The sequence below is a fragment of the Paramormyrops kingsleyae genome, chromosome 12 (genome assembly GCF_048594095.1).
Source record: "Paramormyrops kingsleyae isolate MSU_618 chromosome 12, PKINGS_0.4, whole genome shotgun sequence".
Lineage (NCBI taxonomy): Eukaryota > Metazoa > Chordata > Actinopteri > Osteoglossiformes > Mormyridae > Paramormyrops > Paramormyrops kingsleyae.
This window is the reverse complement of record NC_132808.1, coordinates 21,607,556-21,747,100: the sequence shown is the minus strand read 5'-3', so window position 1 is coordinate 21,747,100 and position 139,545 is coordinate 21,607,556. Positions and strand designations below refer to the sequence as shown.

The window sequence follows — 139,545 nt, the reverse complement described above, 5'->3', positions numbered from 1 at the left end:
GTTCAATTTCATTACTACCTCTCATACCACCAAGGACTCACAGGAAAATAAAAATTAAAAATGAGAGGAATAGGGAAACTGGCCATTTCATTGTGTAAATATCATTATACACGGGATACAGTATTTTTTTCAAAATGTAACCCTTGATTTTCAAAATCAACTGATACACCACAATTAGGCCAGAGTACCTGGAGGAAACCCCACGATGACACAATGAGAACATACAAACTCCACACCCACAGAACCCTGGTGGAGACTCGAACCCAGGACCCAGAGGTTAATTGCACCACCATGCTGCCCCTCTTAAAAAACTTTCAAACACAAATGTGTTGTGGTATCAGAGAGTTCACCTTTTGAACCAAAGCCATTCTCCTTGTAAAGTGCAAGCATGTGACAATCTGCCCAGACAGGACAGAGAATGTAACCCCACGAAAGGGGAAGGAACTTGGCTGTTTTTCTGGTGATGGGGGTCTCCCTCCAGAATTACAGGAAGATGGGGAGAATGACATCAACACAGAATAGAGGGGAGAAAATAGTCCTTTTGGCGAGAATGACGAAACAATAAAAATGGATAATGTGCGCATCTGGAAAATATTGACATTGATAGGTCACTGAGTCTGGGCAAGTTTACTGGATATGAGAAAGAAAACACCGACAGAGCTTAATGAAACAAGAAATGGGTGATTTGAATCAACAGCTTACACCCCTCCCCCACCACCTCAGAATGTCATGTGACACAGGAAATCCACAAATCATCTGGTGGAAAATAAAGTCGCTCACCATTATACGGTAAGGTCACTGATATACTCCGGTGGACCTCACAGGACTGGGGTGAAAAAAGTTAGAACTCGAGTCAACCCTACTTCGTAATAATCTGGGGGAAATGCCAGGACAAGCTGTCCTATGATTCAGCCATGTTGGCTGGCTCGGCTGGGACTTTCCACGTCCTGCTCCGCTTTGACACACTCTGTAACTCATCCTCCATGTGCTAATGGGAGCCACATGGTCCAACGTCAGCGCTGGGCCCAGGGAAGCCATCCTGGAGCCGAGCCTCCAGACTTTGCCCTGTGACATCACCCGGACACCCTCTCAGCTGACTCAGCGAAACGCCCGCGTCAACTGAAGGCCACGACCAAGCTAACGGCGACTCGTGGAGGTACAATGTCAGGCAGCGGGGCTGGACTGGGTTAAAGAAAAATTGGGCCTGGACTTTGGGGTCACCCATGAACGATAACTTTCACCCAGCGATATATTCTGCTGCCCGGAGTAGGGTCCCACATACCCATCGCCACACTGGGAATATGCCCAGTATGCCAGATGGCCAGTCCAACTCTACTCGGGGCGGTGGAAACAGTCACCCACCAAAAAGCATGCGTCATTAAGGAATAATCAGCACTCTCCGCTTTTCTTATTTTCTCAGTACGATACCTCACAAAGCAGAGTGTCTCATGACTCATAACCAGTCGGACATCTCATCGTGGCGTCCCGTACACGCAGGGTTTCTCTGCAAATATCTAACCAGATTCACATTTGAGTAAGGTTATGATGTCCAAATATTACTGAACTTTGAGTGCATTACCTCCAGTACTCTTTATTTCTAACTCGAAAACCTGTAGAAAAAGGATAAATGTGCAACATTTTAGGTTGCTCAGAAGAAATGAAATAGGCTTATGCATAGAAACGGGGAAAATAATATATATTGCAGTCTCACAAAGCATTTAAGGCAATCCCAAACTAAATAAGCGCATGTGAATAGGTTTGTCTGTGAATTCATAAGTACAGTACACATAAACCAATGTTTGGTTGTGCTTTTTCAGCTACTACTATTAAACATGTCGACATTGTCATTTTAAAACCTCCTCTGCCACAGTCCGTAAGATGCACATTTATTATCTTTGATTTGAGTTATATGAAATAGGCACATTAAAATATAAACGTTAATGCTGGATTTGTTAATAGAAGTGCTTTCTTTTTGTGCTTTGAAGCTGTCAGGTTTACTTGGTCAGGTGTCGTACTGAATTAGCTATTTGCAGTTTATGAGTTGTTAGGTGTGGCAGACTGAGTAAATCAGTTTACAGCTGAACCTACAATTGCCTTTATCTGAAAATATTCGAAGGCCTACGCATAAGGTAAACATTGCTGGTAATTAAAATGCCTTAACAGGAGTGGAATTTCTTGTAACTCCTAACGCAAATGCCTCATGGTCCAGTCATTAACATTATTACTATTAATTATAAAATATTTTTATAATATAAGTATTTGCGAGCAGTTTGGCCCTTATATAAAGAACAGAATCACTGTTTGGCCTTGCCATGACTGCAGTGATTGTACTGGGGTTTAAAAAAAAATCATTCATAATTTATTTCTAAGTATGCTAGCTAGAGACTCAGCCTGCAATACATGCAACAGACATAAGCAATCCAACAAATGTTGGAACAAATTTAAAAAGAAATAGGCATAAAGATGTCGAACGTGTTTTTTTAAGATATGTCCAGCCTAGATTTCGGGATCTGAGACGCATTCGTAGCACAGTGTGGTAGTGAGTTTGACAGGCTAAACGTTTCTATAGCAGCTACATCATTTGCATACATTTTTAAAGTATCGGGCATCTACATACTTTATGGAAGGCATTTTATGCTCCCCGCAAACTTCTAAAATAAACAACTCAGTAAATTGCATATGGAAAAGCCAGGGGCAATTAATTTGCTATTCTGGGGGATCTTAGAGAAGTAGAGACTATTTATGGAGGGGGGGGGTGTATAATTGTTTTAAAATATCCATATTAAATGAAAGACTGAGCGAGAAAGGTTGTAGAACCGATGACAAAACTTAACACAGATGAAACGGGGTTCATTCTCTCCCTAGTTAGTCTACAATGGAAATGATCTTAGTGATAATAATTATTTACTTAGGCCTGGTCTTAATTACGATTAGAAGTCATTAATGTTCCAGCTAGCAGCAACTGAACTCTATCCAGGACAATTACAATTAAGCTGGATGTATTTCTTGTGCTATTAAACACGTTAATTTTAGGGTCCCTGCTAACCGGAAACCAAGTTTATTTCCGGCGTAAATATTTAGTTGAAATTTTCTGTCCCCCCCCCCAACTCCTGAATTATTTTTCACGAAAATTGTAAAGTGACCAGCCAGATATGAAGTCGATCTGACTCAGTCCGCCGAGGTCGAGCGTATGATTCATATATTAGGAAGCCCGACGCTGAGACATCAATTTAGAATTTTAGTTTTATGTTTCAAAATAAATCTCGGGGGGCGCAGGTCTATTGTTTGGCGGTCTGGACCCTCGATCAAAGCCGCCCGCCACTGTCCCCCGCATGCATGACCGTGGTGAATGAATCAGCAAACTTAGTGGGGTTTTCCGTTTTGTATTGATTTCCCTGGAGCAGTGACAGTGCACGCTGACACCTGTACAGAAAGGTCAGAAATTCCAGTGAGCTTGGGGTTTATAAAACAAGCGAAGTGACCCTAATTATCTGCTTTGGCAACGCGCCCATGTACCGGATTTTTTTGAGATTGGGAAACTAAGTAACACAGGCTTTATATTTAAAGATACATCAAAAATAATCAGAATATAAGCAGAATGTTGTATTTTCCGAGTCTTTTTCATTCACCCACATACAGTTCCACTTAAACTATACATAATAATTTCCTTAAAGTACTGGTTGTGTACAACCGCGAGCACTTAAATGGGTGTGTGTTACATATCATTTCGCATGCAAGGCGTCTTTCAGAAGTTCAATGTACATTGTCCTCTGCCGCTTTCGGCAGGATCCGATAGTCTATTTTAGGGGTTATACCTATACAACGCACCTTTAAGAATAATTTAGCCGAGAAATTTAATCTCTAATGGCACACGAAATATGCCAGAGACTTCCCTGGTTTTAGTGCACCCAGGCATGGAGGGATTCTGGAAATGCTGGGGCTTTCTTGCGGCGGGACCCACCAGCGACGCCCTGAGCTCTCGAACAAACCTCCGCCTCTGCGTTCCTGCGAACTGCGCTGAGTCAGACGCTTCTCATCGCCGCCTGCATCGCGCTTTTCTGAGGAACTCCCGGCACTTGTTTTATCGCTTATAAAACGTGTCCCCCCCAGAATCTCAGATCGGATTGTTTTATCGGAGGACGCAAAGCCACCTGAACGACCGACTTGCGAATCAACAGGTAGGAGGTCTGCCACAGGCCTGTGCACGTCTTTGGAACTGTACGTTCGTAAAACTTTGATTAATTAAAGTATTTCGAATATTTGACATGTAATACTTATGAAGGCGTGTTACACGCGTACATACTATACATATCAAGCGATAATCTCATTTTCATTTATAAGTAATAAGGCCTATGGATGTATTGATGTATGACTGAATATACACAAATAATACAATGTAATTATGTATGTACTGCATATGGTGTTAAACTTATTAAACAAAAAAATATAACTATGTATTTATAAATTGAATAAAGGTATTTGGTATACTGCGTATTTTCCTCAATACTTTCCATTTAATTAATTTCGCACTACCTATATATAGACATCACCCGGAAAGTAAACAAAAAAAAAACCGCAAGAGATAAATGTATAATATATAGTACTGCGCAAAAGTCTTAGGCACTCCAAGAAAATGATGTTTAAATGATCATATCGGTGTAAAACTATGATATTACGTTTGTCCAAGTGTGTTAGAAATTTCAAAACCTCTCCTAAAGTCACCCCAGAATTTGCATCAGTCGTCCAGTACGCCGGTGTATATTTTGATTCGGCTACCTGTGTTCCTATAGCCATCCAACAAGAATCCAGAAATATTTTGGAGAACAGAAGAACTACTTTTTAGTTTTTATTGTGTTACTCTTAATTTCCATATACTCTAGTGATAACTTGTTTTTTTTTTCTAAGCGAATATACATTTACTACTCAGATTTTTGACATTTTCTTTGACTGCCCAAGACTTTTGCACAGTGCTGTATACTCCGTATGTATTGCACTTGATGCAGCAATTCCATCAGCCAAAGGCGAGCTTATTCATAAGCGTTTATGTATGCCACGATGTTCATTTTTATTTATTCACATGAACATGATACCATTATTACAATTATTATCATTACAGTTCTTGTTATAAACTTTTTTTGTACTTTCAGTGTATTTCGCATCAATCTTTTGTATATTTAAATATTTAAATACCACTTTCCACGTAATATATGAACACATTGTATGCTCAAATTTTAGAGTATCAGGGCATCTAATCACTCGTCAGTATAAAGGTCTTCTATAATATTTGCTTACTTCGTTATACAAAGACCTGATGGTCGCCATGTGTTTTATGAAAAATAATAAAATTTTAATAATGAATCATAATTATAACTGATACCTGGATTTTTTAGTTGGTGGGAACATATATGCTTAACTTCTAAAGCTGATTTATTTTCATCAAAATTCTTAAATAGTTCATCAAAATACGTTAATTGCCTTACTGGAAAGTAAAGTAACTGACTGTGTTTATCTCCAGTTCCCCTCCTTCTGTAAAACTGAAGAAATGTAACATAGTCAGAGATGGGTACAAATACATCTAAAAGTATTTTGTTACAAATTACAGATACTTGCTCATCAAATGTAACTACGTTATTTGTAATTTCAAAGAGAGAGAGGTAAGCAGCATGTGCTGATTACACTGTGTTGATGCACCCACTACATGCCAATCCACCTCAGGGATGAGAACCCAAGTGCAGTTGTGTGGCACGTGATACCTCGGCACCACACTGGTTCAAGTGGAATGGAACAGTGCGAAGATTTTCCTGTGGCTGGAGCGCCAACGAAGTTTACAACAAGAAAGATATCAACAGGATGTATTGTGTGATTTACTTGCATCTAGGCAAAGACAGTGATAGGCTATATTTAAAAATCTGCATGCCCAGTGAAGTTTCTTAAAATGACAGAAAATAAATAAATAAAACAAAATTTTATTAAGTATTTTAAGTATTTTTATATACATAAAGTACAATCTCTCAAATTATTTTGTTACAAATTACATCTGATTTTTTTCCCGTCCAGCAAAATACAAATTATGAAATACTTAAAAGTAATTAAATATGTATTTTAAATACATTAAAATGAAATACTGCCAATATAGTAATCAAATAGTCATTCTTGTGCAGATATATTCCTTGTGCCAAAACAATTATGGGCTATGTTCATTTCTGACTTGAATGCTGAATGACATGGTGATTCCATAACTTGATGAGTGATCCACAACAAAAGTAAAACCTATGTTTAAAATATTTCGTCTTATCAGAAGTCTCTTCATTGGTACAATAGTCTGGCAATTTTGACATAACAGGACCATGATGACGTATGCAGTAATTTCTTGAGTATCGCTGCAGCTTAGTGTGCTCATAGGAGTTTTAAGTACTCAAAAATGTTCTGAGGGCAGAATGAAAAATGATTGGTTCAGAGAGATAACCAATCAGATTGTAGAGGAGGTGGGTCCAAGTGACTTGAAGAGGCGGGACCGACCAATCAAATGTCTTGGTCCTGCCTCCTCTATTTGCTTGGACCCACCTCCTTTATAATCCGATTGGTTATCTCTCTGATCCAATAAAATTTTGTTCCGCCCTCAGATCATTTTTGTGTAAATAAAACTCCCAAGAGCACTTAGCTGGTTTTTCCTCTGTATTACTAGGACCTTACACCTGGGGACTGTAGAGCATGCTACTCCAACAGGAATGTGAGAGAAGGGTAGGAATAGGGAAGCTGGCAAGATGTTGGCATAGCTGTTAATTTTAGGGGCCTGCTATGCTGTCATACTGCCACCTTTCCATTCCCATTGCTGCTGCAGGATACCAAAGCAAGACGGACAGCCGACAAGACCAATCTGGGTCCAAGTTTTACAAGGCGTTCCACAGAATTGTTTTTCACAAGACATCAAGTTCTAAAACTGAAGTATGTAGAATGTAGCATTTCAGGTGTGTAGATTGTAGAGAGTAGAGTTGCAGGTCTGCTGAATGTAGAGTGTGGAGTTGAATGTGTAGAATGCAGAGCGCAAAGTGAAATGTGTGTAAGGTTGCCAGATATCGAGGTTATTTGGGACTTCTTTTCTGGTGTAACAGCCAAGGTTAAACCATAGTGGGGTAACAAGTAATTCTGCAAAAAAACTGCATGTGGCTAAGCTCAGTACAATATAAATGTGTGGCACAGAAGGGCTGCAAAAAATTGTAATACTTCTCTGTTCTGCTGAAATATTTATATCATAACATGAAGAGAATAGGGTCAGGAGACCAGACATGAGATGATATAAGGCTGAGATATTGAGCCCAAGGTTTAGTTTTTATGCTATAGAGTCTCAATCAAGCAGCCTTTCTTACATTGTCATTTGACCAATTTCAATACATTTTTCAATACATAATAATTAATGGGGAAAATCCCAAAATAGTTGAAAGATTGAAATTTATGGTGGTAATTATGCATATATTTCATGTTTGCGACACATTTTATCACCATTGTTGCCTTGTTAAGAGTCACTTAACAAGTAATGAAAAATCAGTGTGGCATAGGCAGTGTGTTACTGCTAACCCTGCAACAAAACATCTTGCTGGAAGAAAGGTAAAGAAATAGTGAGAAGAAACATAACTTCAAGAACATTGTTGTGGTATAATTGTAATTATCTGTTAGAGGCATTTTATTAGTTTGTTTCTGTAACATATCCAACGTTCACTGACACAGACTGAAGCCATAACAGCAATTTTTTAGATACCGGGGTCCTGTATCATGAAACGGGTTTTCTTGCATAGCTGGTTACCTTGTCGGATTTAAGGTAGTCTGGGTTAAATGTAAGTGGACGAAGAGTCCATTTAATATGGGTTACCTTAAATATGATAAGCTATCCAGCTAAGCAAGTAAACCCAAGATAGGAAAACAGAAGGGACAGATTAAATACTTCAAGCTAAGTGAGCTCTGGGAGAAAGAGAAGGAAAGAGAGAAATTATGGGCTGCTTCCTGGAGTTACTGGAAGAGAAAAACAGTCAGTGTTTTTAACCTGACCAGTCCAGACTGGGGAAGTTCAGAGATGACTGGAATTAGTCCTTGAATTCTTCACCAGTCTTCTTTGTATGAGGTGCATTACCCTTCACTATTAAGTTTTTTGAGGTGTGTTGCAGTTATCATGAAATACTTTTAAAAAAATATGTCTGAACTGTCTATAAAATGTTTTTGTGTGTAAATTTACTTGGATCTTACTGATATTCAGAATTTCATGAAATAATAAAAATGTCACGTTTTTTGCATAGAATGTGTTTTGTGATTTTTGTGAGTTTTTTTTTTGTCTAATTACTGAATTTCTCATCATTTGGTATGAACATATGGTCATGTGGTGTAACGGAAAATGGAAGGAACTGAAGTTAATCCAAATTAACTTTTTAAATTTCTATGGGTGAAATATCACTAATATATGGATAGCATTGTTATACCTTTTTCATAAATTTTATGGGTTTTTGAGAAAAAAATAGGTTGGCAGATCATAATATCACCAATCATATCATTGAAGGAAACTAAGGAAATAAATTATTTTTAAGATAAATCACTGTTGCACCACATGACACTTTTCAAGGGCATGGAAATTAAATTCACCAAATTTCAGGGGCCGGTTGCACAAAACATCTTAAGTTTTCCCCTTAAGTTTAATTTCGTTAACAGAAATGTTGATGAAGGTTTTTTTGTGTGATGATAATTAAAACAAAAACATGATTAAAATATGCGTTTAATGACAATGACGAAATTAAACATATTATTTTTCTGATGAATATAAATAAAATTTGATTTTGTCCCCACTGCATCCTTATCTGCTGTTCCCTCTGCTGCATTGCGTTCGCTATGAGTACGTACTTTTCGCTTGACAAAGAGCAGTAGTGGAGGAAAAATTGAGCAGATAGAATTATTGTTGTCTCTTACATTAAATGCATTTTTTGCATGCATTTAATATACTATCGAACCTTTTTGCGCATGTGCAGTTCCACCGTTTGGGGGTTAGGGTTAGGTTTTAGGGGTTTGGGTTGGGGTTAGGGTAAGGGTTTTAGTGGTTTTGGGGGTTTAGGATTAGGGTTAGGGTAAGAGTTAGGGCTATCGATTAGCACCACGGTAGCCTAACTCGACAAAGTACCTCAACTCGACAGAACACCAGCTGAGAGGTGCTGTACGATCTGTCTTAAGTCGTCTTGCTCTTGCAAGGTTTTTGTACCATGTGACATGGTGACGCGTAACGACGTTTTGCAGCGCCGGACAAAAAAATCTAACCATATCATGAAAAACGAGGTTTAAAATTTTCTACATGAAGTGCAGGGAGACTATCAATTAATGGATATGATTTAGTGTTGTTTTGTGCTATAGTATAGGCTGAAACCTGCGGTTATCATTAAAAACAAAATGCGGTAATCGTAAGACAAACTTTAATTTGTGTACGCCAATGAATATTAACAGGAATGTTAAATCTGCATTAGCATAATTTCAAACTTATGATGAACTTTTATTTTTAATTGATTGCTCTATTATCTCCCACAGTGGTGTAATTGCATTTGTTTCGCTCAATTAGAAAAAGGAGTTGTATTTCAAATAAAGTTTGAATCTGAACCTGTGTAATTTGAATGGGGGGGCTCAATAATGTTCCTATCTATAAAAGGGGGGCCCTGCAGAGAAATTTTGGGAACCACTGCCTTAAGGTAAGTTACATTAAGGATATAACATAAAATGATCATTTAATGATAGCAACATGGCCGTTATTTGCATGTTAGCAAGAGTTTCCGGATGGATAAAGTTTCCCCCCATCCCGGCAGTAATGGACTATTCCACTGCGAACCGGCATCGTGGCCCAACAGAAGAAGAAAACGGTGCAAACATACAAGAAGCTGCAAATTGATGTTTTCGAAACTAAACTTTAACCATTTTACCTGCTGTTACCATTGCCTGTTAAAAAAAATAGTCTTATGGCACTATTTCTTACCAGAAACCTGTATACTGATAGGACAGAAAAAGGCTATTATCAGATGATGAATGATATTTTGTCAAGGGCATAACTTTGGCTGGAACATTGGGGGGGGGGGGGGTTGTATTAGCTGGTTTTGATTTATTGGGAGGGATACAATCCCCCCACCCCCCCCATAATTTACGCCCATGTATTTTGTATTCACTGTAAAGTGCTACTTTTTTATTAAAGCGCTAATTGATTGTCAAACATCCCTTCAAGATTAAAATCAATGTATGTCACTTTGACTTATTGAATCTTCACAAGTAATATCGTTAAGCTTTTTTATTTGGGTAGCTCAGCGAGTAGCACTGTTGCATCACAGCATGCATGTACATGCCACGTGACGATCCGTGCGGTCACGCTAGGCTGTCATCATCATAGAGCACTCACTGGTAGTTAATGAAAGGACAGGCAGCAACACAACAGAAAATCTTAATCGCATATTGTGAATGGAGCTGGTTATATCTGCCATCTTCAGACAAGCAAATTCCTAGGTAATACACTGTATAGACCCAGATTTATTTGCATTTTTTATTTATGTAGGCCGTTTTTTTACACAAGTATCCGTACAATCATAATGCTTAAACTATGCCTGTCTCCATTCAGGATTAGTAACAATAAATATGGTGTTATCACCTTTTCGAAGGATTGAAGAAGCAAATGACACAATGCCATCCATTTTCTGAAACTGCTTATCCTATTCAAGGACATGGGGGGGGGGGGGGGGGTCCTGAGCCTATCCCAGAGGTTACAGGTGCACGGCAGGAAATAATCCAGGGTGGGCTGCCAACCCGTCACAAGGCACTCATATATGCACAACTATGCGGAACCTGTTAACTCCAATTAGCCTCAGCATGTTTTTGGACTGTGGGGGGAGACCGCATGACGACACGGGAGAGCATGCAGACTACACACACGGAACCCTGGCGGGTGCTCGAACCCAGGTCCCAGAGGTGCAAGGTGACAGTACAAACCACTGCACCATCCCCCAAAATAAGAGAAATATTTCTATTGACAATCTTAATCGAAGGCTTTTCATTTTATATTAAAAATGAAATTATGTCTGCCTACGCCAGCTCAAAGGCATAAATCCTGGGAGATAGGGGCTGGGGGTGGCTAGGTGGTTGTAACCCCCCAATAATGAAAACTGCTCAATACTACCCCCCCCCCCCCCCATAATCACAAACTGGATGGAAACCTCAACCCCCCCCTCCCCACAGTGCTTAACTCCAATGTTACAATCTTGTGCCAGCCTGATTTAGGATTGGTATATTTAATGTATGGTGCAATGTACTGAAAACCAAGAATTATTAAGTTAAATTTAATAAGAATGTGAACAAAATGGAAAAAAAGGCACATCAGGAATGTGCAACGTTTTCAATCTCTGTACATGTAATTAATCAAGGCAAGTAGTAGCATCATAAAGACTAAGATGCTGGACTGGAGAGGTACAGAGTCATAGTCTGAACGGCAGGTTTCTGGAATAAGACAATCAGGGTGTAACTGCACATTTAAAGCAGATGCTCTGGATTGAATGCATGCTAAACTAGCAAATAACAATGACAAACCAATCCACATTTAAAACAACAGAGCTGCCTTCTCTCCTCTCATAGTGTAATGAATTTAGTGTAATGAATGTGCTTCATATTTTCATTCTCAGTCTGTTAAACCTTAATATATGGGGGAAAAAAATAAAAATGTGTAATTTATTCATCTAGGCCTACTTACAGTTCTCTTATTCGATGGTTTCTTATTCACTTAAAAAAGTTTCTGATCGTATGTTGTATTCAAAATACATTTGAATTTTGACAGTGCCCTTTAATAATCCATCACATGGTACCCACTTTGTGTCAAACTTCTACCATCGTGATGTATATTTTAAATAACCTTGAACAAATGCTTCCGATTTCCACTAGGTGTCACAAGAATGACAGAAAACGTCAAAGAACCCATCCCTCTCTCCATTGCCAGGAGCAGAAACAAATCGACAGGGAAAATATCATTTATGCTAGGAGCTCCATACTGACTACAAATCATCGGCGTAAACAAGTACCGTAACTCATGATATGATGAGTACCTACATGGCGGATACCAGCTGACGGTTCCATGTTTCTGACGGAAAAGATCACACAAAGCTGTACTTAACATCACTGTAAATCAACTGGCGCTATGAAAATATGTGACTATGAAACACTGCACGCCCAGAAAAATAGGACTGTAAATTAAACCTGAAGTACATTATCAGCGGTATAAATGTAATCACTGTAATAAATGAAAATCAAAAGAAATTGTATCGGCATGGGGTATCAATCAACCACATGGTTCTAGATTAGTCTTTTGTTTTCTTTCTAAAACCAATATTAGTCAGCAGATAATGATTAATAGATCATTTATGCAAAGCATACATATATGATAATTACAACGGATGGGCTGCAAACACTATACCTGCACTAATAAACTAAATCGCTTCTGTATATTAGGCTGCAAACGGGCGCCACTGCAGTTTGGCTCCAATGAGGAAAAGCGCAAGTGACGTCAGAACGTATCCGAAAATTTTAACTTCCTGAAATTAGCAATTTTACGCTTGGCTTTCAAGAGACGCCTCGCAGGCAGATCGATTGCAGATCTGATTAAACAAAAAGCAAACAAATGAGGTAAGCAATACCTGCTCGAAGTACACTGTGTATACCGTTACGGTGCCTATGCTGGCTGCTATGCAGGACTGTACTTGGCATTAACTATAATGTTTCATTTCCTCAAACGCTGCATTTCGTATGGAGCAGCACACGTGCGCCAGAATTACAGTGTAATTAATAAGGCGTGCAAGAAATATATCTACTTTCGTTCTGTTGCATGACTTTGCCAGTTGTATTCCGCAGTCCCCCCCCCCCCCAACACATTTTACGCAGTTTTGCACACATTAATTGTTCTGATTGTTTCCCTGGAAAGAATTACACAGCAGAGGCATTTCTTCGTCAGTGTGTTTTTACTTCATTAATTGCATTAAACGTAATTATTTTTGGGACGCTGTCATCATATTCTTCACATCCACTTTAAATACACATGGGAAAAGTAAGCTTGCCTTTATAATAATTCCAATAAACCCTTATGGTTTCGGAACCATAAATAAAACGCACTGTGCGTAGAGGGTTGAACTAATGCTTCTCGTGTGCGTGATCTTTTCCCGTAAGGTGCAGCATCAGACTTGCCTATCTCTTCCTGTATAATCTACTTCAGTTTTGCGGTCACACATGGATTTTTGCCAACCTGACGGCTAGATCCTTATCTTTCGGCGGAGGTAAGTTAAACCTCACGGGTAGTTCAGTTTCTGCTGGCATTTCATATGTAAACGTGTGTGGGTGTGTGCGTGTGGGGAAATACGTGAAATATTGACTGAATTCATGCATGGGCGTAAATTATGGAGCAATGGGAGGGGGTTTGTAGCCTCCCAGTAATGGAAACCAGCTAATGCAACCTCCTGGACCCCCTTAAATGGGCGGAAACCACAAACCCCCAACGCTCAACCCAAAGTTGTACCGTTAAGTTCATGTAGCTGGAGTTTGGCTAGGAGAAATCCATCAAAATGCCGATCATTAAAAATACTTAAATTAGTTTTTATGCAGTTGCATGTTATTCCACGTTTGCATACGTCAGTACTTGACTGATCCTTGGCTATTTCTGATGGGGACGTGACGGATCCCTGCTGAAATCTGCCCCTCTCTTAGACGCCCTGGCCGATACCTTCTACTCGGTCGGTGTGGCCATGAGCCTCTGTCAGCTGCTGTCGGTGCTGGAGCTCTTCCACATCGCGGACGGGATAGAGAAGGGAGCGCTCCTGCCTCGCTTCGTGCAAGTACGTGCCCCCCGCGCTCCGCCAGCAGCGCCTGTGCCAGCTGCCGATAATGGTAGCAGCTGCCCTTTATAGCAGGTTTAACAGGGTTGGAAAAAGCACTTGATGATAACTTCGTTGTTTATTTATCATGCTTAAATAATTTCGGAAGTAGCTTTAAGTTACAAGGGGACATTCTAAAACGCGTAATGTGAAAAAGCTTAATGTGGTTTAATGTACCAAAATAGCGATCAATAATCACCAAATTTCGCACACACACACCTGGTCATAAATACTTTCACCTGACAAAAATCTAAACCTAAATGCTAAGAATATGGACTTTATACTACGTTAAGCGTTTTCCCCTCCATTGACGCCCATTATAAGGAAAATAATGTAACTTAAAGTACCAAAACAGCCACCAAAAATCACCAAACTTCTCACACATATATCTGGTCATAAACACTTTCACCTGACAAAATATCAAAACCGAAATACAAGGAATATGGACTTTATTTCACGTTAAGCGTTTTCCCCTCCATTGCCGCCCATTATAAGGAAAAGGCTTAATGTGATTTAAAGTCCATATTCCTTGTATTACGGTTTTGATATTTTGTCAGGTGAAAGTGTTTATGACCAGATATATGTATGAGAAGTTTGGTGATCATTGGTCGCTATTTTGGTACATTAAACCACATTAAGCTTTTTCACATTAGGCGTTTTAGAATGTCGCTTTACAAGGCCCACACACGCTGTGCAGAAGAACTTCTAATATAGCATTTGGTGCGATGATATGTTTCTCACTTCGGCAGCAGGAAAACGTGTTTTTTTGTGTGTGTGGGTGCGTGTGTGTCTTTTCGCAGGTTACAGAGAGGATTTTCCTGTTTGTGGTGATTGCCACCCAAGAAAACATTCAGAGTAAACCCATAGTCTGTGCCTTGTTCTACCTGTGGAATATTCTCGGTTTACTACGGTACGTTGCTGTAATTTGGCTTTCCTGTCCTCAAGTGGTGTGTGTGATCCTACAGGCGAGGAGAATGTATGATAATCTGCTTGATATGTCATATTATGTTTCACTGCTGAGAGTTTTTCAGGGGCATGTGCTGTGGGGGATGGGGGTACATTTTTTACAACTTGGAGCCGAGGAGGGTTCTCTTCAGGCGGGGGGGGGGGGGGGGGGGGGGCTTGCTCAAGTTTTCATAATAGTTGATTATCGATAATGGCCCTTGGAGGTACTTCCAATGTCCCCCCCAATGCCTGTTAAGTTTGTTCGTACAGCAGTTGGGTTACATCAGTGCTGAGCTCCCGGCCCCCCTCTCAACACGAACATGGTTCTGCGCCCTGTCCAGATATCCCCACGGGCTCCTGTCGCTCATTAGCACCCCTTCCAGGAACATGCTGTGGGCCCACCACACCCTCTGGATTCCAGTGTACCCCCTCTCGGTGCTGGCAGAAGGTACGCCAGTCAGTTTCCCCCTACCCCCTACTCAGACTCCATCTTCTGGCACAGCCATTAAACAGCAGAATGGGGGGGGGGGGAACAAAACGCAAGTTGGCTTTGTATCCTGTAACTCCTGCTTCAGTTTGATAACACAGAGTGTCATGGGTTGATACAGGACCGTTCTAAGAGGCCAGGATGTGGGAGACAGTCTGGGGAGGGGGGGAGGGATGGGCTTCCTTTAAAAACACGACTGGGGGGGGGGGCAAAAAACACCTTTATGCAGGGGAAGAGAGCCAGCTCTTACAGGGGATCATAGGGGTAGAGGTATGGGAAAGAATGTTTTGGGGTGGGGGCATTCCACTGGCAACCCGACCCCCCCCCCCCTTTTTTTTTTTTTAAGAAATGTCTCTGGTACCTGCAGGGGTGACTGTTTATGAAGCACTGAGAACACACTCGTCCCAAATGGTGCATTCGGTCTCTGCCTACGTCCATTTCCCCTACGTCCTCCAAGGCTACCTGCCCCTGCTTGCTGTCGGCAAGTACCGTCCAGGGCGCCTCTTCTCAGCGTCTCCACAGCAACAGCACATTCACAACAAACACACCATTCCTGTGGCTCACTTGCTTTGGTCATATCAAGTACAACCAGCAGGTGGCGTAATGGTTAAGGATACAGCCGCATAACCTGATAGCTGCCAGCATCTATGATTCTTGGTGTAATGCGTCACACTTGACCTAAACAGTTATAATATCGAGGCACGGGTTAAATGCGAGTTTCTTTCATGAAATGGCAGGAAGCAAGTTTATGCTTCTGATTATAGCTCTGTATATAAACACCAGGGTGGAAATGCATTACTAAATAACTGCAAATGTTAAGCAGACATTCTGCCAGCAGTGAGTCTGTCTGCTAACTGTTGCTCACTGTATTGCCATGTTCCTCCAAATGCAGGGGCCTGTTTTACAGAGTGGCGGCTGCTGAGGGAGCGAAAACAGCAGCTGGAAGGTTGGAGTAAAAGAATGAAAAGGAAGTGAAACTTCAGGCCCGCCTCCCTGCAAGGGGGGGGGGGGGGGGGGGTGAGGGCTAGATAACAGTAAGTCTGGGTTCACAGCACAACCAAGACTGGCAGTTTTTGTTTTTGGGAAGGAGTTTTCCCTGGAAAAGGGACTTGCTAGGCAGTACTGAAAGCCTTTTACGATGAACCCCACCTAACCGTTATTCCGCCCACCGTGCCAGGAACACAGAAATTCCCACACTGCTGGTGCAGAACAGATGAGACACGAGACTGTTTGTTTGTTTATAGCATTTCTTTAATACACAGTCACGGTCTAGGGCACAGGGTGAGGCCACCCCGACGAGTGCCATTCACCGTGCCCCTCCCACAGCAACACGGCGTGCCCGTGCTTCTGTTACGCAACCACTGCACGCATATCAATGACAAGCAGCAGGGTAGAATTAAATCACATCTCATACTGCTAGCTTTGTCATTTACAGATGTGCTGAATTCACGCTACAGCCGCGAGCGACATAATCGCAGCCTATCAGGGTCACATGATCATTTTATACACCATCATGTGACTTGACTCACTCCATGCCAATCTGAGGAAATAATGGTGCTTCACTGTTTGATGGTATCGTCACATGAAGATCACTGAATGGGGGCCGGGCCAGGCAGGCTCAAGGACACTTCCGCTGGGTCCTGTGACGTCCACGCTCTTCGGGTTGGTGCAGCCAAGCTGTCAGGATGCCAGTTTGGACCTACCAGCCATAAGCTCGCGCCCAGACGGCCTTCTTCTGGAATTCGGGGAAGTTCCTCAATGCGGCGATGGCGGCTGTTTCCGGAAAGGACGGAAAGGCAGGTTGTTGGGACGCCCCACTCAAACGCGAGTCCTCAGCGCCCACACGTCAACAGCGTGACTCTGAAGCGTTACAGATACCAGGCAGCGACCCGGAGATGTAGGGACCCACCTTTGGCAGCGGAGACGGACGGTTCGGATAAGCTCTGGGCCGGGCCCTCAGCGATGCTGAAAAGCCAGTCTAGAAACTGAAGGGGTGACAGTCCCTGGTTAATTTTAACTGCCCCCAAAACCAGCTAAGCTCTGTGCTCATTGGCAGCTGGGTTCATGTGAAAACAGGAAATAAACAATAAACAACTTTTAAGATTTGTTTGTTCAACTGTCAGTAGTAACATTTGTCGTCTTTGCAAGTGGGTTAATGTTTAATCCGATGAGAGTGGGGTTCTGGTGTACAGTTCTGCAGAAGGTAAGGTCGTCCTGCAGTCCACTCAGACTTCATAAAACTACTCAAGCATCTGCAGGAAACCTCCAACCTTGTAGCTGTGGTTTTACTCCATACCCTGCTGGGGGATACGCTTTAGCAAACTCTGGATTTAATCGGCCGAAATCAAAGGAGGAGGAGGAGAACTGCAGCTGCGCATTTCCTGCTGTCCCGCCGGCTGCATTTCCTGCCGTTGCAAATAAACAAAAGAGAACCACACAACCAGCTGCGGGTCTGCTGGGGGTGGCCAGCTCACGGCATTCTGCAGAATGACACCAAAAATGGTAGGGGGGGGGGGGGGTTATATAGCCAGAGATGGTGAGAGCTGATTATGCTGTATAAACAGTACGTGTCATCAACCTTCTATGGGTCGTTTAGAATTGGGTAAGAGAAGAGCTGTAAGTGGAGAGCAGCTTTGTAGGTGGGGGGGGAACGGGAGCTGAGAATTAAAATATGCATGATTATTGATATAATAACCAGTGGGACGCACTTTTTGAGTCTGTTCTTTCCAAGGCTCCTTGGTCAGCAGCAGCTGGAGGCTATGGGGAAGTGCCAGCAGGGCCTGGAAGAGGGGCCGCCCCGGGCTGGGCAGGACCCCGCAGAGCGAGCCGGCCCGCCCGGCTTCTGGGTCCTCCTCCTGCGGTGCCCAGCTGGCCCCGACTCCCTGGAGCAGCGGCATGGCATGGTCTGCCCAGGTAAGCACGGCGGCGCTGAAAACTCGCAGCAGGAAGTCTGTGGCCTACACAGGAAGTCGGGGGCCCGGTTACCCGGCAGCACGCACAGAAACCCCGCCCCCCTGCCACACATCTCCCAATCAGTGTGGTTTAGCTGATATCAGATCATGGCTGACCCCCACCAAGGCCACAGGCGAATTTCTGAGTCACAAGGCTCCCGTTCAGAGTCGTGTTTTTTGTACGCTATGCAAATGGCTGCCTGCCCCTTAAGTTTCCAGAAAAAGTTTGGTCCATGTGACGGAGACATTTTCAGTAAGACTTATACACTCACATGTGCAAAATGCTGGCAGGAGTCACTGCTAGGAACAGTGAGTGGGAAGCAATTACAGACACAGATTACACAGGGCAAGGTTTTTAGAAACACTGGTTTGGACGGAGAAGTGGACCACATCTACCCTCCAGCATCTGGTCAATCATTTTACAGGACTGGATAATATGTCACCTTGGCTCCTTAAAGGACATCCATAGACACACACTTGCTTGCACATGGGAGTTTTACTTACACAAAAAAGTACTGAGGGCAGAAGGAATAATGATTGGTTGAGAGGGAGAACCAATCACATTGTAGAGGAGATGGGTCCAAGCAACTGAAGTAGGTAGAACCAACCAGTCAGATGTCTTGGTCTTGCCTCCTCTAGTTGCTTGGATCCACCTCCTCTACAATGTGATTGGTTCTCCCTCTCAACCAATCATTATTCCTTCTGCCCTCAGAACATTTTTATATAAGTGAAACTCCCATGAACCACTCGGTCACTCAGCATGCAGCAGCATGCGTCTGGGGCCACTGCACCTGCTTGGGCTCCCCGTACTTCACAGAGGTCGTTCCATAGGCCACGTTCCGGATGAGGCCCATCAGCTCCAGCAGCCATTCCATCCTCCTCAGCACACCTGCGGACACACGGAGCCAGGAAGGATTTAAAGCAGCACTTCCAAACCTCTCTTTCGAAGTGCCCCGCCCTCGGTACACGCTGGGTACGGTGTTAGGCTCGGCTAAAAAACACCAAGCCCATTCAGACGTCATACCAACTGATAGTCAGACAGTTATTAAGAAATCTCCGATCTGTTAGCTCACGTAAAACGGTATAATTTAAGTTGCAATTTAAAATTTAATTCCAACTGGCATCTTGTTCAGGGTGTAACCGAGCCATGTGCTCTGTGCAGCCCAGGACAGGGTGGGAGCCCCACCCCCCTGGCCAGGATAAGAGGCTGAACAATGGATGAAGATTCATTCGGTTACTTAAAGTGGAAGTTCATCCCAAAACTGAAAAAAACACATGTTTTAGAGGGGCTTTAAAGCACCGCGGGTATCTTCTGCGCAGTGATACGATTCGTGTGTGAAGTTCGGTAGAAGAAAACAGTTGCTCACTGCAAAGTCTGTGGATTATCTTCAATAACTGGGTTATGATATCTGGTAAGAGATGTTCTTGTTGAACTTTCTAAATGTATTTTTTTTTTGGTGCTTTAAACACCACAGAAAGAATGCCATTCAGTCCTATTATACTTGAGAGAAGACAGACATTTCTACGGCCGATATCTCCAAACTCCAAAACTAGGCAACTCCCAGCAGGACAACCTAGATGGATAGACCGCACTGAAGTCCCTGTAAAACATCTTTTTTCAGTTCTGGGGTGAACAGCCCCTTTACTTAATCAGAATTTTGCTGCAATTTGTCATTACAATTCAAATGAATAACAGTTCTATAAAAGAACACAGACTGACGGATGAAACTTTTTAAGTCTTTATCTGCTTACAAACAACTTATAAAGGGTAACACACACTAAATCAAGCAAGCACGAATTCAGTAATCAAAGGAATTGGATCAAATTGATTTAAAAGGCTAACTGGGACCCAAAATAATGAAGTGCTGCCCAAAGTGGCTGGATCTTCACATAAACTAAGTTGCAACAATCAAATTTATCTGGTGTTTTTTATCCTTCGTGCCAAAACAGGAACTTCCAATGCGGTTCATTGAACTGACAGACAGTGTTTACGGTCTATGATACAGCCCTTTGATCAGGTCGGGAGGCCACTTCACTGAGACACTGTGTGAAGATGCCTATCAGGCACTGCCAGGCTGTCATGGAGGACTGGGATCAATGTTCAAACGGGCTGTAGAACCATCCCATTTTCCACTATTGAAGTCAGTGCTACAAAAGCCCTGTAACCTGTTACTCCGTTTAGCTGCAGTTTGTTTGTGTATTGTCTGTTTATGTTTAATATGTCTTTTGTGTGAGCTGAACCAACTGCAACTCAACATCAACAAGACCAAGGAACTGGTGGTTGACTTAAAAAGATTACGGTCTCCTGCTACTCCCCTGTCCATTAGGGGGGTGGATGTGGAGATCGTTCAGGACTACAAGTACCTCGGCGTCCACCTGGACAATAAGCTGGACTGGTCAAAGCATTCACTGGCTACCTACAAGAAGGGTCAAAGTAGGATGTACTTCCTAAGGAGACTCAGGTCTTTTACAGTCTGCAACACCATGCTGCGGATGTTTTATGAGGCTGTGGTGGCCAGCGCCATTTTCTTCTCTGTAGCAAGCTGGGGTGGCAGCATGAAAGTGGCAGAGGCCAAGAGGCTGAACAAACTTATTAGGAAAGCGGCTTCTGTAGTGGGTGAGGAACTTGACAGCTTGGAAATGGTGGCTGAACGGAGGATATTGTTCCGACTTCAGTCTATCATGGACAATGCTGATCACCCGCTCCACAATATGGTGGCTGATCAGAGAAGCACTTTTAGCTACAGGCTGACTAGCTTTAAGTGCTCCACTGAACGCCACTGAAGATCTTTCCTACCTACGGCCATCAGACTCTATAACTCGTTAAAATGATCTCACACCCAGCCTCAGACGCTACAATAAATAAATAAACTCCATCCCGCCACACACCATACATACCATACCACAGCCTGGGCAAGAAACCTGCTGCTATTCGGATGTGCAATGTTCACACAGTAATTTACCTGTGTAAATTACCACGTAACAGTATTTATTGTATTTATATATATTGTATTTCTGTTTCTGTATATATCATGGTGTACATAGCGCAGAGTCTCTCATAACTTTATTTTTAGTTCTTATTCTTATATCTGATATTCTTTTCTTTTATGTTCTTGTCCTGTGTCTATGTGTGACCGTCTGTAGTAACATGAGCAATTTCCTCCGGGATAATTAAAGTTTTTCTGATTCTGATTTTATATACAAACCACATTTCCAGAAAAGTTTTGGGAGTGCACACGCTACGCTGCTGCGCGGCGGGAGTAGCGGCCAGAAGTCGTATTAGAGGCGGAACTGGCTTTTAGGGGGAAAAAAAAAATTGATGTTGCAGACAGGAAACTGGAGCCCAGTGAACACAATTTGGACTTGCAGTCCTCTTCGTTTGTATGTCTGAAAGTTCGTACACTGAAAGTTCGTAAGTAGAGTAGCGTCTGTACAAAGAAAAGATAGTTCTGTCCAACTAAATTGTATTTTGGAAATACAGTGCCCTCCATAATGTTTGGGAGAAAGACATTTTTCCTCTATTTACCCCTCTGCACCACAGATTAAAATGTCAAATTCAAACAATTCAGACATGATTAACGTGCATGTTCCAGGCTGTAAAGCTATTTGCATACACTTAGGCTTCACCATGTAGAAATTACAACCCTATTTATACATAATCCCCCTCATTTCAGGGCAACATAATGATTGAGACGTTTGACTTCACAGCTGTTTGGGATTTACTCAGGTGTGTTTGCTTCTTTAGTGCAGGGATAAGATACTAGGCTGGCTTCCAGCATTTGGAGTCTAATTGCCATTGTTAAACATGAAGATAAGAGCTGTGCCAGTGAAAGTCAGAGAAGCTACTATGAGGCTGAAAAACAAGAATGAAACCATTATAGTCATCAGTCAAACCTTAGGATTATAAAATCAAATGTCTGGAATATCATTAAGAAGAAAGAATGCACCGGTGAGCTCAGTGGAGGCAAAGGGACCAGTAGGCCGAGGAAGACCTCCACTGGTGATGGCGGAGTAATCCTCACTATGGTAAAGAAAAATCCCCAAATGCCTGTCCAACAGATCAGAAATGGCAGCTGTCTCTTTGTCGGAGACTAATATCTGCAGACTTAATGAACAGAAATGCAGAAGCTACACTGCAAGGCGCAAATCAATAGTTAACCACAAAAACAAGATGGCCAGATTACGGTTTTGGAAAGAAGTACTTCAAAGAGCCTGCAGAAATCTGGAAACGTCTTATGAACAGACGAGACCAAGATTAACCTGTATCTGAGTGACGGCAAGAGGAAAGCGTGGAGATGAAAAGGAACTGCCCACGATTCAAAGAGTACCGGCTCATCTGTTAAACATGGTGGTGGGGGTGTTATGGTTTGGGCGTGTATTGGGCTGCCTGAGGTACTTATCTTCACTGATGATGGAGATGTTGATGGCGGTAACACAAAGAATTCTGAGGTCTGTACAAACATCCTATCTGCTGAATTTCCAGTACATGCCTCCAAACTCATTGGACGGCGCTTCATCCTGCAACAAAATAATGATCCCAAACCAAGCCAGTCACCCGCATTTGAAACCAAATGAGTATGTCATGCGTGTGCTGAAGAGGAAACTTATGAGGACAAGCCCCCAGAAGAAGCAGGAGCTGAAGGTGGCTGCATTAGAGACCAGGCAGAGCATCACCGGAGAAGATACTCAGCACCTGGTGATGTCTGTGAAGTACTAAACATTACTGTTGTAATACACCTACCATTGCAATGTCCCAAACATTACGGTACTCTGAGGGGATATGTACTGTATAAAAAGTGTTGTAATTTCTACATGGCAAAACCAAAATGCATGCAAATAACTTTAAATTAAAGTCTGGATTGTGCACTTCAATCATGTCTGAATTGTTTGATTTGAAATTTTTAACTGTAGAGAAGAGGGCGTAAATCACGGAAAAATGTGTCTTTGTCCCAAACATTATGGAGGGCACTCTATATGCAAAGTTAGAATTTGATGCCTGTAATACACTCAAAAGTGTTAAAATAAGACTGAAAAGTGCGCAAAAAATTCCAGTAACACCAGTTTGGAGGACTAGTAATACCAGTATGGAAGGATGGGGTCATGGCTCATGCCTTTGTGCCAAAATTCGTGAGAGAATTGTTAGTCAGTTCAAAAGGAACATTCCTCAATGCAAGACTGTAGAGAACATCTACAGTACATAATACTGTGAAAAGATTAAGTGAATGCAGAGACATCTCAGTGCATGAAGGGCAAAGGTGGAAACCACTGTTGAATGGACGTGATCTTCGAGCCGTCAGGCAGCGCTGCCTGAGAAACCGTAAGGCTACTGTGACAAATGTCACGATTCCAAATCCAGGCCTTGTTTTCAGTTCTCCCAGGTAGTTAGTTCAATAATTACTGATTCTGATTGGTCAGCGGCTTCACACCTGGCTCACAGGTGAAGGAAGGCTGGAAAACCAGCAGGGCCCTTGAGGACTGTGGGTTGAATAGCCCTGCCCTGCATCAACTCTACGCAGAAACGCCGGCGGGTTCTCCGGGCCCCAGCTCAGCTCAGATGGACCGAAAGACTGTGGAACCGTGTGCTGTGGTCAGATGAGTCCACATTTCAGCTTTTCGGGAAATACGGGTGTTGAGTGCTATGTGCCAAAGATGAAAGCGCCCATCCAGATTTCTATCAGCAAAAGGTGTAAAAGCCAGCATCTGAAATGGTACGGGGGGGTGTCAGCACTCATAGCATGGGTGAGTGGCTTTGACTCTGAGCCATATATTAGGATTTTAGAGAGACATATTATTACCATCAAGGCGGCGTCTCTTCCCACGACATCCATGCTTATTTCAGCAGGCCAATGCCAGACCACATTCTGCACAGGCTACAACCATGTGCCTCGTAGACACAGAGTGCGTGAGCCTGACTAGCCTGCTGTCAGTCCAGATCTATCTCCTATTGAAAATGTATGTCGCATCATGAAGAGGAGAATCAGTCAACGGCGACCACGGACTGTGGAGAAGCAAGTCTTACATCATGCAAGAATGGACAAAATTTCCAGTTGCAAAACCACTGCAATTAGTATCCTCAATTCCAATTAAAAAGTGTTAGTAAAAGGAAAGGTGATGTAACAATGTTAACTTTTGTTGAGTGTGTTGTAGCCATCAAATTCTAACTTTGGGTACATTTACAAAATACAATTATGTTGGTCAGTGAAACTTTTAAATCTTTTCTTTGTACCTGTCAGTTAAATAAAGGTTCATGTGAATTAGCAAATCACAGATTTTTGTTTATATTCCATTTTAGAAAATATCACAGCATTTCTGGAGATGGAATTTGTATTTTTTTTTTTGTAGATGTATCTTTTTTCTTCTTCTGTACTGTTAAGTATATGTTGCTCTGTTTCTTAACGACTACTATTGGTTTAATACAAGCAGCAGCACAGACAGGGAAGCCAACAATTTACACGACACTCACAGTTACAAGCTAGAGAAAGGCACAAATTCCACAGCAACCATTATGCGGCTTTGACATTTACTATTAACCGAAATACCCGACTACACATATTAATGTGCACTATTCAAAGTGCAATGCAGTGCAAAGAATGCTGGTAACGGCATAATTAGTCCTGCTGACCAATACCGCGGCATCACATTTATGTCAGCCAATCGTGGACAGCGGTTGGGATCAGAACAAAAGGAAACGTTCACCCCGGGGACCCTGGCACAGGTGGTGATACCCATGGTGATTACGGCTCATACGACATTGAATTGCTTTAACGAAATCAATTCCGTTGATTTTGTTTGAAGTATACGGCCTCCATAAGAGCCTGGTGGGTCAACGGCCTCAACCGCGACCTTGAAGACTGCAGACTGACCTGTGTTGGGGTTGGAAGCCAGGCGACACTGGTAGAAACTCTGCGTGAGCATCCAGGTGACTTCATCCTGCCGGTGCCCCGGCAACGCGATGGCAATGACATCATTGAGCGCCAGCAGGGGCACGCGGCCCTGAGAACACAAGTAGGCCATGACGAAGCCTGTCTTCTCCAGGTTGGCCTGCGGGTAGAGCGTGGTAGACATTTAGATCCAACTTCACCTTCCTAAACCACTGCTTTAGGGTGTAGCATCTATTCGTGCCAGTAACTGAACCTCAAATTACTTGCCACAACCATGACTGATACATCTTCACAGCAGAAAGACTCTCAATAAGTTCTCTTATAAGTTAACTCACCCATGAAGGGTCTACTGGAAGTTAGCGTGCATTTCTATAGACACGCAGGTGTAAGTCATTAGCTAGTCAGACACAGAGATCCCGTGGTGTCTGTCAGCTCATCACAGAGACTGAGACTCGAATGAGGAACAGGTCATACGGGTATATAGAACACAGAACACGTTATCCCCAGCATAATAGCTGCGTGTACAATAAAAAGCATCGGTTTACCTCAGTGACACGAGTTATCCTGTCAATGTCCGCATCCTTCATTTCGGAGAGACACTTAGAAATGCCTACATACAAATCAACTTCACTTTCCTACAAAAAAAAATTTAAGAAGACTGAAATTAACGATTTTAACCTCCATGATCTCCTTTTCCTCTCTATAGAATATGTACCATTTTCAAACAGACAGAATGTAACCCAAAACTGTACTGGACAAAACATAATGAATCATGCTGGAGTAACTAATTCAGGAAACACTGAACAAGCAAGAAAGTTGAAGTTAATAAACTGCATAAATTATGAATGTTACGGAGAACTACAGTAAGTACGTCTTGGACAGACTGAGTAAACTCTTCAGACTAAATTTATCATTAAAACAAAATATAACTATAAGGAAATTAAGCAACACCACCAGTCAAAAATGTTTTGCACACAATGAAATTTTCTACATTTGCATGTTACTCACTTAACATTTACTAAAAATACACTCAATATTCTTTGTTGACAAATAAATTTACAGTATGTTCACCATTACAGTATCTTTATTAGCAAGATAATGTCATATCTTTGATTCATCAAAGTAACCTCCTCTAGCAGTTATAACAGCAGAAAAAATTCGAGGCATTCTTTCCAAAAGGGACATTAAATAACTAGTGCATCTAAAGTTAAAGGACAGCCTAGAATTTGACTCTGCCATCACCACACAACCAGTTAATAGGATGTCAGACGTGCACTGTTACATACTCTTTCCATGTTATAAAGGAAACTTGCAAAAAATCTGCAGTTCAGGAAATGTGGTAAAAACCTATGGTGGGCAAAAAATTTTGACTGGTAGCGTGTGGGGCACCAGGGTAGTGACCCTGCATCGACATAAAAATGCTCCCGTCACATGTTTTGAAGTACTGCATTACCAAATATGGTTATGCCTTAACACCCCCTCCCCCTCCCCCCCACAACCCGGGCACAGAAAAATTGCTGATGATTTCAGACACACCAGAAAGCAGCAGGCAGGTTTGCAGGGCACTATAAAGATGGCGGCCGCACTGACAAGCCCTCGGTAATCCTGGGGAAGATACCTGAATCTGCTCGGGCAGGAGCTGGAATATGGCCTCCGCGGTGGAGCAGAGGGTGGCCCAGCCGTCTTGGGTGGGGTCCGGCAGGGCCATGGCCTGGGCGAGGCCCCCCAGTACGGCCCGGCAGAGCACGCCCCGCCCGGGAAGGTCCCGCTGGGCAACCTGCTGCGTGCCCAGCACGCTCACGTAGCTCTGCAGTTTATCTGCCGGCACGTGCTTCATCCAGAGGGGTAACGAGCGGTACAGGTGACCCCTGGTACGTGGCTGCGTGGGGGGGGGGGCGGGGTTACCACATCGTTGTCGGGCAGCATCCTGAGCATGTTTCATCATCAGCCAACATGCTTCCGCTCAGGGTTTCACACAGAGCTGTTACGACACGTCGTGATATGAGGCCTGACTTTAACATGGACCTGATAGCATTACAATTCAGTTCCTGCAGCTACGCATGAGTGGATTAATAAAATCAACATGGACACAGCCTCTTAGAACCAGAATGTAAATACGCATCTCAAATCCTGACCTGCCTCAGGTAATTTCCATAAAAGCATGTTATAACTACAGGATAAAGTAATATCACTCATGTTTTTTTTTTTTTTTTTTTTTTTACACTTAGCTTGTGCCTCAACCTGTAAATCTCACCTCATACCCATTGTGTTATTCCTGCATTTTTCACTGGAAAACACCAGCTCAACTTCAGCCAATCGGTTCACACTTACGCTCAGACTGTGGACCAATGGCGGGCTCAGCCATGTGCCCAGGAAGAGTGCGGCACTCTGGGAAGTCTGGCTCTGGCCGACAGCCAGCTCGATACAGTGGTGCTGAACATCTTCCCCTGCATGGCGGCAATGAGAGAGATGATGTAGTTTTTCAGGAAGAGGTGAAGGAGTGCATTTCATCTCATTTGCGCCGTTGAGGACGGCATGACTGGCGCATGATTGAACATCCTCATAGAATCATCCCAAAACGTCTCAACCCAACCAATTCTGAAATAAGAGTTGAAACCCATCAGAAACAACGAGTAATGACAATATTAGGAATTTCATTGTACATGACAAGATATTCTGCTCTGAAAATAATTAATACTGGGCCTGTCACCAAAACCTTGAAAAAAAGATTAAAAGGTAAGTTTCAGGATCACTCATTTTCACGAGTACCGCAGTGCGAAGCACAGGGTTTTGCGGTTGCACTTTCACAATGCCTGAAAATTCCCTTCCCCCATCCTTATCTGCCATTCCCAGCCCCCAGTGGACCCCACAGACGGCTCGGCGCGGCCGGGTGCCGATTTACCGAAGTTAAGCCTCATGAGTGGGGCAAGCAGAGTGCTCCAGTTGACGGGGGGGTACTGGAAGCTGGTGCCCACAGACACCAAGGGTCCCAGTGCCACCTTCACCAGCTTGGGATGGGCAAACTCAGGGCCTGAGGGTAACAGCGTAGGAGACAGTTTGGGTTTGGGGGTGGGAGGGGGCACAACTTCATAGAAATGCTAAGGTTTATTTATTGGAGGAGGATGAATGAATCCAGATTAAAAACTGGGGGGTACATATTCCCTCCCAGTTCCTAAGCCCCTTCGTCAGGGGCACTGGGTGGCCATCAGTTTTACTGGGCATGTGACAGACCCATTCAGCCAATCATTTACCCCAGTGCTTCCCAAACCAGTCCTCAGAGACCCCCCCCCCCCCCCAGTCCACATTTTTGCTCCCTCCCAGCTCCCAGCCCGAGCAAGAACACCGAGTACGGGGGTGTCGAGAGCTGGGAGCCGTCTGTCAAACGGGCGAGTTAAATCACAGTCACATTTTGAGAATTTTCACGACAGAGACAGCGTACGAAAGCTCGCATGACAACATGGTGACGTGCATCAAGGGTCACTTTGCTACACTTACGGTTTCACTAAACATCCTTTGTACTTTAGAACTTTGAAATCGAGGCAAGGATCACGATTTCTTTTAGTCATCACAGTGTCAAGCAGCCAAAACCAAGAACGGCTAAAAGGCACCCAGAGCTACACCAACGGCATTGACATATTACTCTGGAAAGCAGCTCATTGTCACAATACTTCAATTAAACAAACCCTCCCTAAATTTAACAGTTTATCAACATCTGAAATTAATGCAGAGATTATCCTTCTGGGATTTCAACCACCAATAAACTGCTAATCCGAGATGTGAAACATTCATAGTTTTTTTTGTCCCCTGCGAGAGCAGGTCGGAAAGAGAAGGAAATGTTCTACTGGCCCAGTTTCCTTCCTGCTGGTCTGCCACACGACATCCACCACACCTTTTTTTCCTGCGTCCGTGATGTAATCCACAGTCGCTCGAATGACACTCCTCTCCGGGAGATAACCGAAATCCGGGGGCACTGCAAAGGACGGGGACGACAGAAAAGAGGACGATTTAAATGAGCAAGTTGTCTCTGGACACACAGGAGCTGAGTACCATCAAAAAGACACAGGTCTCTCCCACCCTGCCGATGCTGCTTAATATCAATGCAATCCATCACTCTGGAACAATCAGTCACCTTCCTGGAAATTTCTTAAGAAAGGAAACGATTGTCGGCACAAAGGCAAACCACTTTTTCTCAGGAATCGGAATTGGCCGCAGGCTGATTCTGGAATTCGAGCTCTATTATAACTTTTTCTGTTTACACAGCTTGACAGCAGCATTTGCAGCACAGGTGAGAAATAACACTGGAAACCCCACCCACCCCAAAGGCTGGAATCTGCGAACATTCCCCCCCCCCCCCCCAGGTCATTAACCAGCAGGAAGCGTAAGGATTAAAGACATGGGCTTGTAACCTGAAAGTCACAATCATCCCTATTAGATTTATGTCCACAGGCACACACATTGACTGACAGCGCCCCCTGCTGTTCAGTTCATTGGGATAAATATCAATAGTTACGTTTGAGATGCATGACGGCGAAAGTGGGGGCTGGGACTCACCTCCTGCCATGTTATGATTGGCTGACACCTGGGTCAGATGCAGATGTCCCAGCAGGCATGAGGCGTTGCACTGCAGCCCAATCGCACTGGAACATGTGATGATCTGGTGGTGGAGGTTGTGGTGGGGAGGGATATCACACAGGATCAACCAGGCACGCTAAGTTGCACAGGCCAGCCGCACAGCCTCACTGTGTTTCCCCCACGATGCACCTCACCTGAGTGACGGCCCTGATGACTTCGTTCATTCTGGCCTGATGCTGGGAAGACTCCCCCGACTCACACTTCAGCTGTACAGGAGAGCAGACAGACTCAGACGGACAAGCCAACCAACCCCATAACTGCTACAGAAGGCACAGGACTGCGATTTGCGATTCCACCTCCCACCAGCACGTCTCAAGCATGCCTGCAGCATGCAATAAACATGCAATAAAATATCTACAAACATAGTCAACTTTAAATAAAATCCCTTTCTTCAGGGTGACCTAATGGGGGCAGTGCACAGGCATCTATAAGCATGCTCAAAAACACACCTAAAAGCACCAAGAAATAATCTGGCACTAGATCCGCAGAGCACATAGCTGATACAAGTTCACCCCCATGTGGCCAAACAGGTGTACTGCATATGCCGCCACCACCCAATCCAACCTGATCGGTCAGTCTTCACGCCACTGCTTAGACTGATCTAGGACCATCAGAGAGACACAGCAACGTACCTGGATGAGGGAGCTCTCCGAGCCGGCTAGCGCCACCAGCCCATTCGCCGCAGCTAGGCGCTGCATGGTCGGGCAGCCCTGTTCAGGGAACACGGCCCCTGTTAGACCAGCAGATGGCAGCACAGAGACAAGGAACTAGGTTCTTAACCTTTTGGTCTTACACCCTCGAATCAGAGCTGGAAAAGTTTAACTGAAATGTGTTCCCGGCAGTGGAGGGATATGGCAACCATGGCGAACAACCAATAAGGAGACAGGAGACCGACAGCCAATCAAAACACTAGGACCGTGCTGGCGCAAGGTCGAGGTCAAAGGTCGGCACACCTCAGCAAGCAGGATCTTGATCCAGGCGGCCAGCAGCCGGCCATGCAGGTCCTCCGCCTTGCCGTGACCGCAGCTGGACAGACCGTGAACGGTGAGGCCCAGAGCCAGAGCAAAGCCTGGTGTCTAGAAAATGGGGAATAAGGGTTCGAACTAGTGACCAAAATTACCAAAATTATCGCACCCCTGAGCAAAATTACCATAAAAAAAATCTTAGCAAATATAAATACAAAAGCTGTCAATATGTAGCTGTATAAAGTTCATCTTATGAAGAATTACAGAAAGACAAACAGTGCCCCCCATAGGTAATGCATGCACACTGCAGTTTCTCGAATTAATGCGCTGTTTCAACATAGAGCAACAATCAGGTATCCAAGTGGGGGCCCCCCCCTTTTAAACACAGAGCTGTAGAGCGCTATGTAAGCCATAAACACTTGAACTCACCCTCATATAAATATTAGAGCTTACACACAGATTATGGGATCGGGGGGGGCTGATTTAGTCTGGACGGTTCAGACCACAAATGTAGTATGACGGGGCATCGAACCCTGATCCCTACTGCTGGACACCTCGCTTTTGCCTGGACGCCTTACTGGAAAGGTTCCACAAGTCCAGTTAGTTAAAGCGAAATAATATTTCCAAGGATGAGGCACGCAGCCCCGAAAGCTTTTAGCGCAATAAGAACTTCATCCGTAAGACGTTAAGCCGCTTTCGTGCCAAGCGAATCGTCACTGCCGCACTGATGTTCCGCCGTGAATCGACGCGTCGTTAAAGCCCTGATAATCACATCCTACTGCCGCTAACCTCTAGCAGGACCAAAAGCAAACTTCCCAAAATCGGATTCGGGTTTTTTCAGAATTTCGTAGGAAACTGTTGCATTTGTAATCGCAACGTTCTGAACTCGCAGACGCGAAGGTCCAGCTACACAAAGCTACTGCTCTCCCTTTCCAGAGACACCCGTGCCCCCCCCCCCCGGCCCCTGCCCCCTCCAGACGTCAGCAGGTCCCAGGGGATATCGGGGCGTCTGCTTTTATGGCTGCGTCTTTATAGCATGCCACGGGCCTCTTACATACTGGATTAGCGTGATTAACCAGGCTGTCGCCCCCCGGGCAGCCTGCCCCACCGCTGGGGGGGGGCTCACCTGCTGGCTTTCCTCGGTGATCTGTCGCAGGCTGTTCATCACCTCGTCCGCGACGGCGCCGTCGATGAGCCCGGTGTTGAAGGCAGACACCGCCATACAGGCCACTGCATAGGCCAGGACCTGGGCGGGAGTGTTGGCAGCATCCAGGAAGTGAGGAAGAGGACGAGGAAGAGGAGATGAAGCACTTAAAGGCCAGTTGGAGGGCACAGGTCCTAACGCCGGGCTTTTAATACCGTGTCCATAACACTGGTCACTGAGAAGCTCAAATAAAACAGCTATGATATAGAGGAGAATTAGCTAAACTGGGTGATATAATGCACACCCGATGGGTATATGCCAGTGAGGTCTGCTTTTAATAAATGAACAGCTCAGAAAACTCTCCAGTACACGCAGAGGAAGATGGCCGTCATATTCACATAAAGCAAAGAGATGTTGGCGTCGCAGAGCGAAGTGTGGTGGGGGGGCGGGTTTAGACAGCACCTCCTGCACCATTCGGCCGCGGCTCTCGCTGTCCGCCAGCTCCTGCCTCAGCCGCTCCAGCCCCAGCACCACGCGGGCTCGATCCTCGGGCCGGCCGCGTCTGCTCAGGCTGGATAGAACCAGGCCCACTCCCAGAATGCATCCCGTGCTGCAGGCAGGCGGGTGACAGAGAGAGAGAGAGAGAGAGATTATATATGCTACATGTCACGTTAGTATCCGCCTCAAATTTTACTGCACCACAAAGGACTGAACATAATGTACTGCACAGCTACCACCACTGGGGGGCAGCACTTAGCCTGTACTGTGGACGTCGGCTAGGGGACGGAAACGCACTTGTACTCCAGGCTGCTGTCAAAGCAACGGGACTCCAGGGTGTCCAGGGAGCTCATCAGCAGCTGGGCCAGCTTCTGCCCGGAGACCTCACTAAAACGGGGGGGGGGGGGGGGGGGGGTCACCATGGAGACATGACACACGGCAATAAGCGGGAAGCAGCAGAGACAGAGAAGAAGGAAAGAAAACAAACAACCAGGCAGCTCCTCAAAGCAAAAGACAAGCAGACAATTAGCCAGAGCAGACAGGTAACCTCGGCTTGGGCAGTGTTATGGTAATATGATGTACCACAGAATTCCGGGTATATATCGCAGTATTTCAGGTATATACCGTGGAATTATAAAAGCTTACATTGCTTTTGAAAATACTGTCAAAGTACTGTATACCGCAGTCTGGATGTTATGGAAGTATTAATATTTAACACCAGCCAGGCCAAATGGTCCCCACGACATCAAAATAACAGCTTTTTAAATCAGATCATGGGGACATTTGGTCCCCACAATGCAATACACACACACACACACACACAGACACACGGCCCACCTGACCCCCTCCTCGTGCAGGCGGCACAGGAACATCCCCAGCGCGAGGCCTGTGTGGAACTGGACTGCCTGGGACTCGTCGGCGGCCGGCCCCCCCGGTAGACCTGACTCCAGGGTGCCCAAGACCTGGAGCGCGGTGTCCCTCTGGGAGGAGAGCAGCACGGGGACCAGCAGCGACAGGGCCAGGCAGGCGCAGGACCGGGCGATGGTGCCGGCGGTGTTTCCCCCGGAGTAGGACCTCTGGGAGACACAGCACAGGACGGCCCTCATCCTCAATTAACCAGCATGCACTGGTGCGGCCCGGGACCAGGCACCAATTACCCGTGGGCGTGTCTGTCGTCCACTCGCCCGCTTAGCTCCATTTCATTTAAAAGCCCTCGATTCCGAATGAGTGATTTCGCAATTTCAGAGCAGCGTGTTTTTACTGAACCAGTTCGGGTTCCTCCTCAAGGTTCCTCAAGGTGCACCGTTTGACCTTCAAGTCCCCGTTCTCAGGCCACCGAGCTGCCAGAATCAGTGGCAGTCTTTGTGCGGCCTTGCACGCCCGGAATTCTGTCTCCCAGTAGCTGGAAAGCTGAAATCAGCAATCCTACTGTGAGAAAGCCAGCGTGGGGGTTTTCCTGAACTACCTGGGACCTGACAAAGATCTCTGAACCCACGAGCAGCTCCAGGAGCAAATCTGCAGGCAGTGTCTGACTGCCATCTACCCATTCCGCATTTTGTTTCGCCTGCAGCAGCTGCTGAGGCCGTTGGGGGGGGGGGGGGGGGGCAGGGGTGTCAACACCACCACTGTTTCTCACCCCCGTCCTCGGGGACCCGCAGATGGTCCACGTATTCGCTCGCTCCCAGCTCCCTGCCAGACAGTCCACAATCGGGTTCCCCGAGGACCGGTTTGAGAAACAAGGGGTTAGCGCACAGGTGTACAGGGCGTACAGAACACAGGTGTCGGCAGCGGGTTCTCGGAACCTCCTGGGAGGGACCAGGCCGTCTCAAACGGCAGCCAGACGCGAGGTTAGCGGCGTTATCGAAATTGAAACGGTCGCCCTGAAAAATCCCCAGCTAAATATAACGATTCTCTGCACAGCACCTGCAAATAATTCCAGGCAGAGGAAAAAAAATACATCTAAATGGTCCAAAGCAGTAGGAATTCACAGAGGAGCTACCTTTGGTCAACACCTTAAATTGTCCAGCTTGGACAGGACCCAGTGAGAGGAAGAAGAGGAGGAGAGGGTCTGTGTGTACTCACGTGCTGGAACCAGGGGAAGACGTTGGCACTGGGCTGGTATCTGCTGCTGACCACGCTCCACAAAGTCTCCAGTACCATAGACATCCAGAGTCTGGCGGGCAGGAACTCGGAGCCCACCTAGAGCAGCAAGGACACGGACGGAGTTAGCGCACGGGTGTATTCTCACACGGAAGGAAAGCGGCCCACTCCACCAATAAGACAACAATGGAGAATATCCAAGAAAAGGAAGTGTGCATCAAGCAGGCCTTGGGTACCGTGACATTATCATCAACAATTTAACAAAAGACTGGAAGTCTCATTCTCTGGAGCGTTGGGCCTGGCTGAGGGGAGAAGTCGCAGTAACTAGGAGAACCCAGCAGGGCGGCGCTCTGGGACTCACCTTAGGGTCGCCATCCGGGTCAATGGGGAGGGTGCTCTCATACTTGGCCAGCGTGGCTGCCAGGCCACTCAGGGCCAGGATAGAGTTCCCCTGGACCACAGGACCATCCCTGCGGGCAGATGGGGACCCACCACACCTACGTTTAAAACTAAATCCTGCATCACATTAATGGCACACGCACAGGACAGGGTACTAACCTGGAAATACCCCAGATTATTTATAGACTCTTTTCAAATTTAATCCCATTAAAGTCAAAAAAGAAAGAAAGTACGGCCAAATGAATGCATGTGTATCCCTTACTCTGCCTATCGTTTGGTTACATTCAAATCTGTGTAACACCCTGTGACTAATCATGCCATTTGTGGACCAGACAGGTACTGTGTTGTAAATTAGAGAAAAATGCTCCAAAGACTGGCATGCCTCATGTGGGCAGTGTTGGTGGGGGGGGGGGGGGACTAGGGGCGCAAAAGCACTCACTTTGCTGCAGACTTGAGAACATCCATCAGCTGGTCTCGGACCCTAGGGACAGCAAAGATGGGAGGGAAGCGGTGATTTAGTGGGACTAATCCAGGGGGGGCGGGGGGGGGCAATTCTTCACCCCGCTATGACCGATCACTGGGACTCTCCAGACCCCACCCTAACTGGTCCTTGCACGTATCTCGGTCAGCCAGTATTTCACCAGCGCCGGCTTAGATGAGAAGACCCAGGGATGAATTACGATGCAGGGCAAGAGTACGCTAGGGAGGAGAGGAGAGGAAGATCAGATGGGAGAAAGAGTGAGAGAGAGAAGCTGCAGGGATCCTCAGTCACTTTCGGTGGCTCCAGAGGTCGGGGGGGATGAGCCAGGGCCTCGTTTAAGATGGACGTGGGGTCACACTCCAGTCGTTAGCCCTGTTGGCTGTGCTACGCCGACAGGAGGCGCTGCTGGAGAAATGAAGGTCTGAAGGTCGGCTCAGCCAAATCTCCAATTGCTAAGGTAGCTGGAGCTTCCCTGTGGCATCACGATTCTGAAAAGGAGGTGCCTGTACATTTCAACCCGCTGGGGTCGACGGCCATTGCAGCCTCGTGTATTTCAGGTCATAACTCGCTGAAATCTTACTGTAGAAACATGAGAAAGACGCTGACTAAATCCGTAATCTGTCTTCTTTTCAAAACGTCCACTGTCGGAAGTATTAATTTTTAAAATGAGGTTAAATTGGCAAAAAAGTAAACCATCCAGATACATCCCCATCAGCGCCATGAAAGGGGGGGGGGGGGGGTGTCCAGGTGTCAATGGCTCATTCATACACATGAGAGCTTCTACATATTCAATGGAAGGAGCCAGAAATAGTGACATGGGTTCGGTTTTTCTTATTTATTTATCCAACTGAATGTTGCATCTACACCATTTATTCATCTTCATGTAGCCAAGACTTTGCTGATCAGATATCTGGGATCAAAACAAACTGGCAGCATTGCTTACTATGTACTTTTATAATGTTTCTGCAAGTGTTCCAAACTGCATTTTGCAATGTCTATACTTTGATGTCAAATTACAAACTTCACATAAATCTGACATTTACAAAATACACTAAGATTGAGTTTAATGCCAAAACAAATATATAAGAAATAAACCTAATTCATGGCAAATAAATTATGATGTCAAATAAAAAAAATGTGTGACCATGCCCCAGTCAGTGAAAGTGTTCCCTACCCCTAGACCCCAGAGGGTTAACAGTGACCTTACACATGGCATCCTACCTAAGTATGCTCAAGGATTAGAGGGTTCTCAGAGCCATGGTTTAGTACAGAGTGAGGGAGACCCTGGTTCTGGGAGCTGGGGATTAGTACAGGGTGATTGGGTTGGGATCCTGGTTCTGGGAGCTGGGGTTTAGCATAGAGCGATGTAGACCCTGGTTCTGGGAGCTGGGGATTAGTACAGGGTGATTGGGATCCTGGTTCTGGGAGCTGGGGTTTAGCATAGAGTGATCTAGACCCTGGTTCTGGGAGCTGGGGATTAGTACAGGGTGATTGGGATCCTGGTTCTGGGAGCTGGGGTTTAGTACAGAGTGAGACAGACCCTAGTGCTGCCTGGGTTTAGTACATAGTACTGGTGCTGGAAGCCAGTATCTTACCACAGCCAGGCGTTGTGGTGCTCCACCTGCAGCTCCTCAGGGCTGCCCTTGCCCTGCTTCTGCAGCATCTCCAGCTCTGCCCGCCGGCCCTGTCAAACCATTGTGTCAGGGTTTCTGTGAAATCCGGAACTTCCCATTATTCCACCCAAGGTGGTTCACAAGCACATGACTGCAACACTTAGCCGTTAGTGTTACTTAATGAGCCACAAAAGGCTTGTGCTTTTATGGACACAAAGCAACAAAATGCCAAAAAGTAAAAAGTAATTTAAAAGCTGCCCTTTGAGGAGAAGGCTTAATGCTATGCACCCCCACCCTACCCTTCCCGTAATTACCTGTAATATGGCATGGTAGGCCCTGCCCATAAACCCGAGCCAGGCCTGGGGGAGGAGCAGGGAACGGTGCCATTCGGACGGCTGGATGTTCACCTTGGGGGACACACGTGACGACCCGATTAGTCAGAGCTCCAAAAGTGCCAACACCGGCACGTGCCACCAGGTGGCACCTCTCCCTTCCTCGCGTCTGGCAAAGCACAATGCGAGGCTACAAAACAGATACTATCGCCGGGCGTGACAAAACGCCGGCTGCGGGCCATCGCGAATCTTAATTCCTTTTACAAAGGTCGAAAGTTTAAAGGAGACGGAGATACGTCAAAATGAGGCGTAGCGTAAATACATTTGGGAAACATCTATAGATATAGATGGGAGTCTGAACGTGGTCCAAGGCTCAGACAGCTGATGCCATCTCATCCTGTCCAATCATATACTGTCAAAGGGGCAGGAAAATAGGACATCCTCAATAATAACGCCCCCTCGAGGAAGAGCCCCAGAATTCTAGGCTAAGTGACACACAGCAGGCCGGGCCAGTCGAGCTTTCAGAGCGCAGGTTCTCTCGGGTGTCCGCTGCACACGGACAAAGACGGGACGAGCCCCAGTGGCCACGGCCGGCCCACCCTTCTGGAGCTTTCCGTGCTCCCTGGAGCAGACGGGCCTGCCTCGCCGTTGCCCCCATATGTTGGCCGAAAACCAGACAAAAGGCGCCGCGTTGGTGCAACTCGGCGGCGAAGCAGAAGGCACTTACGAGTTGCTCCGCGTTTGGCTATCGGCGCACGCGGCCATCTGACGCCGCCAGATCAGACAAACGGCTAGCCAGGCTGAAATGCGACGGTAACCTTCCTGGCTACTGACGCCGACCTGCCTTGGCAAGCTAGGAAGTCGCAGTGCGTCCAGGAGGGCGGCGACGTTGAGCACCGCCACAGTATTTACAGTAAATAATCCCAGAGAGCGACTGAAACACAGACGTGTACAGCGCGTCGCCCAAGGCGGCTGCTGGCCCTGCCTCTCCCTCCCTCCCGCTATGACAAATGGCCTGACGGCCAACTGAAACCTCACGGCCCCTAAAGAGCGGAAAAGAGGCAGACAGAGGCTTCTTCCGACAGAGACTAATGTGGGGGACATTAACCTGGTCCCTCTCCATTACTCTTGTGACAGGACTCCAGCCAAGAAGGCAGCAGCCTAGGAAGGAAGGGGTTATCGGGACCGTTCCGGGAGAGTGTCTCTTCTGAAGGCTGCCGTTGGCTTTGGATGCAAACTGGCCTTGGGGAATTGGGCCAGGAAGGGGTGGGGGGGGGGGGGGAGGGTCGAGTGGCACATTGGGAGATGGACACTAAAGACAGGGAGCGCTAAACATTTCCCAGGGATCTTTTTGTGGTGCGGGGGTAGGGAAGGAAGAGGAGCTTACCTCGTGGATCAGCGTGGCCAACATCTGCTGGTAGCTCCGCCCCCGGCTGACCAGGAAGCGGCTGATTGGTCGCCCGTCCCGGTCGGTCTGCACGGGCAGCTCGTAGCAGAGCAGCAGGCCGGCTGCAACGCACAAGGACACGGGTGCTGCCAAAAAGCCCCCCAGGGGACGCGCCTCTCCCCGTCTGCACGGCCTAATGCGTAACAGAGGCCAGGCTGTGGCACCACCTCACTAACAAAGGACGCGCCTGAAAGCTTGCAGCCATTCTCTTCCCCTTTCACACCAAAGAGGCCCATTTCCATTACATTCCTACTGGCGTGAAGGTCTCTGCCTGGGAGTCTTACTTAACAGCTGTTTTTAAAGTCAAATCAAGATCTTTCCCATTATAATGGCTGATGGGAGAGAAAAGCGCAAACAGGCAGGAATGATTGCTGCAAACTCGCTGCCAGCATAGCTTAACTCAAACAGAACCCAAGCTACAACCAGCGGGAGGTGGTGTAAAGCATCCAGTCCCATTTCAGAGGGGTATGACATTAATAACTGCCATGTCCTGCAGGTACAGACATGTCCCTCCCCTGAGATTTTCCTTTTGCCCCTCCTAGAAGCATTCGATTGATCACAAAAACATTCTTTAGTTTTTTTTTTTAATTTCAACTGATTGCCCAGGTTGGTCATATAATAACACCTTTCACATAAATTCTCGAGAAAGAATCAGATAAATTTGTGCTGATGCCCAACTACAATCTCCGACTGGCCCCCTCCACCAGGCCTGGGGGGGGGGGGCAGTTGTGATCGCGATTCAGTGGTGCTCACCAGCGAGGCCAGACTTCAGCCCAGGCTGCTTGTTCCTCTCGTGGGTCTTCAGCATGAACCCGGGAATCCCGGCCACCGCCTTTCCCTGGTCCGAGCGGAGCGAGCCGCCCCCCCTCAGGACGGAGTGGTACACCCCACGCGGCATCTGGGCCATCTCCTGCCTCACCAGGGACGTCAGGAAGCCCTCCAGAGCTGTGTGGAGTGATCGCGTTAAGGGTCGAAGGTCAGGCTCACCTCCGACAGCATGGCCACACACAACCCCCACAAGGGCGGTAGGAACATAACTGACAGGAACATAATTCCGTATCGGGGCAAATTAATCTACAGCCCGTGCGACTATAACAGAATGTGTCACGACGAGATCCAAACATGAAAAATTGATGTCACGGGCAGAACGCGGACAAAGCGCACTGTGTAGAGTGAAGGCAACAGCAGATGCAGGGAGGTTAGGGCGAGAGTGGTGGGTGGGGCCTGAGGTTCAGCCAGAGGACGGGGGGGGGGGGGCGTGCCCAGGGACTCGTACGAAGTGGATCAGCCACTGGACACGAGCCCGGTGCTGTGCTGGCGATCTCCGCTGACACAGATGGCAGAGATTGCCAAAAGGGCAGGGGGGGGGCGGAAGCACAGCTGTAAACCATTCCCCCCCCCCCCATCCTGTAATGAGGATGCCCTCCAGTCAGAGGGCAGCCCCGGTCCCAGCAAGTTCAAAGTTAATCTCCCGCCAAGATGCTGACCCCAGGTCAGGATCAGGCTAGGTTTGGTCATTGGGGGGGGGCATGTTGTTAAGAGGAGGGGGGGGACATGGCTGGAAGGCAGACTGCGCTGGACAGGGGTGAGCGGGCCCATTGTTTGGGGGGGGGGGGGGGGGAATCTCCGTGTTGACAGGACTGACCTTGCTGGGAGATAAACATGCGTCCCCCCCCCCCCCCCCCCCCCCGAGAGCTGATAATGCTCCCCCCACAAAGCCGGATCCTTCACTCTTTATTTACACAGCTGCCTATTACCATCACCACCACAAATATCACAAATTAGAATGGATTCATTAGTAACGATGAGCTTTGATTGGGTGGGGGCTCTGATTGGGCGGGGGCTCTGATGGACACCGCGTGCCGTTCGAGGTACGGAGCCGTATGTCTGATGGAACCTAAAGAAGCTGCGTCCTTACCCCAGGGGTACAAATGCAGCCCCCCCAAGAAGCACATCAAAGGCTGATGTATTTGTCCTGACCCCCCCCCCCAAACACACACAGACAGACACACCACGGTATTCCAGATATGCGTCATCCTTTCTGGTGTCTTCTCATTTGCTTCGCCGTTGCATTTTCTTTCACCACTAGCAGCTAGAAATGACTCCATGGTTCCAGCAAACATTAACAGAGCATCTCTCCCACTGTAAACTATCATTATGCTACGAGTCATAACAGTACAATGGAGACTGTCTCTTTTACACATTTCAATTATGTTCATTTGTTAATGCCCCGTAATCTGTGCAGGCATTTAATGTGTTCACATTATTTTTAATATTTCTGAAAGGCACAGTTTTAAAAGAGATCTGCCCCCAGCTCAAATCCCCCCACAAAGTTTAGTTTTTTTCCCCTCAGCAATTCCTTTGTGCACCACTAGGGAGGTATACCCCACCTTAACTGGATAGATGGACAGACAGAGACACATAAATCACCACCCACATGGGTGGTGATTTCAGGAGATAGCGGGGGCCGACCGCGGACAGAACAATGGGAAGGCCGCTTTGTAAACACACTCTGCACTCGCCTTATCACCTGACAGACGTTAATAGAAACCCAGGGCCCTGTGCCACAATGCAGTGACATAAAGGGACACTTTTTATCAGCGTATATCGAGATTGTCTGTCACCTTCATTCACCTAAGCCCTCCCGCCCCCAGTTTCCATGGGGGGTGCAGAGCAGTCGGGTCAGTCCAGCCTGCGTGTTACGGTGTTAGATTTCAGCACAGAGAGAAACAGGGACATGGGGAGTCCCTCCGAGGCCCCCATGCCGTATCCCCCCCCCCTCCGAGGGTAATTAACACTCCCCCTCGGCGATATGGCACATCTAAGTGCCAGAAACACACCACCACCTATGTGCTGAAACAAGGGGTGTGGTCAGAAATTCTGGGTCCACCCCCTGACAAAATCACCTAGTTAGGGTGCATTTTGGGGTCCCTATAAAGTGTTGGGCACACAGAATCTGCCAGGGTCCCCATGCCCCTTCCCTGATGCCCCCTGCTGGTGGAAAAACAGGGCACCTAAATGGACAGTGGGGGGGAGGTGAGAAATGGTGTCCAACATCACCCTCAAGGGTCGGCCACGACTCTGGCATTCAGCTTAAAAGCAGGCTGCACATTCAGAGGTACCAACCGCACATCCCAATGTATATCTATGATGTCATCGCTTACACACCTATTCCTCCAATCAGGAACTTCTTATTTGCTGATCACCGGCTAAATTATTCAAGCAGTGCTGACTGCACAGTGGCATGGCAAACAGCCCCTTACATCTGACTCTACACTTCTCAGGTCCCAAGCCCGGAATCTGCCTCCCCCACCCCCACCCCAGCATTACCATGACGACACCACTCCACCTATCAGCATGGTCTGTGATTTATGGCCATCCGCTGCGGACACGGGGCCGAATGCTGGCCAGCCTGGAGACAGGTGATCGGAATTCCCCCAGTAAAAGCACACAGGTAAGCGTTTTCTGATTGAAGAGGCGCTTTCAGCTGAAGCCGGCAGACCTGAGTGAACTGTCACGGGTGTGAGGAGAAGCAGCTTGATGTAGGACGGCCCTGGCACTGACAGGTCTTCCTCCTTGTCGTCTTCATCCTCTTCCTCATCGCTGGTAGGCTCTGGCTTGGGTGGCCTTGCCTGTGAGAGATGAATTATGATTAGATCAATATGAACCCTAACTGGTTACAATAGTACATGATAGTACTTCACTATTACTAACCCCTGCAGCTGTTGACAGTAGGACGGACTTAGGAGTAAGTAAATCACTAGTAAAGTGCCCTTCAGGCCTAATGACCAGTGCTTTAAAGCTTTGGAGATTCAGGTCCTCTTTCTCTGGAGGTGACCCTTTCCTGACATCGCCGCTTTGAGATTCACCGGCAAGACACCCGCTATTCCAGGCAGAATCCCGGCAGCTGGGAGACCAGCGACCCCGTCGGGTCCGAGACAGACGCCGACGTACTTAGGTGCGAAACGTTGGAAAGCCTCCCAAAGAGGGGGTGCACACACATCCAGTGTCCTGAGCCTGAATCATGAACAGCCAGCAGGCTAATAAACATGCGGGTGTTAATGGCTCTCGAGGGTACAGTAATAAAATGCTGTATACATAAAAATCACAGCCAGGACATTATGAGCGCAGTGACAGGAGGAGGAAGAGGAGAAGCAATGTACGGGTAAAATAGGACTTGGCACGTAAACACCGCGGCACTGGATTCAAAATTCCCACTGAGAGGAATTTCATACGACGACAAATTAACGGTAAGTCACTGTCAGCAGGCGACATTCCCGATGAATCCCTGCCGGACTTAAGGCTTCATTCCTCCCTGTACCCCATGTTACACAAACAAGGTGATTATATTTATTAGTGTACCAATTGATTTGGACCACAGTGCATCAGCGCCGCGGTAAACGTTACGGAAGTTTGGTTACCGGTTCAGGTAGGTGCAGGACGGTGTGGTCGTTTTCCGGGAACACCGCGAGGGCCCTGTAGCCAGCACCCGCCACCTCCGGGTCCTGGAACAAAGCGCCCCCTTGTGGTGACTTTCCAAGCTCCCATGACCTCGAACGATCTCTTTAAACACCGGACCACAGAGAGGCCTTGTCATCGCTAATAGCCACAGATGTCTATTTAGATAACGCCAGCCCGTATTTTTAACCGCGGAGAACCCCCAGTGTTCGTCATAACTTGCTGTTGGGCTCTGGGGCCGCCGTTAACGGAGCAGCCTCGACATCAATGAACTGCAATTTTACGACGACTTAAAAAAAAAAAAAAAATGACAGGTAGTTTTGGGAAAACAGGAGGACGCTGCACTGTCTGTTCCATTCCTTTTAGAATAACAGGAAACTGAAACCACTCTTACTACATGCTCAGGAAAGGAATTAAGACTCTTACCTTACTGAGTGCATATGCCCAGAGGATACTCACTACCTGTGCTCTGAATTTCTGAGGAACATAAAAACAGAACATTTCAGGGTGTATAGTGGAAGAAAAGGAGTTTGCAAACAGTACATAGATGAATTTTTAACGATCAGTGTTTCCTATTCCTGCCACTATTCATCCATTCATCCATCTTCCAATTCCGGATCGTGGGGGGGTCGGGGGCCTATCCTGGAAGCTACAGCAGCAAGGCAGGGAACAACCCAGGATGGGGCACCAAACCATCACAGGTCCAGTCACTATATGTTCCCAAACATAATTACCTCATTTTTACAAATAGAGAATAATAATTACAGTTTTATATTATTCATTTACACAGCGTGATAATTAATGTTAATGAGCTAATTACCGGGCTTCTCCTGGGCCTTGACCCGATCGCATGCTGACAAGGCCTCACCTGCGACCCACCATGGCTGGGAGAGAGAGGGGGGGGGGGGGTGATGATGGGCCAGTACCTCGTAGTCCTCTGTCTTCACGGACAGCTGGGGCACCAGGGAGAAGATCTCCGCCAGGCCCTTGGCCACCAGGGGGCGAGAGTCGCAGGCCAGCCGGGGGGAGAGGGCGGCCCAGGTGGAGCGGATGTCTACCACCTGGTAGCAGATGGCAGGAGGGGGCGCTTGTATTGGGAGGGTGACACCAGTGACATTGAGCGATGCTGAAGTGTGTATGGAGAGGGTGGCAGTGTCGGCGGGGGGCGAGGGGGGCGGGGGGCACTGACCTCGGCCCGGCAGAGCTCCCGCAGCCCCTGCAGCGCCAGAGCCACAGGGGCGGCATGCTCGCCTTCGCTACACCGCGTGATGGTGTCTGTGATGGCCGCCAACATGTCGCCTCCATGCTGGTACGGCCTGGGGGGGGGGGGGGGGGGGCAAGCAGAAAAAGCCATGAGACAGAGACTGCTCACTATCACCCAGGAAAAGCCAGACTAAAGATGCTCACGGAAAGTGCCGGTAGGCAGTGAGGCCACAGAGGAGGACACAGATTAAAAAAAGCACCAGTGAGGCACATTGACAAAGCATCCCCCCATGCGCCCCCCCCCCTAAATGGTAGAATCTTAAAAGCACCCCTAAAATAGGCACCACACAGAGCCCCAGGATCATCAGTGTTCATGTATATTTCAGGAATAGCTGACTGGTTACACAGTCCAGCTTTGCTCTCACTACTGCCTCCTACAGGTCATTTTGAAACTACGCCCCCCCCCCCTTCGGACCCCTGTCCTAGGGGCCTCCTCACTTCTCCCTGACCTCTCCATGCAGACGTCTCGGACGCAGGCGGCACGGGCCAAAATCTGCTCCCACTGGTCCTCCTTCCCCAGGACCACCATGGAGGTCTGCTCCGTCTGGGCCATCAGCCTCAACAGCTGGGGATACACACGGTCCTGCATGGCAGAAGACCACAAGTTTGGGCCACTGTCTTTGTAATTTAATTACAGTCCTATTCCGTGCCTCAATGGCACTGCAAACACTGTAAGACTGGGCAGGACCCGAATGAACAGATGGAGACAGAGGGGCGGAGTAAAGAGAAGGGCACGCCCCCCCACACATGCGCACCTGTTTCTCCCAGAAGGCCGTCATGAGGCGCATTGCCACGGCTCTCAGCTTGGGGGCACTGGACAGCATCTGCATGGCCTGCAGCAGCTGAGGAACACAGAACTGACCCAGTACGGGGGAAGACGTTAGCGCAGCCCCCGACTGGCCCTTTAACAACAAGCCACGCCCGCAAAATGCCCAAGACCAATCAGAAACCATGCCAGCAAAAAGAGGAGCCAAATCTCAAGTGTCACTGAATATCTGCGCATTATCACATCCTTAAACAGATGATCTCAGGAAACGCTACTTTGTCCACCATGTGTCACAAAGCCGTTTCTGACATGACCCATTTGCTAACAGGCAAAACCTTCGGCTATTAGTACCACCGAATGAGTCATAAATATGCTAATGTACTTTGCCTCATTCATAATTTAATATTTAATGTGTGTTAATATGTAAACGTGTCAATTAAAATCCCATTGGCTCGTCAATTAGTTATTCAGACTAATGGGATCAAGATCGATTTCAGGCACATTTATTCCACTGGGATAACACGTCCCAATTCGCGAATTTCCGTAAAAGAAAGGAAGAGCAGAGGTAGCCCCGCTGCTTATCCCGTGGCGGGAAGCGGGGGCAGCGGCAGCTGAGGATGTGGAAGACACTCACCTTATGGGTGCCCAGCTTGGGCAGCGTGTACAGCACGGCGTGACACAGCGCGGGGTCAGATGCCCTGCCTAGCTTCAGCATCAGCACCAGCAGGAGGCCCGGGACCTGCCGGAGAGCCAGGACACTGAAACCCAACGTCCTCAGGGTGGTGTGAGGGGGACCAAGGCCATCGATTAGCGTGTGTGTGTGTCATGGGGGAGTGGATGGACATGGGTAGCCATGCAGAGAGCAGGAACAGCAGCTGTAAACCAGATTTCCCTACATAGTCTTGACATGTAGGTTTGTGGGACACAATATGGTATAGAAACAGGACACACAGGACCGTTAATCTATTCCTCTGCTCTCTGACTGGCTTCCTACCATTCGTTTTCCTAAACGCGGTCACCACTGGTTCCCTCAGATACACGCATGACCTACCCACAATGCTACCACCACTTGACATTTATACTAAACGATCTGCAAGCGGACCAATACAGCCACGTATGACTGCTACTCGGAGCAGCAGAGACCATGTGATCTTTTCAGGGCTGATGAGGGGCAAACGTGCAAAAGCTGGATGGCGAATCCTGTCTTGAAACATATTAACCCCATTGCTGACATGAGTAAATGACGACATAACCCAAGTTCTGAGACAGGGAGAGGAGCAACACTTCCCCATAGTGTCTCATAGGGGCGCTCTCCACCCAGCACGGACTGTACCGCATATGAATATGGCGGTAAGAGTCCCTCAATGGGACGACCAATTACTTAGAAGCAAGGTTCAGAGATTACTGTGAAGGTGGGCCAGGATAAGAGTCCCTACATATCTACTGCACTCTGAGAGTCATCAGTCTGTGCAAATCCAAATCTAACAAAGCCACTAAGGATTTTTCTGGCTCTCTTCAGGAAAACCATTTTGGCTAGACCAGGGCTCTCCAACTCCGGAGAGCTACTGTCCAGTAGCTTTTCTATCCTACCTGGCTTCTGAGGAACCGTATCTGTTCTCAGGTAAATACCAGGAACAGGTGTAGCTCATCAGAAGCCAGATGGGATAGAAAACCTAGGAGCTCTCCAAGACCAGAGTTGGAGACCTCTGGGTTAGACCAATCGGTTGGTATTTTCGGAAACCCATTCTCTCAGTTGAGGAGTACCTCAAACCATAAGCTCACCTCCCCTAGATGCACACCTGAGTACTTCAGATGCTTCTTAGAACCTCCTGCTGTTTGTCTGTTCAGTGCATCTAGCCTCCCTGTCCCTAACATCACCCAGCTAGGTGCTCACTGACACTCAACACTGAGTCCAACACTAAAATCCCAACCTACTGAGCTCCACCGACGCCAAAGGCCCAACACCGTTCATGTTTACAAGACCTGCTCTCCCTACCCCACCTGTACCACCATACTATATACATGTTCTTGTTATCCATTTATTTTGGGAGGGGTGGTGTTAGACTATTGTTCTGGGATTTATTTTTTGCATTGCAGCTAGATGACAAAAATTTCCCCCTGGGGATCTGCAAGGTTCTACCTTGTCTGGTGTTAATTTCCCTCGAGGTTTACTAGAGCTTATCTATCATCTCTACCATGCATGTATCTTACATACAGCAGCCTGGCCAGCCACCAATATGGACACACCAAATTTAAACACAATATACATTAAGAAACAGATGGCCCAATGCAGGCTCAGTGCCAGAGGGAAGTAATAAGTTGTTTTGTCAGGAACAGAGGGCTGCTGGTACGAATTTACATCAACCCCTGGTTGTCCCCTAGGGGAGGCTGTTTATTTTAAACCATTTAATGAAGCGGTTCAACTGGACTGGATCTAGTTCAGGTGGGAACAGTTCGGTAAACTGCAGCAGCGATTTGGCTCACAGGCCATGCTGTGAACTGCACGAAATATATTAAAAATGTCTGAGGCTTCATTGGGGCAAAACATTGAAAATTAAAATAGTTTAACAGTTTGCTGCTATAAAGAGTAATGTTTGTATTGTAATGATTTATTTAAAAAAAAAAACAAAAAAAACTTTACTTTTAAGTAGTTCAAGGTCTGGAACCTTCAGCTCTTAATGTGTGTGTCAGTTGTCTGTGTTGTTTGTAAAATGTGTGTCAAGATGGACGATGACTCGTCGGCTGCCAAACAAATTTACCTACGGACAGTAACAAAGCCTGAACGTATCGTTTTAATTGTCACTTTTGCTAATTGGTCCAATGGACTCCAAGGCACGGACTCCCACCAAACGAGGCAGAACCTGGCAGCTCGGCCCGCAAACAAGCGAATGAAAACGAAAACCAGCAGGCAGAACCAGCGGATCCAACAGCCCAGCGACCAATCACAGGCCGCCGCCTGGAGAGGACCTCCAAGGGGCGGGACCCCTGGAAGCCGGGGAGGGAATGTTCCGGAGAAGAGTCCCAAGCCGTGGGAGATCTGGGGCCCGGTCTGGACAGCCCCAATTCACAGAAGGACCCGCGGGCCGGCGGCTGGGCAGAGCGAGGATACATTATTCACCGCGTCTTTGATTAAAATAAAATCACCCAGCCAAGCCCATAAATAAGTCACATAATTTATCGGGGAGGGGGACGTCGGGGAGCGAGGCGGAAAGGAGGCACAAGCGAGTGATGACAGTGCCCCCATTTGCATAAAGCGCTTATCACCCTGGTCCTGTGTTGCCTAGCAACCCCAACATCTGCATGGCTAATCGTCCCAGGAGGAGCAGACGGGGGGGGGGGGGGGGGGGAATCAGCAAGTAAGTCGAGTCCTTTCTGCCTTTTCTGCTGCTTCCCAAAAATAAACGACCGGGATAGCAATGGGCAGGGACCGGCACCTGTGCGTCTCACTGGGCCCGTCACGGGGGCTTAAGGGACCTGCGTGTGCCCCCCCCCCCCCCAACAGAAAGGCCGACCCAGTGAGCGAGAGGAGCGCTCAGATTGCGGCCCGCCGGCCCACATCGCATGCAAATTGTTTTATTTATTGCGGCACGCGCCAGATCCAGGGGAACCTTCTTCCTGGGTGTTTGGAGCGATGGGGGTCATTAAGGAGCAGCCCACGAGCATTGTGGGTAGCCACCAGGCGGAGCGGCTGCCCTCGTAAAACGGCCAGGCGTCAGGACGCATACTAAACAGTCCCGGGGCTACGGGCGGCCTACATGCAAAAAAGCCTGTTTCCTGGGGGCTGAACTCCGAAAAGCCAGCCTGCCCTGATTTTTAAATTCGCTTCGGGGAAACATCAATTACTTTTAAGAATCGGCAGTAATTAGAGGGCGGAACGTGCTGGGTATGAGCTCTCAGTGATGCTGTGTACTCCCTGCCTGCTTATTACCGATTCTAAACAGGGAAACTCACACAGACGCTTCACCCTACACAGCGTTACACTAAATAACAATCCACAGTTGCTCAGTGGCAGAGCCGACCTGGCCCAGGTCAGCTCCCTGCCTAACGGCCAATCAGAGACGCCTGTCGATCTCTCACAGTCAGGCTGGCCTCTTGTCTCCAAGGCAGGCTCGGCAAACCTCAATTCGGACCCAGAAGCAGGGCTTTTTAAATACTTCAGAAAGGTGGGTGGGGGGTGGTTAGCTGTGAACCAGAAGTGCAAGGGGTCCGTAGAACCATGTGGTGAAGCATCTTCTATCAGGTCTGGGATCAATTTCCTCTTCATCTAGCTGGGCTCGTGACAGTGTCTACTAAGTGCCTCAACTGAAAGCATCACTTCAGCACCACTAACAGCTAAATACTCTGTATGGCTCTCAGGCTGCACTGCCCCATTCCAACCACACGGTGGCCCACCTGGGCTGGGTCCGCTTGGGCCACTAGGGCGACGGCATCCAGGGCCAGCCTGCAGTCGTCCCCGTTGCCGGTGGCGACGAGGTAGGCCAGGAGCAGCGCCAGGGAGTCCGGCACGCGCCGGCAGAGGAGGAGGGCGGAGCAGGCAGCACGGAGCCACCCACAGGCCGCCACCGGGTCGTGACCCAGCCGCCGCACCGCTACGGTGGTGGCCAGCAGCTCGCTGTACCAGGCGCACAGAGGCAGCGGCAGCCGCACGGCATCCTGGGAAGGGTAACGAGAGAGAGGGTCAATAACAAGTAAACAAATACAAATTCACAAAAGACCCACGTAGTCGCCAAGCATTCCCGTTAAGAATCTGTCGGCATGGCGACAGGCCAGGACTGAAACGTGTGCAGAGGTTCGGAATTAACGGCCAGACACATGTCTGCTTTAGCTGGAATTCCAGCAGGAAGCGGTGGGGGGGGATGTGCCGGTTTCGGGACATCTGAACACATCCACACCTGCAAAGGGGGGGGGAGCAGATTACACTCACCTCCTTGGAGACCCTGGTCGGCTTCTGCACAGCCTGCAAGAGTGAGCGGGCCAACTGCTGGTTCTGAGCCCGAGTCTCGGGGTTGGTCAGGGCCTCCGTCAGCACAGAGCAGGACAGAACTTCCAGCAGGGGGAGCAACAGCACCGGGGCCAGCGATGGGCACATCTCCGCATCAGGGGAGACCACCTTCGAGGCTGAAGGGGCGACACATTCAGCAGGCGTGTTTACCAAGGTCAGGACAGATCTGGTCAATAAAATGCTTCAAAGTAAACCGGCCAATCAAATCCACTCAGATGTGAAATCAACCGTCCAATCGAAACGGATTCTCCGTACCCAGGGTAAGAATGGCTGTCTGCTGAATCGCGGGAGCTTTCATCAGCAGCAGGGCGACTCCCACAATCACCTGCTCCGTCGGAAACGCCTGCAGAGGCGGGAAGGAAATGAGGAATTTAGGATAGTTAAGATTACGGGATGCGGATTAAGTCCCCCAAGACGGGGGAATAGGGACGGACAACTGCTTCAGCAACCCAGCCAAAGATATGAAACAACAGTCGAACTGCTTCCTATACATTCACTCTCCAGAAACCCAGAAGCAAACCTGAGTAACTTCATACCCATAATCCTCTGATGGTTCCATATCCCTTTATGAACAAATGAATGGAGATATACTGCAAGTACAACATGCCAGAGTCTCCATGGTTACCTGGGTATGTTACTGGTCTATGGCAGTCAAGGATGAAGGGCATAGGGACCAAATCAGCCCCCCCCCCAGTCCATAGTTGATCCTGTGTCCCTGCATTAGTGGGAGGGGCCTCCCCTAACTCCAGTCTGGCACTGGGGGCTCCTGGCTTAACCCCCTGAGACCTCACACATTCATTTATGTCCATTGTAGTGGACATTTTATTTTTGCATATATCTTTTCACTGATGTAAGGAAACATATTTATTCCTGTTGTACACTAAAGAAGACATGCTGTGAAATTAAAAATAAAAATAAATTTGAAAAAAGATGTCTTATTTCCTCCAAAGACACAGAAAATCACAATTAACCTAAAGATGAAGGACACTTTTTTCCTTGGGAGGTTAAGAAAGCTGGTTTTTGTGTTTTTATCTTTTATCTACCCTAAATGGATAACAGCAATATATTGTAAATGTGCATTTTTACAACTTTTTTGTGATTATTTATCCTTCACTGAACCATGTTAAAGGCCCCAGAGAACAGGAGCCATGTTTAAAAACCAGCATCCCCCCCCGGCACCATCACGGCGAGGACTGCCCCCCCCCCCCACCCCACAGAGTGACTTGGCCGCAAACCTCCTCCCAGCTGCTGCAGCTGCCACAGTCTGTCTGCCCCCCCCACCCAGGACCAGAGGGACTTGCCTTGGAGCAGGCCGGCAGGAGCCGCTGGATTAGGCGCAGGAGGGGGCTGCAGTCGCCCCCCAGCTCCAGACAGAGGTGACAGGCACAGAGCAGCTGAAGGGCCAGCTGGGCACACTGGGGGCCCCACCCCCCCTCGCTGGTGAGCAGCGTGGGGCACAGAGCCTCTACGAACTGGCTCAGCTCCAGCACAGCTGTGATGCTGTCCACCTGCATGAAGGGGGGGCACCATTAAAACACACACGCACGCACATGTCGGGTATACCTACCCTTATGGGGACAGCTCATTCACTTCTATGGGAAAAATGCTAACGCTAACCAAGACGACCTTAACCCCCACCCAGCCCTAACCATAACCATAAGTAACCAAGCAAAATACAGTGGTACCTCGATTCTCAAACTCATTAGAACTCAAATTTCTTAAAAGTCGAACCAACCAGTTCGAAAAAAAATTACCTAGAGCTGGATCTGAATCTCAGAAGTCAAACCGTGAACGCCGACCTAAGATAACTTGTATGCCCGGGGAAATGAGTCACGCAGCACGTCTCTCAGCGGAAACAAAGGGTAAAGCTTCAGTCTCAGGCTCGCATTCGCTGTGATAGCATCGTGCATGTTTACACTGGCTGAATAGATATATTTAGACAGTAAAAATACATTTAGACAATGATAGACAGTAACAGTATTATTATTATATAATAAAATACATTTAAAAATAAAGATTTCTTATTCATTATTTTAATATTAATAATAAACCATTAATACGTTTAATTATAATAATATTGTTGTGCCGAGCGAGGACGGAACGGAGACAAAGGCGCAGACGTCAGCGTATCGGGGAATAAGGGGTTTAATTACAGGTAAGGCAGGCAAAACGCAGACCGACAATACAATGACCGGACTGGGGAAACAAACTGAAACGCAGACGAAATACAGAGGGCTAATGAAAACAACCAGAAACAGCTGATCACATGGGGATTCCACACAGGGTTAACGAGGGGGCGTGGCACACGGAAGGAGCGGACGATCGGGGCAGGACACATTGTTTGGATACATTTATTTTCTTACTTTACAAATTACTGTTTTGATAAATGTGCTTAGATGTATTTAGTACAGTATATGTTCTTCTTGTTTTATCCGGTTCATTTTGGGTTTAGATGCTAAAAAAAAAAAAAAAAAAATGGTTTTCCATTATTTCTTATGGGGAAAATTCGATCACAACTCTAACTTTTTAGGATTTGATCCGGAGTTCTGAACAGATTAAATTCGAGTTCTGAGGTACCACTGTACAAGAGTTTTTTCATTTTTAGTTTCATAGCAGTCACCGATATTTATAAAAAAGAAAAAGAAACAGATATGCACACTCACACACACACACACACACACACACACAGCACCTGCATGTGTGGCACAAGCTCCAGCAGGCAGAGGATGACTGCGCCGGTCACAGGTGCCATTTGGGACTCCGCCGCCTCCTCCCTTGGGTCGGCGTCCTCGCCCCCTTCGCGGTCCCGGTCCGGCAGCAGCGCCCTGAGGAGGCCGAGCCTCAGGAGAGCATGCTCGGGCGCCCGCAGCGTGCCACAGTACAGGAAGCGCAGGAAGGGCACCAGCATGGCGACGTAAGCCGGCTTCCTCCTGCAGGGGGGCCACCACGGAAACCCGGTTGCTAAGCAGCGGCCAGAACGCTTTAAAAAATTCACTCTTAGCCCATTTTAACAGCTGGATATTCAGGCTTAGTGCCTTACCCACAGGAACAATAACCAGAGCCACCTCTGTGTGCAGGACCCCCCCCCCCCACAGCCCCCCACTCCCCTGTTGCAAGTCGGGTTCCTTAACCGTTGTGACGCCAAATTCTCTACGAGGTACGAGGCTGTTAACCGCCATTTTAATCCGCATGAAATGGCACAGCGACCGAAGGAAGTCTGGTGGGGAATAAGTGTGAGGGGAGCAAAGCACTATGGGATAGATCAGACCTCCCATCAAGCGGTCGGCCACATGGACGATGTGGTCGATCAGACCCATCAACCATAGCGCCGTGCCACGCGGTGACCGGGAGCCGTGAAGGGAGGGCGTTGGCTTCAAAGGGGCCCCACCGACCACCGGTACGGAGCCCATGGGGCCCGCGGGGCCCGGCCTACCTGAGTGCAGCCCGCCGGACAAAGTCGTCGAGTTCCTGTAGCAGACAGGGCCAGCAGTCAGGACGGTTCTCCAGCACGGTGATGAAGGGATGCGGGGGGTTCCTGTAATGAGACGGTCACACGCTCACATCTGCGGCCTGGGCAGGAGAGCTGGGAAAACCGGTCAGGAGGGAGGGGGGCGACGGTGGAAGCGGGGGTCAGGAGAAAGGCCAGCCGGTCACACCCCACCTGAGGGTGGCGTGACGGGTCACCTGTGGACACTGCTGTTTACCCTCCGTCTGGCGTGTGGAGGGGGCTTCCGGGGTGGGGGTGTTTACAAAAGGGGGGGGGGGGGACTTAGGATGATTCCAAGGGCCCCCGAAGTGACAGGGAGCCTAAAAAATTTTTTTTTTTTTACAATAAGCTTTCATAAGGCCTAAAATCTCAAGGTATCAAGGTTGGAGGCCCCTCATCTTCAGGCCATGCAAGGAGCCAAAGCGAAAGGTAACCATGGAGTGTGGGGACAGAAAGGACCCCCATTTGGCCAGCACGGACCCCTCTGGGCCCCCCGGCATCCATATGCCATCAGATTTCTGGGGGGGGGGGTTAAAAAAAATAATAATAATAGAAAATAAATCACAGACTACGGATGTTCCTGAAAAGGGAAGTAAAGTCCTCTGATTCTTTCGGAGCGACCCCGCTGTCAGTTTCACACACAATGCCACCTCCCCACACCCCGCCCCCCACCCCCTCAAATCTCTCTGGCCATCTCTCTCCTCAAATTTCCCACCACAAGCAGAAGCCTGGTCACCATCCATCACACCACCCCACCCAAGCCAAACACCTAACCGCTCTCCAGACAAAGCCAGCCCAGAGTCTAACAGCCTGACCCTGCTCTGGGGTTCAATGGCAAGTTCAGGAAGCAAAGGTGGGTGCACCTTGGGTTGGGGGGGGGAGTAGGGGGGCATATCTATGGTCGTCTGCAATCAGCCTCAGACTTAGAGGCAGGCTGAACCACATCTGTGGCACATAAGTGTTTCCCAGGGGACAGATGCAGTTATCAAACATTTGTATGACATTGACAGTATACAGCTCCATGGGCTGAAAGTGACCCCACCCCCCACCCCCTACCCCAACCTATGTCACCCCTCCAAGGCAAACACACAAAGCTGTTTCCCACCAAAACCACAACTGCTGTAAAAAAAAAGGACCACTTTACATCATAAACCTTAAGGAAAAATCTGCCAAAAACAAAGAACCTTAACTATTTTTTTTAACTGCTAGGACACCAGTATGTCACAGACACCCACCAGGTGGAGCCCCTATTGTCACCAGCCCGGGAGAGGAATGCAACCCCTCCAGATGTCTTATACCTGATTGCAGTAACTTGAAACTTAGCAAGATGTTTTTTTTTTTAATTAAATGCATATCTGTCCTGGAAGGCTGACATCGGAACAAACAAACAAATTTCACCCAGGATTTCTCTGTTAGTTGGGTTAACTTAAGCTAGAAGTCATGGTTGTCCAATAGGAGTTTAGGTAAGGAGTATTCCTACTGGATAATCATGACTGTACCTGCACCCACCCCCAATTCCTCACCAGCAACACCTGACCTTGTGGGGGGGGGGGGGGGGCTTACCCTGAGTTTAACTTCTGCACCTCTGGGAACTGGTTTCCACCAGAGAGCCGGTGATTCGATTTAGCGAAGTCTCCAAAAAGAACTGCTGCTTCATTTTGGGAGGGTCAGGGAATAGATAAAGAACAAAACCGGGACAGGTGCCCCCCCCCACACACACACACACCACATCCTGGCCCCATGACATGGCCATGACCCCCTTCTCAGTTGGGAGGGGTATACTTCTCGCTGGAATCGAGTTTTCTGCGCCACAAAATTAAATCAGGCCGAGGTCTTTATCGCTCATCTGCGGAGACCGATATCTGCATATCAGTCAAATGTAACGTTTATCACCATTGCCAGTCTCCTGTGATCCTGAGGCAGCCAATCGGGAGGAGAGCTCATCGGCCAATCGAAGGGCCTTTTGACCTCTCAGATCAATGAATACCCCAATCTGGGCGAGTTTGATTTCACGGTCATGGTAAATTGCCTTAATGTGAAGCATTTCTAAGCGTTTTTAATATGTGATGCAGAACATACCTCCAGGAAACTCCCTTCCATAACAAATACCCATAAAAGTGGTGCAATTTTTTAAAAAGATGAAAGCAGACACTGAACAGCACCCTTTATCATTTAAACATGCATCTACTGCACATAAGAAACGAATTAAGCAGACAATGACCCTCATTTGAAATTTTTCCAATACCACTCTGTCCTAGTACACAAAATACTTTTTTTTATTCCTTATCACGCCATTCTGATCTTGTATCTGTTCTTCTGACCAGATCGCAATTAAAGCCTGGATCTCTTCATTTGTCCACGCATCCATTACTTTTTTGTCTTTTACTCTGTTAAGCTTCGATTTCTGCTGTATTGTGTTTCAGCGGCTGGCTATTTGCATAACCAATCAACAAAGGAAGAGTTTCAAGTCCCACCCCAAAGTACTGAAGAACCAAAGTAGTACCCCAGCTTGGCACTTTCGGTATTGGAACCTTGGGTACTGGTGCTCGACCGGAAGTCTATGGAAAAGGGAAAGTGCCAAATGTACGGTACCTGGTACGGTGGAAATGTGCCTTAAACTGGTTCCTTGATGGCTGTATGCTTGTGATCAATGACTTTTATGTCGCACTGGACTAAAGTGTCTGCTGAGTAAACGGAAATGTACTTGTGGGGGGGGGGGGGGCGGCAACCCACCTGATGGAGTACGGACAGGTGAAGGCATCTCCTCCCGAGTCCTGCTCCACCTGGATCTGCATCAGCTTACTCAGCACCTTGATCAGCCCCTGTACGTTCCTGTGCAGATACGAGATCATCTCAATGAAGGCCCAATCTCCACCAAGTCTACCTAAATAACATTTCCAGCCGGGACTGGGAATTAACGATTCAGGACGTCCCACCACGTCAAGTTATTGCACACACGCTCAGATTGTCACATTGATCAGTTCCTGAAGATCAGTGGTTCTCAATCCTGCTGTGTCCCACAATTTCCTTTCGGATAAATAAAGCATCCATCCATCCATCAGCCTACTCGTAGTTTTAGGGCACCAAAGCTTTTTCCTTTTCCTTTGTTCTCATATTTATGCAGAACGACTTCAGCATTTCCCTTCAGACCAAAGGTTGACCTGCTCCGCACCACAAATCCCTTGGGAGGCCTGACAGTCTCTAGTGTAGATGGACCAGATTGTGACAACACAGTGATACAGCGAAGCTGACAAGGTCACCGCAGAGTCACTCTCCTGGGTAAGCATCACTCTTCCCGGAAGAATGTCTGAGCCCCAGCCAAGGCGCTGTTCCATTCAGGAGACAGGATTCACGGTTTGGTTAATCCTGCTGTCACTTGAAGCAACAGGAGTATGAATTAAGATGGACAGACATGTTGTAGTTTTGCATATACAGAGGCGGGGCCAGAGAGGAACTGAAAGATGATTGGCTCCCGGAGTGCCTCCTCCCGTCACTCAACAATTCAAAACATTTCATTGGCTAATAAGGCAGGCCCCTCTGTATGAATTATCACCCCTCTTGTGCACTGCACCTTTTAAAAAAATAAATAAAATCCCAGAATCTCCCCCGGGCCCATGCCATGAACAGCATTTAGGAGCTGTTGTCATCCTCTCCTGCGACCCACGAAAGGCCACCCACAAACGCCGGCATGGGATGGAATTCTGGGACGACTCTGGGTTCACACAGAAGTTTCTCCTAATTACGCACCAGGCTATAAATTAAACAACATCTCTAGAGATAATAATATATTTTGAGGGCGATAGAGAATCCACATAACAGAGGATGCAGCCGGAATGTTAAACACAGTCTATTTCCATTACCGATTAAGAGCTCCCGATTCCGGAAGATAAAGCGCCACTTTTCCGAGCCACTGAACACGCTCCCAGAGCGGGAACGCAAATTAGCCCTAGGAGCGGCGTATACCACAGCGGCATGAAAACTGCAGCAAAGCGCCTAAATTAGGAAACCAAGCGTGGCCACTCGTACACACCTTGTTTCATTAGACGGGCCCAGAACACATGGGCATAGATGTTTCCGGAACCAGCAGTGCCCTCTGACCTTCGGTACGAACAAAACTCGAACGTGAAGAACGGATCAGGCAGGGTGTGAGAGGCGCCCCCCTCCCGACCCCTGACAAGGTGTAACGCTTTATAAATCAATTGTGTGTGTCAGTGCGGGAATGAGCCTACTTTAATCTCCAACACTTTCATCCACACGGTGGGGTGGGGGGGTTCCTCACACTCCCCACACCCCCCCCCCCACCCAGTCTCTGAACCTACGATTATATTTAACCACTGAACACGTCGCTTTACAGGGCCACAGGCATCACGTAAATCCCCGCGGTACATTTGGGAGCTGCTTTCATGTTCATATTTACACCCCCGTGGGACGCGCTGGTGTACGTGTACACGCACACACACACACACACACACGCACACACACCGATGATTCTCACTGCACCCGTGCCTTTACAGGAAAACAACCGCCTAAGGTATTAGCATGAGTCGAGAAGCTGCGCCGACAATCTCACAAACCGTGGGATAAACGCCCTGCGCCGACTAACTGGGAGCAGAATGGGAGACTTGACTCTCGGAGTCTGGAGAGTGGAGTGCAGGTTTGGGGAGGGGACGTTTAGCCCCCAGCCACACAGAATCGCACAGCCGCCCCCTGCCGTGACCCAAAGAACGATTCAGATCAATCCGCACCATAAATAACAACCGTACATCTATTCACAGCCAAAAAGGTAAAGAAGAAAAAGAAGTGATTTGCGAGTGATCGAGATTAGATTTAAACCGTGGTGCTTACAGGCAGAAAGCAGCTTGTTGTGGGCATGTAGGTTACAGTAGTAGTACAGTAGGGGGGGATAGAGGAATATATACAGGATGCACGAGGACACATGGACCAGGGAGTGGTCATAGGGTCGAGTCCCTGCAGCAACATGAAGATCCTTAAAGGCCCGAAACATGCAATGTTGCTGATGTTAAGGATCGCATGGATTTTGGTGGGGTGCAGGGAGCAGAGGGGGGGGGGGGTAGGGTGGTAGAATGACATCCCACGGAGACTCCTGGATGAATCCTGGAAGCCTGGTGGCTAAAAGGAGGCTTAAATGGGACCTTATCCTGAACCAGTACATACCACTGAGAAATGTAGGCAGACCTGTCAGATGTTCCAAGAACTCTCAGGAGTGGGGATTACCTGTTATATGCTGGGAGGCGGGGGGGGGGGCTTCTCCATGGTTACCTGGGACAATACAGTTGAGGCCGGCCTATATATCACCAAGAGCAAGCTAAGCTGCCAGATAACGGTGCGGGAGAAGTCAGCGGGGGCAACACAATAAAATTTATTATAACACATGGAGAATAATGCTGGGGGGGGGGGGCGTAGACACCCAGTTAGGACGTGGGTGACGGCCTCTCCCAGAACCACACCGATGGCACGGGCCACGAATGAACGAGTCCTCCGGTTCATCTGCTTCTGACCCAGGACAGTGACTGTAATCCAGAAGGTCGTCGGTTCACATCCCAGGTTGGGCAGAATCATTTCACCTTTGGCCCCCAAGTAAGGCCCTTATCCCCCCCCCCCCCCCACAACTGCTCCAGGGACTGTGCAGCCCCGCTCTCTCAAAAATCTATGCTGCTTCGGATAGAAGCATCTGCTGAATAAGTTAAACGGGACCTGTTCATATTCAGCGGCAGGGGTGAAAAAAACAAGTGATGAGATTGTCAGCTGGGTTGTGGGGAGGCGAAACTCTCACGACGGACACAAGGGGAGGATTTAAAGGCCGACCTACAGAAAGCAGGAGGCCAGGCAGAGCTGGGAGGGTGCGAGTACCTGGCAGAGGGTACGAGGTTGAGCACGCCGGCAAGCACCAGCTGCGGGTCGGCGTGGCCCTGCTCCACCAGCAGCACCAGGGCGTCGCAGCAGGCCGAGCGGACGACCCCAGCCTCGCCTGAGCAGTGCTCCCACAGGGACTCCCACAGCGGGCTCTGAAAGAACAGGGAGCGCGGGGGTCAGCCAGCTAGCCAGAGGGGGCTAATGCTGTCCCATAGCTCAACAAGGAGAGCATGGGTGTGGGTTTGAATCCCAAGAAGCACACATAAATTGTAACACTTCCCTCTACTGTGCCTTGCTTTGGATATAAGTGTCAGATAAACGTAATGCAGCCGTGGCCCCGGGGGGAAGGCCGAGCGGGGTGGTGGCCCCGGGGGGAAGGCCGAGCGGGGTGGTGGCCCCGGGGAGAAGGCCGAGCGGGGTGGTGGCCCCGGGGCGACCTGTGCGTGCATTCGGGGGGGAGCCTATCGAGTTCCACACCGTGGGCGAGACAGGCGCTGCTGTGCTCTTTGCTGGTGGACAGGCTGACATCATCTCCACGACGTGCCCCGCTAATTAACAGCTCTGCCTTCAGTCGCACACATGGTTCACTCTTTTTCTCACGCCGTTTGTACGGCGGGTTCATTTCCGAACTCCGAGCAACCTGAACTTATCTCTGCGAGTCAGCAGATGGCCCAGTACGCATAACACCCACCTGATTGGACGACGGGACGAACTTCTCATTGTGGCCTTTCTCTTTGAGCACCCCGGCCAGCAGGCTCCTCACCGCCTGTTGACGCAAACAGGAATGTGGGATTCTTCCCGCTTTTGTCAGGGATGGGGGGGCGGAGGGAATGGGGCTCAATTCAAAATGAAATGAAAGACAGACAGAGAGAGAGACATGGAGCCAGCATATTACCTGGGCCTGCACGAGGGGGCTGGGGAACTCGAATCCGTTCTTCCAGCCGTCAGCCATCTCAGCGTGGCATCGCAGGCAGGATTTCGGGCTGCGGACGGGACGTTAAAGGCAGGGGGTGAGCGCTGCGCCTCGGCGGGTTCCGGCACTTTCCGAGCACCATTGTCGCTGCTGTAATCGGCTGTGGCCTGAAGAGACGCCTGTCCGCCACACGGCCAGCATAGCAACTGCAATCACCTGCTCTGGATTGTCACTACCACCGTGTGTGTGCGTGTGTGTGCGTGCACGCACAGATGTGTCTGCGTGTGTGCATGGAAGTGTCTGTGTCTGCGTGTGTGCATGGATACCAGGGTGCACGGAAAAATGATAACCCTTCTGTGTACTGTAAGTTGCTTTGGATAAAAGTGCAAGATAGATGAATAAAAAACTAAAATGGAAACACACCTTCTGGAATAGAAGTACCAAGGTTCCATCAGGTCTGCATACTCTAGCTTTACCGAAAAGCATCCTGGGACACAAAGCGTTCATATCATTCTATTTCCCAGCATCCTCTTCTCCCATTAGGGTCACAGTGACACAGAGTCTGCATTGATGGCTGCAGGGGACACGGCAGGGCACTCTGTCATGGTTAACAGTGTAACAAAGTAGCACTCCACTCTGCCACATGTGACCTCCGAAAGCACATGTCAGCAAGCCCACACAGTGCCACCGTGGTGTCACCAAAGCCGCCGGCTCGCAACTAGGGGAAAACCTCACCTTCCCCAGTGGACAGTACGGCTTTTAGGTCAGGCGGGACAGACGGGCTCGGAGAATTATACACACTGATCGCCGAAACTGTCAATCTGCAGTGGTACGGGCAGTGCTTCCCGACCCGGTCCTTGGGGACCCCCAATCGGTCCACGTTTTTGCTCCCTATCTGACAGTCTACATTTAGGGAGTCGGGAGGGAGCAAAAACGTGGACCGTCTGAGGATCCCCAAGGACCGGGCTGAGAAACACTAGGTTAGTGATAGGAGAAGCAGCATGTAGGGCTGCTGAGTGCTGACCAGCCCTGCCTGGTTCCACCCAGCGACACCCAGTAAGGTAACTGGTGGCCTGCAGGTAAAAGATAAGATAATACTTGACTGATCGCAGAGTTTAGAAACCTCATGTCTCAGTACTTATTTAAAGTTTCTATTGGTGCTTTTCCACTGGCATACAGGAACTGAGCCCGAGCCGTCCCGCGAACAGAGACTAGTTACAGTGCAGTTCCAGCTCGCTTTGGTTTTCCACTGCAGAGGGGTCGGCTTGGTAAAGGGTTTGCTGGGTTTGGAGAGCGACAGTGACGTGAAACCCAAGAGACGCTTATTTACTGTTCACACGGTGCACATCATAATTTATTATCTGCTAATTTCCACAAGCACGTCTGTGAGAATCGGCATCTTATGTTAGCATCAAACGCTAACAGAATTACCATTTGCTTGCATGAATTTGCACTATAAATCCATTCTGCTCAGCCGTTCTATAGTACTTTTTTAAGCAAGTGGATGTAAATTTTCAAGTTCCGCACTGTCAGGAATGCATCAGTACACTGAAATGTGTGATACTACTAATAATGAATAATATAAAGAATATGACTTTTTTCCTTCAGATAATCCATGCATATTGTGGCAGAACACCAGTGTCTCCCTGCATTTCGGCCAATCAGACGGCAGTGACGCATCCAGCTGAGTTTGGTCACGCTTTTGGCCATAAAAACAAGCAGAGTCATGTCAGCGCGGATACGGCTCAGATAATTTACAACGGAGACCCGTCAGTTCATTGTACGGCTGGGTTCTTGGTGGCAGAGGAAAACCCCAACAGGACTACAAGAGATTAGATCCAGATCATGTCGTGTGTGACTCAACAGGTTGGGACAGTGTGACTGGAATGTTGCTGGTTCAAGTCCCAGAGTCAGCAGAGTCACCCCTGAGTAAGGGCCTTAACCTCCAGGAACTGACTCTGCCTTCTCAACTGGACATCACTCTGGATAAAAGCGATTAATATAGAAATGTACGTATACATTTGTATGTAACAAAGCTGACAATTCCTAAAAAAAAAAAAAACAGTTTTCTCTTTTTAAACTAGTTGTCTATAATCAAATTCTTATCAAAATAATATGTGGATAAAAGAGAAAAAAAAAAATCCAAATTTACCAAACAGAGCCCGGTGCCAAAGCCAAAGCTTGAGGAAGGAGTACTTCACGAGAGATAGAATAAAAAATTCAATACTATAAAGCCATAATGTACTGATATAGGCTGTTATCGTGAAAGGAAATGACCACCCACTCCTCTACATGTCCCTGTCGTTGGCCAGAGATAGAAGCTAACATGCTACCAGCCTTTCATTCCTTATCACCGCGGTCCAGGCGAAGCGCCACGCCCCCCACCCCGAGAACCGCGCTCTGCCATTCGCTGGTGGCGGTGGACACTCCTGTCAATCATCAAGTTATCTTTAGGGCCGATTCCTCTCCACGCCTAAAAAGGCAACAGTAAGCGGAGAAAAAAAAAATACTGTAAAGCCTGTCTGTTTTACTCTTCGCTCAATTTTCAGGAAATCAAAAAAAAAAAAAAAAACAAACAGCCTGTTTACTCATGTAGTATGTTAACAGGGCTTTTAAAACAGCTGCTTGTAAAAAATATGCATGGTTGTCAAGGAAACCTGTGGCATGCACGCACACACACACACACAAAAGGATCAGATTTAATGAAAACAAATGCAAGTCAATCAATAATGCACTGGATGTTGGGGGTGGGGGGGGTATCATCACCTGCTCCAGAAAACCCTTCTTTCATACTGGAAACTAAGCCCTAAATAGCCAAACAGAAAACCTACATGTGCTGAGGAGGCCCAAATAAATTTATGCTAAATTAATTATTGATAAGTCACCTGGGGAGGCCCGGGGTGGCGGGTTCCGACGTTCTGCCTCTCGGGTTCCGCTTTTAGGTATGACAATGTGGGGAAGTCGGGCATAGCAGCTGTCATGCGGGCAGGGCCGGCACGGCGCCAAGGCAGATTAACATGTGCTGGGTCACTCTAAACGGGGAGTGTGATAGACAGCGCACGCCCACTGCCTGTCACACCCCAACCCCCCCACCCCCACCCCCACCCAGACACAGAGAGAAGCACACGCGATCAGAGCCGGTAAGACACAGGCTGCCGTTCGGCCCACCGGCACTGCAGCCCTTGCAGCCTCCTGTGACAGCTCGCCTGCCCCACGGTGTGACCACAGAAGTGCCTGCGGGGCCTCGGACAAGGTAAGGCCGCCTCACGCAGCCAGGGGGGGTCCGCTGGAGGGCTGACATTCTCTTATCATTTAGGAAACATTCCAACAGCACTGAAATTCTCATAAATTAAAAAAGTTGAATAATTGTGTTCTAAAAAAAAAATGCTTATTGTACTGTGACAATATATCCAGGGAGACTTGTAAACTTTGGGAGGCAAGAATGTTAAAATCAACAGCGATAAATGTTGCTTCAGTGCTGCTCAACCACACAGAATCCTAAGTGTTGTACTTTTTCCCATTCAAACTTTACATTTGCAAGGGAACTGATTTGGAAGAGAATGTCACCACTTCTGTTTGGACAGTCGGGCTTACAGTGCGTTAATTACATGAGACAATGAATGGTACGGGTTCCCAGAGGTTGTGTAATGCACATTAATATTGTGCATATTAACATGCTGTTGCTGTGCTTGTACCACGCTTTGTCAGCACAACAGGTAAATTAAAATATTCCGGAGGATTCTATGAAGGTGTGCAGCTGAGCTCTGGTCTGTTTTGTCTGACTAACAATGCATCATTGATGCGATTATCCGTGCCATTACAATGAGCATAGCTGCGTTAAACATATGCGGATAACAGTATCGGTGAACATATCCGGTGATTGTAAACAGCATTTCATACTCTTTCGCTGTCAGGGCTAACGGTACTATAACGGTAGTTATAAGCACGTATAATCATATTTGCATTATGAAAACTAAACTATGTCTGATACTTGGATTCAGAGAGACAGCAAGCAGCTGCCATTAAACAGGTTTTATACAAGCAATTAAAAGGTACTACCTATGCAATATAGGACTCCACTGTAACTACAAACAAAATGCGACTAACTTTAATCAAATCTGAAAGGAAAGAACTTTAGCTGGCTGGAGTTAGTTCTACAGAAAGTTAGTTAGCCTTAGCTAATTCATCTTTTCACCTATGGGAGATGCCAAAAATGCGCAAATTGCTCTTCTCACAGGCAATAGTGAAACGTGAAACAAGTTATATTTTGTAAACCCCAACAAAACAGCCTGCGAAAGGATCAAAATGTAGCTTTACTTACTCGTAAAAGACTATCAGAGACAGCACCTCCAAGCCAACGTCGCACAGCGTGTACTGCCGTACGGAAACTCGATAGGCTCAAACTTCCCAAAAGCAGCGAGAATTACGTGTTTGCTTTCTTTTGATCGCTAGAGCAATACTGCTTGATTTCTAAACTAATTTAATACAGTTTGATGTTTTATAATCAAACAATTTACATATATATCAGATCTGGGACGTTTGTGGAATACAATTTATATAATATAAATTATGTATTTAAAACAGTTTGTTAATATATTTTTACGTTTTATTTTGAATAGTTGCCATTTTTAAACAAATACTGAAATGACTAATAAATTCAGTTCCCTACGGTTATATATTATTGTTTTAGTTAATAAACCGCTTATAGCTCTGTTTTTCCCTTAATGCTTATTGTGTTAATTAAAGCACTAAAATGTCTCACAGTTTCCTGATAGATGCAGGCCATGGCATGCGGAGTGATATGTTCTCATCAGCTGTCCTACTTTTGATGAGAGGGGAAGTTGAATGTTTAGCATTTCCGTTGTTGACAATGCACCCCCGATAATGCACGATGACGTTTGTTAATCCATGTTGGGTTATCTAAGTAAAATATAAAAATTCAGAACACCGTGTCAGTGCCATTCAGGCTACAACGATTCGCTATAATACTTTGAACAAACACCAGAACGTAAGGGCGTAACGAAAGACCCGTATGCTGCTACAATTTAAACTTTGGCTACACGCCATAAAATTACCATCTAGTAGTATTGAAAATACTAGAATCTAAAAAAAAATTATATTTTCCTAATTTAAACTCATACAATCATTCATCCATCTACATCCTGATTTTCTTGGTGTGAGTTGCTCTCCTCATATATGAATGTTCAAGGAGAAAAAAATAAAATAAAATCAACCCTATATAATTATTGCTCAAATAAATTATCACCAAATCTTATTGTGGCAAAAAGTGGAAATCTCAAAACATAGTGATTATCTGTCGATTAAGCTCAATGTAGAGAGAATGATTTGCATTAAACATGATAATTTATCAACGTTTATTTTAAATTGTAAAGACGTAACTAACAATCATGGGACCAAACCCATATTGCAGCTCATTTTTATGAATATTTTACACATATTCCAATAGAAAACATGTTCAAAATGCTAAAGCTTAAGCTTCATATATAGTACAGGGTCGTTGTGGCAGCACAGGTCACAAGATAGGGCAATGCTTCTCAACTCAGTCCTCATGGACCCTGAGGAGTCCACATTTTTGCTCCCTCCTAGCTTCCAGTCAATCAAGAACTCCAAATACCCGAGTCAGGTGTACTAGGTGCTGGGTGAGAGCAAAAACGTGGACTGTCTCAGGGTCCATGAGGACTGGGTTGAGAATGACTGAAATAGGTGACACTCTGATGGGATGCCAGCCGCATTTTAAATGTATAAGCATGCAAACTGCCAGATATCACTCTGCTTCTTCAGAGCATTGCATATTCATCTTGTATAGCTGCAGTGAATAAAACTGAATTTTACCCATGCAAATTGACATGAAATGTGCCTTGTCAAAAATGCGTCGCCTTACCAAAGCATCCGTGTTTTTTGGCCACAGAATTGCAACTAACTAGATTTTCTTTTATTCGTCACGCCCTTCCTGTAAACTGTAGACAGCACAGTGCAAGAAAATCCCAGGAGGGTGACTGTTTCTGCTGCTGGAACCACCACGTCTGGCACCAGCAATCACACCACATTCAAAAATCGCTTAGGGAGGCGTCTGAGGCATTGCATTGCTTAGTCAAACGGTTACTGAACCTCTTGACCCCATCTGCATGTTGTATGCGTTTGCTTGCAGGCACGCGATTGGCTGTTAGTAGGAGCAGACTGTTTGCATTAGCTGGCAGGTGTGCCTAATAAACTGATCATGGAGTGCGTGTATGTATGTATTTAATAAACATTGGACAGCTTATTGGGTAGCACTTTTGGCTCACACCTCCAAGATTGGGGGTTTGAATCCCTCCTCTGCTCTGCGTGTGGTGTTTACGTGTTCTCTCCGTGTCATTTAGGTTTCCCTTGGGCACTCGGATTTCCTGTCACAGTTCAGAGACAGACAGCAATACTGTCATCTTTAAATTACATGTAGTGTGTCTGTGTATGTGCCCTGTAGCGCATCAGTATGTCTGTGTATGTGCCCTGTAGCGCAGGAATGTGTCTGTGTATATGCCCTGTAATGTTTGAGTGTGTCTATGTATGTGCCCTGTAGCGCACGAGTATGTCTGTGCGTGTGCCCTGTAGCGCATCAATGTGTTTGTGTATGTGCCCTGTACCATACGAGTGTGTCTGTGTCCTGTCCAGAATGAATGGCTGGATGCTGAATTGATAGAATAAATAATTGGGCAATATGATGCACTATTATAGGAGGTTAAGCTCTACTCTATTATTCCTACAATAAACAAAAGACTTGACAGAACAATTAAATGTTAAAAATCCCTATCAACTTTGATTCTGCAAATGAGCTATAGCAGGGCAAAAATCTACAATATTTAAAGTAATTTCTAATCCGCATATCAATATTATAATGGATGAGGAAATAAAATCAATAGGAATTAGTCCCTGTCAACAGTGAACATCGCCAGCCCGAATTCAAATCAACAGCTAGATAACACTTCAAGAGTTCGTTTTACGCGTTGCAGCGAGCAGTGTCATGTGTCCATCTCCAACGTGCCAGCTGCTAGCCGAACTCCTATCGGTCGTGTTGGGTTACCTTAGTACTGTCAAAGTACACTTCACTTCATCCGTTAACTGATCTGTGAGCCATTGATCGGTGGATGGTGAACATGTCCGAACCGGTTTATTTTAGAATTGTGGGAAAAAAAAGTTTTTTTTTTTCTTCTTTGGAACAGTCCTTGTTTGAATTATACATCACAGCCTACTTTGATAGGCCATATGTCCCGACATTTTGCGATAACGAGTTTTATCATTTGGAAGTGTGAATAGGTTAAAGGTGAAATTCAAGAGTTAGACCAAAAGGAATGGTTGATGTAGACCCATTTATTTTGTGCACTAACATTTCGCTCTTGTTTTATCCACCAAACGATGAAATACATTTAGAAAAGCTTATTTTGTACTTTCCATATTAAGGGATCTAAATTGTAATAGAACCACGTTTATTTTATATGTCTCATATTTTTTTCCATAAAAATATACAGTTTATGGCTCAAAGATCCTATTTGGACAAACCTCGTTTCTGTGCCGCTTCAGCAGATAAGATAATGGCATTTGTGAATCAATCCCGGCACGTAGTACATCTTTGCCTGTTTTGAAGTTTATCATGGAGCTGGATTATTCACTCTAAACGCACGTGCCTCCGCTTGGCAAAGTCGAAGGCGCACGAGAAGCGCGAGCCCTTGTGCGGCAATTGTGCATCGCATATAATTCCGTCCCTTTACTTTACACGCCTTTGTAACAGAGGAGGAATAATGCCCCTGTAACTGACACCCCCGTTTTAGTTTCTTTTTTTTTCCTCCTCCCGTAAGCCTCATAAGGTTGTGGCTTCTAGGTGGGCTAGTTAGATGCTGCATGACATTGGCTGTCTGCACGCTTAGTCCGTTTCATTGGCTCGCCGTCGCCCCGTTCTGTAGCTCGCTCCTTCGTCGGAGCACGGAAACTGCGCATGCGTCCTGCCAGCCCCTCAGCCTTTGAAACTCGGACTGAGTTCAATTAAGAGACCATGTCCGCCATCAGCCTCCTGCGCCTCTCTGTCTCCACATTTATACCAAATTCTCCATGAAATAACAGTAACACGCGGCCGCAAGCATGGCCAGCTCGGTGAGTACGCCGCGGCCGTCGGCCCTGCGTCTGGCTGCGCCGCACGATGCTGTTTTCTGCCTTAAAGGAGGGGTGGTAGCGCTCAAGTCCGTTTGTGCCGCAGATATCCAGCCATATTTCCATAGAAGTACAGTAGAAACTAGTTTAGCTGAGAAGCGCGTCTAGTGCACCGCATTTCTCACGTATTAGAGCATGTCTGTGAAGAAAGTGCCGATGCCAATATATAAAGACAAATGACGTTTAAGAATTAATGGTTATTTTTCATAACGAAATACGTGTTCGCGTTCCCCAAAATAATGTCATGTTCTGTGTTGGTACAGCCAGAATCTCGATTGGTCTACATTTCCATATGCTTTGTTGGGAGACTTCGTCATTGATTTTTATTATAATAACTTAATATAAAATCTAGTCGTTTGCACGAAATGTTATGATCGCCTGCATGCCTCTTATTCGGAATGCGTGTAAGCATAGGAGTAGATCGCAATATTGCATAGTTGCTTATAATTCTTGCGGGCAGTCTATGCAATCAGAGCATGTCCTTGTTGAATAGTAGCGTCTTCTGTTATCTGGATGTTGTAGGGTGCAGTTCAGGTGAAATTAGAGCTTGGTCACCGTGCCCAAGTTAGAAAGAAACCTACCGTGGAGGGTTTTACACATGACTGGACGGTGTTCGTCAGAGGACCGGAGCACAGCAACATCCAGCACTTTGTGGAAAAAGTAGTTTTTCACCTGCATGAAAGCTTCCCAAGACCAAAAAGAGGTAAGGCTGATTTTTTACTTTAAAATTGAAGCGCTTGTACTATAGATATTGTGCACCATAGTATTGAAAATTGATGCTGATTTGTGGGTGCCCCGAGCAGCCCCCTTCAGAGTGAAATTGAATGCACGTTGATGCAATTGAGATTCTCACATCTAGTATTAATTAAAAGGTTAAAGATTGATTGTAGTTGCATTTTGCGGTCTTTGGTTTGTCGTGAGTGGTTCATTTTTCCCCCCACAAGTTTTATTTCTTAAATTTAAGAACTAATGTACATTAAGGATCTCTGCAAAACGTTCTGTTCAGACATTTCATGCAATACTATACGGAGAGCGGGCAACTGGTCTGCACCGTATTTCGTCCGCGCAAAAGGTATTGTCTTATATTTATTATACTTGTGTTGACTTCTGATTTAAGGCTAGTTTTGTGTGTCATTCCAATGCAATGCACGGCAGGGCAGTTTCGGGCAGCGGAAAATGCGTGGATTGCGTTAAGATTTGTTCATTTTAGCACCTGAGCAAAACCCCGGGGTAGCCTATACGGGAGACTTAGCCTGGTATTGGGACTTAAAATCCCGGCGATTCGGAAGTTTACTGAAATTGTTCATAATACTAACATGCTCTGAATATGCATTGAGATATGTTCCGTGGCTGTCCATACAAATGCGCAGCATCGAAGCACTGGCCTTTGCAAGATACAGCTGATTATTATTTTTGTTGCATTTTCTGAATGGCGCTGCATAGCGAAATAAGAGCGTGAATATTCGTGTATCAAAGGAACTGGGAAGCGATCCGACGGAAACGACGAGATTTAGGTCTAATTCATTGAATCGTGTCCATTCTGTGGAAGCTCCAGTCTAACCAGTTTTTAGCTAATTAAATGAAGCGGAGTCCGCTGGCACCGGCTTTTCGGGCGGCGTTGGCTCCCATTTGGGTCCGGCTCCCTTAAGACCGTTTCTGTGCCACATACAATGGCAGCAGTCGCAGGGGACGGGAGTCCCGCATCGAAACGCATGTTGCTAGGTGTGGCGTGACATTTGTGTTTTTTTTTTTTTTTTTTTAAATGTCGTGATAAAAAAAAAAAAAAAATGAAAGGAATAAATGTGGGCCAGGGTTGCTTGGTCTGGCGGAGAGGAATTAAAGGGCTTCGCCGTAGCGTGTGATCATGCGGGATCAATTGGTACGGAATGATATTTGCTGGTGTGGGTTGATGCTTATTCCCGGTGTAGCTGGTGGGTTTGGGTTCGCCCTGACATGGATTGTCGCCGGGCAGCCTGTGCCTGGGAAAGGGCTCGCCGGATCGCATGGCAGTCTGGTCCGGGGGAAAGCCGGTTTCCGCTTAGGAGCAGTGTTTCCTGGATGCCCGCAGGTCCCCGTCCCGAAATGCCGGAGAGGGACACGGGTTCGAAACCCCAGACCGTAGTTATGTCAACGCCCGGTATTTCCTCGGCGATTTCCAGTGTAACGCATCCTTGCGTGTTAAGTGACGCAGTTTGACCAGCCAGCAAAAATGGACCTTAATGGTATCAACTTTAACCCAAGATGGTTGCAAATTCGATTCAGTTGCTCTAGATCAGGGGTGCCCAAAGTGGGGCCCGCGGGCCAAGGTTGGCCCGCCGTACTATTTAGATTGGCCCGCCAATGATTAACTAAAATTTTAAATTATACTGTACTAAAATTTGTTACAAAAATTCTTAAAGCAAGAATCCCAGTGTAGCTATCAGTGCGTTTACTTTTTAGTGTACGTTGGCTAATATACAGTCGAACCCGGTTATGTCGCCGGCCTAAGGGGTTGCCAAAAAGCGTCGAGATAACCGATGATCGAGATAACCGAAAACCAATATGGCGCCAATATACTGTATTAAGATATGCTTGAAATGTATTTATGTGCGTTAATAAATTAGAATGTACATGCACGGGTTTTTGGCGTTGCGGTGATTTGTTTGATGACGCGATCGGCATGCTTTAAAAATGCATATACATGTCGGCTAACAACAAAAGGCATATGTGCACCAACTAAAAGCGGAGATTTACCAGTATACAATAAAAACCACCGTCGATTCTCGATACAAACCTTTAATTATATTATCCAACATTGCAAACACAAAGATCGCTCACAAAATCACAAAACAACCTGCGGGGTGTAGTCCGTTGTTACAAAAAGCAAATCTGCAGTGTCAAAATTACATTCACAAGTCATTTTGCTCTGACAGCTCTGAAATGTATCGTACACGCAGTTAATATGGTTTCTTTACAAAGTCTAAAATGCTTTGTTGCTTTTTGCCTTTAACAGTCTGCTTGAAAACAAATGCTTCGATATTATTTATGCTGTCTAAAACAGTCCATCCCCTACAAAAGAACCATACTCATGATACTGTCGAAGTTTTTGTAGCATTTCTATCACCTCACCGGCAGAGGGAATTGGTTCCAAATCTTCGTCCGCATCTTCTTCATCTTCATTGTCATTGCCGCATGCAGATATGCTTGGCTTTGGTTTTGATGGGGATTTACCTAGATCGCGTTTCACCTGCATTGTTCAGCGAATTACCATGCGAATGCGATTTGAATACGCGCTGTTTAGCACTTGTGATACATTTTAAAAAGCCGGCGATTAGTCACGGGGATCGAGATAACCGATGTTAAGTGGCGATTTTGGCCCTCTTTCGTGCTCGAGATATTAGGGTTCGGCGACGTAAAAGAATCGACATAACCGATGAGAAATGCTATTGCAATAAGGGAATTTGGTGGTTCCACTTCAAAAACGTCGACTTAATAGGGTTGGCGAGTTAGCCGAGGTTGAGATAAGTGGGTTCGACTGTATATTATACAGTCCTCACTCATGGTGCTTTGATTACATTTGAAATATCTAAGACTAAAATTGAAATACAAGCAACTATAAGGGTAATGTAAAGTATATCTGTGCACATATGTACATTTCCACACTTCATAAATAGTCATATTTTAACAATTTACAAAAAGTCCCATGAGTCTTTGCTGCCGCCAGACGGGATCAAACCAGTTTGTGGCGGGTCACCACCGGGCTGCTAGCTTAAGCAACTATCAACATGGAGCGGCATCGTCAGTGGCACACAGACAAAAGACATTTTAAAAAATGCTGGGAGGAAGAATATTTTTTCACTGACATAAATGCTAAAGCGGTCTACCTTATTTGTAACCAGTCTGTTGCTGTACTAAAGGAGTATAATATTCGTCGTCATTATGAGACGAAGCACGCAGGACATCCTCACCCTCTCAGTGAGTCAGCTGCAGCCTAATATTAATAGGCTGGTAAACGCCAAAGAACAGCTTCATGTTTCTCACTAGTGGTGCAATTATATTGTTGCTACTGTTGTTGTGTTGCTGTTGGGCATGCACTCTTTGACATTTTGCACTACATGTGATTACAAAAGTTTAGACGTGCTCTAAATGCCTATATATGACTTATTTGTCATATTTTGTTTAATGTTATTTACACAGAAAGGAAGGTTAGATAACTGTTTGATAAATAAAAGTACTTTACTTTACTATTAGTGTTTGTATTTTGTGTAAAATATTACATTTGGCCCGCGGTCCTCCGATAGATTTTCATTTTGGCCCACTAAGGGAAAATGTTTGGGCACCCCTGCTCTAGATTTTAAAAATGCCAGCTATAAGATTTACCATGCGTTAAGCTGTCCGCAGCTAATCGCCATTCAATCAGGGCTTTAAACAGGTTTTGACGTGCAAAGTTATATTGTTATCAAGCTGCAGACAAAAGTACTGCTGGAGATTCGTGTTACCAGTTCCGATAAATAGAAAAAAACTACTTTTTTCCATTCCTTAATTTCTACGCGTTTTGAGCCAAATTTATAAGTACTGGAGACCACATGGGCTAATCCAGTATTGGCATCAAATGTATGAAACTAACGTCAACGCGATCATATGATAGGCATAGGCCTATATCAGATATGGAAATTGACTAATAAATTTATGCCAAGATTAAAATCGGGCATGTTCGTCTATCCACTGGAATCGATAAGGCTACAGATCTGTTGCGCCTTTCGTGCTTCCACAGGTTCCGGACTGTTTATCGATTTATCATGCATATCACTCTTACACCTCTGTTAAAAATCGGAAATCAAAGGCGCATGAAAACGCAATACCGTGCCTGCTTATTTCCCCTCGACCATGTGATGGCATGAATATCAGGCTTACCGTCTGAAATCTGTTCATTTCTAGTTCAGGTTGATAATTGACTTTCTTTCGAGGAACCCTGTTGCCAGGGAGACAGTTTTGCAAAACGTCCTGGAAGTGTGCCTTCCTATGCATTGTTAAAATAACAATCACTGTCACCCTGCGGAGGTCTCCCTGAAGTAGTATTATTTTTTTGATGGTCCGATATGCATTGCTGCCTGAACTTGGTGCATTTGAGCGTTTTTTCCACAATAAAGTCAGCGGGGTCATTTGAGTGCATCTGGTGCTGCCGCGGGGTTCCGACTCCGCGTCGTGTGACGTTTGTCTGCGCTTTCGACTGAAAAGCTGCCTTTCAGTTTGAGCTCTGTGGTGTGAAAACATCGGACCCCTGCGTGCGCAGGGGGATCGGGGAAGGATCTGGGCTATTGTACTGGCGTGCAGGTTTCGTCTCAAGATGTGTACGTGTTATTAATCTTGTACTGATGACCCCTAATACATATAAAATGAATTATGGCCGTATTCTTTTCATTTTAGGCAGTTTGAGTCCTTTAATAAAATGAAACATCTGCAAAGATGAATAATGGTATAACTCAAATATTTTTTTGGAGTTTTATTGGTTAGTACTTTTTTTGTTGCCATCCCTTAACGTTTCCAAATGCTGCTTGTGAATTCTTGGCACACATGGAAAAGCATCTTTAGACTGAAAACACCTGACTGTTGATGCAGGTCTGGTGTGGTCAGTTTAGTTGGCGCTTAGTGCATCCTGTCGACGAGTGCTGAATCGTGGCTGTGGAAATGATGGACTTGGGCTCGAAAATGTACCTTTAAGCAGCTGAGTGTGCATTAGGGTTGCGTGGAAATCCCTCCTGAGTGTTTATTTTCCCCGATGCAATAAAATGTCCCATTAATCAAGCCCAGACGCACATTTGGGAATGGCGTGAAATGTGTCCACGTTTGACGAGAGGTTCTGAGCAAAGGTTTTTTTTTTTTCCCTTCCTCCCCCTGTGTCTAAACGTGCCCTGAGATTGAAGGTGCATAGTAACAGGGATGGCACCCTGGTGATGGGCACCGTAACTCTCAATAAGTGTCTGAGCGGCTCACTTGGCTACTTGGATACTCCGAAAGCTGCAGAAGTACTCCTGAAGTCCATAGGCTCGCAAACCGTTCCCGGTGGTGTTTAGTCGGCAAATTTGAAGGAGAACCATCTCGGCAGTCATTCATCTGGCGGATAAACGTGGCACGACGACCGTGAAACGTCGAAAGTCGCTCTTCGGTGTCCATACAGCAGGAACGCGCGCAGAGATCCTGCCGCTGATGTTTGTCAAATAAGCGGCAGGTCACTCCTCTGAACACGATTGCGGCTTCTTTATGCAAGTGGGGATGGTCTGTTTTGTAGTGGAATAAGTGTTCGACTGTCGACAATGGCGATCTTAATTTTCCGGGCTGGGCCCATTTCGGCATTCGGTTGGCCGTAGTTCACTGCGTATTGATCAGGGACGACGCCTCCACCTACATTTATGTAATTTACCGCGCCGCTTTAAAGTAAACAATCAGGCATGTTGTTTTTATATGCCGCTGTCTGCAATGGGAGGACCACGGTGGGGTGGGGGGACTTCCCTTGTGGCTTTGATCAACAGGAGTGAGGTGCTGTTGCGGGGGGGGGGGTCGCTCCTCGACTGGGTCGGCTGAGAGGCTCCGGGGTCTATGCTGACTTGCATGTGTTTGACATCTTAATGCCAGCGCCCGCGTCCCCCACAGCTGCCTGGCCGGCCCCCCTGCCCCCCAATGCGGGGCCACCGGCCCCAGCATTAGGTCACTTCCTTTCCGTTTTTTGGGGCATCTATACTGTTTAATGTACTTAATTTCCCAGCTGTTTCGGATTAAGCCTGTGGCCCCTCTCTGCTTGAGGAGGGCCCGGTTTAGCTTACCTTACTCTGAAAGCGGCTGCAAATATACCCCCCCCCCCCCAAACCCCCTCCCGCAGCGTCAAATCTAAACATTGTAGCACGGCGCGTCCCTCGGATAACAAAGGCGTGCTCTGCTTTTTAATTCATTTGCTCTCGGGGCAGCAGTACGAACGGCGGTAATCTTTAACCATCATGGCACGCAAGTTCGGTCCTTAACCATCTCGGCTTATCTTTGAGGGTGGGGGCAGCCCTCCAGATTTAATCTTGCAATTTTGCGCATTATCAGCAGCGGGACATTTTTTAACTGAACGGAATAAATGTCCAGTAAAACGCTCTGATTGGCTGGCATGCTGTGTATCCTTGGAAACGTGATATTTAGGGCTTGAACTGGGGAGGGGGACAGGGAACGATTTCTGAATAAATGGGTTGGAACACGAGCTTTCACTTTTTTTTTTTTTTTTTTTTTTTTTTTCCCTCCTCCCCCCGCGCCCCCCCCCCCCTTTGTCTTCACCTGGCCCATTTCAGTAGGTTGAGGCGCAGGGGTGTTTGGGGGGGGGGGATGCGTACCGCTTCACGACGAACTGGCACACGGGTGATGTGACCGCTTTTCTGTGCCGTTTTTTTTTCGAGCAGGAAAATTGCCAGTGAAATTGGGGCCCCCACATGCCCAAATCCCAATTCAGCTGACAAAACAAATGTTTGGAGCGAGTTTCCAGTTTGTACATTCCTTATCAGTGGTGGTGTCATTTTGGGGGGGGGGGGTGTCGCTTTCAGGCTGAAGCCTCCCGTCACTGAGGGTGTGTGAGATGCAATGCTCTTCACCGGACACCCTCTCACTTCTTGCCTTGTGGTTCTTTGCGTGTGGTTTCCGTAGCGATTTGATTGCCAAGGTTGTGTACCAGGCCTGCCTTGATAATCCCAAGATGGTATTTTATTGAAGCTGTTTATCTGACCAGAATTTTCATCCCTTACGGTTGAACAGTAGCTTCAGTTGGATTTCTGGCCAATCAGTGACCATTTCTGTTAGAGAATATTAAAAAAATGTGTGGTTGGCCATGGAGTCCAAGAGCTGCTCCTAGGTTGCGCTTTTAATGCTTGTTGTTTCTCCCCCCCCCCCCAGTGGATGGGTTCCCTGGCATGTGAAAGTGCCCCTGTGTGAATATCGCATCCCCCCCCCCCACGCCAGCAGACATGCCAATCCTCAGCACGCGCTAAATCCGCAACGCGGTTGGCAGCGTGGCACTTCATTAGAGCGATCTTCCAGGTGTTTCCGTGGAGACGGCTTGGCATAACGGCGCCGCTTCCTCGACGGGCTCCGCGTCTCTCGATGCATTTCCTTCGGCTCGGAGCTAATGACTAATATCAGGCTTTATTCTGTATAATTGGTGGCACCACGTAAAAAGAGTGTTACTTCAGTACCGAGGTAACGCCGCTTCTCTGAGGGTCGAGCTACGGTGCCCTTTAAAGCCGGGTGAATATTTCTACTCTGCCAGCGCACCGATGGCACTTCTGAAGGGTATCTGTGAAGAGCTGGAGGGTGGTGAAATGTCTCTCGAACCCGTGCTTCTGCCGTCTGCACTGTATTTATGCTCGGCCGTTTTCCTTCTCATCGTTGTATATGCACGTGATTCCCTGTGTTGCTGAGAGACTCTGTTACTCGTGTTCAGCATACATTTCCCCTCCGTTGTTTGGCTTCCTGATTGGGTCAATGTGTTAGCCTTGGGGCTCCTATGTACAGTCTTTGGAAGTCAGAATAAAATTAAGTCTCAACTTCTCTTCCTTTCATTTCCTGATCAACTTTTTTTTCTTTTTTTTTTTTTTTTGTGTCCTCTGGCTCCGTGTCATTGGAGCAGACCCCATTACACCGAATTTCCTACGGGTGCGAGGTGGCTCTCTGATGTCCGCCGCCGTGTCTTCACCGTCCTGTGGCGCCTAATTGCTCTCGGTTGTGCTCGGACGCGCGTGGTTGTTAATGGCGTATCTAGCCACCCAATCTGCCGGCGCGATTATCCGCCGCGGCGTTGGCACGGGTCGGCAGCGCGACATTGAGACCCGACGATGTCCTTCTCTCTGCTCGCGGTTTTATTATTTTATTATTATTTATTAAGTCAAGCCTTCAGACCTCGCGGGTGAAAGATGAGGAAGCTAGTGGCCTTTTGTTGCAGCAGCAGTGGTTTAATAATAGTTAATAGTAACTAATTAATAGTTTGGGTGGCTTTCTGTCCAGCTGGGGAGTGCTGGTTTGAGACTCGAGGCTAATATTTTATTCTTGGACAGACCAACATCATAAAGTGCTTGTTGGCTGCAGCTGAGGTCACTGCATTGCCTAATAAATCACATGAAATGCAACACTGCAAACAAATGTTGCTGGAATGACTAGATTATCCTGTGTAGAATTTTAGTGCAGATTGGGCGTCGCTGGATTACAAATATGTCTGAGCGATTTTGTGGAGCAGTCAGACTATCCGTTTGACGTGGACTTGCCGCGTCTGTTTGCGGATCGTGCGGGCAGGCCTGGCCCCCGTATGGAGGAGACGGAGCGCCGTGTGTGTCCCTGGCGAGACGCGTTGCGACATGGGAGATGGCAGAGTGCCAGGCTGTCACATTAGTAAATCATTTGTCACAGGCTCGTCCCCAAGTCTTTGAAGTCCCTTGTGTCTAAAGTGTCACAATTCAGGATGAGCTGCAGCCGCGCAGCAAACCGCACCTTAAACAATGGCTCCTCGTGTTTTACTGCCCCCCCCCCCCACACACACACCCGTCCTCAGTGTTTTAGGGCCCCCATCCTCATGCTGGGGAAACAAAGATGAGTGTGGGGTGGGGTTAGTAGCCCGAATGGTGCGTCCTTGAAGGGGGGGGCGAGACGGCAGCCCCATTCTTATAAACCAAAAAAAAAAAAACACTGCAGGAAATGGTTCCTTGGGTGAGAGTTTCCACTCTGTTGCTTCCTGTAAGCAGCTGGATTCACGTCGACCCAAGGCTGCGGACTGCTGGGTGTCCCTCGTCTCTTTCTCTCTCTCTCTCTCTCTCTCTCTCTCTCTCTGCCCCCACCCCACATTTTGGGAATGGGGGGTGTCAGCACTCCCTCCCCTGCACAGCCCTAACAAATCATCAAAGGTTGGGGCAGGAATTTGCCTGTAACTGTTTTATGACTCGCCAGAAATCATACCTACTTGTATAGGTGGTGCACAAAGGGGGCCAGGCGGGGGTGGGGCCAGGCGGGGGTGGGGCCAGCGGGCCTGAAAGAGATTGGAAGGGGGTGGGCCGCCAGGCTCGAGGGCCAGGCCTGGCACAGGAACTGGGCCATAAACGCTCATTCGGCCAGTTTTGTGAATGAATGAGGCTACGGGGCGGGGGGAGGAAGCCGTTTACTGAAGCATGACTTATAAGGCCTATCTGTTGGCTGGGTTTTTTTTCTTTTTTTTTTTTTTAATTTTAAATGACACCCCCCCCCCCCCCCCCCCCCCCACAAAAAAATAAGAAAGTCAAACTAAATGGAAAGCTAAATGTTAAACCTGCCTACAGTTTTGGCTTCTAAAGCCTTTGGGTGCCTCTGCAGCGAAGGGTATCTCTGTATGGAAGCTTTAGTGAAGCACGGCGCCATGTAACGAGACCTATCAGCGAATTACTGTGCTGACATTCCCACTTGCTGCAGGGGCGCCGGATAAATGGCTGATAAATGCGGTCGGGCCCCAGACTCAATGGAGAGCAAGATGGGATACGTGCGAAGAAGCCCTTTTGTGTACCTGTACCTTGTGCAAACGGCAAATGAAGCACCGCTTCGTTTCATTTTCATGAGATGTCGGTAACTACGCTTAAAGAGAAATAGACAACCTCTTAGTTAAATTCACTAAACAAAGACTGGGCGAGTTAATTTGGTATTGTCTCTGGGACGTGTGGATGGATGGATAATTTGATATTGCGATCTCATTTGGCATGACTTCTTTGGTTAATACAATATCTTTTGGGTGCTAGCATAAGAAGTGGCATAGATTTAGTTACACGTTTTAGTCCATTGACACTTCTTTTTTAGGTTATAACTATAATTTATAACTATAATGGTTGTTCTATTTCCACTGTTTCACAGTACAATTTTGGTTGAACACGTTTAATTAATTGTGTTAGCGTTTGAGATGCAGCAGCATGGGTGTTAAAGTGAAAATTAAGGCTTTTTGAATCGTTTGACTTGGGGCGGGGGTGAGCATTCGTAGACAAGCGTTTGCCGAAGTGCCGGCTTCCTGGCGCGACGTTAGCTTCCCGCCTCCGTTAAGCGCCCGCGTTAGCGTTGCTCGGATTCGCCGCTCGCCGCGTGCCGCCTCTTATTTTTAGGCGAGTCCCATCTCAATCGCCGTTGTCTGTTTCAGCTGCATGCGTTTTTTGGGAAGCGCGTCATCGGCGAAGGCCGCGCGGTAAGTAAAAGGCTAATGATACGAGGAGGATCCATGTGGGGAGCGAGTTTTAAATGAGGACATTCCAGAATATAATTGAAATGAATAGGGGCAGAGCAGGGAAACCAATTATTTGAACAGCACATATTTAAGGATTTTTATTTATTTATTTATTTATTTATTTTATTTAAATCTTCCTTTTTTTTGTAGTACAGACACATCCTGGGTTTCAATGGTCCGTGTTACGATATTTTGACTTTACGATGTTTAAAAGTTTTTCACTTTCAGTATTTTACTCAATAAATTACATGAGAGATTCAGCACTTAATTATGAAATTAGGCTTTGTGTTAACCTTTAGTTGGGCAAAATCATTAATTTTAAGTCCAAGTTTAAGGTAGGTTAGGTGTACTGCATTAAAATGCATTTCTGCCTTGAGATATTTTTGCCTTACGATAGGTTTATCGGAACGTGAATTCTGTAGTTTACAGTAATGTTATGTAATGGTAGAACATGCATTCAAAGTTATTTATCAGGAACTTGTTTTTCCTATTTGGCCAGTCACTTAAGGGTGATCTTGATTGGTGGACAGCCTCGGCCCCGCCTTCTCCCTCTGTCCAGAGGTGGAAACCAACATGGCCGTGGGAGCAAGTGTGGTTAGCGTTAGCTTGGATCCTGTGAAAGGCACACTGCTTGGGAGCACTGGGGCCGCAGCAGCCTTTACCGGGCAAGCAAGAGCAGAGATTCTCACAGGCTGTCCGACGCATCAGTGTGCGAGTGTCAGGATAATACAGCGTAAAAGTAAGCTGATAGAATGCTTACAATGGACAGTGATGTAAGGAGCAGAGTGCTATTTGGATGGATTAATGGATAGATATTGGAAGATAGTGAGTTCTTGCGTTAAATAAAGTGCACTTGTGTTAAATCACGAGTGCTAGTGCTAAAATAAAAAAATATATAAATATAATAAAAATGTCTTGAGTAAGTTGCTTGTTCTTTCCTTTCGCCCAGCCTTCCTGAAGTCCTGCCTTGTACTGGCAGGGTGGCATGTCGCCCGTGAGTTTGCTGGGAGAACCGGCCGTGTCACAAGCGGGCCTGCGCCACCGTGACTGTCCACGGTCGCGTCGCTCTGCTGTCGCTACCGTCGCCCTGGCGTCTCGCCCCCCTGCGGCTCTGTGTCGCACGTGCACGTTTATTCCGGAAGTCACTCGGGCTGAGTGTTACGTTCGTGGCCCGTCTCCCGCTGCCGACTCCTGTAAGTCCGGGCCGGGGATGCCAGGTGACGTGCCAAGGCTGTATGTGAATTACTGCGACGCCACACCACAGATTTGCACAGATCCGGCTGTATGTGACACCATGCTGGATCAGCAGATCCCCCCCCCGCTGCCAAAGTCACATGAACCATAGCTGTTGCTTGTTTGTGTGACTGTTGGTAGGCCACGTCTGCCTGTCGGCTAATTTCGCCATAACTCTCCGAATGAGCAGTTTTCAACTGGCTGCTAAGATAGTGATAATCATAGAGCCAGTGCCCTGTAGGTGTGAGACGTAATGAAAGCCTCCTTTCATTGGCATGGAATTAATAGCAGTGTCAGTGACAGCGTCCTTTGTGTGGCGACTGGCCTGTTCTCCTGGAAAGCGAACCCTTTCCTCGCCTTTTCCCACCGTTAACGGCAGCATCCCAACGCAGGTGTGCAGACTCGCCTCCCTGCCGCTCTAATTACGGGACCTTGCACTCAGGGCCCTTCTCTGCTTTTTTGGCGTTCCCCTTGAGCTACTGGGTGTTGACTTTCCTCTGTGATGTGGCTAGGCTCTTTTTATTTTTTTTGGGGGCGGGGGGCCGTGGAGGGGGCGCCTTTGATCACTCGTAACCTGTGTCCTTCGCTCCTCCGAAATGTCACAGCCAGACTTTGTGTGATTTATTCAAACTTTTTTTTGTTTTAGGGAAGCCACTCGCGTGATGGGTTGACCTTGCGAAGGCTTGTCTGGGGTGGGTTTTGCATCAGTTCGGATATTTGCTTATAGGGACCAGTAGATTTGTCCATATTAAAAAGGCTCATAGGTTGAGCTTTTGGAAAAATATCATCCCCATCAGCAGAATGAGTTTCCCCCTTCCGACATCTGCATTGTGATTCGGACAGTGTTTCACACCCTAGTCCACATTCTTGCTCCCCCCCCCCCCCCCCCGCCCCGACAAACCTGAACCAAGCAATCAAAAATGCTGAATACCTGGTACGGGTGTGTTGGGAGCTGGGGGCGGAGCAAAAGTGTGGACTGTCCGGGGTTCTCCAATGACTGGGTCTTGTTTTGTGATTCCCTTCATGATTGGCTGTTCTCGGCCCTCTGCTCATGAAAGGATCAAGACCCAGAAACGGCTGGTTTGGGCATCTTTAAATAATTTTGCACGCTGCTACGTCGGCCCTTGTATTCCGCACTGGTCAGCGTGCACGTTTTAATAAAGCCTTCAGAAATGGGAGTCATTCCCTCCACCTATAGCATAACGTGTCTCAAAGTCAGCCGGAATGGTCCCATACTTCTAAGATTAGTCGTGGCGCATTACAGATGAGGATTGCCTTGAAAGCCGGGATGATGTGAGCCAGGCTTGCGAGCAAGATAATCTCATGAACATCATCCTCAACGCCACGATGCTGTAGTCCAGGTTTATGCTCCTCATTATGGGTGTCACTGCAATGTGTGCAGTGGGGAAGTTTTCTGTGCGAGATTTACGGCATTGCTAGCTTTGCTGTGACAGTGCACTTCGCAGTGGCAATTCAAAGTGCCGCTTCTGAGACAGAGTTATGGGGGGACCCCTTTGGACTGATGTTTACCTTTTGAGCAAACGCTGCGAATCTTCAGTTCATTTCCTCGCAGCTATAATAGCTCACCTGGATTTTTGGTCGTTCTACCTGCGTAGGAGGGAGTAAAATGCCAGACGGCAGTGACGTTTTAAAATTTTTTTTTATTCTGCTTAATTCACTCGGGCTGCTTTATTCAGAACCTACCATAATATCCACCCACTGCCTGACAGCATTCAGATCCTGTCCCTCTCCAGCTCAATTTGGAATAATTTTCTTACCTGCTGATTGACAGGAATTAACCATTGAGCAGCTGGATACGCTTTCCTGCATGGGTTAAGCCTTCTGTGACGGAAGTTTTGCATTCATAATTTTATTGTCTTTTTGTTCCCTTCTCAAACTCGATGGCTCTAAAAGGTGTTAATTCTGCCATCACTTTTCCGCGCATAATTAGCTATTGGCCTTTTTTTTTTTTTCTTTTCCTTGTAGGATGTTTCTCCAAGGATGGGTACACAATACTGGCTGTCAGTTTCTGGTACATCTTGGTACATCACACTTGAATAAAGCGCTTTATGCTAATCATTTTATCTTTGGCTTTGGTGTCCAGAAATGTGCCCGAGTAGAATTAGGTTTTTAATAAGTAGTCTTCATTCATGTGGCAACAGAAGCAATTTCAAAATAGCGGGTTCACTGGAAGGGGGGTAGTGTGTGGTAACGAAATGGCCGTCGGTGAGAGAGCGTCTGATTGGCGAGTAGATGGGATTGGCACCATGGTTGGGCAGAATGTGGGTCCCCTAGACCTGATCGGGATGGGATGACCAGTAGCGTTTTCACCAGCTGGACCGTTGCTAAATGCCCCCCCCCCCCCCCGAGGCGTGTTACTGGAAATTTTTGTGAGTTTGAATTATATTTTCCATCAGTCACGCTTCCTTGCCGCCACACACCTAGCCTGTGATATAAGGCTCTGTGTTTGATGATTTCAGGCTTGGTGGAGCCCATGTCTTGGCACCAACCTAAAGTAGTGCTGGGGGGGGGGCACTCTTTCCAACTGCCCCTTCAGATGCCCTTCTGAGACCCAGAGGAAGTCTGGCACGGTCTGAAGGTGATGTCGCCCGTTGTCTCGTGCGAAGTGATCTTGGCTCTGTTTCGGGTCACATGTCACACATGTCACTGCAGTGTGCGTGGGCTTGGCACACCAGGTGAAAATGCAGGGGGTGGCTGGGATTGGAGAGATCCTGTCGGGCCCTGGTTGACAGGTGGGAAGCCCCGCTGGCGTGCACAGGTGTTGGTGGGTTGTGTGTTTTTTCTATTTTTTATTTGTTTGTTTTTTTGTCTGGCTATATGTTGGTATTTCTGTGCCGTGAATCCAAAAAACTGCCCTGCACAGGAAATTAAATCCCCGGGACAGGAAGTAGAACGGGCCCCAATAGCGGGTCACTAATGTGTTTTAATGAGGGGCCGTGCTGGAATGTCACTCTCAAGTGTGGTGCCAATTAAGGGGTTAGACTGCTGAGAGTCTTGCAAACATCTTGCGTTTGCAGCTGGGAGGAGGGAGAGGGAAGTCCCCCCCCCCCCGCTATGGTTAATTAGTGAGGAACAGTCCCGTTAGGAAGAGACCACAAATCAGAAGCTTGATTAAAAAATCTGGAGTGGAGGTTTGTGGAGTCCTGTCCATCTCCTCATGTGTAGCTTATTGTGTCGGGGGGGGGGGGGGGGGGAGGTTGTGTGTACCGGATGTGTCGGTGGTGGGAGACCTCGGAGACATGTAAAATCTTTGTGGTGTAATTCTAAAAGCCTGAAAATGCAGACAACTCCCCTCCCCGCATAAAACCAAACAAAGGGATATTAAAGCTGTTTTCTTCATAATTGGGAGTCTGCTGAGCCGCTGAGAGCTGAGCTTTGAGCTTCATTTCCACTCATGACTCTGGATTTTTTGAGTTTCTTTTTCTGTTCCGGGGGGGGGGGTTCTGTGGTTACAGCAATTTTTTCTGGAATAATATCAATATCAACATCTGTTCCAGATATTGGTATAACGATGAATAGACGGGTCAGAAAGAACTGGAATTAAGTATTTTTATTTATTTTATTTTTTTTTACATTTATTTTTGGATGATTGTATAATAATGGGAAGCCACGAAACCATAGACGGTTTGAGCAAAACCTCCATGTGCTCATAACATAACTGCCACTTTCGGGCGAGTCGTTTGTGCCGAGGAGTTTCACGCAGATGACATCACGACTCGCACCAGACCCGGAAGCTGTGAGTGAAAAAGCATCTGCATCGTAGATGTAAATTAACAACGAGGTAGATATTCATAGGGAGACGCTAGTCAGTCAAAATGATTTATGGGAACAAAAGACTTTTAAACATTAAAAAGTGGTTTCCCTGATGAAACAATTTTTTTTCCTTTTGATAAGCCCTCAGTTATGTGGTTTATGCAGAAATATGAATTCATTAATTAATTTTCATGTTGTCATTGTGCCCTTTCTCCACAAAAGGATACTTTTTTTTTTTTGCAATCCTATGAGCTGCATGCAAACATTTTCTTAAAGGTGTGTCATTGCGGTGCATAATTTCCCGTTCGTATGTGACGCTGGCTTGTCAGCCGTAACCTGAAACTTATCTGCCGTTCTCATAACCTTGCCCTGTGGCGCTATCAAGTACTACATGATATCAGCTGCACCACCAGTGGTTTGCCAATTAAACTGACAGCTTCCCCAGTGGGGTACGTTTAGGGTTTTTTGTATTGCAAACTACATGGTGTATTTACTGGCCAATAGCAAAGCCGGTTTGAAGCCAGCCAATGATGGCCCTGCGTTTGTTTTATTGAATTATGATGCAGAAGCCAGCCAATGATGGCCCTGCATTGCTTTATTGAATTATGATGCAGAAGCCAGCCAACATATTGTGTATTTGTATGCTGTATGTATCTCTATTTATGATCTCGTTACTGTGTTTGTAGAACTTTATTCTAGGCTTGACATTCTAGGCTTCATTGATACCCATAATAAAGAATTGTCTTTAATTTATACGAATGACCGTGGTCCACAGACTGTAAGGCACACGGCATTAGCTGTAACGCCCGGCTGGGTTTCCCGTGGCTGGAGACTGGTGCCCCCCCCCCCTCCATGGTCTCCCTGGTGAGGTGGCAGGGCCCCTTCCTGTGCCAGGGCAAAGGCACTGACGCATCGTGCCGTGTAATGTGGCCGTGCATGCGATTCTGCATTGGAGCGAAGCACCGTTGCAGATTTGCGACTGAGAACGTTGATTGTCACACCTCAGCTTACAACATGTGTGTATTGTGTTTATATTAATCGTGGGGGCAAAATGTAAATGAAGACTTTATTTTTTGATGCGGGGACCATTTTTTTTGGTCCCCAAACGGGAAACTTTTATAAAAAAACAACTTGACTGCAATCAAAAAACTAAAGTATTTTGTTTGATTATTTTTATGTAAGGATAGGGCTGGTTAGGCATTAAGGTTTCCCATATAAATGAATGGATGGTCCCCACAATGAATATTAATGAACGTGTCTGTCTGTCTGTCTCCAGGTGACATTTTAAATTGCACATGACTCATGTACCTACAAGTGTTCCTTTGCCTTAGAAAGGCTGCTGTCATGGAGATAATTTCTCAGCACAATGTAGCCCGAGGCAGCCTCAAGGTGCGGCATTTTGGGCAACAGGGGCAGCTTTTATTTTTTAATTGCCCCATCAGTCTGCTGGAGGGGGTGACCGGCTTTGCTTCCGTTGCTGCCGCTTAATCGCTTCACCTTCCCAGCCATGCGAAGGTGTCGCTGACTCTCTATTCCGGCCGTCGCGGTGGCCGGTGTCGCTGCATGCTCGGGCCTGCGCCGTCCCGCGCTGGGGGGGCTCATCCGCTTGTGCTGCTTTAAGACTCGACCTCTCTTAACAATGCGGTTACTGAGGTCTGCCCACTGGTGTCCTTTTAGGGGAGATTCCAGAGCCATAAAAGTGAGGGGTAAGTAGGGATCAGGCCCCTACCGGCCATTGAAGACACCAAAGTCAAGCCTTCAGTATTTTTCATTTATTTTTTATTTGCAATTCCAATAACCACATTCCATCATGGGGCTGCCCCTAGGAAGGCTAACATTTTTAAAAATCCTGGTTACACCCCTGGTGTGGATATTCAGTTTGTCAAATTTGGTAGAGCGATGGTGATTGGTGGTGCTGTTCAATATTTAGTCATATGAGCATTTAGCGTCACTGTAATTGATTGGCTTTGCTGTTCCCTCTCGCCAGGAGCTCATGGAGAGTGAGTGACTGTTTAGATTATGGGGACCACATTGCACTGCCGTGGTTTTGGGGTCACGGACTAAAGTCGTCCTTCGGCTGCGCCTCAGCCCAGAGCTTCAGAAGTTTTGCCGTTTGATTGTCTGATGCTTTGCCGTTTGACTCTGCGGCACTCCATGATGAGAGATAGTCGCCTTTGAAGTCCTGATGTCCTGATTGTAGTGGCACATTTTTCCTTGTCGTTTACCAGCCTTATACCACGCTGTGGCCAGCACAGCTCTTGGGACTGGTTTGCACTCTAACCCCTCCCCCCCCCCCCCCCCCCCACCCAGTTTGGCAGGAGCAGCTGTCTGTGACAGTATCCAGTCCACTTGATCCCAGTCATCTGGATCAGCCCCAGTCTGTCTCCTCACCCACTATCCCTATAACCCAGTCACGTTCATTTCGACACTGCTATTGTCTGTGCAAATCTTGGATGATATTATTCTTATTTATTTTGTATTGTTTTTTTTTTTTTGTAAGGTGGGGGTGCATAAGAGGGGCCATAATTCGTATAGAGGAGCTGGCCCTTCTCCGGGGACCAATCGGCTTCCAGCTGGGGCCGGTGTCCCTTTGGCTCCATCCATATATATTCTCCTGATCTGATTTCTGCAAAGACATTTACAGGCCTTATTATCCAGCAGTAGTAATGCTGGACTTGAATCTGTGGGTTTGGAAATAATTTCCCCTGTATCTGGCATCGGCCTGTGAAATCGCTTTGTATCAAATAAAACTATGATTTGTCGTTTCGGCATTTAGACGGTAAATGGGCGGTAAATGAGGGGGTCTGATTCAGGAGGCCGCACCGCACGCGCGACGACCTCAGACGTGGCTCTCGGCCCGGCGCTGTCGTCACGGTGATGGTCGGCGTCGTTCCCCCGCGTGGGAGATTTGTGGCTGGCCGCCTCTTCGCGGGAGGCCTCCGTTCGCAGTCGGCGTAGAGGGGCGGGTAGGAACCCCAAGCCAGACGCTCAACGGCGGGCTGCGGCTTCGCGGAGACGTGAATGAAAACACGTCTCGCCCCCGAGGCCCGCTCGAGCTGTTTGGAGAAACAACAGCTGCTGAGAGGAAGTCTGGGATAGAAGGGGGGGGGGAGTTTTTGTTGTTGTTTTTGTTGTTGGAGCAGATGTGGGGTAACAGATGCGAAGCTTGTTTCGCTCTTCGTTCATGCCACCCTCAGCGGTTGTTGTCCGCGCGGTTTGAGGGACGGCCGCCCGCCTTCTGGGAGGATGTCCTTCCTGCGACGGTTCCCGAGGGTTAAGTGTCACTTCACACCCTCGCAGCTGGGGAGCGCCGGTCCATATGGCGAGGTGTGCGGCGCAAAAGCCGTCAAACACCCGCCCCCATCTCGCACGTGTCCTCGCTCTGAGATCACGCCCCCTTTCCCCGAGTCTCTCTACCTCTCTACTCTCTACTGTCAGTTTCCATGGGGCCGTCATGCCCTCTGGAGGATCCTGGGTAACTGAGGTCCTGTCAGATGCTTGTCTTAAACATGCAGGTTTCAGGTCGTCTTCCTTTGCAGGCACTGTTGTTGTTTGCGTCCAGATTTAAGAGCCCGCAGCTCGGTTTGTAGACGTCGACAAGCGAGGACAGAGCTGTGTACACAACCTCCCGAAATTGTTTGACTTCGACTTCCTGAGTTCTTTTTCTGGGGTGGTTGGCTCTTCCGGATGGGCGCAGGTGTGCGGACTGGGCTCTGGTTGCAGATGCTGGAATCCTGGGACGCCAAACAACCTGCTCAGGGCCCTGCGTGTGAGAGACGGGGCAGACCCCTCGCAGCCCCGTGTTCCGCAGCAGTAGCCGGTACAACTCGGGCTTTTCCAGTCCCGTTGAAGCCTCTGAGGAGAAAGCTGCACATTATTTTACAGTCGTTTATCCTAACCACGCACCCCACCCACCGTAATGCCTGATCCTGTCATGTGGCATGTCACCACAAGGTCATCCATGGGCAATAATGCAAGGGGGGCCGCCGTCGCTAACGAGCCTGTGTCTGGGACCAATTATCGGCCGAGCGATTTTCGTTTCAGCCGAAATGGTTTGTTGTTCTACGTCAGCCGTAGGTCTGCAAATGCAGGATGAATGAGGTTCAGTCTGTGTAGTCTCACACGTCCGCAGTGACATTCCCTACAGGCGGACGCAGGATGCTGCCCTTTCTTTGTCAGCTTCGTTGCGTTGATACAGGATGCTTATTTTGGGGGGGGGGAGGGTCTCCATCAATGTCTCTGGAGGCCTAGGGAGAACTACGGACTGCATTGTTCCTGGGACATCCAAGATCTGCACATGTATCCCCACCTGTTTGGAGAGCTCTGTTGGCTGCTGGACATTACCGCACCCCCCCACCGAGCCTCTCCTCCCATACTCCTTGACACGGGGTGGGTTCTCCCTGGGTTCTTCTGCTCTTCAAGCCTGGAGATCCCCAAGTTCTCCAATCCTCTGGCTCGACCCTGAGACTGCGTTACGTAGCTGTTATACCACCACTGTCTCTTCTCACCTGTTGGCCCAGCATTCAGCGTTTGGCTGCTACCAGCACGCATTCCTAATCTTTAGCACGCTTTGTTTTTTTAATTTGTCAGTAGTGTGAGTAATTTGTTCGGTCTGTCAGAGTCTGCCTACCTGCTAGGCGCCCTTCAGTAAACTCCTTAAAGCTGCAAGGTTGCTCGCTTAGCGTCTGTTAATCCGGCCGTGTTCCACCGTTGGCAACACCGTCAGACTCAAAGCCCTGAGCCTGGCCCCCTCGGCACGACCCGGTGTTGATTCTCGTTTCGGATCTGGAGGAAAGTTCCCCTCCCGGAGAAGCCCAGTGAAATGGGAGCGCGCTCGCGATCTTTATTGAATTCCCAGAGCGCTCAGGCCGGGCCCAGAGTCAGCAGGGAGGCGTCGGACCCGTGACAGAAAGCCACAGTCATGCCAGGGAATTTTATTTTATTTTTTTAATCCCTTCTGTAGGCGTTTAGATGGAAGAGGTCCCCTCTGTTCTTCAGCCGTGGAAATACTGTGTCAGGCAGAGGTCTGTGTGTGTGTCAGAGTGTATTTCAGGTATAAAAGTGAATACCAAAGGATGAACAAACAAACAAACAAAAAAAAAAAAAACTCATAAAAAAAAAAAACGGGTAGTACTTGGAATTTCGCAATCCCTGCGCCTGACGACATTGTGTGGAGAAACTCGGTAACGTTCCCTGTCAGCCTGTCACCAAGTGTTCCGTGGGAGTAGAGGCCAGGGGCATGCTGGGTAAGTCGCAAGGCTGCCAGCCGTGCCGAGGGACGACCGTTCCTAACGAGCTCCAAACGAGCCCGAGGAAGCTTAACATCAACCTTCTCCTGTCAAATATACCTGCTCGGGCATCCCCTATATATTCATTTTATATATTTTAGGTGATTCTGCATTTTTTTTTTTTTTATTTTTTTTTTATTAAGCTGGATTTGAAATTAAAATAAAAAAAAATTGAAATTGCCTAATATAATATGAATAAATGAAAGAATGAACAATAACAAATGTCGCGTGTCGTATGAACGCGGCCGTGTTTTCGAATCCAGTTTTAGGTCCCTTTCTTTCAAACAGCAGATCATAATGGATTTAAAGGTTGTAAGTATTCTGGAATAACCTCACCTTTTTTTGTTTGCCTGCCGCTTCTGGTGTTAAAATCTTTCCGCAGATTAATTCATCAGGCCTTCTGTCCGTGTCCCACGCCACCCCCTCTGTTCTGGTGATGTCACCTTCCTAATCCAGCCGAGGAACATAGGAGCGCACAATAAGCCCTGACTGACTCTTACCGGGCAGCGCGCGGCACTGCGTTCGCGACGCGCTGGTGTGTCCTCCGTGTCGCCGCTGACGCCGGGCTAATGGACGTTGGGCAGCCTCAGTCCCCCTAAAACGGGTTTCCTTCACTATCCCATTTTGACAGAATGGTTGGACCGTTAAGGAAATGCTTCGTGCTGTGTTTAACGACCTCGTTAATGGAAAAGGTGAGTTTTTAAGCAAAGTTACGCATTGAGCGATGGTTAGAGGGCTAGCGTTTTGAACTGGAACGATGTTGAGGACATGTCATGGGTTTTAATGTCCTTCCTTGAAGGCACAATCCTTGTGTGTGTGTGTGTCTGTGTGTCTGTGTGTGTGTGTGTGTGTGTGTGTGTGTGTGTGTGTGTGTGTGTGTGTGTGTATGTGTGTATATATATATATATATATATATATATATAGTGTCCGTTCACATGAGGGTGGAGTCCCTCAGAGGAGTTCAGTGGTCTGCATGTTCCTTCTGGGACCTCCTGCTTAAGTGGTGAGGTTGGCATGTCCCTCCCGCCAAAGGCTTAACTAGAAATTCTGGGCCCCCTGACACAATGTCACCCTGGGCCAAACTCCCTCCATTACCTTCTATGATTTTATAATTTTACACATTCAGGTGCCCCTGAATCTGCCAGGGTATCAGAGCCCCCACTGTCCCCCCCTGCCTACGGCTGAGAAGGAGCCAGTCTCGGCGAAAGGGCCGTCCTGGGCGGGCGTCTCTGGCCTATTTTTCCCTCTCTGTCCCGGCACACGTGTCCCCCAGCTTTCCCAGCGCCGACCTGTCATCTCCATGCAAAGACCTCATAGTGGGGATGGTGCAATCGGGCTCTCATCAGCCCGTCGCTGTATTCTGTCAGAAGTTCCCAAGCACGCTAGTCTTGCCGACTATATTTAATCTCAGTTGTTTTTTTTAGGGGGTTTGTCGTGTGCGAACATGTTTATTTCCGAATTTACGCTCCGTTTGTTTCCTCCTCAGTTACTGTGAGGTATTGAGAGAATTGCATTTTTTTTCTTTTTGTCTTTGACAAGACTTTTGACTCCCGTGAAATGTTTTGCTAAATCGTTCGGAGACTAAATTTGGAACGGCGAAGAGTCTGGGTGGGGGGGGGGGTGGCAGTCGCTGAGGTGCCGCTTGAGCCTGAACCAACCCTTGACTGCTCCTTCCCAGCTCCTCCCTGTGTACTTGAACAAAACAGACAGGAACCCTGGTCGCCTGGTACAGGCGCGCTGGGAGCTGGAGGGAGCAGAAATGTCGCCTGTCTGTAGGTCCCCAAGGGACGGGTTGTGGAGCGTTTCTGTAAACAGAGCTGTAGCCTGACACTCATCTGGCCCTCTCAGTGGTGGCGAGACCTAGAGATCCATGTGGGGAGCTGTGGCTCTCGCCATGCCTGCTTAGATCTCCCCGCCAGCTCCTCTCCTGAGCGCCGGCCTGAGCCCGTACCCCATCCTCTGTGTAAATATGACCTGCTGAATGGGCCCTTTTTACTCCAGTGTAATTGAGCCTGACCCAGTCATGCAGTTAATCACGACCCTCAATATTTATACAGCATTATCGACTTGAGACAGTGTTACCGTGGTGGTGGGCTCGGTCCGGGCCCCACCAGTGTCGCTGTCAGTCACTGCTGCCGGGGTTTGTGGGCGGGGCCCCACTGCCCATGTAACCCAAGAAGCAGCGAGATCCAGGCATCTCCGACTCGTTTTTTTTTTTTTTTTTCTTCTCCTCTCTTTACTTTTTCCCCCCTAACCCTGACTCTGCTCAGTTAAGTCCCCCCCCCCTTCCTCCCCAACATGCCAGCAACATAATTCTAACAGCCCCTCAGCCTTCCCTCTGACTCCGGCCCTCGTGGAGGCCGCTCTATAAACGATCCCGGCAGACCAAACATTTGGAGGCCGTGTGTCTGCATCCCTGCGACGCGCCGGTCGGGACGGGCTCGCGTCTGAGCTGTCAGACCTCCTAGAAAGTGGCCTTCGGATCATCTCCCTGTGGCTCTCGCCAGATTCAGAAGCGTAAATGAAAACCCCGGAGACCCAGAGACATGCTGTTTGTGTGCCTGGCCCAGTTAAGCCCGTAAACAGGAGGGGTGTGACGTCTCAGTCGCTCTGTTGTGTGATTTTCCCTTTAGGTGCTGAAGCTTCAGTAAACAAGCAGCTTAAATATAAGCACTCTGATAGTCCTGCTCTCTTCAGGGATTTAGGCAGGAAACAAAGAGCTTTTTTTTTTTCCTGCGATGCCGCAGGGGATCCCACAGGTGGGATTTTTTTTTTGGTCTCCAAAACCCACAGTGGTGACGGACCTGCGGCGGGCAGCGGTATGCCGCTCCACCTGTCGTTTCCGCGGCATCCAACCCGCGTGGCGTCACCGGCAGAAGCGTTCGCGTGGTTCCCACGGCATCCAGCGTTTTGGCTTCTGGATGTGTCCGATTCATCAAGCCGTCTAATTAACCGAGCGGTGAATGGCGTCCGCGGCGGCACCGGCTGAGGGTCGACTCGAGTTCAGGGCATCCAAAGAGCGGGAAACCTCCCCACGGCGCTTCAAGCCTGGCTGCTTCCGCAGCAAGACGGGCACGCCAGCGCCGGGCTTGCTGCCAAGCCTTTGACTTTCTCTACGCGCAGCTGGTCACGTGACCATGTGCAGCAGTGCCGGGCACTGATTGGAGAATCGGCGCCTAGCAACCCACCGGCATTTGACAGGCTTGTGGGAGTTGATCTCCTCCTACAAAAATCCAACTTTGTGTGTGTGTGTGTGTGTGTGTGTGTGTGTGTGTGTGTGTGTGTTTTTTTTGATGTTCTCTGTAGTGTTATCTTCAGTGTGCTTTGAGGGGCTGCCTGATCCAGGGTTTGGCTGCTTTTTCCTTACCTTAAAGTCTGTCAGTGTGCCTCTGAAGCCTTCATGGATTGAAATACCAGGGTTCCCCGGGTGCCGTCTGTAGACCAAGGCACGGCTTTGCCCACGGCCAAACGCCCGTAACGCGATACCCGGTGGCTTCCGTGTGGATCTGCACTTCGTAGCCATTTGCCAAGTATTACATCAGCTCCTGGCTTGGGTTTGTACACACGCATCTCTCCTAGGCACTCGCACGGTGCAGCGGTTGGATCAAAACTGATCGTTCCTGGATTTTCCCTCCAAGGCACCGGAGCTCGCAGCTTGTAAATAACACTGCATTTCTGTGATGCCCCCCCACCCCACCCCGTCTTTGTTTCAGTGTGCAAGGACCCCCCATATAAAGTGGAAGAGTCTGGTTATGCTGGCTTCATCCTGCCCATCGAAGTTTATTTTAAAAATAAGGTACCTGCCTTAATCCAAGGATTACGGTAAATCTGTATGATGCATGATAGGTTGATTTAACCATAAGGGATATGGGGACTTTGCTGTATTTCTTGCCATTATAGCCATTGATTGCTGTTGCGTGTCTTCTAAAAGGATTAGCGTAATTTGCAGTGAGCTCAGTTAATGTTTCAGCTAAAATGTAGAACATCCTAATAATGTGAATGCCGTTTCAGGAAGAGCCCAAGAAAGTGCGCTTTGACTACGACCTGTTCCTGCACTTGGAGGGTCACCCACCCGTCAATCACTTGCGTTGCGAGAAGCTCACCTTCAACAACCCCACGGAGGAGTTTCGCCGGAAGCTGCTGAAAGCCGGAGGGGTGCGTGGATTGGGGGAGGGGGGGGGGTGTACAGGGAAGGACCTGGTGGGGGTGCTAGAGCTGTGTAGTGTAGGGTTTCCCATGAGTACAGCTGGGTGGAATGGAATGGACGGATATACTGAAGGAACATTGACTTTGGGCAAAGTGTAGACGACTTCAATTCTAGACTTCGATGAAGGAGGGAAAGAATGACTGGGTGGGTGGGACAGGGTGGTGGTGTCGGGTGACCGGAGGAATGGGATGCCTGCCATAGCTGTCCAGAGGAGATAGGCGGGCTCTCCTTGGCCCGGATTCAGGCGCTTCCTACTGGAACGCTCTCAATCTCTCATTCTTGAGTACCCGTGTCAGAACTGGCACTGCTGTCGATTGTTAGCCTTGGATCTAAACCGAGGCATGACTTGCATCAGCTGGGGCGATGAGTGATGTTGGGGAGGACTGGTTCGAGCCTGGCCAGTTACTGCAGGTTTGGCATGACCTGTCCTTGGGCAGACTCCAGGGCAGCTCTCCTAAGGATTTTGTCTATGGGAGATAAGTGGTTTGTACTGACTAATCTTCACTAAAGCTTTACCTGATGCAAATGGCTTGAAGGAAAAACCTCTGTCAAATAAACTTAGGGTGTGGACAATGCAGAAAATGAACAAGTAGTTGGCTCTCTGAAGCAGGTTTAGGCGAGGTGCTTTCTCTGGTCAGCTGTGGTCATGTGAAGCTCTCGTTTGCCTACTTGGTGTAAGTGCATGCGTGTGCATGTGAGAGAGTGTCTAGGTGTGTTCATGTCTTAAACCTTTTTTTCTTATGTCCTTTGACAGCAACGGGATCCTCATAAAAGAAGCACCGACGACTCTAAAGTAAGACATCAAACTCAGGTCTTGGATTCATTTCAAAACATGTTGTTGATGCAATCGCTTTGAGTTAAAATACGACCTTGTTTAAGGAGTCTCTTCGAGTGTGGAGTGCTCTGTTTGAATAGCTTCTCGTTTTGAAACGGGCCATTCAAAGAGAAACTAGGCGTCTTCTCAGCCAGTGTTACTGGGTGCCAAGATCTTGTCCCTCAGGATCTGACAGCCAATCAGAGGACATTGGCCTGCACATGCTGTCAGGCCTTGTTTTACCTCTTTATTAAGTACCACTGCGTAGTATCAGGTAGGACCCCTTTTGTCTCTAGAACCGTTTCAAGGATAGACGAGTTCTGAGAAGCCGTTCTGTGAATCATTGTTGCACCAAGCTGTTTTGTGGCCCCCTGTTTAGCTTGAAATGTGTCTGGCCAATGTTTTCTCTGATCTCTCGTTAGAAGCTATTTGCTACAACAGAACTGCCACTGACTGGATGCATTTGTTTGTCATGTCATTGTAATCCCTAGACCAGAGGTTCTCAACCTTTTTTTGCACCGCGACCCTTTTTACCATGCCAGCTCAGTCGCGACCCTATATCAAGCATAAGTCTAAATCAATGCTATGATCAAGCATGCAGTGCACTCTGCAATTTATGCCAATCAATGCCTATTGCACTAATCTGATTGGATGTGCCAGTGAATTTTAAATTAAGCATCTGTAGTTTGGCTTCTTGGATTGGTTGAATGTTTACGAGTTTTTGCAGACCTAAGACCCATTTATATAGGTTAATTCTAGGATTGGGGCTGGGAAATCTGACCGTGGATCAGCATAGGAGCTTACTGGTTTTAAAATGCTTACATTTCCAGCTCTGCCTCTTGACTCTTTTTCAGATCTTGCCGCGACCCATATTTGGGTTGTGACCCATAGGTTGAGAATCGCTGCCCTAGACACTAGTGTGAGATCCCAGAAGGACAGATGTTTCTGAGATGCCCCGCCAAACATGTCTGGAGCCAACAGTTGCTCCACGTTTGAAATCATCTAAGCCGCTCATGATGCGTAGATGAACAGTACATCTGCATCTCTTGACCCCCACCTTTGTGTTGTATGTATTCACTTGCAGCCATGTGATTGGCTGTTTGGCGGAGCAGGCTGTTTTACCAGGCAGGTGTCCCTAATCAATTGGCCGGTCAGTGTACATACTAACACTGTGGCAGCTACGTCCCACAAGTGGGATGGTCGTCAGGGAAGGTCCTTGAATGAGGCTGAGAACATTTTTGTTTTCAAAGAAACTGAAGAAGGATATAATGCATTTATTGTTTTTAGTATTTTGTGCCTATTGTGTTTGTTTTTTTTTCTTCTTGGTAATTTGTGAACCTTGTGTCTCAGTCCAGAGGACCTGGATTTGCTAATGGCATTTAGCTGGCGAGTCAGTATTTGCGACCCTGTTGGCTGGCAGGAACTGTGGTCTCCAGGGAGGTGTTTCACTGTTTAACCTGCAAGTTTTAATCAGCTGCTGCGACGGATGACTGATGAACCATATCCTTCGGTCATAAGTCGATAGTAGGGCTGCACGATATCACGTCACGCTTATGTGGTGCATCCGGAATAATCACCTGGGCTTCAGATGACGAGTGCAAACATTTGTTAGAATGCCGGCTTTTCGGTACTGTATGGATGTTTACTTACGCCCACAATTTGGCAAACTGATTAATAGTGCACCTAAAATATTTAATGAGGGGCGCATTATGATGCCTGAGAGTTAGTCATCTGTGTAAATTAATAAACGTATCAGACTTTTGACTAAAAAATGTACGGCCACACCACCAACGTCTCTTTACCTTGTTTACCCTCAGTCTCTCCTCTCATAAAAGGTGAAGTTGCCGTTGAGCCATTCCTTTTCTTAACCTCCACTTCAGTGCTTATCGCTTCCATAATGTCTGAAAACGGTACCATGTGGCCCTACTAACCGAATTTAATAAACGTAAGGATACGTCGACTTTATACGGATTGCTAACCGTTTCCTGTCACAATCTCATTAATATTTTAGGCCTACTATTAATTTGCTTACCAAATTGTGGCCGTAAGTAAACGTCCGTATAATACTGAAAAGCCTGGCTAATGTTTACGCCAGTCATCTGAGTCCTGGTGGTGATGCCCCATATTATCATGATGTGATATCGTGCAGAACTAGTCGATAGGTGTTGAAACAATTGGATGCCCTTTACATTTATAGTCCTATTCATTTGATTAATGTTGTGGAAGGTTCTGGAAATAATATGGAATTGGCGAGTAGGTGTTTTTTGAAGTGTGGTGCTTTTCGTAGCTTAGTTGAACAGCTCTGCTTTATTGGCGTTGTAAAAGTGGACTGCTAACAGTAATCCAACAAAAGTCACCATCAAATAGGTTGCACTTTTGGTGTATGTCTTTGTTGTTGTTTTAAATTGGACTATTCTACTTCCGCTTAGAACAGCTTAATTTTTAATCTTTACCCTGCATGGTTCCATGTGCCAGTGTGGGCACACATCACTGCCAAATCTATACTGCGATTTAACAAACCACTGGCTATACAGCCGTGTTTCCAAAAAAGGTTGGGATGCTGTGTGAAATGTGAATTAATACAGAATGCAATGGTTCGCAATTTATATAAAAACCGATATTTAACTGAAAATACAACAAGGACAATATATGTTGAAACTGAGACATTTTATTGTTTCAAATTGATGCCAACAACATGTTTCAAAAAGTGGGGACAGGGGCAACTAAAGACTGGAAAAGTTGTGTGGCGCTATAACAAAACACAGGGTTGAGCATCTCACACCCAATTAGCTTAATTGACAACAGGTCAGTAAGATGATTGGGTATAAAAAAGGAATCTCCCAGAGAGGCGGAGTCTGTGCAGTGAAGATGGGGAGAGATTCAGCAATCTGTGAAAGACTGCGTGGGCTAATATTGTTGAGGAATAATGTTCCTCGGCGTAATATTACAAAGAATTTGAGAATTTCATCTACGGTACATAATATCATTAGAAGATTCAGAGAATTTGAAGAAAGGAGGGCCAAGGCTGAAAACCAATATTGGATAGCCATAATCTTTGGGTCCTCAGGTGGCACTATTGAAAACGGACGCGATTCTATAGTGGAAATCACTGCATGGGCTCAGGAATTCGTTGCTGCATCCACAAATGCAGTAGTAAACTCTACCATGAAAAGAAGAAGCCATATCTAAACATGATCCTAAAATGCCGCTGACTTCTCTGGGCCTGAGCTCATTTTAGATGAACTGTAACAGAATGGAAAACTGGCGAATCAAGATGTAGTCCATACCTGTCGCCCACTGAAAACCTTTGCCGCATCCTGAAACAAAAAATATGACAAAGCAGACCCCGAATCCTAGATCAGGCAAGAAGGGGACCACATTTCACTTTCAAAAGTCCTCCAGCAAATGGTCTCCTCGGTCCCCAAACTTTACAGAGTGTTGTTAAAAGAAGAGCTGGTTCAAACAGTGGTAAACACACCCCTATCCCAACTTTTCTGGAAAAGTGTTGCTGGAATCAAATTCAAATTGAGCAGATATTTGTCATAAAACCAAATTTCTGTCTCTTTTCAATTGATGTGGGTGTGTATATAATTTGCAAATCATTATATCCTATTTTTATGTGCATTTTACACAGTAGCTTGCGGTTGTATGTCTTTAAGCATCAGAAAGAAACGGTATGAGCTGAGAATGTGGTAATATGGTATTCTGTGGATGAGTGGTAATAATATGGAAGTGTCCTTCCTCCGAATCCAGGTGATGGTCATGCAGGAGGGCTCCACGTCCCTTTTTGGCCAGCACCTGAAGCTGCCCTCCCTCCCCAGCAGCTCCCTGAACCTGACCTTCTCCGATGCCAAGAAGAGCAAATCCTCTCACGGGTCAAAGGTCAGCAAGGGCTCCTTTGGGGTTACAGCCGGCCGCTCACGACACTGAGACGCTCCTTCTCTCGGGATTTCTACTCTTTCGAAGACCCATGCTAATCCTCCTCTTTGTCTGGTTCAAGGATTTAGGCTCTTTATTTATTTATTTATTTAAAATATTTTACTTGTGTGGGGGTCAGCCTCTAATGTTCTGTTAAAAGGGTGGGAATACTTTAACTTTTTACATAATGGGGATAATTGATTTTATTTGCTTATTTTTTCCTGTTTTTGGGGATGTTGTGTTATCCTGGACGCTGTGAAGAGATGGCACGGTCATTTTGCACATTCTGTGTGTGCATGTGTGCATGTGTGTGTGTCTCAGTCAGAGTGCACGTGCTCTCCCATTGCTTCACTCTCGGTGTCAGGAGACGAGCACCTTCAGTGCCGCTGTCCACCTCGAAACACATTAGGGCCGGCCGTAAAGCCTCACAGGTCAACCGACTTGGCCCATGGCCATAAAGCGGGCTTCCACGGGGCCGGTCCCGTCGGCTTTGCCCAGGCCCGTTAAGCGGGTTTCCACGGGGCCGGTCCCGTCGGCTATGCCTAGGCCCGTTAAGCGGGCTTCCACGGGGCCGGTCCCGTCGGCTATGCCCAGGCCCGTTAAGCGGGCTTCCACGGGGCCGGTCCCGTCGGCTATGCCCAGGCCCGTTAAGCGGGCTTCCACGGGGCCGGTCCCGTCGGCTTTGCCGCCCCTGAGCTGCACATGGAAGCAGTTTCTAGTGCAAACAGTGCCGGGTGTGTGATGGATTACCGGGCATGCAGGCCCCCTGCACCCCCCCCAACACAAGCCCAGCATTATCTGTAAAACCCCCCACCCTGCTTGTGTACCCTCTTCTCACCAAGGACACTCATATCCCACAGACGATTCTCAGGAGTGGCAGGATTTCAGTCTGACTGGCTGCAGTGACAAATTGCCACGTGCTTATTCAGCTGATTTTAAAATAAATAAATAAAAATAAATAAATATAATATATAATTTTTTTTTTTTTTTCCGTCTTCCTTTCTACCCAGTATTGACTGCTGCCTCCGTCATGGTTAGTAATGGCCTCATAAAAACAGGGAATTTTATTTATTTATTCCCTTTTTGCTTTGTGTGCTGAATATTTTCCTGCTCATCTTCTGGTAGATTTTTTATAATTATTATTATTTTTTTGCATGTGAAATGTCTAGACTATATCTTCTGCATAATGAGCAAGCGGGATGTAATCCCCAAATATCGCAAAGTTGTGGATCTGGGAGGGGTTGGGGCTTCAGTGATTGCAGTAATTATCTCTTTTGACATGTTAAGCAGATGGCATCCTTATTATTATTATTATTATTATTATTTATTATTATTATTATTATTATTATTATTATTATTATTATTATTATTTATTATGCCAGGGGCATCTTGAAAACCATTTAGAAAATCAACGGTTTCGGTTTTATCGTTCTGCTGTTTTTGCAGCATTTGTTCTGAAATGGTCATGGATACCACATGCAGGAAATGTCCTTTTCCTTACTAGAAGCAGTGGTGAAAGGGTGATAGATGAGCAGGTTATTCTGCTAGGATCCCAGTGTGATCCTTTTTCCTATCCGGGATTGGCCCCGAACCTGCGAGGTCGTACACTGTCTGCTACTGCAGGTCTGTGCCTCGAGGCTTCTGGAGTCTTCAGCGGGGGACTCTGGGCACAGGGGGGGGGCAGCGGTGACCCACAGTGGATGGGCCCCATGGGGTTCGACGCCAGCCCCAAACTGAGCTCTGTGCTGATGAGTTTCCCATAGTGAAGGAGTCTATTTCCAACCCCTCCTAGCTAAACTCCAAGGCTTGGGTCTGGATGAGTTCGTCATCTGGGGGAGAGATCTCCAGTGCTGCCCTGGTCTGGCACAGGGGTTATTAATCGTGTGCGTTTGCCTGTCGCAGAAACACAAACGCAAAACATCAGTCTGTCATGTAATCGCCCAAAAGGCCATGGAACCTTCTGAAGCATGGCACTTTTAAGCTTCGAATGAATAGCTTTTTATGATGCGTGTCGCTGTGTGTGTTGCTATAAAGCTCTCAGCCTTTATATACCTGCTAGGTTAATGCTCTGGGCTGTAAAGCTGGGCTGCTCAGAGCCATACATTATGACGCGATAATAAAGGTGGAAGCCCCAGTTTGAGCTCTGCCCTGGGAGTCTCACTGGAAGGGACCACTACAGCTGTTTTGCCTTTAAGGGTAAAGGGGCTTTAATGTCCAGGGGTCGTAGGGTCAAGAGCAGGAGACAAAATAAGTTTGTAGAGGCTCTTTAAGCAACTCGTAACTCGCCCCTAGTCTAGACTGTTTAATGACTCGTGGTCCCTTGATAAAATATTGGCAGAGGCAGCCTAGTGAGGACTGAGTATGATTGGGTCAAAAGCATCTTGGAGCTCCCTTTCTGTTATAATGGGTCAGATGGTCGACTAGGCACCAGCACAGTGTAAGGGATAGTTAGGTCTTTGCTATCAAATCTTCACTACACATTCACTGGGGTCACTGGTCACCCCAAAGAAGTTTACTCACTTGGCAAGAGTAATAGAGCTGTCATCTTTTGACAAGTGAACAAATTTACCCTTTTAAGCTCTCAACAGGTCTCCTCAGTGCAAAGGACTGTGTTTGTAGTCCATAAGGAAATGCCTTCTCTAGCTTAGCGAGCACAGCTGCTCGTCCTTGGCGTTGCAATGAAGGGCATCACTTACACCATGAGGATTACGGTCTTTTGATAAGCAGGTTGCCACTCTATGCGGCGTACTTGTTTGACTCATTAGACTTGTGGATTCTTGGGTCATTCAATGAATCGTCCACTGAATTTATCAAAGTAAACATGCGTGCTGGAGGTGGAAGCATGGCCCACCTTGGAAGTGTGGATCCTGTAGAGAAATCCAGGAGGCCCATGACGAGTTGTCAGTGACTCATCTCCGAAGTGTCGGGTCAGACAATCCCAGGGCTGCCAACTCTGGCCTGACTCTCATGCTTTCAGACTCTCATGTCCATGCAAGAAATCTTATGGCAAACATATATTGTTCCATTATAAACCTAAAACTAGGTACATCAGAAAGCGTTGGGGTAGTTTGCAAACCCTACAGACCATTTGCAAGATAATAAGACTAACATACATGTAAATGCACGTGCAGACTTCTCAAACTGAAAATTTCAGTCCAAAGTTGACAACCTTGCAGTCCTTCGACAGCGTGACAGCCATGTGCCAGTCTTTGGATATATTTTATTGCACTTGTATGAAGTGTCACAGTCCAAATGAGCATTTGTGATTGGTTTGAGTGAAATGATTTTCCATGCTGTGATTGAAATTGTCTTGATGTGCAACTGCGGCTGAAGCTTTCATGTACCTTAAATGTTTTCAGACTCCAACTCCTACTAACTTCCAATGTACCTCGTTTCATGTTGAATGTTATTGGAACATATTGTAGTAATGTATTAATGATGATGTGCTGTGAAAGGCCCTGCTAGCGGCTAGCACGTCTTTTACAACAGTCGTCTTGTTGTTTGGCTTTAGGATGGTTCCAAAAGCAGCAGCAGCGCTCTCACGACCACCACGACTAACAGCAGTGGCTCCTCTAAACTTCACAAACCCGTGAAAGAGCACAAAGACAAATCCTCAAAAGACTCGAAAGAGCATAAAAGTGCCTTCAAAGACTCTACCAGGGAGCCCGGTAGACTTTCCAAAGAATCGTCCAAGAAACCCAAAGAGAATCAGCCAGTTAGGGATGACCAGCCAATCCCCAAGTTGGGCTTCAAGGAGCCCAAGGGCTTGTCCAAGGACCACAAATCGGACGCGAACCAGCCGCACGGAACGGGCAGCGTGCAGCACGGCACCAAAGCCCCCGGCAAGAGGCCGCAAGTGGCTGACGGCGGGGAGCACGTGACCAAAAAGCGGAAGAAGGGTCTCTCTGAGGTGCCGCTAAAACCTCCGCCGGGCTCCCCTCCAGCCCAACAGCACCACGTGGAGAAGAAGCCGCCCAAGGAGAAGCATCCGTCCCAGGTGCGGCCTGCTAAGCTCAAGGTGGATGGCGAGCCGCCGGAGCGAAAGAAGCCCCCCTCGCTGCCACCGTTCCATGAAGTGGTGCACCCCAACGACTCTGACGTGGAGGACTTGTCCAACAAATCAGAGGTGGGTGGACAAAATGTCCTTTAAGGGTTGAGGGATCGTTACTACTGTGCCGTGGTCCGGTCATGAACTATTCTTCATGGGTAAAGGCCGTAGAATGTTCTGGTTTTGATTTTAATCGGTTTTCAGTTTTGGGTTGTAAATAGTTTTCCCTGTGGCTTCTGCTGTCGCCCTAAGTTATGGGTACATCCTAAAATCTGCAGTACGGCTGCCCTTGAACACGGGAATTATTGCTGGTGTGGCCCAGCTACCCAGGCGCAGTCGGGACTCCCCCTGTTAGGCTCTGATTTAGTGTTGGCACCAGACCCGATTTGAGGGATACTTCATGCTCAGGTTTGTGTTTCGTTTAGCTGCTTAGCTATCTTTTGAATTATTTTCGCCATTTGATTTTGTCTCATGTATATTTGTTTATAATGGCTGGGCAATGTTTTTGGGCCATATCTCTTTCTCAGCTGCCTGCTTTGAGGTTGAGAGCTGTATGGATGATCTGTGCTAGGGGCTTCCACGTAAATTGGCATAAAAATGTCAATGTGGCCATCATGCCGACATCACATTTAATTGGATGCGATGTTGGTGTTCCTGCCGCTGGACCTGTTCGTTCCACAGCCAGATGAGGCTGGATTTCATTGCCTCAGCTTTTGAGCCTTTATATCGACTAAAATTTCATTTGATTAAATTAGGTAAATTTTTTTCCCCTTGTGGTAGTGTTAATCAAAATTTTGCATGAAAGAATGAATCACTGGGATGTCCCCACAACGACAAATAAGTACATGTGTGAAAACTAAACTGCTTTTGCCAGTGGTTTAGCAGACCTCTTATGGAATCATGACTTTGGTTCTATGAAATTGTTGCGAATGTCATAGTTAATCAGCGTTCGCTGGCAGGCCTAAAGCGATGCGTTTGGCTTGCCTGTGGAGTTCTAGTCCACGCTAACCCTGAACACGCTAGCTGAAGGGACCGTGCAACCTCTAGGACAGGGGTCTCCAACTCCAGTCCTGGAGAGCTACTCTCCAGTCGATTTTCTATCCTACCTGGCTTCTGATGAACCACAGCAGTTCTCAGGTAAATACCAGGAACAGGTGTGGCACATCAGAAGCCAGGTAGGATAGAAAACCTACTGGAGAGTAGATCTCTAGGACATGTGCAGCAATAACATTGTGTTTGTGGAATTAAGAACCTGTCATTTGGTTTTCACCTTTTTACAGACATTACGGTAAGTGCTTATGATTGTCTGGGTGTGCATGGGAGGAGCCAGCATCCCCCCCACTATACATGTCCCTCATGATTCATCCCGGTAACCTTTTTTGCCCTTGTCTGTGCATTTTGGGCAGCAGAACTGGCTCTGTTGGCTCTCCTCACATACCAGACAGGAAGCTGAGGTGTTTGTTGCAGATAGGGCTGCATTTCCATCCCCCCCCCTTTTGTTGTTTTTAATGGTCAACCCCCCTCCCCACACATACACACACAGACTATTGCATGAAGAGGCTGTAAACATCAAATGTGGGCTCCTCCCAGTCCTGAAGGGGGTTCCTGTAATTGAGATGTGGCCCTCAGCAGTGGGCTGTTACGCCTCCTTGGGTGTCCATCTGAGGGCCAAGGAACCAGACACTTCGTACATTAAACTGAACCCCTGCTCCACAATGCTGCTCATCCTGCGACTAACGTCGACCCAAATGCTAATTAGTGTGGCAGGGCAACTAGGGAATTGCTTCTCGTATTTTCGGTCACTCTTTGGTGATACATTTTGAATTAAACTGCTTGTTTGTTGAAATTTTCTTTCTGGTTACTGATGTGATGTAAAGTGTGTAACCTAAATTAGTCCCTTTGATTGGGGAAAGCCTCTTTGGGACATGGTTAAATTTATCGATTTCAAAAGGGGCTATACTGGAACCGCTCTGTATTCAGACCGGCCTGTAACTCAAAGGCATCAGCTGTGGCTAAAGAAGACTCCTACGCAAACATTTCTGCTTGAACGTATCTCTTCAGATGCTCTTAACGCTGCTCACTAATTCTTTCACGTCTGGCATCGAATTACGGGCTTATGTACTTTTTTTTCCCTGAAAGTACTTTTAAAGCGCGTGTGAGCTTTCCTCTGACTCGGCGTGGGCGGAGCTTTCAAACTCTGTACTGCCACATCGGGAAATGGTGCCATCCTGCAGGAAACCCCTACTCCAGCCCCCCCCCCTCCCTTCAGCCTGGCCCCATTGCCCCTGGGGGAGGAATGCCACGCCATTCTGGTGCATCTGGTTGTCCGGCCATCACCTCAGGGGCTTTTATTTTTTTTTTTTACTGCCGGACCAGCGTGGTCTGGGAGGGGAGGTACAGAGCATGAGCTGTAAAAGCACCCCCCCCCCACCCCAGGGCCCTGTGATGAATAGCACTCCTTTCATTGGGTTGCCAGGTCCTCACACATTGGCTGTGGACACCCCACACTAAGGGGAGTGGCTGTTTTTATTGGTAGGAAAGCAGACAGGAAAATTTATGTTTTTATGGTACTGAAGGAGAATGGGGGTGGGGGGGGGGCATGGCATGAATAGCTAAGGATTTCCTCTTAATCTGGAATCTCCAAATGAAAAGGGAGAAACGCGTTTCGCATTTCTGACGAAACTCCTTCCTTGGCCGTGCCCGTGCCTTCTTCCTGAGCCCGAAGGCCTCTCGTATCCCCGGGTGCGGTTTTGTTAAGTATGGGGACAGGGACTTCGTTGTGCACGGGCATCAGTTGCATCATGGGTAACTTTCAGGGCCTCTTGAAAAGGCACAAATCTTCCCGCGCTGTTTTATGGTCCTTGCTGCCGGGGTCCCTCTGAAAGTCCTGGAAGAAAAAAAATTGCCGCGGGGCCTTTCTCGTAAACGCCAACGACTGTCCCTGGGCCCCTCCCCCACCCCCCCCCCCCCACCCTCTCCCCATGTCCTGCACATGCTAAGTCTGTTGTTTTGCAGGACAGCTGTCTGGGAGTCTCGAGCGCCCGTTGTGGGGGTGTGTGTGTGGGGGTGGGGGGGGGGTTGCCGTCTGCACGATTCAGACACCACAGCAACATACTGTGGACTTGGGGTTTGGAGGTGGGGGGGGGCATGGGCGATGCTTGGGGAACACCAGAATAACTTGTTGGATTCATACTTGTCTCCCATAAGCTGAAAGCTCTGTGTGCGTCTTTTTTTGCATTTTTATATCTAACAGAATGAGTACGGTGCCCCCCCAAGGCTGAGGTGGTACTGCATGTGTGAGAGACCCCAGACTTGTAGTATCTCAGATTTCCCCTCGCACGCCCCGGCCGCAGGTGGCTAAGCCCCAGCGCCCATGGCCCCCGGGGCCACCCTGCGGCTCCCCAGCCACCTCCCACACACACTTTTCCTGCTGCGGTCCTGTCGGGTTGGGTCAGGCCAGTTTGGCAGGGGGGGAGGGGGTGATGACCCCACTGAGCCGCCGGCAGGAAGCAACTTCTGTTTCTGCCGCAGGTTTTATTACGGAGCAATACGGCTCTTCCTCCTCTTTCTCCGCGGCGGCGCCTCCTCCAGGACGGACCTCCTGGTGTGCCTCTGAAGGGCCGCCGCGCCTCCTCGCCCCCTCTCAGGGCTCCTCTCGCCTTTGTTACGGTCTCTTCCGAGCAGAGCGCCCGTAAAGGTGATTTGTCATGAAGCTGGGGTCCGTCCCCATCCCCCTGTGCGTCCTGCGCTTCGGATGATTAAAGGCCTTTTATATCTGTTTGCTGAGTAAAGCAGGGTGTGCTCGTTTAATCGTCCTTCTGCGGGAGAGTCACTCCCGCGCGCATCTGAGCCCAGCCCTGAAAATGCGAATTAAAGGTTAGCTTACTGGTGTGTTGATTCCTAAGTGCCGTGGATTATGGCGCCGGCCGCTTCCTTGCACCTGAGGGAAATGTCGACTGTCACAGAGACGTCAGAGGAAACATCTCGAACGTCAGTGGGGGTCTCCAAGGCGTCAGCGGTGCAGGTCAAGGCCTCGCCGTGCGAGCTGATGACAAGACGTCCGGCTGCTTCACTGCTGCTCTTGGATTACCACCCGCGCCCCCCCCTGCTCAGGATGTCGTATGACTGGCAAGGCCAGGGTGGTGCTGATGTTTGGTTTCTTCAAAGTGGCCTGTGGGGGGGGTGGATTTGCAATTGTGCTGTTAAAAACAAAGCTGACCCTGAGGCTCTGCCCCCCCCCCACCTCCAAGGAGGTAGAGTGCTCTCTTGGATGGAAATAAAGATGAAAAAGTGGAATATCCCAGAGGTTTTCTTCCAAAGGTGAACACCGGACACCCCCCACCCCCAGCATCTGTACCCCCCACCCCCTCCACTGCCTGTTCGGCCTCAATGATGTGTCTCCCGGGTGAGACTCCTCTTTTACCATAATGCCAAGGGAGTCCTCTGGCTCACGTCTGCCTCATGTGTACAACCCTGCGAATCAGCGCTGTGTTTATGGATCCAACCTTAGATGCTGCTCTAAATGTAGGAATTAAAATGTTTCCCCTGCTCTGTCCTGGGGGGTTCATTTTCAGCAAAATAAATTCCCCCTCATCACGAGGAACCCTGAAGTGTTTACTTCACCATAAATCTGAACCGGCTCGTGACAATCGATTCCTCTTCTGGCCGTCTGGCTGGCTGGCCCGTGTAAAAATGTCACAAGCGGTAAGTTATGGACACTTTCACCTAGACTTGGTGGGGTAACTAGCAGTGACCCTGGGTGATGCCGTGTGACGGCGTGAGTAAATGAGAGATAATTAAATGTAACTCAAGCCGAGTGAGCGGAGGAAGAGGCGGTAATCTCAGCGCTGGTCTTCAGCGTTATTGAGGCTCTCTCTGTTTGGGTCTGTGAGTGTGTGTTTGTCCTCTGTCATTTTATCGCTGGACAAGCAGCAGGACTCTTCAGTCTCGCTGTGCAGCCCAGCCACTCCTCATCTCTGGCCACAGTGGCTTTTTCATTACCCCTGGGGTAATGTGCTGTTTCATAGCCCGCTGGCCGTCACTCCCCCCACGATCACAGGAGACTGTGGCCCGCCTTTCCTGCCACCTAGCAGCGGGTGTGGCGGCGAATGGTGCCGTTAACGGTTTAAGAGCAGTTCTGTTCATGGGGGGGCAGTCAGGCCGACTGTTTACAGTTTGCGTAGGCTGTGGCCGGCTGTCCGAGACCCTGAGCAAAGAATGCCGCTTGACCATCTGTTTGATGTCCCCCAGACACCCAGACAGACAGACGGGGCCGTAAAACCACAGAGGAGGTGGGGGGGTTACCCAAAAAAAAAAAAAACACATCAAAGATCATTCCAGTTTCCTGGGAATCCTGTGAGATGCAGTTTGCCACCAGGGTTGCTGGTACCCCCCACCTAAGCCATTAACGTCCACCATGTAGCTGGGTCGGTGGGTGGGCGGGGGGGCACACCCCCCCCACCCCCACGCTTTTGGAACGGACCCGTCGCCTTAGGACAAGATCTTTTTGCAGCCTGGTTATCGTCCTCTTAGAGAGTTTTGTCATTTACGAGCAAGGGGGGAGGGAAACAGGTTTCGGGGGGGGGGGGGGGGGTCCAGACACTTCAGCGGCTTGCAGGTTGGTGACAGGGAGCCCCCTCGCACCTCGAGCGTGGACCGGGGGGCCTTAGGACCCAGCTGATGTCACGTGTGCCGGAGCTCCCGGATGACTTTCAGACGGCCACGTCACCCCGGGATTCCGCCCCAACTGTCCGCCGCCAGCTCCGGCTGTTCAGCCCCAAGCGTCTCCCGGCAACTTGTGCGCCTCGCAGAACCCTGCTTCTCATCGGTCTGCAAGAAAAATCCAATTTCCTCGACCTCTTCACTCATTATCTCCCGAGACATGATTTTATTTCATTCAACTTTTCAAATTCACGGGAAAAACCGGAGACCATTGTGAGGCAGGTTATTGTTTGAGACGCCTGGTGGTATCACACACTGCGAGGAATGTAAACAAAATTAATTCAGATTAACTTTAATGGTTTCTTCAAGTTTCCTTTTTGGGCTCTCTCCAAAAAGGATTAACTTAATGGTGGCGCTTTTATTTTTTTTTAACCCGCCCCCTACCTCAGCTGAAAGACCCATTTAGAATGTTTTACCCGACTTCAAACATCGTTGTAAAAAGTACAGCAAACTGGAATGAACCTCTTGGAACCTGGTGTTTGGTTACAAGAGATGCGAAAATGCTAAAGGAATTAAAGCTGAAATCTGAAACATTTACCAGGGCACAGCTTGGCATTTATTGCCGGCCTCCTTAGTCTGTCGTCTTAAGAGTCTTCTCAGACAAACAGGGCTCATGACTATTTGTGCTCTGAGGTGCAGGCCAGCTCTCTAACTGGGCGGGACTTCTCAGTGTAACCTTAAAAAAAAACACATAGGGGTCCAGTTGTTCCACGAGTCTGTAATAATGGATAGTTCTACTCTTGTCAGTTGTTATGCTATTTTTTTTACAGTCTTATTTAAGAGCGCCATTTAAAAGAAGAAAAAAGGCACTATTAGTCTGTCAAGATTAGGATTTTATTTTGAACATTTAGCTGAAGGTTTTATTTTCTTGGCTGAAAGTTTTAGATGTATTTGGATCTCTCTAAGCCCTGTCTGTGGCACTTCACCCCAGATGCAGTGATTTTCTTGTTAAACTAAAAGCACATGTACTCAACACAGACCCTCCGTCAGGCCGGACTATATATCTTCAGTTATATAAAACAGGTGGTTCCTTTTTTTTCGGGTTTGGTTTGCCTGTCGGCTGTTTTTACCCGGAGTTTGAAATTTCTTCCACATGTATAGCTCTCTGACGCTGTAACGGGTCTATTATGTAATTAATGATTAGTTCAGCATATTCTCAGCAGCGGAGCACTCCTCTTTCCTGGGAGTGCGTTAATCAACGCAATTGTCCGTTAGCCAGTATCAGTGAAATGTGTGCTTTTAAGAAGGGTATTTGTTAGTCTGATTGGAGTTGCGGTGGATGGTTGAGGTGGATTCTGTTGCGCGAATGGAAGGTTCCTCTAAGCATGTAGCGTTGGTTGTTTCAGAGGCTGTGTTTTTGGAATCCGGGTCCATAGAGGAACTCAACATCTTCGCCGTCGCACGCGTCCTGCATGGTAGCCAAGGGATGGGGCGCAGGGGGGGAACAGTTTGTGGGGTTCATGCTCGTCATACGATTTGTAGTGCAACTCCGCTGCTTCCATTATTGCATAAATTCGAAACGTTCTACGGGTATCAATAATTGGCCCCTAGGTGATTCGATTCCATTATGATTATTAAGGAAACGATTCGTTGCATCAGATGTCTTTTTAATTTGTCTCAGTTCGACTATTTAGTTATTTTGATAACCTAAATTCAGATCTTTTAACTTCGCTAAAAGAAATTTCAGACGTTACCACAGGAACCACATTCCACAGTAAAAATGTAACGTAAAAAAAAGTAGAATCTCAGAAGGTTCTTCTTAATTATTAAACATTGAGAATCCACCAGTGAATAACTGTCAAAAGCCCAGAAACTGAACTATACGGGGAAAAAAATCAAACTCGTTAAACAAAGCGCTACCTGGTTGGAGGGGAGTTAGCAGCAAAATCTGCCGAACTTGTTGCCACATAATAACAGAATGACGTTCTTCGTTTTTTATTCTGTGGAAAAATGACACATCAATCCGAGGGCCAGATTTAATAATGAAATGAATGAAACACAGTGAATGAAGCATTATGGTGCTTTAGGTTAATGAACTATAATGAATTGTAAACGTTGCAGGTCAGTACTTTGAGACGTCTTCTAAGCCGTCAATGAGCTGAGGAAATTTCCTCGTCTGACATGGATCGTCCAATGCCATTATCTGCATTATTTGAGTAGTTGTGTCTTTAGTTCTGGTGATTTTTGAAGTTTTTAAATATCAGCCAGCATTACCAATATGTTGTACTTCTCTAAAGCTAACATTACTTTTTCCTTAGCTAGCTCATTAGCTACCACGTGGTCTTGAACATTACTACCTTAGCCAGCAGAAAGCATGTCTTTTTGTGCTACAAACGGGGGTCAGTTCCCTAAAAGGGTCGTAGCTCAACGCTCATCAGGTGTAACTTTATTTTACCCAGAAAAATCTGTTCTGATGTTACAGATCGATGCATTGAATCGCAACCTTAATAAATCGATTCATCACAATGCATGGAGGTATCTTTACACCACTGATTGTAACACTGTTTACATTTACATTGTTGATGTCATACTTTATTTTATGTGTAGATATGTAGCACTGTGGACCCGGAGGATGTTATTTCATGCCACTATATGCTGTGTTACTGTTCAGTGTAGGTGTGAAGTAAAGCCCCACTTGACTTGAGTTGCAAGACCAAAGTCGCGACAGATCGTCCTGAAATTAATCTCCACCTCCAGCGCTTAAACAGGCAACATGGTTCACGTCGCTCTTCTGTGCCTGCTGGCCTTTCATTGGATGCTGGAGTTTTTTTTTTTTTAAATACCCCCCCCCCCCCCTTTACTGGCGCTGTCACGTTGGTCTTTGAAGGTCGTCGTTTAAGGCAGAGGGCAATTGGGCCAGGCAGAGAGGACCTTGAAGGCCAGTGGAGGAGGTGCATTTGAGAGCAGTAAATACCAGAACTCTGGGAGCCGGACCTGTAAAAGTGTCAGAATTGACTCCTTTTGGGGCAGATCTGCCCTTTAATCTCCCAAATTCGGCTGTCAGCATGCAACCACGATGTAACATCAGGGCGCCATAGGTCCAGAAATACCCGATGGAACTAACCGGGCACAGTCCTGGGAGACCATGTGGGGATGCGGGTTCTGTTTTCATTAACGCCATGCTTGGGCGGAGGAGGTGTTTAAATTGGATCTATAAATTGAGTCATTTAAGGTTTTTTGTGCAATCAGCTTTTGTTTTGTTTTTTTCGCTTGTTCGTTTGTTTTTGCTCGTTTGTTGGTTTTTGTTTTCCCTCACCTGCCGGGTATTCATCATAGGCCTAGAACTCAGCTTCCCCGTTCCGCCTGAGGGTTTGACAGGATCGGTCCTCCAGTCTGCTGGCAACTCGCAGCCCCTTCGTGTTAAACCGTTTCAGATGATGACATATGGCCAGCGTACTCCAGCGCGCCTGTAAATCCCAGGATTTAAGTCTCTTAATCAAGCCGTTGACCCACCTCGTCAGGCCTTATGGGGGCTGCAGCCGACCTCGGCTGAGCCTCGTATCAAACCCACGGCTGGGCCAAACGCACCGCCAACAGTCAGCCAAGTCGCCCGTCACCCACCAGACGCGGCTCCTATCAGTTACGGCACGGTTCTGAGAGGTCCACGTGCACTCTGATTTTGGGTAGGGTGGGGGACGGACCGCGCTTGGGATGGCATGGAATGAACGTGGGTCTGGACCCAGGAGGTCCTTGTAAATCAGCCTCAGTTAGCAGAAGACTGGAGTCTGATTTATGGGGAGGGGGGGGCAGCACTGTGGCAGCACTGTGGAGACTATCAAAGCGTCCTGCCTGGATGTGGGGCTGGGAGCAGCGACCCCCGCGGTTAATGATCCGGGAGATTTTCCTGTCTTCCGTGGGGAGTCTTTAAACAATATGCTTTCATTGTTTGCTCCTCGCCCCCATGAGGGTGATTTAGGCACCACGAGGTGCTTGATAAGTAACACCCCCCCCCCTTCTCAAGGGCCATGTTCGACCTCATGGCTAGCTGACAGTGTTCCGGAGCTTGGCTCAAAGCATCCTATTCTGTAACAATTTTATAATTAAAACACAATTTATAGAATTCTGTGCAGGGTGTGACAGGGACAACGGGAGTGAGCACATTGGGCGACTGCGCAGACCTCAGATAAGAACCTATAATTGAAAACCCTTAATTTACAAAGTTGCCTCCCTAACTTGATTATGTAGAAGGTGCTGAGTGATGTGCAGGCGCTGGCCGCCCATCTAACCATGCCTCCCTCTCTCATCCCCCCCCCGTCCCTCTCCCCGGCCCAGTCGGAGCAGCCCAGTCCTGCCAGTTCCAGCTCGAGTTCCAGTGCAGGTTTTCCACCTGCCCACAAACGCCAAGGTAACGCCTGCCATGTTTGGGGGGGGGGGGGGGGGGGAGGGACTTGCCCCTTGCTTATTCGGTGAAACATGGGTTAGTGTAACATACAGGCCATCCATTGAGAACAAACAGCCACGTAAATATGCTGTTTCTCTATATACCCAGTTGTGTTTATATTTAAACATGATCCAGTATAACAGAGTCAGCTGACATTTTTTAAAGCCTGTTTCTTGCAGCCTAGATAGTATTTAAATTAGTGTGCTTTAAGTCAGCTAACTATCATAAATTATTATAGAAATTATAAACTATTAGAAGTGTCTTTCCACCTAATTACCATCAAATTATTAGCTATAAATACAAGGGGCATAAATCATTTGTGGCTTCAGTAATACCTGCACGATTCATGTAGCGCCAAACTCGTCGCTCTAGTCAGCATAAGAAAAGCACGATGTTGTCTAGGAGCCAATCGGAGAGTCAGGGGTGGGGGGGGAGCAACCGACACAAAGGCTGTAATTGTTGTTTTTGTTTTTGTCTCCTGGTACAGTGCCGGACTTCGTCTGCCGGAACGCTGTAGCTGGTCCCACCACGGCCCGGACAGGTAACGGACGCCGAAACTGATCTTTGCTCGCCCTGTTGACCGCTGTTCGTTTTCGCTTTCGGGCTTGCTGCTGAAGCGTGGCTGTGTTCGGCTTGGGCCTTCAGTTGCATTGCACCATGCGGATGACGACTCATTTTTTAAGTATTATTTAAAAAAAATAATAATAATAAAAGAAGAAAAACAAATGTGCCATCCCTTGCAGCTTTTGAAGATAAGTAGGTTTTCAGCTGCGTATTTATTCCTGAACCTGTTCGCAAAGCTTGCAGGTGTCACGCAGGTATTCACAGCTACAGGTGATTTTACTTTTATTTGTTGCCAAACATTTGGGAACTGAGCCTGTATCCAAGGTAACACAATCTTCGAGATTATTTCTTGCAGCTGACAAAAGCAAAATAACATTCCCCTAGACCAAGGTGTTTGTACAAGGTCAAATACACTCAATTTTCACACTAAAGTGTAAGGTCATTTAATTTTGTAACGATTTTTTTCATTGAATAACTCTTGGTTTTAAATGTACGGACTTCATTCATGGACAGTACTGCCCCCCTTGCGGTCAAGAATACCGGACCTGCATTCGGACGATGAGGACGAGTCTGCAGAAGAAGACTGCAACGACGGGGAGTCGGACCTGGAGCGGCCACTGCACACGCACCAGACGCACCGCCACCGCAGGTTGGTGTTGGCTCAGCGCCCCTGAAATCAAATATGGCTTTATTAGCTATTTGCACAAATACGAGGAATGCTTCTATACACATATCCCATCATGCTCTCCTTTCAGACACACACACATAGAGCATATACAGGTGGGGGTGGAGCTCGGGGTCTGTGCACAGGGTCAGACATTTATCAGATACCCCTGGAGTATTTCAGGGGGTTAAGGGCCTTGCTCATGGGCCCAATGGAGATGTGACTATTCTGCTGAGGGCTGGGATTTGAACTGGCAACCTTCTGATTTCCACCCTCCCCAGCGTGAAATGACTGCCGTTTTAAGACCCCTTTTCTTGTTCTGTGTTGTGAACATTTGATAGCCGCATAAGTGCTGCCAGAGTTAAATTCCTTAGCCAGAACCTTGGGGGGGGGCTCTTTGAACTCTTGTGTACTTGTGTACAAGTGGTAATGGACTTTAAGAAAAAAAATAAAACAAAGCCCCTCATTGAAATAAATTTTCCCCTCATATCGGTAACTCATCTTCGCCCAGGCCATCAGGGTCTCGGTTAAACAAAGCGTTACCACTGCAGTGCCTCTGAGAAGGAATGACTTAATGTAGTCCGTCAGATGGTGGCATCTCGCATTATGCGGCTCTCAAACCGGAGTGTGGACTCTTTGTCTGTCCTTTGATCTCCTGGGCTCAGAACTGTCAACACGAAGCTCTGCAGTCGTAGTGCGTTTCTGAAACTCTACATGTGGTGCTTTGAAGTTCGCGGAAGAATTTCATTTAATAAGCGGGCAGAGCCTGGCCATACGCTGACAAGTCAGTGACACCTTTAACCCTTTTGTTCACGCGGTTGCCCACCGCATCATGGGCTTCAACAACCGCTATCGAGCCATCACCTACCGGCACACCTGTTGTATATAACAAACAAGGGTTCAGTTGTTCAGTATGCTTTGTTTCATAAAAGGCATTATTCTGTTTAAATGTTGCGCCTGATTGGCTGGGACTGTGAACAACACTGCATTTGATTGGTGGGTTTCCTTTAGGGTGAGTTTGAGTGACGGCAGCGAGAGTGAGAGCAGCTCCGCCTCCTCACCGCTACCACACAACGATCCCCCGCCGTTGCTGAAGGCGAGCGGCAATCAGGTAAGACACCACCCTAATCCATACCTCTGCATCAGCCATGAGCAAACAGGTGGGTGTTTGTTCTCACCGCCACTAGTGCTATTGGAGCTGACAAGCACACAGAAGTGTAATCGCGAACGACAGCGTCCTACGTCATTGTTGATACACCTCAGCTGCGATGTGCAGACGTGCGCCGTGTGCGGTTCTGGGCGCCGTTTGGTGAATGCTTCCCAAATTTCTGTTCCATATAGCTCATGCGATTGCTGAGAATTGGTGGCAAAACCCTAACATTACCTTTTAACATAAGTTATGTTCTGCTTTGTCACTTATTTCTTAGATACTGGAAGTAAAAAGCCCAATAAAACCGCCAAAACCAGAGAAAAATATGAAAAATATAGATTGTGACAAGGTAAGCACTACCTTTTGGTTGAAGTTTGGTCTACTAAATCGTACTGATCCAAATGGTTTTCTTCTGTGACATTCCCCGTAGTATAGATTTAAAATTTCTTGAATGACCTTAACAACTAGTGGTAACTAGTGAAATTAACTATGAATCGATATAGGTTATTTGGCAACTTCTGGAATGAACAGGAGAGTAAAAAAAAACGTGCATTATTAGAGGGTGTGAATGTGACTGTATCATGTGACCCGATGGAGCCATCTGATTGGCTGAGCTTTGTGCCGCAGGCCTATTTGGATGAATTGGTGGAGCTGCACAGAAGACTTATGGCACTGAGAGAGAGACACATACTACAGCAGGTAAGAAGAAGCTCAGACTGTTGTAAGGATGTTCCTGGGGTGTGACGACTAGCTCTGAAAAACACACAAAATGTAGATGACATCAGGCTAATGAGTAACCATGCATACTGTCTCCTTAAAGGGGCAGTGCGCATGAACTATGCGGAAATTAATTATCCATTTGACATCTTGAGGACACTTAAATCATCGTCCCTAGTGCTGACTGTATTTAAAATGAACATTGTGCTTTCCAGCAGATTTCATCTTAAACACGTCGAGTTTAATTACAAACCTATCTTAAAATTTGGAGAGATTATACATCCTGGAAGTGTGGTATCTCAGTTGGGACCCACCACTATAGGGGCCACAATAGGGGCCTGGATACCCTGGCGGATTCAGGGGCCACAGTAGGGGCATGGATACCCTGGTAGATTCAGGGGGCCCAGCACTTTATAGGGGCCACAGTAGGGGCCTGGATACCCTGGCGGATTCAGGGGGCCCAGCACTTTATAGGGGCCACAAAAGGGGCATGGATACCCTGGCAGCTTCAGGGGCCCCAGCACTTTACAGGGGCCACAGTAGGGGCCTGGATACCCTGGCAGATTCAGGGGCCACAGTAGGGGCATGGATACCCTGGTAGATTCAGGGGGCCCAGCACTTTATAGGGGCCACAGTAGGGGCCTGGATACCCTGGCGGATTCAGGGGGCCCAGCACTTTATAGGGGCCACAAAAGGGGCATGGATACCCTGGCAGCTTCAGGGGCCCCAGCACTTTACAGGGGCCACAAAAGGGGCATGGATACCCTGGCAGATTCAGGGACCCCAGCACTTTATAGGGGCCACAGTAGGGGCATGGATACCCTGGTAGATTCAGGGGCCCCAGCACTTTATAGGGGCCACAGTAGGGGCATGGATACCCTGGTAGATTCAGGGGCCCCAGCACTTTATAGGGACCCCTGAATACATAAAATCATTCAGAAAATTGGGTGAGGTGCATCTCTCTGGGATTCACAGCGGGGGGGGGGGGGTACCCTGGGCTTTGTAGTGTGCAGCCTGCAGATCAGGGTTGTTTCCTGTCGCCAGAGCACGGCTTTCAGTGCAGACACGGTGGAGTCCATCCTGTCATTGCTACCATGCCGGAGAACTGGAAGCAGTATTAGAGTTTAGGGGACGCTTTGGGGGAAGGAATGGGGGGGGGGGGGGGGCATCATTTCTAAGGATCGCCCAGCCATCTGATACACAGCGTTGTACTTCGGGGGAGGTTTGCATTCCACGGAGACCCTCGTAAAACCAAAATCTCCCCCCCCCACTTCTCTCTAGAAGTTGGTTTTAATTAGGTTTACAGAAGACTTAAGCTCAAACAGTCTCTGTCCTATATATAATGCATGTAAGTGTATGTAAGTGCATATTTAACTGACTGATTCATAACATTAACCATCTGTACAGCTGGGTAATTGTAAATGTCGAGAGTCTTTCTCTAAGACGCTACGCCAGAAGCTCTCCTGGGACTCCAACCAGCAAGTTGCTTCTAAGCCACTGTGACGTCATTGACCACCCTGTCATCAGATACAGCCCACTGTCCGCACTCATCTGTTTTTCAGTGATTTCTAGATGCTTCTCTCTCCGGCTGTCTTTCAGATCGTCAACCTCATCGAAGAAACTGGACATTTTCACATCACCAACACGACCTTTGACTTTGACCTCTGCTCCTTGGACCGAACCACAGTCCGCAAGCTCCAGAGTTACCTGGAGACCTCTGGGACACCTTGAACATCCAGGCAGCTGGCTGCTGAACAGAGGCGCCTCGCAGGAGTCTGATAGCTAACGCAACAGTACATGGTGATGTTGATTCGTTTTTACTTGAAATGACTGAGTCACCAAGTCCCGAGGATCCTGCTCTCTCAGTGATGTTTTCAGATCGAGTGCCCAGCTCATCCAGATGCGGATGGCGGTCAAAATGGGCGAGGCGAGAACGGGGGGTTGGGGTTGGGGTTGGGGTTGGGGGGGGGGGGGGTATGAGTGCTGAGATACCCTTGATTCTGGTCAACCCAGAGTTCACCTGGAAAGCCTTGAAAACAAAACATAAAAAAAAAATTGAGTAAGATATGGGGAAATTGAAACCTCGCTCTTATTGAATGTGCTTAATTTTTTTTTCCTCTTGCGTCTGTGTGACTTTTTTTTTTTTTTTTTTTTTTCCCATGTTTTATTACAAATGCTTGTATAAAGTTGCCTTACTGTGTCATCGGCCTGCAGAGTGCGCTCCAGGGATGCGATTATAAGATACGAGTTGAGAAAGGAACCTGATACAACCCCTTTCAAGCACTGTGCTGGCCCAGTGTGGCCTGTAGGGCAACAGCATGCGAGATTAGCTGCCTCCTTATCCAGGCTTCGGCGGAGCGAGAGGCTACGGTCTCGTCAGAGGTCAGAAGACACTGCTTTGGACCCTGAAGCACCTTTCGGCAAGCTTCAGCAGTCTGAAGATCCTCGAGCCGGGTTTCAGTGGATTTCGCTTGAAGCTAATGTTTAACCCGACCAAGATTTAGGATTGTGCTATCAAAATGTTGTTTAACTTTTCTGATGAATTCCGAATTTCTAAGATATGATTGATATCAAGCTGTGCTTGTGTCCCGCGTACCAGCGTGCGACTGGAGCCTGTACTGGTTTTAATTAGCCCCTGGCGCTTCGGGCGGATTACTGGTCCGCTGGTGTGCAGTGCTGGGGTGTGCAAGCCCTAAAGAAGGCAGCCTTGATTGGTTTGGAGATGGAACCAAGATGTCCAGGGTCTGCTGGGAGTGAAGATATTCTTACAAGTGTAAGATTTTTTTTTTTTTTGGTAGAATTTCTCTTGCTGTTAATCTTATTTATTTTTTTGCGGGGACCTCAGTTGCCAAACTTGCGTTTTGTATTGGATTTTGCTCTGCATGAAGAGAAACTCCGTCCCTGCCCCCCATGCCGCCTCCCCCCCTTACTTAAAATGGATTTTTTTTTCTGTTTAGATAACAAGCTGAAGTTTTTTTTTGTCTCTTATCTTTCAGAGACGTGCGGTGGGTCGGTTCTGATCCTTACAGATGCGGGACACGACCCCATGCAAAAATGACAGAATCACTGGCACTGTGTAATTTGTGTACAATTTTTAAATCTACCTTTTTTGTATTTTGTCCCAGCGTGTGTCAAAATGGCTGATATCTGTGCATCTTTATATCCTTACGCCCCTCCCTTTGCATTTCTCAGCCCAAAGATTAGTTTTTGTACGAATATCATTATATATTGTTTATATGTGTGTATAAACTCTCTATGTGATACTGTTGTTATTTCCTGTTCATTTTGAAGCCTTTCAGCCATGTCCCGTGTGTCCCAACTCCTGACTGCAGCCCAGATAAATCAGCGTGGGGGGGGGGGGGTTTCCCTCATGATAGTGGACTCTGTTCAGGGATCTTGTAAATGGTTCTAATCGTGGTGTTTTGTGTGGTGTTTTTGTGCTCTGTGTCCACTGCCAGTGCCCTGGATTTTTTTTATCTATGACAATACTTCCCTACGTTGGGGGGGGGCATGTTTCAGTCACACACACAGGTATGCCATTATTGGACATGCTTTTTTTGGGGGGGGGGGGATTCTTCAGCGTATGGATAATCTGGCGCCCGTCTATACTGCATATGGTGCCTCTGTAATCCAGGCAGATACTTTACACTTCTAAGCAGCACCTGACTGTTTCTCAGTCAGATCTGTGTGTGTGTGGGGGGGGGGGGGGGGGCAGGCTATTTTATACCCATTTATTCCCTCCCCCTCCCCACTCCATTGCGGTCAAATGTAAGGAACATGTGCTTTTCTCCGCACTCCAGAAGTGGGAAAGGTCAGGTGATGGTGTGCGTATGATCTTTGGAGCTTTCTGAGATAAACCTGCGTCAGAGATCCATCTTCAATGGACTCTCCTGATTTTTCCTTTCCCAGTCCTGCCGTAGAGGGATGAACCCTCCACGATTAGCATACTTGAGAATATTTTGAATTTTAAGCAATATCGGCGAAAAATCCATATCAGGTTTACTGAGAATGGTGTAAATTTTGAATGATGTGGAGTAAATCATTTTCTATGGTATATTTTTTTTATTACTAAGCTCAGAAAAAAAATGTAATTTTTTTTCCCCCCCAAGTAACTTGACATATTTGACAGTCCATGTATCGTAAAGTTTACGTTCTGTTCACTGCTGAGTGTGCCTGAACTTTGTAGTATTGCTGATAACAATGTTCCATAAATATTGCACTGTAAGTCCACTGCAAAAATATTTATTCTCCATGTATATGATTTACGAGTGACTGGGCTTGAACTCGGCGTCCTCCGGCTCGTACGACGAAGGTCCAGAGGGTAACCCCGGATCCCGCCCTCCTTTCCAGCATGCCCCCCCCCCCCCCCCCGCCTTTCGGTCACCGTTTTCATCCTTTCGTCTCGCCTCAAAGCCTCGGTGCGTACGGCACATGTGGATTCTGTTCCTCAAAGTGGGTGGTCTGACAGCTGGGCTCTCCTCCAAAGTCCCTGCTCTCTGGAGATCGGGGATGTCGGTCGGCCTGGAACGCAGCGAGTCGTTCGTGCAAACTACGTGCCAAGGACTACCCTCTCCTCATGACAAATTTTATCCCAACGAGTGTTGTGCACAGTATCACCTTTCTCCACGTATGCTGACTTGACATCATATTATTCTTTAACAAACACTGCGGAAACCCCTGTACATCCTGCTCAAGTGTGAGAAATGTACGTATATATTTATTTCCCCTAGTGGGATGTTATTTTCAATGGGTCTAAGCGGTTTCTTTAGACATCCTACTAGGCCTAAACAAAGACACACACACACACACACACCCCCCCCCCCCCCCCCATTTTTTTTCCAGTTACTGGTTGCCGGTTTTATTTCCCATAACCACTTATCCAATGCGGGGTTCCTACCCCAGGAAACAGGGCAGCAGGAAGCAGGTTCTCATTGATTGGGGAAGGGGGAGGTTGTCACTCAATCCCAGTCGTGCTTAAACTTTGCGTAGAAAGGTAAGGAACCCTTCTTACTCAGTGGGTTGGGACTCAATTTCATTTTAAGAGCTACCGAAGGATTTCCGCTGGTGATGGCCGGTTTTGGGCCAAAGCAACAACTTAACACGAGGATCTGAGCACGTGCTCATGCATCTTACCCCGCCAGCATCTCCGTATTGCGTGCAAAGTCATGCTTGCTGGGTGGGCTGTTGATAAGCTCAGTGATGGTGGACTGTCCCACCTGAGATTCCCTGAAGTCCTTTCAGGTGCACGGAAAGGAGGTGCACCATTCCCTAAACGTCAAAGGGGCAAAGTCAACCGCCTACTCTTCCTTTGTGGCAGGTCTTAATCGCCTGTTACCCTCCAGGCTACGGTGGATTGACATTGAAGCAGATGTTTGTGATGCAAGTTTGCCTCTTTTTTTTTCTTTTTTTTTTTAACTGATAAAAATTAGAGACTTTCATGCCAGTCTAAATAAAACAGGATAACTGTCCTGGGAAACATACGAACAATGCTCACTCCTTGTGGGGGGGGGGGGGGATATGGGGGATGGAAATTAATGCAGTAAGAGAGGCACAACGCAACAATTAGCGTGGCCCCCGGACAAGGATATGACCGACGGGGCTCTGGATGAGGGGGTGGCGGCATTCTGAGAATGCGATACACTTCTAATCGCATTAACGTGCCTTTTCATACCGCTGAGGCCCACATCGCCTCTGGCAAAAGAGGCTCTCCACGCACACACGTATGTCGCTTACAGCCGTCTTTTGTGGTGAGGTCTGTAAGGATACGCTGAGCCATCAGAATCCGAAGACATTAAGCATGTCCACGCTTCTCGCATTGCTGATGAAGTTGTGAGATGTGACGTCTTCCTCGTGAGCGTGTCTGCACGCTTGTTGCCCGCAAGTCGATGTACCAAGTCCACATCCTTCATAACAATGTCCAGGAATATTGTTGGCATTACTATAATTGCACCTCTCCTATTGTGATCGAACAGATTAGCTACCTTCAAAAGAAAATGTAGCTGATTTTCCGAAGTAACCCCTACGGTCACGTGTGGCCTCAAGTTCTGAATGGAGTTTCGCTTTGTATAAGAGGAGCTTTATGATTTCAGCGGCATTTTGACAGCTGTAAGCCATCACGCGGGCTCCTGAACATCTCTCCACGTATCTCTCAAACACTTATCTTGCTGAGGATCACCGAGGTACTGGAGTCCGTCCAAGTCTGAGGAACACTCTGGAAGGGATGTACACAAACGCAGTCATATACTACAGGCAATTTAGAGGCACCAATTAGCCTAACTGCGGGAAGAAACCAGAGTCCCCAGCAAATATCTCCTGCACGCGAAGAACATGCAGACAAGAACATGCAGAACCGAGGCTTGACTCAAACCCCCAACCCCCTGAGGACAACAGCGGCACCCCACTGAGCTAGATTCAACTAGTCCAGTGGTGCTACGCCTCAGAAATTAGCTTCTAGTTTTCTGAAGTACGGTATGCCTCCCAGCAAGTGACATGAAGCTGACTTACGGACGCATAGCAGCAGCCGCTAGCGATCGCCATGGGGTTGCCGTGGATACCCATTCGTGTCTCGTGTCATCCTAGATTGGCTATGGGATCTTTGAATGTTTTGGTCAAAAACATACACCATCAATCCCTAACAGCACAGAGTAACTGCGTCTTTGAGTCAGGGCATATACATCTTAGTAATTGCCTGATGCTTTTAATACGACGTTAAAATGGAGTTTGGCACGGCACGTACGTTTCCACAGTAAACCGTTGTTTATTGCTTACGGGCTGCCTTTGGATGTAAGGTTTGATGAGTGGTGCTAGTCTTACATTAAGTAACGGCTATAGTACATCAGTGTTTAGCCCATCAACGCGTCAGCGGTTTGATTCATCCTCTTCCCGCGCGCATTGTTTACGCTGGAGCCGCGAGCGGCCGGGCCATGCGGCCTCCTTCAAAGGCAGGATCGCTTAGCCTAGCTCTGGGTCTTCGCCAAAAAAGACACAGGCTGCCTCTCTTCCTCTAAGTGGGTTCACACAAAGGTAATTCTGGCTAATTATGTCTAGCTATGTTCACGTTAAAATAATGCCAGAATTGATAACATTCTAGCGACTTCTCTATATAGATGCCAAAAGCAATAGCAGGGCTCTTGAAAGCTAGATAGTTTGTCATCTAATGCGTTATTTGACTATCTGGAGTTAATTTTTGTTTCTGAATTGTGAAAATCATGCCTTAAGTGTGCCGGTTTAGTGTAATATCCGAGTGTCTCTCCCGGTCATGGTTGTAGGATTTCAGTGTAATGTCTGGTCTGTATAACATACCTAGGGTGGTGCAATTAAAGGAATAATGGTACGATATCTTGGCACCTCTGCGTTTGGATGCGGCTGTTAAAAAGGTTTATTGCCAGGCTAAATTTGATACTGGTTGGAGCACAGTCAGGGATATTTAGGGATTTTTTTGTGTCCTGAGTAAGTTTTTGTTTCATTTAGCTTGCCAGACAAAAAGAAACTAGTATGCGATGAACAGTGTAGTAGTGTTTTGCTTAGTAAATGTATGATGAACCGTCTAATCTATTACACAAAATGTGTACTTTTTATAATTCAGATAAACGGCTTAGTTCGGTAAATCGAGTACCTCGGAGTCCAGGGGTCTGTAGACTCTATCCATGTTGTCCCTGTGCATAATGCCTCTAGACGGAGGGGGGGCTGGTTTCCTTGTTTCACGGAGGAATGCCGTGAGAAATGGATCGCCATGTGACCTCGTCGCACATACGTGCGCGCGTAGGGGGTGGCTGCCTCTCCCCTACCCCCACCCCCCCACCAAGTAATCCACATCACGCTTCTCCTTTGCCGCCCAACACCTGTTCATTACTCCACAAATCCTCCCCAGACCCAATTAAAGGAGCCACAAGAAGTCAAACCCGGGGGCTTTGAACGGAGCCGACTGGGACGCGACGAGGACAGACGAGTCCGAGGGGACGCTGTGCTTTCTTGCCGTGGCCTCGCCGCTAATTGGCGGTTAGAATGTGCGCGTATGTGTGTGTGTGTGTGTGTGTGTGTGTATAGATGACCGACCTGCCTGTAACCCTCTCCATCCTCCCAGCTGCTGTCTGTTCCTCCAGGATATTTATAAACCGAATATCGCTGGAAACCCCGCATACGGATTTTCGTTCCAGTTTGTTTAGTTTCCCCCGCTGCGAGATTTCTTGGCTGGGGCTTCTAAGGACACCGCTCTCCTTTTCAGCCCAGCTCTGCCCATCCCTCATTGTGCAGAGGCGGGCCGGACCGACTCCCGGGTCGTCCTCAGTGGCAGCGCCGGCATGGGATAAACCCGGAGGAGACAGGCCTGCAGCGGGGGTGAGGCGGAGCGTTTGTAAGGATGAGGGGGCAGAGTATTGCGCTCCTGTCTGCTTTCAAGCGGGGGGGGGAAACTGCTACTTTGGGATCCTGGATTAATTTAAGCCGTTTCGCAGCCTGTGCAGTGGAACAGAGAGAGGCGGAGGAGCTCACAGCCGGGGACAACAGCACGACATCCTGTCTGAGCTCCCAAATACCATTTCCTCCAATAAAAAGGAGACCCAGGGAACGATCTCCCACAGAAGACACACAGAGATGCTGATTGTCATTCTGGCACGGTGCCAAGGCTGGAGAGAAAGGGTCCGGCAGACCCTCTGGAAGGCAGTCAAAAAGCAGCTAAAGGAAGTCATTAGAGCCGGGGGCTGATGAAAAGTCTGACCGCCCCCCCCCCCCACCTCGCAGCCCCCCACCCCCACCCCAAAGGCATCCTCCAGACTGTTTGCAACAAAAGCTCATAAACGCTGGCATCACAAAGAAAGAGCTGCCCAATCGCGCCCGTTTTGATCCAGGAGCAGAGAGGGAAATTAGAGGCGACGCAGCAAAGAATGTTTCCCCACTTTGGACTGTTGGGAATGGCTGTGTGTGTGTGTGTGTGTGTGTGTGTATTCTTGCCCAATGACAATGGACACTTTATGGAAGTGTTTGGTGATGCCTGTCTGCTGTTGTTTCATTGTCCCGTCTAATAAAACGATCTTGAACTTCAACATTTGTGTAACATTTCAAGGTTATGACTGGTATGAATGGTTTTGTCTGCATAAAACGCTAAATAAGGCTAAATGAGTGAATACAGTGTTCATGGAGAAATGTAACTATGGTTAATCAGCATGAAACTATTTATATTTTTCAATGTAGTTTTAAGTTTAGCAGTAACCCAGAATAATATTACAATGCTTTCTCGTAAAATGATTTATATAACAATTTAAAAAGTTTTTATAGTTCTACTTCACATTCTTCTTTTAATGCAACTTTATGCATTAATGGGTATAAACTCAGCTGGAAATTGCATACAATCAGTATGTGTGGTCATTAATAAATTATTTAAGAGGGAACAGCCAAAGATGGGTAACGACATGAGCGGCTGATCCGTTCCTTGAGCGATTCTGTTGGCTACACTAATCCCCCTTTGTCGTCAAATTCGCAGACAGTGACAGCGATTCAGAGGCGCTGATCGCATGCTTTAACCTAACACATTCCCGGCCCTTTCTCCCTCGGCCAATCGCGTTGACCTCTCCGGCGGTCCCGCCTGTGGAATTGTGGGTGGCAGTTCTATCGTGGCAAACGCATACAAATTAGCTTTTCAAAAATCAGATCAAGTTATGTAAAGGACAAAAGCAAGCAGACTTCAAAGTAGGGCAGAAGAAAGGGGGGGGGGATCAGCTACAAGTACAGGGAGTCTGGCGGGGCAGTGTTGAGAGCCCCCCCCCCCCTCATGTGGGGGTCCCCACACCTCCTATTTGATTATATCTTCCCGTTCCTTCAAAATGGCTGCTTTTTTGTGGTTGAATCACAATTGAAACCTGGACTTTGATTTGTGGGCTGGATTCCGCTTCTGTCCCACTCGCTTCCCCTTGATGTCACTCGAGGGGAGCCGGTGAGGCGTGACCCCAGCACCCTCTGACGCACACACACTCATGGCCACAAAAATGGGCGACAGGATCTGAACAGGCCCAGTGGGATGGACTGCCGATGGTTTGTGGCTGGTTGGTTGGACAGTGTAAGAAACCCGTCTTGCAAATCCACTCTGTCTCCATGTTCTGAGTCTGCGTTGTTCCTCATGGAGAATCTGGATCTGGCAGAGTGCCTGCCTTTATTCTCTGCGGTGTCCCACTTCAGGCTGGATCCCACAAAATGCTCCAACAAAGACCCTGAACTGGAGCACTAAGAAACTGCATTTGTTCCATGCATTACACATTGTACATCTTATACATTTTTTTCCTCTAACCTTTCATTACGTATTGCAAAATGTCAAATAAAAACTAGTTTTGTCTTTTAGCGTTTTATTGCTGAAGATAAACAAACAGTGAGTGAACAACTTTCAGCCTCATCTTATTAGCATCCATCACGGGGCATCCAATCACATTTGTAGCTTCTGATCACATGATCATCCCGGTGAGCCCTGCTGGCTTGCAGGCTCTACCCTGCCTTCACGTGGCTGCACTGCAGCGTTGCTTCTGAACGTCGGCAATTTTCTGCCATCTAAAGGTGACGTGGCAATATTTACTCATAAACTGCATGCACTCTGTCTGCCTTCCAGGGCCCAGATGTGTGCAGTGGTTCAAGCAGCGGCCGCTCGTCTGAACAGTGTTATGGCTCCAAGGTGCGCTGCTTCCGTTCAGCTAATTGGAAACAAACGAACACGGGAGTGTTTTCCACAGCCTTAGTCGACTTAATGGCCGAGAGCTGGACACAGGTGGCGTCTCCGTTTCTGAAGTCACGGCATAAACTGAGCTCTTGGGAGTCCCATTAATTACATTTTTTTTTTTATCACATACATACCAATTACTTGCAACAGCTAAAGTGGTAACAGTTTACTTGACAGGGCACAAACACTTAGTGATAACTCAGAAACTATTCATCCATTTTCTGAAATGGCTTATCTAAATCTGGGTCGTGGGGGCCCAGAGCCTGTCCCAGAGGATACGGGCACAAGGCAGGGAACAACCCAGGAAGAGGCGCCAAGCCATCACAGGGCACACTCACACACCATTCACTCACACACACACCTACAGGCAATTTGGCAACTCCAATTAGCCTCAGCATGTTTTTGGCCAGTGGGGGGAAACTGGAGAACCCGGAGGAAACCCCATGACGACACGGGGAGAACATGCAAACTCCACACACATGGAACCCCATGACGACACGGGGAGAACATGCAAACTCCACACACATGGAACCCCATGACGACACGGGGAGAACATGCAGACTCCACACACATGGAACCCAGAAATTTATGACTGAAGTACAAATCGTGAGCAAGTATAGTAACTACATGAGATAAAAGATGTGTCACGATTCATTAATGATGAACAAACATGAGATCAGTATTTCACTTGCGTTATTCATTACTTGTTCCTTCAGTAGTTCACAAAGGTTTACAGAACAGATATTGTAACAAATATGGTAATTGCTTGGGAAGAAACATTAATCATTAATGATGAATTAACATGAAAGCCATATGTAACTAAGACTTTTGAAGAAGTTTGTGGTTAATTAATACATAATTAATAAAATAATACTGTACTATCTGCGCCCCATCAAGTAAAGTGTTAATACTAAAGTGAGCATCTTCATCATCGTCAAACACGTTAAGTCACCTGACCAGGTTTTAGTCAAAGCCACCTGTATAGTAATTTGCTGGACCGTCATAAAACAAATCCATCATCGAAAGGTTTTCTGATGGCAAAAAACAGGGGTACTTCAAACGTTAGTGAATTTCCACTGGGGAAAAGCATGAAAATTCATTTTGAAGTTTAAGCCACATTTTATGTGGAAAATACACTACTGTAAAGGAATTGTTTCATGCAGCTCACTTCATTCCTTGACACTCACTGTCTTCAGTGTTGATTCAGACACATTTAGCATCGATCATTCACCAGCCAAGCCGCTCAGAATGAATAGAGGTGATTCAGGCTCAAGGACATTTTCCTCAGATCGCGAGAGGCAGTCCGGCTGCTGACATACCTGCAGAGACTATTGTGTGTCACATCTACTGGGGATCAGGATTGATGGATGGTCACTCCCTGCTATCCTTGATGAGGACGTTCTGTGATAGTCATTCTCACCCCAGATCAGTAAAAATGGATCTCGTAGACTCAGAGAGGAAGACCGTAACTGCTGGGTAATGAAGCCCAAACACGATGGACTCATCTGAATTCGCACCTCGAATGGCCAACAGCGTTTCCCATCAACAGCAGGTGGTCCTTGGTGAAAGTTACATTGCCATATTGGGTTTATGATCAATGTTATAGCGGCACTTGCAGAGGAATGTTGATCCTGTCACACCATATACGGGGCACCCCAATTTTAAGGCATATAAACCTGAGCCATGTTACCGTCCTTCTCACTTATTGGAATCCGTCTCTCCTTCCTTCCCTGCTGCTGTGCCACCATTTCTCAGAAGCAGCACAATCACTTGCCTGCCATCACCTGCCCACCCTCTGCATTTAGACTCAAATGGTAAAATTCGGACTGTGTAAATTAGTATTTTCTCATTTTGTTCATATGACTTCCTCTGCCGGCCCCTGGAGGATGGGCTCCCCCTTTGAGTCTGGTCCCTCCCAAGGTTTCTTCCTACTAGGGAGTTTTCCTCTGTCGCCTCTGGCTTGCTCACTGGGGGCTTTGGGCAGGGTTAATGTAAAGTGATTTGAGACAATTTAATGTGAAAATCAGCTGTACAAATAAAATTTAATTGAATTGTTTTCATTTAGTTTCACCAGTCTCTGCATTTGAAGTAACAGCTGACCTGGGACAAATTAGTAATTACAGTACTTTGAAAACTCCTTCAAGAACCATTACTATTCGCATGAGTATGATGGGAACTCACACTGCGCTGTAAAAGACTTGTTTTCATCAATAGCTATTTTTAAAAATTACTCATTCATACAGTAGGTTCTGGAGCCCGTCAGACAAGAACTAATTGCTTTAGCAAACTTTATTTCCCCAGCACTGGCTCTTGATAGAGCAAACGGCCAAGGTCAACTGGACCGGACCTTTCTCATTTATTTTGTGTTTGAAGTTCGGCGTTAGACCTTGTTTACTTTACGCTGGGTAGCGAATGAACGGAACGACATTCTTCTAATTAATGGAAAACTGCGTTCTGTGTATCCTGCTGACCTCGGGCTCCCGGATGGATATTGGGTTTCTGTGGGGGAAGCTTTGTCTCTTCCTGATGGCTCGATTACATAGCCAAGCCACAGCCTCCATTAAAAATCCAAGCCTTACAGTCGCACACCTGGAGCGTGCCGTTGGGTGATTGGTACATGGGACCATGACCTTAGAAGCTCTAACAGTGCCTGTCTGAGGTGTTACAGCTTTGCTAGTCCTGGGCTCGCCCACTAGAGGGAGCCAGAGCTAGAACTAGCAATCCTTGCTTCTACAAGGAGAAACAAGTTGTACTGGAAAACACCCACTCAGGCCATGCTCATACCCGTGTCTTCCCACATGTTCCAATTAGTATGAGAACAGTAAAGACAATGTCTGGTCTTAGACAGTGCGCTGCACTGGGAGCGGTATGTGCCTCAACGGATTAGGATGCAGTATCTATAATCAGATAAGTGCAGGTTCACATCCTGGGGTCAGCAGAGTGATGTCATCATTGGGCCCTTGAGCAAGGCCCTTAACCCCCATTCACTCCAGGGGCCCTGCTCTCTCACTCTTATGCTACTTTTGATAAAAAGCATCTGCTAGATAAATAAAAGTATAAAGAATATGTTGTAATGAGCAGGCTAGTCGACAGATGAAGGAAGTGGTGTGGGAGCGAATGTGGCCGCACGGACGGTGCTCAGAAAGCGTGAGCTGACCGCGGGGCTCCGGGGAGAGGGACGGCCGCTGTCTGCTTCCCTGTGTTTCGGTTCATTCTTTTAAGTTTCCAGCTGGGGCGGCATTGACTTCAAACATGCTCACCCTCATGCACTATGCATGAGGCTCGTAGATTAAAAAGAAGAAGGAAAAAAAAACGAGCAGAATCAATTTTACTGTGCAAATATGTTTCTTACCGATGGCAAATTCCTCGGTGTTTTATATAATCGTCAGTGACTCGTAATTTGCTTTTTAACTGGTTTTGGTGATTTTATGTGTTTGGAAGGCAAATAGAACTGAACACTGAAGCTTTCATAACTCCGTGTGATCGGCTGTGAAATGTGCAAGGATCAGTCATATAGTAATGTGAGCGATTTCAGCAAAACCAAAAACACCGGGGGCAGCCAACGTTCCGGTCACGTGCAGCTCCGGTACTGCACAAGTCTTAGGCCAGTGGTCGTCAACCACGTTGCCCAGCCGCATCCCCCCCGCCAGCTAAAGAATATAAAGATACATATGGCCCCCCGCCGATCATCACGACATAGTCGCTTCCGCATATTGTTTTCTTTGTAAAATTAGCATTCATTGTAAAAAAAAAAAAAAAAAGGCGTTGGAGACAACTATCTGTGGCAGTCATAGGAAATTTAAATGACCCTCATATTGGTGTGATTGGTGTGAACTATGATATGACGTCTGTACTGTAGGTGCTGTGGGGCAATTTAGGTAAAGGCGGCCCCGCGTGACCCGGCATGTTCACTCTGTGGTTTTGGCTTCTTGAGCCTGTCAACAAATCATCATCCTACCGGAACATAAACCTAAAAGACGAATGGCAATGTAAAACCGACGGGAGCGAACCATCCCGAAGGGCTCCGTTTTTCACAGGCACGCCGCCGAAGTGGAAAAGACGTCCTGCGGAAGGCTTCTGGCAGCCTGTGGAGTAGGAGTGACGGGCGGATCTGAAGTGACAGAAGACAGCTTCGCCCGGTTCCTCCGAGGTAAGGGAGCGTTTAAGTCCTCCTGGCAGCCTTGGGCTCCTGCTGAGTAGATGTTTACCCGCAGGTTGCCCTTTTTTCCTGCACAGGGATATGCACTGTGGGGGTGCGAATCGGCTTCTGATGCTCCCTAGGGGGGGGGGGGGGCGACCAGGAGAAAACAAAAACCTGTGTCTGACTGCAGGAATGATGACTAAAGCACAACCAGCAAAGGAGGAGGGAAAGGTCACGACTTGCCTAGGCAGAATTTCGCAGTTGCAGCGTATGGGAACATTCCGGCTCCTGAAAGCACAATTTGGCACCGGAGTGCATAAATAACCTTTTACGTGGAAGCGATTACTGCCAGAGGTGGCGAGGTGTTCGGAAATGCCCACCTCAGCCTGCTACAGATGTTCTGCGCCGTACCAGGCCCACTGCATTCTGGGAGACTGGCACAGACCCACACTGTTACCTCGGAACCAGCGGCGACCCCGCACCTCACGCACCAGAGGGCGACCAGGCGTGCTTTGCTTCCGACAGAGTTCCTGTGATGTTTTTTCCTTTCTTTCTTTTCTTCTTGCACGACTTGGGTGGCTTTGAGACTCGCAGTGTACATTCCACCGAAGCCAAAGTGAGACAGCAGGCAAAAACAACGAACCATCTTCCGCAGTGTGCTGCCCAAATCTTCAAGCTCATTGAATACATAACCATCACGCTGCATTGCAGGAATCGTACAATTATGGACAGTTATGACAAACTATGAATGTTATATCCTCATCATTGTGGCAAAATAACAGACCATGGATTTAACGTTATATACATTTATTATATATAACATTTTCCCATCTATTTATCCCCTAATATTGTTATATCTAGAAGGTGCATGTGATATTATCTAAAATATACCAGCCAACAATAAGTATAACAAAAAAACAAAATCACTTTTTCTGTTTTACTGTCTACTAGAGTTAGTTCGGGGCTTAGCAGCGGCACATAATTGATATTTTAGTGCCATCTAGTGGCCATCACGAAGAAACATACTTCATAATCAGAATCATTCCAAGTGCATCGCCGATCCTAATTACAGCTAGTTCAACGTGAAACTAATCACAATTTAAAAAAAAGTCGCTTTCAAACGAGGCATCACAAAGGTAAACGGCTCCAGAAACGATTGTTTTATATGCAAAGTTTTGTTTTTTAAAAACCGAGTTAAAATATGTGAAACGGGTACATGGAAGATTATGAACATCAGTAACTAATTCATTAAACATTACACAACGTGACTTTAATACTAAACTTCCTAAGTATTTTATATTACTCGGTATAAATCTGAGAAACTATTAACATTCTAATGATTAATAGTGTAATTCCCGTGTTGTTGATTCAGATTATCTGGCAGATGACTAATGAATTTAGGCTAATTAACCTTGACAATGACCAGGAGTGACGTCTCGGCGTTTTGCCTAGTAGCTGACACAGCCGTTCCAGTCGCCAGTCGATAACCGCCTGAATGCCACTGTGCTGGATTACACGGTGAAACACTGCCCTCTACCCGATTTTTGGCCAAAAAAAAAAAAATCATTTTACACGTGCCACGGCAGTTTTACTTTGCAATAGTCATGGAAGAGATGTGCCCTTCGTTGAAAACATCCATATGGTCTACTTCTGATTACAATTATTCAGGAACCAATAGGTTATGCATCATTGTATGCATTTGTTCAATAAACCCAAAGTGGGAAAATGAAATATGGCAGTAACACATTATAAAACAAGCCCGGCACAACCTCAAAAATGTGCAGTTTTAAGCATCGGGTAGTACAACACAAGCTTGCAGTCTGACCTGGCATTTATGTAACACTTCAGCAAGCAACACTGGGCAAAGTGTTACAGTGACCCTAAAACAATGCATGAGTCATAATCTGGCAATCCTGATGCCAGTGTGCAACCCAGAAAAACAATGCAAGATACTGATTCAGTTACTGTAGGGTTTATTGAGCTTTTATTAACACACAACTTCAATCAATCCATGAATGCAGTCAACACACTAGAACAATAAGGTTTACATGTTAAATAGTGTACACAAACTGCTATAGTATTCTAATGCAAGCCCAAAATAAAACCAAGCTTCTTTGAAGCCAAACTTTTGTTTAAAACACCCCAGAAATGAGTAGGTGAGAAGCTCAATTAAAAAATAAAACAAAGCAAAAAAACAAAAACAGCCTGTGGATCTTCAACCCTTTTCAAGAGACCTTTGTCCTGAGATGGCTTTAACAAATGTCGGCAAATATTATACAGTCTTCTGCTGTCCTTTCTTCCCAATCAGAGATTTATGGATGTGTGGGATGACACCTGGTGGGAGATAAAAGGTATTTGAGACACAGGTGCACCACATGCCAGATACAGGGATAAGTGCGCCTTAGGGATAAGCAGCCCTTACCACCACCAGCGATGGTGGCTTTGATGAGCGAGTCTAGCTCCTCATCCCCTCTGATGGCGAGCTGCAGGTGACGAGGGGTGATGCGCTTGACCTTCAGATCCTTGGAGGCGTTCCCAGCCAATTCCAGAACCTGGGGAAAAGGAGGAAGAAATTTCACAAAAATGACGATAGCACCACCCAAATCGTAGAGAGGGGACACACAAGGCCGATGCCTTGACACGTACCTCGGCGGTCAGGTACTCCAGAATTGCCGCGCTGTACACGGCCGCGGTGGCTCCGACGCGACCGTGACTCGTGGTCCTGGATTTCAGGTGTCTGTGGATACGGCCCACAGGAAACTTCCGACGCGGAGAGAAGATGGGAAACCATGAATCTCACCCGGTCGGTAAGACCGTGTCGCCACCCGGGGATTACACACATGCACAAGCCACATCCCCTCCCCCATAAACGCCTCCAACAGACAGCAAATAAAGCGATATTTTGCGCCAAATTAGATAACAGTACAATTGCACAGCTATGACTTTATATTTAAAAAAGCTTGCAATGTTGAGCCCGCTAGCCGCACGGCTAGTTAGCCAGTCCGCTACAGACCTGCAGTCCGGCTCGCTGTGAGCGCGAAACAGCCTTTGTCTTCGTCTTCCCGGAGTCCTTCCCAGCTTTACCGCCGGCCTGCATCAAACATGAAAATGCACATAGTGTTATTGGGGAATGTGGGGTCCAAGTCATACGACCAGGCGCCTACCGAAGCAGCTAAATAGGCAGCTAACCGGGCGAACATAGAGGGGTTACCACGCGGCGCGGAGGAGAGCCTTTAGCCTACTAGCTATAGCTAGCCGACCGCAAATTAGCGCGTATTACGAAACCGACGCCTTCTTCGCAACGCGCTTCCGTAGCTTAAATGTAGGATTTTTGCCATGATACAAGTCCCTAAAAATATCAAACCACCACTTACCATTCTGCTTTACGATTCACAGCTCGACGCCGAAACGACCCGAATAAACCTCTTCACCGTCTTATTTAAACGGCCAGTCCCGCCTTCACTTTAATATATGTGCACGGACCGCAGCAGCATCCGGGTATCCCGGTATGCCACACAGACCAATAGGAAGCCGTTGCCGAATTAGTTTGACAAGGCTTTAAGCCAATCATCTCTTTAGTGCGGGGCAATGGGCGGGAAAATGAAAAGCGCGCGCCTGTTCTAAGATTTTGAAAGAGTGCCTCCGAAATAATACCAGGTACAAGGAAATTGTACGTATTTTTAATTTTTAATTTATTTCATGGGCATTATGAATTGTTTATATACAGAACGCTAAAGATATCGTATGCCCAATAAATAAGTTATTGCCAGTGTTTGCTGGTGAGCCTTCTGCTGGTTTGTTTAACGTGTTTTAAACTCTTGCGTGTTTGTATTTAAGGTAGAAATCACATATTTTCTTATTATCTATTATGGCAGTACAGGTGGAGAATTGTGTCACTAAGCATTAGTCAGTAAGTAATTCGCAGATATAACATTTTCTTCACTGAAAATTTCAGTTTGGAATGAACTACCGGTTGAGAGCTTTTCATATACAAAGAAATGAAGATGGAAAGTATAGCATGGAACAAAACATATAATACAAACGCACTTTCAGAATCATTTTTTATTTTTCAGAAAGCTAGTTCGTTTCAGTACCAAAACCCCCACAAAATTGGTATTCACTATTTGTAGTCACATCACTGTGTTGACTCAGTATGTATACGAATTGAATACATTACTCAAGGTACGCCGAATCTCCATGAATTGATTATTAATCTTTTGCGGTGTGGTTACTGCTATCATAATGAAGGCTTCTCGCTAAATCTAGGCCAGATGAATAAATTTGCAGTTTTTAAATTTTATTTTAAACGCATATAGTGGTCGATGTGTTTCTGTTACATATTCCTCTACATTCATATGCATGATGGATAGTCGGCATAGAACAATCTGAAATGCGGTAAAGTGACAATGGCACCCAATGGCTCTGGGCATTTTAAGGTGTCGGCAGTGGTGTTCTTTGAACTATATTATAAATACAGGTATATAAACGCATCCCTGCCTTAGAATGCATGCCGGTGTTCCGACGAGTTGAGCTTTTAAGGGTTTTTTTGGGGTCATGGGTTTTTTTTAGGGGTTAGGGTTTTAGTGGTGGTTGGGGGTTAGGGTTTTAGAGGTTTTTTGGGGGTTAGGGTTAGAGTTTTACGGGTTTTTTGGGGCTATTGATTAGCACTACGCTAGCCTTACTCGACAAAGTAGCTCAACTCGCTTCAGAACAGCGACCAATCGGTCATTTAGAGACAGGCATGCATTCTACGGCAGGGATGCCTTTTTCGGCATAACACCGGCAACGACAGCATGCAGGCTTTGACTGGCATTTAAATTTATATACATGTCTCAGGCCAACATAATGGCTAATAGCGAAAAGCCAGTTCGGATTTCTTTAAGTATTTTGATTAAAGTCGAGAGTTTGGATTCACGCTGTTTATGTTTTGTGCATCAAAAAGAATAGCAACAGCGTTGTAATGTCGTATATCAGCAGATCTGTGCGAAGATTTCAATATTAATGAAAACACTGTTAAAAGTATAAAGTTAAGGCATTTTACAAGAATATATAAAACGGTATGACTTAAGTCTAGTTTAATGATGGTCTTATGGCCTCGTAACGAAACTCAATTTTGAAGGCGAAAACATGCATAACACATGGCTGCGTACATTTCCAGTAAAGTACGGACATTTCCAGATTGTGGTCTCCAAACAATAGGTAGCCTGTTTGTACCCTTTCGAAGACAATTTACAAGCTTGTTTTCATGAAGATCTATGTTCTATCAGCCTGATGGCTGCCTGAGGCGTTTGTTTGACCCTTGAGAAAGGTACAAAAAGCTGAATTGTTCTAATTAAATTGTTCCGTTGTGCAAATAGGATAAATGTAAAGGACACAATAAGTGAAAATATAAATTTATGTTTCGGAGGGAGTACTGCCCCTTATTGTAGTGTTATATGATATACATTATGTAAAAATCATATATATATATAAATGAATTATTTTCTGCTTATAAATATCTTGTATGAGACTTTGCGCGTCCTACACTACGTGCTACTGACATTTCACTCATACCTACGATAGGTGTAACATACCCTGTAATGCTTTTGCAAGATTTTCGTTGATTTGTTTTTTTGGAAAGTTAATGCAGGACTTTCTAAAAGAATCCGATTTCAAGACGCTCCAGAGTCATCATCCAGAAGGTGGCAGTACGCGACTATCTTTTGTTGTATACTAACTAGTTAGTGTCATCATTTCGTGAAGAATAACTGAGTCTTCAGTATTCGCTGCACAGTGCTTCCCAACCCTGGTTCCATAGCATCCGGTCTCTTGGCTTTCTGCCAAGCTTTGCTCTTTGGCTGGCTGAACTGCTGACTCGATTCTGCATTTATTTGTTACTCACAATCCTTCATTTTTAAAACTCACTTTAAAACGAATGCCTTAACTGAGTATTTGAATTTTCCAGTAACGTTAACAACAACAACAACAACAATAATAAGAGAAAAATGCTTTGAAAACAGATTTCCTTAAAATTAGTTTAGTCATTTATTAATGACTGATTTTAAATGGAGTAGTATTTACTTGTTACATTTAACAGCAGAAAATGGATTATGTTTTTGTAAAGTTTATTTGAATACATACAGCGGTGTTTACTGTAGTTTGACGTGGTTCAAATGTACTTTACTTCTTCATGCAACAGAACGCATCCTCTGCGGAGCTTAATTATGAGCTAAGTGACACTGGGGACCAAGATGCAGGTCTGGGAGATGCGCTATGAGTTATGATGCTGAGGTGCTCCAGCGATACAAATTTAATCAAAGGCGTAATGACACACGAGTCCTCAGTACTTTTCCTAATCATGTCATTTTATTTTTGTCTTGACGTAATGCCCCTGGACATTTCTTCTCTGGCCAGCAACCCTGACTGCAGCCTAAGGAGAATGTGTTAATATTGTCTCTCTGTTTATAGTCGAAGTTGCAAATGTTTTGCTAGATATTTCAAATAAGGCTGCCAAAGCGCATTTCATTTGTTTGTTTTCCCAGTTTCTGTGAGCTGAGCTTCATTTTCCTCACACGCTAAAAATATGAAAGATCAGAGTTTAGGGTAGCCTCGCTTTTCTTTGAACCCACCCTATGCTCCATGTTCTGCCAAAGCTGTCCCAGCACTATTATTATGTCCCTGCAGATAATTTGGGAATGTAGGTCATAGCCTGGTATCAGAACAACAGATGATATACCAGGAAAAAAATAGTGGGCTAATGTTTCAGATTAGTTTCCTAAACCTTGGCCGATGTTTCACTGAAATGATTGGCTGGTGGATATAAAAGAAGATTTGTGCTCTTTATTTAGTTACTCATTAGAGCTGAAAACTGCCCTGGTAGGCAATTATTATTGCAGTCTGATGAGCAAGGGGCAAAAAAATAAAAAATAAACGTAGACATTTTTCATAAGATGATCTGCAGTGCTGCATTTTGTGTCCTCGACGGAAAGGTTCTAGGCTGTTGCACAGTTCGTTGCTAATCCAGGGTGCGGCACACTGCTGGTCGCCCTGCATAATGCAGCCTGACTGCTCGCCGTTCAGCCTTCACATGCTGGTTAGGACCTGTTTTACTGCACTGCTCCGATTACCCCTTTTTAATGTCCGCTGGCAGATTATCTCACTGGGTTACAATGTTTGCCTTTTCCGTCCTAATATACCAACCTTATTTCTATTTCTGTTTGAGGTAACTGAACCAAAACAAATCAGTTAAGACCCACGCCAAAAATCGGTCTTCAGTGACTGTGCATTTTCTCAGTTCTGCGCTTGCTTCACATTTAACCCTACTTCAGACATCATATTCTAGCATATGTACTCTGTGGCAGGATCATGACAGTCAGGACAATCATTCTGCTTTGGAGTAAAATGTCATGAAAGAGGGTGTTATTGTGGCACAGCGGGTATTACTGTTGTTTTACACCACCATAACTGGGTGTTTGAACCGCCTGCATGTTTTTGCATGTTATCCCTGCAGTTATCTGGGTTTCCTTATTTCAGAGTGATTGTCATTGTGATTGTCATTGTGATTGGCATCATGATTGGCATCGTGATTGTTATCATGATTGTCATTTCCAAACTGCTAGCTCTGTGTGCCTATTGATGGTCTTACATGCTGTATAAGACAGTTCCCACGTCTTGGGCCCTGTGATTTCTGGGATAGACGCCAGGCTCCCTAACACCCTGTGCTGGATAACTGGTTGGAGGATGGTTGGATGTTTGGAAAGAGTTGCATGATGCTTTGGAACTCAGACAAGGATCTCTGGTTTAATAGATCTTGCCAGGGGTGCAAGTCTATCCATATGGAATTTCTGTTCATGTGTGATGTCACTATCTGATGACATAGACTGGTCCTGTTTCTGTTCTGCCTCTCGCTGTGTGTGGATCTTGCATGTGTTCATCAGCAGCATTAAGGTTACCAGTACTGTTTTGGCCTTGCATAGTCAGAGGGGTGGTTCTGGATTTTATCTGGCTGTTTGATGCTTTGTAGACATGATGATCAACACATAGCTGATCAACAACATCATGTTGTCCTATACAGTCTGTTCTCATAAAGATAGATGAGTACTAACTGGGACTATTGAATAGACCCTGACTGCCAGTGAGAGATGGTCCCTGTGAAGATAGCTCTGTGGGGCTGGACCCAGCAGCAGGCTGGTACCATTCTGTAATCACTGGGGAAACGAGAAATCAATAGTAATCTTCTAAAATTAAAGCTGGGTTTTTGGAAGGGTGGTCTT

At 47.1% G+C, this 139,545-nt stretch overlaps 4 protein-coding genes and 1 long non-coding RNA gene across 9 annotated transcripts; 3 read left to right on the top strand and 2 right to left on the bottom strand.

The window, feature by feature from the left end:
- Nucleotides 1-12,573: 12,573 nt before the first annotated feature.
- On the top strand, nucleotides 12,574-17,443 carry hacd4 (3-hydroxyacyl-CoA dehydratase 4). Of its 2 annotated transcripts, XM_023820920.2 has the most exons (7): nucleotides 12,574-12,672; nucleotides 13,210-13,316; nucleotides 13,744-13,871; nucleotides 14,711-14,820; nucleotides 15,197-15,303; nucleotides 15,710-15,823; nucleotides 16,235-17,443. In XM_023820920.2, the coding sequence occupies exons 1-7, from the start codon at nucleotides 12,668-12,670 to the stop codon at nucleotides 16,315-16,317; spliced, it is 654 nt and encodes a 217-aa protein (XP_023676688.2). In that variant the 5' UTR covers nucleotides 12,574-12,667; the 3' UTR covers nucleotides 16,318-17,443. The 2 variants fall into 2 exon arrangements, with proteins under 2 accessions (XP_023676688.2, XP_023676687.2); XM_023820919.2 differs by lacking the exon at nucleotides 16,235-17,443 and having other exon boundaries at nucleotides 15,710-16,184.
- On the bottom strand, nucleotides 16,572-65,520 carry focad (focadhesin). 3 transcript variants are annotated; one of them, XM_072697710.1, is made up of 45 exons: nucleotides 64,870-65,520; nucleotides 60,972-61,122; nucleotides 60,531-60,618; nucleotides 60,327-60,401; nucleotides 59,633-59,787; nucleotides 56,495-56,593; nucleotides 53,708-53,809; nucleotides 52,967-53,204; nucleotides 51,576-51,782; nucleotides 50,530-50,617; nucleotides 50,197-50,390; nucleotides 49,665-49,925; nucleotides 45,907-46,011; nucleotides 45,262-45,363; nucleotides 44,956-45,089; nucleotides 44,433-44,559; nucleotides 44,170-44,304; nucleotides 43,670-43,720; nucleotides 43,207-43,290; nucleotides 42,288-42,417; nucleotides 39,539-39,730; nucleotides 38,726-38,847; nucleotides 37,321-37,413; nucleotides 36,989-37,077; nucleotides 35,352-35,393; nucleotides 34,875-34,983; nucleotides 34,496-34,612; nucleotides 33,251-33,489; nucleotides 32,711-32,800; nucleotides 32,378-32,525; nucleotides 31,898-32,017; nucleotides 30,760-30,882; nucleotides 30,439-30,516; nucleotides 29,941-30,012; nucleotides 29,726-29,828; nucleotides 29,064-29,144; nucleotides 28,077-28,205; nucleotides 27,506-27,621; nucleotides 26,793-27,053; nucleotides 25,720-25,809; nucleotides 25,157-25,334; nucleotides 19,085-19,182; nucleotides 18,051-18,299; nucleotides 17,252-17,327; nucleotides 16,572-17,115 (listed from the first exon to the last, which is right to left on the bottom strand). In XM_072697710.1, exons 2-45 carry the CDS (start codon nucleotides 60,998-61,000, stop codon nucleotides 17,042-17,044), a joined length of 5,493 nt encoding a protein of 1,830 aa, XP_072553811.1. In that variant the 5' UTR covers nucleotides 61,001-61,122; nucleotides 64,870-65,520; the 3' UTR covers nucleotides 16,572-17,041. The 3 variants fall into 3 exon arrangements, with proteins under 3 accessions (XP_072553811.1, XP_072553812.1, XP_072553813.1); XM_072697711.1 differs by lacking the exon at nucleotides 60,972-61,122; XM_072697712.1 differs by lacking the exons at nucleotides 60,972-61,122; nucleotides 64,870-65,520 and adding an exon at nucleotides 63,434-63,556.
- Nucleotides 65,521-68,474: 2,954 nt separating this feature from the next.
- mllt3 (MLLT3 super elongation complex subunit) lies at nucleotides 68,475-118,386 on the top strand. 2 transcript variants are annotated; one of them, XM_072697713.1, is made up of 14 exons: nucleotides 68,475-68,690; nucleotides 69,270-69,450; nucleotides 93,983-94,065; nucleotides 94,281-94,424; nucleotides 95,231-95,269; nucleotides 99,044-99,172; nucleotides 102,720-103,334; nucleotides 113,250-113,322; nucleotides 113,846-113,899; nucleotides 114,436-114,571; nucleotides 115,598-115,697; nucleotides 116,014-116,085; nucleotides 116,364-116,435; nucleotides 118,053-118,386. In XM_072697713.1, exons 1-14 carry the CDS (start codon nucleotides 68,679-68,681, stop codon nucleotides 118,182-118,184), a joined length of 1,842 nt encoding a protein of 613 aa, XP_072553814.1. In that variant the 5' UTR covers nucleotides 68,475-68,678; the 3' UTR covers nucleotides 118,185-118,386. The 2 variants fall into 2 exon arrangements, with proteins under 2 accessions (XP_072553814.1, XP_072553815.1); XM_072697714.1 differs by lacking the exons at nucleotides 68,475-68,690; nucleotides 69,270-69,450 and adding an exon at nucleotides 69,666-69,819.
- Nucleotides 118,387-118,431: 45 nt separating this feature from the next.
- On the top strand, nucleotides 118,432-120,678 carry LOC111848708 (uncharacterized). Its single transcript, XR_002839371.2, has 2 exons — nucleotides 118,432-119,226; nucleotides 119,450-120,678. It is a non-coding gene; the product is annotated as an uncharacterized lncRNA (long non-coding RNA).
- Nucleotides 120,679-133,249: 12,571 nt separating this feature from the next.
- On the bottom strand, nucleotides 133,250-134,811 carry LOC111848698 (histone H2A.Z). The gene is made up of 5 exons (XM_023820896.1): nucleotides 134,668-134,811; nucleotides 134,307-134,384; nucleotides 133,940-134,053; nucleotides 133,716-133,845; nucleotides 133,250-133,627 (listed from the first exon to the last, which is right to left on the bottom strand). Exons 1-5 carry the CDS (start codon nucleotides 134,668-134,670, stop codon nucleotides 133,566-133,568), a joined length of 387 nt encoding a protein of 128 aa, XP_023676664.1. The 5' UTR covers nucleotides 134,671-134,811; the 3' UTR covers nucleotides 133,250-133,565.
- Between the last annotated feature and the right edge of the window lie 4,734 nt (nucleotides 134,812-139,545).

Excerpts from the sequence above, each read along its gene's own strand:
- hacd4 (XM_023820919.2), top strand. Across the intron at positions 14,821-15,196 it reads AATATTCTCGGTTTACTACG|ATATCCCCACGGGCTCCTGT; the intron begins GTACGTTGCTGT and ends CGCCCTGTCCAG. Across the intron at positions 15,304-15,709 it reads CCTCTCGGTGCTGGCAGAAG|GGGTGACTGTTTATGAAGCA; the intron begins GTACGCCAGTCA and ends TGGTACCTGCAG.
- focad (XM_072697710.1), bottom strand. The coding sequence starts at position 61,000 with ATGGAACCTTGGTACTTCTATTCCAGAAG. Across the intron at positions 42,418-43,206 it reads TCCTGCACCTACCTGAACCG|GCAAGGCCACCCAAGCCAGA; the intron begins GTAACCAAACTT and ends CATCTCTCACAG. Across the intron at positions 25,335-25,719 it reads GGATAACTCGTGTCACTGAG|GCCAACCTGGAGAAGACAGG; the intron begins GTAAACCGATGC and ends CTCTACCCGCAG.
- mllt3 (XM_072697713.1), top strand. Across the intron at positions 116,086-116,363 it reads AAAATATAGATTGTGACAAG|GCCTATTTGGATGAATTGGT; the intron begins GTAAGCACTACC and ends TTTGTGCCGCAG. Across the intron at positions 116,436-118,052 it reads AGAGACACATACTACAGCAG|ATCGTCAACCTCATCGAAGA; the intron begins GTAAGAAGAAGC and ends GCTGTCTTTCAG.
- LOC111848698 (XM_023820896.1), bottom strand. Across the intron at positions 133,846-133,939 it reads TGGAGTACCTGACCGCCGAG|GTTCTGGAATTGGCTGGGAA; the intron begins GTACGTGTCAAG and ends CCTTTTCCCCAG. Across the intron at positions 133,628-133,715 it reads AGCCACCATCGCTGGTGGTG|GTGTCATCCCACACATCCAT; the intron begins GTAAGGGCTGCT and ends ATCTCCCACCAG.